This window comes from Rhinopithecus roxellana, chromosome 4 (genome assembly GCF_007565055.1).
Source record: "Rhinopithecus roxellana isolate Shanxi Qingling chromosome 4, ASM756505v1, whole genome shotgun sequence".
Taxonomy (NCBI): Eukaryota; Metazoa; Chordata; class Mammalia; order Primates; family Cercopithecidae; genus Rhinopithecus; species Rhinopithecus roxellana.
Window position 1 is genome coordinate 50,832,417 of NC_044552.1, and position 144,179 is coordinate 50,976,595.

Consider the following 144,179-nt stretch of genomic DNA (forward strand, 5'->3'; position numbering starts at 1 on the left):
CTCAATTGCCTTCCTTTTATTTTGAGAGCTAAATGCTATAATGTTGCTTAGATGATTTTGAAATCTGTATTCATTCAGAACAAGCAGTAGGTGCATGTGGGATTTTATGCACACTTTAGAAAAAGAAACAGCCAATAGTGTGGTTTCTGCCCCTCCTATAATTCATTTTATGTTAGTGAGTAAATATTAATACTTGGCTTTATGAAAATACCTTATATTGTTCAATAGACAAGGAGGTGGGACTCATAATTTCATAAATTCAGAATCATAATTTAATTCTGTCAGAAAAAAACAAACCAACAACTATAGCAACTGCTACCACAGGTTTAGAACCCAGAAATGTTACACGATGACAATTTAGGGTCAGACATTATGGCCACATACATAAAATACTGCTGTGGCTCCCCTAGAACCATCCAAAAGATTAAAGAGCTTTGACACCTATTGAAAAATAGGTATTCCTAGATTAAAGGTTTAGGTACCTTTTAATCCCTTAACACCTTTAGGTGAAATGCATTCTGTAGCATCACATGGGAAAAAAAATGAATCAAGAAGCTTGCTAACCTATAAAATAGTGACTAGTAATAGTCTGCTGGCAGGCAAAGTTTTTTTTTTTTTTTGGAGACAGAGTCTTGCTCTGTCACGTAGGCTGGAGTACAATGGCGTGGTCTCAGCTCACTGCAACCTCCACCTCCCGGATTCAAGCGATTCTCCTGCCTCAGCCTCCCGAGTAGCTGGGATTACAGGCACCTGCCAGCACACCTGGCTAATTTTTGTATTTTCAGTAGAGACAGGGTTTCACCATGTTGTCCAGGCTGGTCTCCAACTGCTGACCTCGTGATCCGCCCACCTCATCCTCCCAAAGTGCCAGGATTACAGGCGTGAGCCACTGTGCCCAGCCACGTCTATTTTTTTTTTTTTGAGACAGGATCTCACTACGTTGCCCAGGCTGGCCTCAAAGTCCTGGGTTCAAGGGATCCTCCAACCTCTGCCTCTCAAGCAGCTGGGATCACAGGTGAACGCCACCGTGGCTAGCAGAAGCCAAATCGTAACAGTCATTTTCAGACAATTAAAGCATTTAAGGGGTGAGCACCTCTTCCCCATGCCTCATTCATTTCCCTGGGAAACTGTGTAATTCTCATATTTCTCATTAAAGTGGATGGTAGATGCTAGAATCATTATCAGGTTAAGTTACTTAAGAGACTCAGGCCAAAATGGACCTTCTCCTTTTTTGTAGATAATCATCTCTAACTCCTACTTTGTCAAGAAGAAACATAGCCATAGAATGCCTTAGACATAGTGGAGCACAGAAATCTCTTTCTTCTCAGTCTAATAAAAAGGAATAATTTACTCTAGTAACTCCATTACCTGTGATATCTAGGAACATAATGCAAAGTCCTCGCCATGATGAGGCCATCACAGTGGAAGCTACAGAGAAAGTCTCATCAAAGGCACTATTGAACTATCCAGGGATAGTATGTAGGAATTTAGATAGTTTTAAAAGTGTACATCCCTTATCGCAGACCAGCAGCAATGCTATAAAGACGTGAGTGCAGAAATGCATTTTTGATTATTACTAGAGTGGTGAGGCCAGGACACAATCTTGGGCCTTACAGGGATTTTTTTTTTTTTTTTTTTTTTTTTGAGGTGGAGTTTTGCTCTTGTCCCCCAGACTGGAGTGCAATGGCATGATCTTGGCTCACTGCAACCTCTGCCTCCCAGTTCAAGTGATTTTCCTGCCTCAGCCTCTCAAGTAGCTGGGATTACAGGTGTGCACCACCATGCTCGGCTAATTTTGTATTTTTAGTAGAGACGGGGTTTCACCATGTTGGTCAGGCTGGTCTCGAACTCCTGACATCAAGTGATCCACTCACCTTGGCCTTCCAAAATGCTGGAATTACAGGCGTGAGCCACCACACCTGGCCTGGGATCTTTAAAAATAACTAAGCTACACTAAATTAATCAAAACCAGTAATAAATGTAAATATCTAAATAGATAAATGATAGATCAATCAAGATAAAAAAGTATTTGGTGCAAACTTTTCAGCACTTCCTATGCTCCTGATTTCATTTAGGCAGAGAAAACCCCCGCATTATTTTGAAGAGTGTTAAACTTATATTCTCATTTTTCTCCAGTGAACATTTGTTTTCCCTGATACTCCCAGAGCAAGAGTCAGTTTCACCCCACTCAAGCGAAATTTTAATTCTGAAGAGGCATAAGTCATTCTGACCATAAGCCATCCTTAATCTGGGCAGGCCTGAAGAACTGGACTGTTTCCTCAACTGTGTGGAGGACTGTAGGGATGTTTAGGGGCTAGGGCCAAGGGTCCAATGTCGTTGAAACCTCTGAGAACCCACAAGATCAGCTCTGTAACAGTCCTGGGTCGTGTATCACATTGGTTTCCCTGAGCATCAGACTAAGTTGAACAATCAAATTTTTCTCCAATCATTATCCATCCACCTTCTCCCACAGCCTTTTGGTCCCTGGACCCAGAGCACATTTCTGAGTTTGAGTCAGTACTAGCCTGGCTTCTGGGTAGTTGAAAATCTCACAAATAGCAGGACAATGTTGAACACACAAAGATAATCATTCTCTAAGGGCAACATTCTTAACATAGTTGATGGTGCAGTTTTGGAGGAGTTGAGGTAACATGCAGTCATAATGGATAATCCTTCAAACAGTTTTATATAAAATAGAAAATATGTCACTGGCAGAAAATCCCCCAAAAGCGAAGGTTTCTCTGCAAAATCCAGAGCAGACAGGATGAATCATCATGAAAACACTGAAGAAATCTCATACTTGTGATTAACCGTACCTGACACTTTATCTCTACCTCTCAGCTCAGATTAAAGAATCTTTTCACACATATTAATGCATTTGATCCCACAACAAATAAGGGACATCACACTGGGCTTATTGCCAAGTTATCCCATTACAGCATAGAAAACATTATCTCTAGAAGGTTTTTATTGCAGCCACAAGGAAAGCCCTTCCCAGATTAAATCCTACCGTGTTTCCCCTTCCCACCAGGTTTTTCCGCATGTGCGTTTTCATACACGACATATTTTACGAAACCCTAAATTCTTGGGTTTATCATTATCTTCTGCCTTCTTGCCCTCCCTATAAGCAGCCTTCCTGGTGCCACAGACATTAGTGAAAAACTTCATCACAGAAATTTACTCATCCTCTCCCAGCGTTTCCCATTGTCTAACCCAGTGCTACCAATAGAAATACAATGAGAAGGCCAGGTGTGGTGGCTCACACCTATAATCCCAGCACTTTGGGAGGCTGAGGCGAGCCAATCACTTAAGCTCAGGAGTTCAAGACCAGCCTGGACAACATGGCAAAACCCCGTCTCTACAAAAGAATACAAAAATTAGTGGAGCATGGTGGCACACCCCTGTAGTTCCAACTACCTGGGAGGCTGAGACAGAAAAATCACTTGAACCATGTTGCAGTGAGCTGAGATGGTGCCATTGCACTCCAGCCTGGGTGACAGAGTGAGACTCTGTCAAGAAAGAAAGAAAAGAAAGAAAGAGAGGGAGAGAGGGAGGGAAGGATGGAGGGAGGGAAAAAGGAAAAAGGAAGGAAGGAAGGAAGGAAGGAAGGAAGGAAGGAAGGAAGGAAGGAAGGAAGGAAGGAAGGAAGGAAGGAAGGAAGGAAGGAAGGAAGGAAGGAAGGAAGGAAGGAAGGAAGGAAGGAAGAAAGGAAAAAAGAAAAGAAAAGAAAGAAAAGGAAAGCGAGGAAGGAAGGAAGGGAAACAAAGAGAAAAGAAGGGAAAGAAAGAGAGAAAGAGTACAATGAAAGAGCCATATTACTTATTTATTCATTTTTGCAGTGCTACTTTATTTGACAATCAGCAGTTAGTTCTCATCCATATTGACTGTCTGTAGATTTTTTAAAGGTTGTGACAGGTACATAGCTACCAAAATACAGAGCTTATTTGGTGATTCTTCATCCTCATTACTTTTTTGTGGACAACTGCATATGGATATGGTATGGGACATTCCTTAATCTTTTGGGCCAGACAGCTTTGTGGAGCCTGATACTAATAGGCACATCTGGAGTTCTCACCTCCTTCATGGCAAATTTCCAGATTTCTCTGAGTTCTGGAAGCACATACTTTTTCAAGTTCACTCCCCAGGTGCCCCTGTGAGTGTCGATGATGTGTTCTTGGGTCACCACCTCATTGATGGTAGAATGGACCTTCTTCTTCTTGCTACCTGTCAGGCCCAGGGTGGAAAGCCACATATGTAATTTAAATTTTGCACCCTCTGAAGCAATGGCTGGAGCTGTACCTTGGCAGTGGCTATAGTTTTTAAAAATAAAAAGAAATAAATGAATTAAAAAATTTGTTCATTGTGGTGAAATGTATATAACATAAAATTTACCATTTTAACCATTTTAAAATGTATAATTTGGTGGACTAAGTACATTCACAATGTTATACAACTGTCATCATTACTCATTTCCAGAACTTTATCATCATCCCAACAGAAATTCTATACTCATTAAACAATAACTACCCATTCCCTCCTCCCCCCAGCCCCTGGTAACCACTATACTTTCTGGTTCCACAAATTTGCTTATCTAGGTTCTTCATATAAGTGGAATCACAATACGTAATCTTTTGCATCTGGCTTATTTCACTTAATGTTTTCAAGGTTCATCATGTTGCAACATTTGTCAGAATTTCATTCCTTTTTAAGGCTGAATAATATGCCATTGTATATTTACCCATTTTGTTTATCCACTGATATGGTTTGACTCTGTGTCTCTACCCAAGTCTCATCTCGAATCCCCACGTGTCAAGGGAGGGACTTGGTAGGAGATGATTGGATCATGAGGGTGGTTCCCTCATGCTGTTCTTGTGATAGTGAGTAAGTTCTCACGAGATCTGATGGTTTAAAAGTGTGGCACTTCCCCCCTTTACACACACACTCTCTCTCTCTCTCTTGCTCACTCCTGCTGCCATGTAAGACGTGCCTTGCTTCCTATTCACCTTTTGCCATGATTTTAAGTTTCATGAGGGCTCCCTAGCCATGCAGAACTATGAATCAATTAAGCCTCTTTGCTTGATAAATTACCCAGTCTCAGGCAGTTCTTTATAGCAGTATGAAAATAGACTAATACAGGCCAGGCGCAGTGGCTCACTCCTGTAATCCCAGCACTTTGGGAGGCTGAGGTGGGCGGGTGGATCATAAGGTCAGGAGATCAAGATCATCCTGACTAACATGGTGAAACCCTGTCTCTACTGAAAATACAAAGAATTAGCCGGGTGTGGTGGTGGGCACCTATATTTTCCAGCTACTCGGGAGGCTGAGGCAGGAGAATGGCATTAACCTGGGAGATGGAGCTTGCAGTGAGCTGAGATTGCGCCACTGCACTCCAGCCTGGGTGACAGAGCAAGACTCTCTCTCAAAAAAAAAAAGAAAAAAGAAAGAAAATAGACTAATACAGAAAATTTGTATCAGAAGTGGAGTACTGCTATAAAGATATCTCAAAATGTGGAAGTGACTTTGGAACTGGGCGATGGTCAGAGGTTGGGACAGTTTGGATGACTCAGAAGACAGGAAGATGAAGGAAAGCTTGAAGCTTTCTAGAGACTTGTTGAATGGTTTTGACCAAAATGCTGATAGTGATATGTACAATGAAGCCCAGGCTGAGGTGGTCTCAGATGGAGATTATGAACTGATTGGGAACTAGAGTAAAGATCACTCTTGCTATGCTTTAGTAAAGAGACTGGTAGAATTTTACTCCTGCCCCAGAGATCTGTGGAACTTTGAACTTGAGAGAGATGATTTAGGGTATCTGGCAGGAGAAATTTTTAAGCAGCAAAGCATTCAAGAGGTGACCTTTCTGATTCTGAAAGCATTCAGTCATACACATTCACAAAGAGATTGTCTGAAATTGAAACTTATGTTTAAAAGGGAGGCAGAGGCCAGGCACAGTGGTTCATGCCTGTAATCCCAGCACTTTGGGAGGCCGAGGTGGACAGATTACCTGAGGACAGGAGTTTGAGACCAGCCTGGTTAACATGGTGAAACCCTGTTTCTACTAAAAATACAAAAAATTAGCCAGGTGTGGTGGCACACACCTGTAATCCCAGCTACTTGGGAGGCTGAGGCAGGAGAATTGCCTGAACCTGGTAGGCGGAGGTTGCAGTGATCCAAAATTGTGCCATTGCACTCCAGCTTGGGCAACAAGAGTGAAATTCCATTTCAAATAAAAAAAAAAGAGAGAGAGAGGGAAGCAGAGCATAAAAGTTTGGAAATTTTCAGCCTTACCATGTGGTAGAATAGAAAAACCCATTTTCTGTGGAGAAATTCAAACAAGCTGCAGAATTTGCATAAGTAACAAGCAGCTGAATGTGAATAGCCAAGAGAATGGGGAAAATGTGTCCAGGGCATGTTAGAGATCTTTGCAGCAGCCCCTCCCATCACAGGCCCAGAGGCCTAGGAGGGAAGAATGGTTTGATAGGCCAAGCCCAGGGCCCTGCTGCTCTGTATAGCCTCAGGACTTGGTGCTCTGCATCCCAGCCACTCCAGCTCTAGCCATCACTACAAGGGGCCAAGGTACAGCTTGGGCCATTGCTCCAGAGGATGCAAGTCCCAAGACTTGGCAGCTTCCATATGAAGTTGGGTGGGCCTGCTGGCATGTAGAAGCTAAGAATTGAGCTTTAGGGGCCTCCACCTAGATTTCAGGGGATATATGGAAATACCTGAATGTCTAGGCAGAAGTCTGTTGCAGGGGCAGAGCCCTCATGGAGAACCTCTACTAGGGTAATGTAGGAAGGAAATGTGGGGTTGGAGACCCCACACACAGTTCCCACTGGGGCACTGCCTAGTGGAGCTGTGAGAAGAGGGCCACCGCCCTCCAGAACCCAGAATGGTAGATCCACAAGTAGCCTGCACCATGTGCTTGGAAAAGCCACAGGCACTCAATGCCAGCCCACAAAAGCAGTCAGAAGGAGGGCTGTACCCTGCAGAGCCACAGGAGTGGAGTTGCCCAAGGCCTTGGGTGCCCACCCCTTGCATCAGCATGCCCTGGATGTAAGACATGGAGTCAAAAGAGATTATTTTGGAACTTTAAGATTTAATGAATGTCCTGCTGGGTTTCAGACTTGTATGGGGTCCGTGGCCCCTTTGTTTCTACCAATTTTTTCCCATTTGGAATGGGAACATTTACCCGACGCCTGTACCCCCATTGTACCTTGAAAGTAACTAACTTGCTTTTCATTTCACAGGCTCATAAGCAGAAGGGACTTGTCTTGTCTCAGATGAGTCTTTGGACTTGAACTTTTGAGTTAATGCTGGAATGAGTTAAGACTTTGAAGGGCTGTTGGGAGGTATAATTGGTTTTGAAATGTGAAAAGTACATGAGATTTGGGAGGAGTCAGGGGTGGAATAACATAGTTTGGCTCTGTGTCTCCACTCAAATCTCATCTCAAATTGTAGCCCCCACATGTCAAGGGAGGGACCTGATGGAAGGTGATTGTATCATAGGGGCAGTTTCTCCCATGCTGTTCTCATGATAGTGAGTTCTCATGAGATCTCGTGGTTTTAAAGTGTGGCACTTCCCCTCCTTTGCTCTCTCTCTCTCTTGCTGCCATGTGAGACGTGCCTTGCTTCTCCTTTGCCTTCTGCCATGATTGTAAGTATCCTGAGGCTTCCCCAGTCATGCAGAACTGTGAGTTGATTAAACCTGTTTCCTTTACATATTACTCAGTCTCAGGCAGTGCTTTATAGCAGTGTGAAAACAGACTAATACATCTATTCAGCTGTTAACGGACATTTGAGTATTACCACCTTTGGGCTATTATGAAAAATGTGACCATGAACATTACTGTACCAGTATTTATTTGAGTCCCAGCTTTCAATTATTTTGGGTATACACTTAGAATAAGTAAAAGTAATGTAAAAATATATTGTACTTAACCCAATATATCCAAACTATTACCATGTCAACATATAATTAACAGAAACAATTACAAGATGTTTTACATTTTTTTCCCTAAGGTCTCAAATTTCAGTGTATTTATAGTACTTCTCAATTCAGACACTAAATTTGCACCAGAAACACTTGATCTGTATTTGGATTTCATAAAATTATACTTGAAAAAGTAGATTCACATACCTAAGTTAGAACATGTAAATTAATTAAAATTAAATAAAATGTAAAATTCCATTCCTCAGTCCTTAGCTACATTTCAAGTGCTCAGTAGCTGCATGTGGGGCTAGTGGCTTCTGTATGAACAGCACAGGTCTAACCAATTGGGTAGAAAACACTCTGTCTGAGCTGGGTGCAGTGGCTTATGCCTGTAATTCCAGCCCTTTGAGAGGCCGAGGCAGGAGGATATTTTGAGTCCAGGAGTTTGAGATTAGCCTACACAACACGGTGAGACCCCATACCTAGAAAGAAAGAAAGAAAGAAAGAAAGAAAGAAAGAAAGAAGAAAGAAAGAAAGAAAGAAAAGAGAAGAAGAAAGAAGAGAAGAAGGAAGGAAGGAAGGAGGAAGGAAGGAGGAGGAAGGAAGGAAGGAAGGAAGGAAGGAAGGAAAGGAGAGAAGGGGGAAGGGAAGGGAAAAGAGAGAGAAGAGAAGAGAAGAGAAGAGAAGAGAAGAGAAGAGAAGAGAAGAGAGAGAAGAGAAAAGAAAAAAGAGAAAAGCCTCTGTCTGGCCCCTCACAATCTGGCTCCATCCTACTTTACTCAGCCTGTTCCCCACTATTCCTCAGCATGTGTCTTAGACCGACTGATCTGGCACATTCATTTGACAAGTATTTATCAAGCGTTGACCATATGCCAAGCATTGTGCTAAACACTGGAATAATGGGAAATGAAACGATGTCTGCATATAGCCAAAAAACAGGTGGGGCCAGCAGACATAAACATAGATAACTGCATAAATAAATATATATTATAAATTGTTATATGCCCTATGGGGAAAGAGTGTCATTATGGAACAGGTGGATTTAAAGAGGTAATCAATAATCACACAAATAACAGTATCTTACACATTTTGATAAGTATATGGGGAACAAAGCAAAGGATCTGATGATAGTGGACCTTATTCTGAAGGGAAGCTTCTCAGAGGAAGTAATTTGAAGGCAAGATAGGAGGACAGATGAGCTGGATAAAGGGGTACAAAAGTGGGGCAGTGTGGTAAAGTGACTGGGCAGAGAGAACAGCATGCGTAAAAGGCATAGATGAGAGAAACTCACAGAGAGGAACAGTATGGTGCAAGTGTAGAGAGTGGTGCCAGTGAGGCTGGGCAGGTAAGCAAGAACCCAGTTCAGGCAGGTCTTTAGGCCATAGCAATGATTTGGGATTTTGTACCAAGTGCAATGGGAAAGCTATTAAAGGTTGTTTAAGGATTTGGGATTGGCATTTCTTTTTAAAGCCCACTCTGGCAGCTTGATGCAGAAAAGTTCTAAATCCTCAACTTGCAGCCTAAAGGGATCTCCTTTCTTTGCTTTGAATTTTGACCTCAATTGCTCTGTCAAAACTCATTGCATCCACCATAATTATTACTTTGTACTTACTTACATTGTTACTTTATGTGCTGCCTTCCTTTACTGGTTATTCATAGACTTGACTCACTGATGCACCCTACCCCAACTGTAACCTTTTCCTGTGGGCAGAAAAGATTTCTCAGTCATCGTTGTGTGCCCACAGCATGGAGCATGGAGTGGATACACTTGGCTCATCTGTTAAACCAGATTGAGCTAAAAAGTCCCATCATAGTTTGCTGCTCTCCGCTCATCAAAAAGCATTCTATGACCTAATTAACTCAGTCTTTAATCTAACTGCTCTATACTCTGCTTGTCACAAAGACTGAAGTCTCTGAACAAGACCTGGGCAGCCCTCCAGCATCCTAGCAGGCAATACCTAGCAACCAAAAGAGGTCTTGTTTCGTTTCAGGTCAGCCTAGGGTTACAAAAGTCATCATCAACTCATGTGGTCTGGCACTTCAGAATCTCAAGGAATTCTCCTTCTACCTTTCATAATACTGGCATGAAAATTATGTACTTAACAGAGTTCTCAAAAAACACAACCCATCTCCAAGAGGTGCTAGTACTTGGCTAGATGAAGTTTTTAGTTAAGGACTCCAAAATCATTAGATTCCTTTTCACCTTCCATTTATTGTGGGTTGAAATGTCATGATCTAAGGGAAAGAAGTATGGAAAGGGCCTGAGGCAGCAGAATAGGATCTGGAGGCAGGGAACCTAAAGCTGTTTCACACCAACTTTCTAGAACTAAATTGAAAGGAGGCCGGGTGCTGTGACTCACGCCTATAATCCCAGCACTTTGGGAGGCCAAGGTGGGCGGATCACGAGGTCAGGAGCTCGAGATCAGCCTGGCCAACATGGTGAAACCCCATCTCTACTGAAAATACAAAAATGAGCCGGGCTTGGTGACGTGCACCTGTAGTCCTCGCTACTCGGGAGGCTGAGGCAGGAGAATCGCTGGAATCCAGGAAGCGGAGGTTGCAGTGAGCGGAGATTTTACCACTGCACACTCCAGCTTGGGTGACAGAGTGAGACTTTCGTCAAAAAAAAGAAAGAAAGAAAGAAAGAAAGAAAGAAAGAAAGAAAGAAAGAAAGAAAGAAAGAAAGAAAGAAAGAAAGAAAGAAAGAAAGAAAGAAAGAAAGAAAGAAAGAAAACCCTAACTTTCCACGCCGAAGTAACAAAAGGACCGGCGGTTACTCCCCTTGACCTTTTCTGCTCGGCAGACGGAAAATTGGAGGTCGGCAACAAATCAGACTGATTGCGGGTCCAGTCATCCTTTGCAACTCTGTAACTCCACTCCAGCCTCTGAAAGGTTGTCGTCCACAACCAGTCAGACTGATTGCGGGCTACCACTTCATTTACATGAGGTGAGCATGAAGTGGCCAAAGGGAAACAAACCTCTAGAGCATATTTGAACCCAAGAAGATTCTGTATTCGGGTCCTTGAGCCCCTGCACCCGTAGCTCCCACACTGTGGAGTGTACTTTAGTTTTCAATAAATCCCTGCTTTCGTTCTTTCGATGCTTCATTCTTTCTTTGCTTTGCTGGCGCTTTGTTCAATTATTTGTTCAAAATGTCAAGAACCAGGACAACCTGCAGTCACGACCTTCTACCGGTGACAGGCCCACACTTTCTCACAAACTATGACCTTGGCCAGATGAATCTCAACCTGTTTCAACATCTGCAACTGGTGGTCATACCCATCTTTTCCTACAGACTCGTTAAAAGGATTAAGTGAGAAGCAAAAATATCTAGCAAAAAATTACAATCAAGCCAAATTGCTTTCTGTGCCTTTAAGGGTTTTTCTCGTTGTTTTGTTTGGTTTGGTTTGGTTTGGTTTGGTTTGAGAGAGAGTCTCTTGCTTTGTGGCCCAGGCTGGAGAGGAGTGGCTCGATCTTGGCTCACTGCAAGCTCCACCTCCCGGGTTCACGCCATTCTCCTGCCTCAGCCTCCCAAGTAGCTGGGACTACAGGAGCCCGCCACCACGCCCGGCTAATTTTTTTGTATTTTTAGTACAGACGGGGTTTCACTGTGTTAGCCAGGATGGTCTCAATCTCCTGACCTCGTGATCCGCTTACCGCGGCCTCCCAAAGTGCTGGGATTACAGGTGTGAGCCACCACGCCCAGCCTTTTTTTGTTTTTTGCTTTTTTTGGGTAGGAAAGGCGGGAGTAACCTTTGGAGTCAACAGAAAAGCCACTAGGTTTCCTCTTCTTATCTTCCCTGGTGAGTGATACTTTTTGGAAGATATCTCAGAATTTTTTTAAAAGTTCACTTATGAAATATAACAAGAAACATTTTCAATATCATGAAACTTATGAGGATACAAAAAGCAAATATAATTTTAATCACAACAGGAGCAGTCTTTTATTGTTTTACCCCCACTCTCGGGGATCCTGGACACGCATTAACTGTCTACAACGGAGGGCTCATTCACGATTATAAAAGACAGTGAAAGATGAGTAACGATTTAAGGCTTCTCTCCAGAGGCCCTTCTCCACCTCCAGGTTTAGGCTGAACTGCCTACGGGGACCGTTTTCTTGCTGCCCAATCTCCCCCTCTTCTCCCGCCCCACGCGGTTCCACCCACTCGCGCGTCTCGGGACTCTGAACGTCCAAAGCTCCAGCCTGGACGCTCTGGGCTCTGGATCTGAAGGGCGTGGGAGCACCGGAGTCAAGACCGCCTTCCATTCTTCCCTCAAGGCCTCGACCACCCTCCGATCCCAAGGCTGCGTGGTCCGGGCCGCACAACTCTCCTCTCCCTAGCTCAGTGCCTCCTCCGCCCCCACCCGACGTCCCCAGGCAGGGTCAGCGCGGGGACGAGGTCTGGTCATTGCCCGGGAATGACCCGGCCCGGGCGCGAGCTCAAGGAGGGGAGAGGGCGAGCGCGCCTCGCGAGGCCCCGCCCCATCGCCAGATGCGGCGCTGTTGGTGCGAGGTGATTGGTGGGTGCGGCCGCGGGATGAATGGGGTGACCGCCGCGGGGGAGCGGGGCGGGGCCGCTGAGGGCGCGGGGCGGGCCAGAGGAGCCGAGTGGCGCAGGGCTGGCGAGTTCCGCTGGGGTGATGGCGGCACCGCCCTAAGCCACTGGCAGTTAACGGTCCCCACGCCGCGCGAGTGGAGGAGGGGGCCCCGGGCAGGCCCTGGTACCCGAGCCTGGCGCGAGTGTGCCCACCGCGTTCCGGGAACCCAGAAGTGATGGTGGCCCCCAAGGGCCTGCAGTCCACACTGGGGGAAGGGATTGCAAAGGGAAGCCACGCCTGCTCCTCAGGCCGGCGACAAAGGGCGTCCCCGCCTTTGTGGATCCCTACCGGGTTCTCGGAGCGCGACGTGCCAAGAAGGCCTGGCTCCTTTGACTGGAATTCATGTCTGGACACCGTTTTTTTTCTGTCCCTACACTAGCACCCCTTTTTGACTCTATATTTTAGATTGAGTCACTCAGGCCAGGTGGCTCACACCCCTGATCCCAGCGCTTTGGGAGGCCAAGGAGGAGAATCGCTTGAGCCCGGGACTTCGAGGCTGCAGTGAGCGGCGATCGCGCCACTGCTCTCCAGCTTGGGCGACAGAGCGAGACCCTCTCTCTAAAAACAGGAAGAAAAAAAAAAAAATGTGCGCACGCTTTATGCCCGGCATACCCCAGTGACAAGGCAAACTTGTTTCTGCCATCCTGAAGTGTAATAGGGAAGGTAGGAGGTAAAAATAAGTAAGCAAAACAATTACGGATTGTGCTAAGTGCTGTGGACAAAGTAAAGTAATGGCTGAGGAAGAGGAAATAGGGGAGAAACTGATTTTAACCAGGTGTGGGAAAGACCCATCGTTTTAAAACGATGACTTCTCAATTGAGACTGGGAAGGGGAGAGGTGAGCAGTTTTAAGGAGAGGGTATACAGCCTTTGCAAAGGCCTTACTGCTACAATGCCTTTTCCTCATCCTCTTTGACATCTGGATTCCCATAGCACGTTTTTTGCACTTCCTAAGGCACATCGCCGTTTACCATATATTAGTAAAAAGTTTTATCACCTCAATTCCTAGCACATACCAAGTCCCCAGAGAATAGTCAGTAAATATGTACTTAGCATCCACTGACTTCCAGATTTCTCGCCATGTGCGGAGGGTAATTTAACAAGTGAATTCATTCATGAATGAATGTTTTCTGAAAAGTAATTCTGTCTTTTTATGCCTGTTCTATGCATTTACTGTGCCCCACTTTATCCCTACTCTGTGGGAATTTTTCTTAACCACAACACAATTTTCCAGGCTTTCAGACTTTCAGAGTCTAGTTACTCCTTGCTTGGCTGATCTAATAAACTAATTGGGTCTACCCATTAGTGAATGAAAGTTCAATGCGTTCTCCTCCCCATATAATGTCTGTGTTTTGGTTTGTGTTATAGTAAGCTACAGTACCTTAATTCAAAATAATTAATGAAGTGAGAAATTGAGGCACTTGACTATCCCCGAATTGAGAAAATGTTTACTGATATTTGGGGGACATGGGTTGAGGAATGACGTTTCCTTACCAGTAAGTTCCCTAATCAGTGAAGAAGCAGCTTAATTTGTTTTCAAAGTTGCCTGCCTTGACCTCTTCTTTTTGAAATTGGGCAACCTATACCCATATGTGTATATGTTTTTCATGATATGAGAAAACCATTTTGGGAAAGGTACATTCTTGTGACCGGTATATTGACCTAGTTATCAAACACTAGGCATACCTTGATTGCTTTGATAAGTAAAGTAAATAAACTTTATTTCAATTTGTCTTTGTCTGATTCTGTTTTAAAAAGTATTATCTATCCCTACATTACAGATTATCCCAAAATCTAGTGGTTTGGAACAACATTTTTTGCCTCAAACTTTCTGCAGATGAGGAACTGGGGCATTGTTTGCCTTAGCAGGGTTCTCTACCTCAAGATATCCACTGGGCCCGGAGTAATCTCAAGACTTTTCCAGGGAAGAATCCACTTCCAAGTTCAATCATGTGGTGATTGGCAGGATTAGTTCCTCAAGGGCTGTTAGATTCAGAATCTCAGTTCCCAGCTCCCTGCGGACAGGAGACCAACCTTAGTTCCTTGACACGTAGACAGTTCCATAGCACCTTCCTTCATCAAAGTATGCAAAGCCAAGAACTTACAGAGGGAGTGCCAATAAGATAGAGGTCACACCGTCTTTTCTAACAATCTAGGAGGTGACATTCCATCATTTTTGCCATGTTCTATCTGTTAGGAACAAGTTACTAGGTCCAACCCACCAACATGACTATCAGGTGGCAAAGATTATTGGGAGCCATGTCAGAATCTGCCTACTTGTCATTAAAGTACAATAAACTGTGATATGAATTGGGGGCTCCAGTGTTTTTTCTTGCACATCCTGAAACAACCTGTGTCTTATTAGCTATCTTTATCATGAGGAAAGTAAATGGTCTTCTGAGATTCTAGCTCAATAAACGCTTATTGAATGCCTACTATGTACCTGTCACAGCCTGCTAGAGGTGCAAAGATGAATGACACATATTCTTCATTTGACTTAGGGAGGAGAGGTAATAAGCAAACAATTACAATATTAATATCATAAATGATAAAAAGCCTGCACAGAATGCTTTGGTCATGGGGAAAGAAGGAGGGAACATTTTGGTCTACGTCACATTCAAGGAAGTAAAAGAGGTCAGGGGAAGTGAAGAGAAAAATGAAAAGATTATGTTTAGATTAAGACTCAGTAAAAGCCAGGCATGGTGGCTTACGCCTGTAATCCCAGCACTTTTGGAGGCTGAGGTGGGCAGATTACCTGAGATCAGGAGTTGGAGACCAGTCTGGCCAACATGGTGAAATCCCATCTCTACTAGAAATACAAAAATTAGCAAGGCGTGGTGGCTCACACCTGTAGTCCCAGCTACTCGGGAGGCTGAGGCACAAGAATCACTTGAACCCGGGAGGTGTGGGTTACAGTGAGCTGAGATCACAGCATTGCACTCCAGCCTGGGCAACAGAGTGAGACTTGGTCTCAAAACAAACAAACAAATGAACAAACAAACGAGCAACAACAAACTCAGTAGAAGTTGGCCAGGCGTAACTCAGGCCTATAATCCCAGCACTTTGGGAGGGCGAGGCAGGTGGATCCCTTGACCTCAGGAGTTTGAGACTAGCCTTGCAAACATTTTCTACTAAAAACACACACACACACAAAATAGCTGGGCATAATGGAATACCCCTGTGCTGCCAGCTATTCGAGAGGCTGAGGTGGGAGGATCACTTGAGCCTGGAGGTTGGAGGCTACAGTGAGCCAAAATGGTGCCACTGCACTACAGTTTGGATGACAGAATGACAACATATCTCAGGAAAAAAAAAGTAGTTAATCTTATGCATCATTCTGTATTTTCTAGACTTTAAACCATCTAAAATTGTCCCGATTTTATGCTCATAGGGTATTCGAAAACGTTTACATTTTATACCCTAATTCTTTCTATTGAAATACATCTTATAGAGAAGACTTTAACAGTCAAAGCATGTCATTTAACCATTCAGATTAGAAGGCAACACTGCAATGCTATTTAACTCAAAAGAGTATTGACTGAGTGAACTTGACACAAACTTGAATTTGGGAAGAAAAAAGTGCTTTACAATCAAAGGTCAAGAAATAGTTTTCAAAAATAATTAAACTGCAACACAAACTTGTAGAATTTCACTTGAGTCTTAACATGCCACATTCACTCTTGGCAAAAACTGAATCTGAGGCTGTGAAAATAAATTGTACTACCAGTTTTTGACATGCAAAATCATGTCTGATATTGCAGGTAGACAAAAGCAAGGCCTTTTATGACACATTATACTGACAACTAAAACATCACATAACTTAGAATGACTAATTCACTTATGGCTAAGTTTTAAAAAACTTTTGTTTTACAAAAGATAGAATTAGCACCAAGCATATTCTGTACTGTATCACCAGCTCCAAAAAATCTCATAGAGCACTTTCAGAACATACTACTTAACAAGAACATACTCCGTAACAATAGAAACCACATTGCTGTTTTTTGTCAGTTGTTCACAACTAGTTTTTTGGTTAAAAGCTTATTTATCTTAAACTTTTGTTTACATCCTGGAAATCTTTTAGCTATTTAATATGTTACAGAATAAAATAAATCAATTGTGAAATGTATCTTTTAATAACCACCAAAGACACATTGACTATCTATCTTAGATTAAAATCTTACCTTATCTTCAGCATATTTTAGCGTATGAAGAAGTTGAGAACTGAGAATCTTTTTTTTGCAATTGTATAACTTTATTTGATGTATTTGATGATCAGTGATTAGTTCTCACCCACATTGACTGTCTGTAGATTTTTGAAAGTGGTAACAGGTACATAGGTAACCAAAGTATAGAGCTTATTTGGTGAATCTTCATTTTCATTACATTTTCTGGACAACCACACACGGATTCGGTATGGGACATTCCTTATTCCTTTGGCCCAGACAGCTTTGTTGAGCCTGCTATCAATGTGCGCATCTGGAGTTCCCATCTCCTTCATGGCAAATTTCTGAATCTCTTTGAGTGCCCGCAGGGCATGCTTCTTGAAGCCCATTCCATGGATGCGCTTGTGAGTGTTGATGGTGTATTCTCAGGTCACCACCTCGTTGATGGCAGAATGGCCCTTTTTCTTCTTGCCACCCTTCTTTGTGGGAGCCGTTCTGCTGGGTCCAAGTTGGAAAGGGAGAACTGAGACTTTAATGTAAATCCTAATTCTGCACTAACTGACTGTGCAGCCTTGGTCATGTCACTTAACTCTTCTGTGGCTCAATTTGCTTGTCTCATTATAACGTTGAAAGCATAAGGGAAAGAATTGTTACAAAACTGGATTCATCATTGAAATAAATCTAACAGTTTTTATTTCAAGAGAAAGTGCTTGATATTCAAGATAACTGATGCATGCATAGAAAGCGTAAGATAGCCCAAATTCATTGCGATTTAAGACCAAATAATGTTTCTTTTTCATTAAAACTACAATTACAGTCTTCTTTCTTTATAGCACTTTTAAAATGTTAAATATTCCTTTGGAGCATGTTAATTTTTCAGATTTTAAAATTTTAGAAAGGCAAAATGACAAATTTATTACATCTACTGTAACAGGGAACAGAAAAATTATAATCATAGATAATATTTTAAAAACTATTGTAATTAGTGTTTTCTTTCTCTTTGACTTAATTTTTGGCCAAATGATACCTAGTAAAAACATATATTATTGACTTGCATTTCAATTTTACATTAATTCATTTGTTCCTCTACCAATTCAATAAATATTTATTGAGCTCCTACCAAGTGCCAGGCAGTGTTCTAAGTGCTGGGGAAACAGTGGTGAAGAGAACAAATTCTGTGTTCTCAGTGAGCTTATGGGGCTGTGGGGATAACACACAAATATTAAAAAGTAAATATAGTATGCGAGTGTTAAGTGCTAAGGAGAAACATAAAGTATTCCAGAGTGTGAGAGGCAGGGAGGGAAGTGTTGCAAATTTAAAGGGAGTGATCCAGGGGAACTCTCTGAGAAAATGACAGTGATGTAGCAACCAGCATGAAGCAAGGATGAAAGTCTTGGAGATTTCTGGGTTAGATCATTCTAGGCATGAGGGAAAGAGTAAATGCAAAGGCCCTGAGGCAGTCTAGTGCTTGGTATGCTCAAGATATTTCTTGAGGTTATTGTGGGTGGGAAACAGAGTACCTGTTGAAGGTCAGAGAAATGGCAAGGTGCAAAATCATGAAGGATCTTACAGGCCATTGAAAAGATTTTGACTTTTACTCTCAGGGAGATGAGAAGTTGCTAGATGACATTGAGCATACACGTGACATGATTTGGCTTTTGCTTTAAAAGGATCACTCTGGCACCTGCTTTGAGAATAGACTATAGGCAGCAAAGGCAGAAGTAGAGGTCTGGTTAAGAGACCATTACAACATTCTAGGCAATGGATGATAGTGACTTAAACCAGGTGGTCATGGTAGAGATGGTAAAAAGCAAACACATTCTGGATATGTTTCCAAGGTCAAGTAGTAGGGTGTTGCTGATGCATTGGATGTAGTAGGTAGAAAAAAAGAGGAGCTAAAGGCAACTCTAAGGTGTCTGATCTGAGAAACTGGGTCCATAGAATTGTCATTTACAAATCTGGGGACTACTGTGGGAAGATCAGGTTTGAGGGCCAGTTAAGAGTTCATTTTTTTGTTATGCTTAATTTGAGATGTCTTTTGGATATCTCATTTACGAATATATCTCATTTAGAGAAGTCATTAATAGGTAGTTAAATGTATAAGTCTGGAATTCAGGGAAAATGTGTGGGCTGGAGAAATACATTTGAGAGTCAGCAGACAATAAACGAAATCCAAATGCATGAAAGGGGATGATATTACCTGCAAAGCAAATGTGGATACAGAAGACCAAGGATGCAGATCTCTTTCATCGCCCAGTCACTCATGGAGAGAGTACTAATGAGGGTAAAAGGAATTGGAGAAGAAAAAGCTAGAGAATCCACAAATTGTACAAATTGTTCATTCATTAATCAAATATTTATGAAAATTTGTGATTTGCCAGAAATTCTGCTAGCCATTAAGAAAACAACATAGCAGACCAGGCATGGGCAGTGTCTTCAAGCAGTTCATATTCATCAAGATGAACACTCAAGGACAAGGATAGAGATAAACCGCAGTACATATTGTTGAACAGCAATGAAGAGAAGGAACAGCAAAGTACCAATAGAAGTATGGAACTGACTCCAAGGTCTGAGGAGGACAAGAAACTGCCTTTAATCTACCTCTGCCTTCAACAAAGACAAGCCAGGCCTGTGGGAATTCTGGGCAGCAAGATAACAGAAAACACAAATTAGAACAGAAAAAAAAAAAATTGGCAGCGGAAGAGTGGGAATGTAGGAACCAACAGAGACTGCAGTGCCATCTTTAGCATAAAATAGCGGTCACTTGGCCTATATTTTAGTCAACTTTGACACGTCTAGAAGCAAACATTGGCTTATATCTTTTCTGAAAGGATATGTTTCATTATGTCATGCAAATATTTCCTAATGAAACAAGTTTCACTACTCAGAATTGTATTCTAATGAAAGTTCCAATTGTATTTTTTAATTCAACTGCAGCTGCTATAACTATAAAAACAAATTGCCTAGGATGTTAAATACTTTCCTTTTCAAAAGCAATACTGGAGCAACCTTCTAATACACTTAGAAGTGTGTGATTTGAGGAGATCTGAGCTCATTTATGAAAACTAAGAGCAAAAGGAAAAATGTTACTAGAATTTAAAAACAAATAGAAGGCCAGGCACAGTGGCTCATGCCTGTAATCCCAGCACTTTGGGAGGCCGAGGTGGGTGGATCACCTGAGGTCAGGAGTTCAAGACCAGCCTGGCCAACATGGTGAAACTCCATCTCTACTAAAAATACAAAAAAATTAGCCAGGTGTGGTGGTGGGTGCTCCCAGCTACTCGAGAGGCTGAGGCAGGAGAATCGCTTGAACCTGGGAGGTGGAGGTTGCAGTGAGCCAAGATTGTGCCATGGCACTCCAGCCTGGGCAACAAGACTGAAACTCCATCTCAAAAATAAATAAATAAATGAAGGAGAAAGAAGAAAATATTAATAGTTAGCTATTGAATAAAGATAATTCAACAATCATTTCTTGGGGGACTACCATGTGGATGCCATGAAGAAACAGGTAATAGTTACAGGGTTTTGTTAACTGTACCTTATCTGGACTCACATTGTTGGATAGCTGGGTTAAAAGGGCAAGGATGGCTTCAGCACAGTTTCCAGAACCCAGTTGGCCAGGAATCTGATTCTGATGCTACCTAAAACAGGTTCCTTGAACCCTGTTATTTAGTAAGCCTGGCATTGGATCCTAGGGATTCTTTTGATTTATTTGGAAAAAAATCCCACAGTTAAGTTGGGGAGTCATTTCGGCTCCACTATTTTTCTTACAGCTTTACTCTTGAGTGCAATGATGCAGAAATATGAAGTAATTGTTAGGGTGGGAGGAAGCTTCCCCCAGAGACGTATGACACATGATAAACATTACATTGTAATATGTAAAATAATACATCTGTGTATATATATGTGTACTGGGAACTCTAAGTCTCTGGCTGGAGAACTAATGAGAACATGACCTTACCAACATGTTTGAGAGGAGTTAATAATCTAATAATCTTGGGATGTGACTATCTGATAGAGGATTGGAACTCTGGAGCTGAAAAGGGACGGTGATGGTGAGGGGGAATAAGAGTTCACAGATTCCCTCATCTAAAACATATTTATTGAGCTCTTATGTGCCAGGGATTGTACTAAAATCTACAGATCAATAAGGAGCAAAATTCAACATGTTTTCCCCTTCAACGGAATTTACAACCTAAAGTGGTGGTCTTTAAAGTAGGGTACATACACCCCAGGGATTGAGTGAGATGATGCCATCAGAAAGCAACCACAATACAGGGTGGTGATGCTATAATGGAAACCAAGAAACACGTCAACAAAGAACTGTGTAAAAAGGCAGCCTTTTGGGGATGGGAAGAAACAGTAAAACGTCATACTTAATCACACAATAAGAAAAATCACTTGATATTTAATGCATAGCTTGACAGTTATATAAGCCTGAATTTAAAATAAAGATATTTTGGTCAAATGGGCTTAAAACATTTTATTGATGGGTAAGCACAACACAAGTGTAGTGTAAAACAAGATTTTTGGAATCCCAAGTTAAATTAGAAACTTTTAAAACCTGGAAAGGCAAAACTTAAGACGGGATGACAGAGATGAGCCCTGGCCTTGGGCTACTACTGGCAGAAGAGTGAGGAATGGAGGAGATATCTCACCAAAATCGTCTATGCCATCAGCATATGCTTTCTGCGTGCCCCTTGATGTTCATAGCAGCATTTACCACTATGCATTGTAGTTGCTTCCTGACTGTATCATTTTCCAGGCCCAAGAAGTCTTTGAAGGTTTTAAATTTCAAATACCTAACATAGTATCTAGCAAATTGAAGCCATTCAGTGTTTGTGGAGCTGAATGGCAACTGACAATCTGGATTATTTGTATATGTTTAATTTACTTAATTTGTACATGGTTTGTATACTTGCATTCCTATTGCAATAGCCCACTGCCTGGAACACAGCTGGCACGTGATAAACATTACATTGTAAACATGTAAAAGAATAAGTTTGCGGGCCAGGCTCGATGGCTAACGCCTGTAATCCCAGCACTTTGGGAAGCCGAGGCGAGCAGATTATCTGAGGTCAGGAGTTCGAGACCAGCCTGGCCGACATGGCGAAACCTCATCTCTACTAAAAATGCAAAAATTAGCCGGGCGTGGTGTCGCGTGCCTGTAATCCCAGCTACTTGGGAGGCTGAGGCAGGAGGATTGCTTGAACCCGGGAGGTGGAGGGTGCAGTGAACTGAGATCGCGCCACTGCACTCCGGCCTGGGCGACAGAGCGAGACTCTGTCTCAAAAAAGAAAAAAGAATAAATTTGCCTACATTAAATGGTCAGCTGTTAGGTGGATGGACATAGAGTAGTAAGAATACAGCAAGAGGTGCACACGAAGAAAGGCTAAATATCTGGGGTTTGAATGGGGAGGCGGTAGGTTACAAGGCTAATGAAGGTCTTTAATTATCCAAGTATCGGTGAAAAACAGCAAGGATTTTCCGTTTATGCCCTGAACCCCTTTTGTCTTTAGTGCTTAAATTTGCTTAGCTGAAAAGACACTTATTCCATCTTTCCTTATTTAACAATCCTTTAGAATAATTTCTAGAGTAGGAATGGAGTTGATAGTGGCCTCCAAACAAAAATCAGAATCCCTAAGAAAAATACACGGTAAATCCTTTGCCAGCGAGTTAAGGCTATAACAGTTCTGAGTCATTTTGTTCTTGTTGCTTTATCTTGTTCAACTGCAGACCTTCACTCCAGCGGTCTCCGTGGGCATTTAACCCTTTCAGCTTTAACCAAGAAGTGGATCCCCCTTCAGAATGACATGAGTCATGGAGGAGGCCGTAACGAGGGTGGGCTTCTGCCACCCAAATGCGGCCACAGACTCCTGCCACGCCTGGCAGTAAGAAAACCAGAGTTCAGGGCATCGAGAACTTCACTGGGGCTATTGCGCAGGCTCTGCGTTCCACGCAGGCTTATTAGGAAGAAAGGAGAAAAAAATTTCCCAGAGACACGTGAAACCGAGGAGGCCAGCCCCGGCCTAGGCTCTGCACCGCATCGGATTCTGGAATTTACAATCACGAAAGTTCTATTGTCCCGCGATTGGCTCCGGGGCCGCATGACATCATAGCGCTTGATTCATCCCTCGGGTCCCGATTGGCTGGCCGCGCCATTGTGACGTCACGGTCAGCCCACGTTCTGATTGTAGACAGCCGGCGCCTTCCTCTTCCCATCGCGGCGGGTCCTAGCCACCGGTGCTTCTTTCTACATCCTCTTCTGCCCCGACTGCCACCCGCGCTCCCGCCGTCGCCGCCGCTGCCGTCGCCTTCCTGTTGCTCAAAGCTGCTGCCGCCCCTCGGGCTAAAAGGTAAAGCCGTCAGCTCCGGGAAACTTCGCCGGGGACCGCCGCTCGGCCATGACACCCGCGCGAGCGCGCGGCCGGCAAGCGGTCAGAGAGAACTGCCGTTAGGTCTCGGACCTGGTGCCGAGAAAGAGCTGCCGGAGCTGCCCCCGCTTCGCCCGCGGCCTCCAGCTCCGCCGGTTCTGGGGTACAGCCCGGCTTCTCGGGCACGGGGAAAGGGGTGCGGGCGCAGGCGGCTCGCCCCACGCCGAGGCTGAGGCAGGGCGCTCGGAAGCGTTCTCTGTGTTACGGTCGCACCTGTGCGCGCTGACAGGCGCCGCGGGGCACGACACCGTGCCCAGACCAGACGCGGGAGGGATGGGTCTGTCCGCCTGGGTCCTCCCGCCCTGTCGGCCGGAGCGCGCGGCGGGAGATCCGGGGGAGCGCTCTCGGAGGGAGCGCGCTTTCTTTGGAGGCGGCGAAACCCGGGTGAGTTCGAAGAGCCTGTGCGAGGGTCCGCGGGCACCGGGCGCCGCTGGGGGGACCCTCCAGCCTTTCCTTTTTTTCCTGTTCTCTCCGCCTCCGTTAACCCTTCGGACCTTCCCTCCTCCTCTCGGAGGGAAGCCTGCTAGCTCTGGAGCACTTCAGTTTTTATTAAAACCAGACAACGGCAGCCCTCGGTACTCTGGGAGGGATGAGGCTGGTGAAAAGGCGAGAGGGCGGGGGCTCGGGGGCGACCGGGGCGGTCCTTTCTGGGAGCCTGATCGCTGGAGAGGCGGGAGCGGTTGGCGGCGAGGGAGGCGCGCGGCGCGGGGGCGGTTCTGCTCTGGGCTGGGGGAGCTGGAGTGTGTGTTGTGTTGCGAGTTGTAAGGAAAAGTGCCTTTTTACTGTTTCCACGCCAGTAAGACTCTCCCATCCCACTACCTCGGATGGAGGGAGTAATGCCTAAAGCAAGAGTTCTTGCTGTTCCGTATCTGGCAACCGTTCCGTGTTCTTGCACTTGGCGGTTACCCCCGCCCCATCCACAATTGTGAATTAAGCTCCTTGATTGCAAATTTGGAGAATGCATTTGGCCAAGTTATGCAAAGTGGCGGGGGTGGCGGTGTGAGGGTGGGGTGGGGAGGTCTCTTTCGGAAGAATCCGGTGCATGGTTTATTAGCTGGACCGAGGAACCGAGAGGTGCTGGATGGCATTTGTGGGGAGCAAGCAGCCTAATTTGTTTTAAATAGCGGGACCCGTGGCAGGAAGTGCTTCATAGAATTGTACGGAAGAGCTGATGTTGCTTGTCAGGTTTTGTAACTCGTTCTCTTAACCGCTTGGCAGATAACCTGTTGGTCTGCACTTGTTTTGCTTGCACGTCTCAGCCAAAAGCATTTGATGCAGAATCTACAGATGGAGACAGGCGGTTTTGCATTAGATGGCCGTGGACAAACGTTTTAGCCTTCCATCTGTGGTTTGGGACAAGCGGGTTACTTTTTAGTAGCTCAGACACTGCCTGGGATTCTCCAGAAAACTCTGCACTTGAAACGGAAATGTTACTCATTTTCCTTTTAGATTTTTACCCTAGATTCTAACTTCTTATTGCCAGAACTTTTTCTGTACTGTTTCGCTTTTTGCATTTTCGCTTCTATTTCTAATTGAAGACAAAGGGAAAATTTTTATTGATACAGATAGGTAATGTTACAGAATGTAATACAGAACTTAGCTGAAAAGTGACAATAGAAGGTATACTAAAATTTGATAAGTTTTTCAAGAAAAATATCTTGTAACTTCAGATATTGACCTCGCCTTGACTCAATTTCCTTGTCTATAAATGGGGGTTTTATGTGGCAGAATCATTGTGGATTTCAAGAGATAATACAGATGAGAACCCAGCATTGGGTCTGCCAAATGGTCGTTTGAAAATGTTTCCTTCTCCTTCCCTGAAATCAACAGAGCTTCTTCTTGGTTACAGACCTTAATTTTTGGATGTTCGATGTTTGCAAGAATCTTTTTTTTCACTACCTCTTCTTTTGCTCCCTGCATAATCGTTGCTTGTCTTTCTGCTTCTAGAGGTGAGCATCTATCCTTGGGTGTCTTATTTCGAGCTTGAATTACACAAATCAAAGCAAAACTGTTTTCTTTTTTTGAGGGTAACTTTGGTGCCTAGGTGGGTAGTTAGTAGAGAGTGTGAAAAGAGAGTTTTACGTCTTTCTTTCCTGGCTACATTCTTCTCTCCTAAAACATTTTGTAATTTTTTTTTTTTAATTCCTCCTCTTTGCCTGCCAGCTCTTCTGTTATCAGAAGGATAATCTTCTCATTAGTTACCCATAAATAAATTTTTCCTTGAATACTTTCTGTGTCAGGTACTTATTAATACACACATGTACCTAAATGGTTGCTTTCCACACGTAATTCTTGTAACACCCCTGTGAGGTTTTATCCCCTAGTTGTCTTTTAAGAATTGAGGAGTACTATGAAGACACATGCACACATATGTTTATTGCAGCACCATTTACAGTAGCAAAGACTTGGAACCAACCCAAATGCCCATCAATGATAGACTGGATAAAGAAAATGTGGCACTTATACACCATGGAATACTATGCAGCTGTAAAAATGAATGAGTTCATGTCCTTTGCAGGGACATGGATGAAGCTGGAAACCATCCTCCTCAGGAAACTAACACAGGAACAGAAAACCAAACGCTGCATGTTCTCACTCATAAATGGGAGTTGAACAATGAGAACACATGGACACAGGGAGGGGAACATCACACACCTGGGCCTGTCATGGGGAGGGAGAGCATTAGGACAAATACCTGATGCATGCAGGGCTTAAAACCTAGATGATGGGCCGGTTGCGGTGGCTCATGCCTGTAATCCCAGCATTTTGGGAGGCCCAGGAGGGAAGATCTGGAGGTCAGGAGATCGAGACCATCCTGGCTAACGTGGTGAAACCCCATCTCCACTAAAAATACAAAAAAAAAAAAAAAATTAGCTGGGTGTGGTGGCAGGCACCTGTAGTCCCAGCTGCTTGGGAGGTTGAGGCAGGAGAATGGCCTGAACCTGGGAGGCGGAGCTTGCAGTGAGCCGAGATTGTGCCACTGTACTCCAGCCTGGGTGACAGAGTGAGACTCCCTTTCAAAAAAAACCTAGATGATGGGTTGATAGGTGCCAGAAACCACCATAGCACATGTATACCTATGTAACAAACCTGCACGTTCGACACATGTATCCCGGAACTTTAAAGTGGAAAAAAAAAAAATCTCAAAAGAATTTCTAGGATTAAGGCCTAGAGATGACAAGTGACTTGTCCAAATTCCTGTAGCTGTGTCTCCTGCAACATCTCTGCTCCTTCATATATCCCTGTGCTGCCAGGATTATTTGTCCAGTGGGCTCTGTGCCATTATGTAATACGGTTACTCCATAACTTAAAAATCTAACCTGTGTTTAAAGATTCTTGTTAATCCATCCAAGACTCACAATTTATTGTCTCTTAAATCTGTCTAAAATCTGTTCCCTTGTAGCCCACACTCGATTCATTTTTTAAATTCCTTGACTTCTCAGTTACTGATTATGGATGTGAGGGGCTGGATACAAAGATGAATGACAACAGTTCGTGATTCCAGAGGGTTTCCTGATTTAATATACACTTTAAGCCCTGTATACACGTATTTAATCTACACCTTGTACCAAAAGAGAGTCAGAAGCAGATTTCTGGGAAACTTGTATCTTTATATCTGATAAAGCTTCATGGCAGAGCTATCCATGTTAGATGTATCAGGGCCTAGCACTCCTGAATTGGTCAGGATGCCTTAAGGTGATTGACTTAAGCCTTGGTTACTTGAAGCAGTAACTGGAGCAGTGGACATTTAATAAGCTGGAGGCCCATCCCAGAATCAGGGAAGTAGAGTTAAATCTCCTCAGCTAGCTACTTCACCTTTAAGAAGGGTGTTCTTCACCTGCGGAACACAGGAAGTCAGCTACAGCGTCTATTGTAAGGACCGAATGGATGATTGGATTAAACGAAATTGACTTGAATTAAAATTAGAATTTAGCCTTATATTTCATAAAGGACTCTTAGTTGATAGGCAGGAATAGGAGGATATGCATTCTAGGCAAGAGGGAGTTTGGAGAGTAAGCTAGTGTGGAATCATTGGGCAAAAAGCAAATAGCACAATTGGCAGAAGCTGGTTTAGGAGGCAGGAGTGGAAGAAAAGGCGAGAAAGTCAAGTTATTGATGTAATAATAATAATGGCTAACTTTTACTGAGCTATTACATGTCAGACCTTGCACTGAGCCCCTCACAAGGACTTATTTCTATTATTAATGGATGCTACAGCATTCCCATTTTACAGGTGGAAAGAGGCCCAGAGTTTAGACATTTGATTTGAGGTCACAAAGCATTCCAGCTTAGATCACCTTGACACCCTGGCCTGCTCCCTCTCCTAAGGTGTTTGGTAGAATACCACCAATAAGCTTTTGAATGACAATGAGGACATTCTGAGTGCTGTGCTCCAGAAAGACAGGTTAGAGTGTAGGGTGGATTGGTGTGGATTTGTTAGAGATGGCCAGGGCATTGAAAAGGCCTGACCTGAAGCCACAGCCATGAGCACAGACTGGAGAGAGGTAATTGTGGGAGACTGTTTCCAGGATAAGACCTGAAGACCAATTAGATTTGAGGGCCAGCAAGAGGAGGGGTACTCTTTCAAAGAGAAGAGGGAGCTTTGTAATCAGATGGAAATAGCCCCACAGCCTAGGCAGATATCCAGACTAGCCATTTCTTCCAATTCCTCCTCTTCACAGCCAACCTTTGTCTTATTTTTTTGGTTGCCTTTCTGCAAGAACATGTTTCTACCACATTTCATCTATTGTCAGCTTTTCACATTTCACATCTGGGTAGAGGTGGAGCTTATAATCAGTGGCATCTTAAAACCACTGCAGGTAACTTTCCACATTTTAATATTACAGAATTGGGATGCCTCCTACACTTGTCCCTGGTAAGAAGAGGAAAGCCGCAATATTACCAAAGGTGGTGCAGCCAGATGCTGGCAGAGCCAGGCTTCTGGGCTTCTTCCACCAACTGGGTTACCTCTGCTCACATAATAGATGTTAAAACACATGTAGCTTCACGTTAGGTTTATAGTAGAGCACATACATGTTTGTGTGTTTATTAAAACTGAAGTAATTTGAGAAGATTGGAAGGCATGATTGTTTAAGTAGGGTCCCTCATTCTTTATAGAATCTGGCTGCCTTGGTTTCTTGTCCTAACTTGAAGAAAATCAACTCTGAGCATTGGTCTCTTTTCCTTTAAAAATGAAAGATTAAATTTTATTTTCATTTTGCCTAGAGCAAATTTTTATTATTTTATTTTATTTTTTATTTTTTCTTTGTTTCTGTTTGGCCAGGGATAGAGAATGAAAGTGAGATCATTTAGATCTTAGAAAGATAGATGTTGGCTGGGCACGGTTGCTCAAACCTATAATCCCAGCACTTTGGGAAGCCATGGTGGGCAGATCACTTGAGCTCAGGAGTTTGCGACCAACCTGGGCAATATGGTAAGACCCCATCTGTACAGAAAACACAAAAATTAGTTGGATGTGGTGGTACATGCCTGTAGTCCCAGCTCCTTGCGAAGCTGAGGTGGGAGGATGACTTGAGTCCACGAGGCGGAGGTTATAGTGAGCTGTGATTGCGCCACTGCCCTCCAGCCTGGGTGGCAGAGCCAGACCCTGTCCCAAAATAAAGAAAGAAAGAAGGAAAGGAGGGCAGGAGAATGTCAAAATTTGTGATGGAGATTGCAGCAGCAGCAAGCTGCTGGCTTTCTCTTTATGAGATTAAAACGTAACTGCTGGAGATGTTTTGGCCTATCCTGACCTGGTTTTCAGTTTCTACAATAGGAACCCTCACCCCCAACCCCAATTTCAACCCGTAAATGTTATTACCGGCCTCTTTGGTTCCCACTGTCATGTTTGCTCCATGGTAACATTTTTAGTTGACTTGTAGGCATTCACTTTTAGAATTGTGTAGTCCCTGGATTTAAGATATTCATATTCATACTTGGTGACCTTTTAGAAAGACTAAATTCCCACTCTTCTCCGCCATCCTCTTCTGCCAGTTCTGTGTGAAGTACAGTTGTAATTGCGTTCAGGCATGAGTATGTCTTAGTATTCCTTATTATTAGGTTGGACTTTTGTGCCTTTTATTTGATGTCTGCTTGCTGACTGGGATTTAGGAAAAAATTTCTGATTTATTTTAAGATTTTTAGTGTTGATACTGGCATGCTTTCTCTAATTGGGAGAATAACAATTTTATTGAAATATACCTGTGATTTTAAACTGTAATCTTTATGGTTATATTAGGTAGGCACCGTCTTGCGAGTACAGGCTAATTATAGGTTCCATCTCTGTTAAGTTCCACATTTATCTCATCCTTTTCCTCATATCAACAATTTCATCCTGTCAGAATTAATCTCTTATAAGCCCATGCTGAACAGGCCTAATTAAAGCCATGCTGGCGAGTTGGCCACTCGGGTCTGTGTTTTATGAGTTTCTGAACCCCAGAGTACTTGTTCCTCTTTGGTCTTGGCACAGCAAATGCTACAACAAAGTGAGTGTTATGAATTTCTCCTTCCCCAAAGAATAGTTCTTATGATACCAAATTCAGTAATTATTCATTTGCTTCCCTGAGAGTTTGAAAATGTGGTGTATCTCCCTAGGGGTAGTATTCAGGGTACTTTTGCTTCAGTCTTTGGCAGAAGAAATAATACTTCAATATTTACAGAAGTTGTTGACGCCTCCATCAACTGTATTTGTTATAAGCATCTCTGTGAAAATTTGAGTTTGCTTCTGTCTGAACTTCTGCATATTTATCTCTGTTATGGATCTGAGGTTCATTTAAAAGAAGACCTTCTGTACTTCTTTTAAGTAAGGACAGCTGTGGGAAGCAGATTGGGTTGGCAGCCATGCACCTATACGGGGTTCCATCTCTGCCACTTAACGTCTGTGTGGGCTTCAGCAGGTAAGTCACCCTACCTCTTTGAGACCCTAGGATCTGTCTAGAACCTGGAAGGTGATAATCCTGTGCCTACTTTGGAGGGTGTTAAAACTATCAGTATTGTACATGAAAGTTAGGTGGGGCACTGACTTAATTTGATTAGCATAGTAAAAACATCTGAAGCATTGTTTTAATAGCAAAAGATTGGAAGAGTTAGTAGACTAAATGTCCTTGAGAAGAATAAATTGTGCTACAGCTGGGCAATAGAATATTCTACACATTTTAAAGAGAACAAAGCTGTTCTGTGGGTAGTGAATATAGGTGCTTGGTACCACATAATGGGCACTTTTTTGAAGTGTTCAACTTATATTAATTCATTGTGGCTTCACAAAAGCCCACAAGTTTGGGACTCCAATTTTACAGATGAGGAAAGTAAGATAAAGGTTAAGTCGCTTGTCCAGATATCCACAGCTAGTAAGTGACAGAGCCAGGATTCAAACCCAGGCAGACTGGCTTAAAGACTCTAATCTTGGCCACACTGCTATGCTGTACACCTGTCAGACCTAAGTAGTGATCTTTGTATTTGCAGCTTTAGATACATGAAACAAGGTTGAGTTTCTTATTCATCATTGTATTCTGGGAGGTTGACAGTATAATCAACATATAGCTTCTGTTGACAGTAACTAAATAAAGGTTTAGATAAAGAAAGCTAATGGGGAATAACATTTATGATCAGTACTTGAAAGGGTGACCATTTGTTTCTTCCATTACTCCTTATTTAGATAATTTGAACTTAAACCTCTTTTTTGGGGAAAATCAGAAGTGTAAACACTGAATAGCTTATAATTGTTAGTATAAGAAATCAGTGTTCACTAGCCTGACTGGTCTAGTGTGGCTGGATTAGTGTGACTGGTCAAGGGCATCCAGCACTGGTTTCCTTATCTGGTCCTAGCCCCATCTGGGTTTGATTTACAAGGTATATATGCTCAGAGAAATGCAGACTGGGAGGGAAGGACATCCAGATTCTCTAGGGAGCCTCTTTCTTCAGATTGCCTCATCTCCCTTGGGTGAAAATGTAAGTCAGGTGTACAAGTTGTACAAGTCATGTATAGCTTGACAATGGGAATACTTTTTGAGAAATGTATCCTTAGGCAATTTTTTTGTTGTGTGGTCATCATAGAGTGTTCTTACACAAACCTAGATGGTTACCACATACATAGGGCGTATGATATACCACACTGCTTTTAGGCTACAAACCTGTACAGTAAGTTACTGTACTGAATACTGTAGCCAGCTGTAACACAGTGGCAAGTATCTGTATATCTAAACAATGAAAAGTTACAGTAAAAATATAAAAGATAAAAAATGGTACAACTAAGTAGGGCAGTTGCTGTGAATGGAGCTTGTAGGACTGGAAGTTGCTCTGGGTAAGTCAGTGAATGGGGAGTGAATGTGAAGGCCTAGGACTTTACTGTACACTCTAGACTTTATATACACTGTACACTTAGGGTACATTAGGTTTATAAAAAATATTTTTCGATTAGGTGTGGTGGCTCATGTCTAATCTCAGCACTTTGTGAGGCTTAGTTGGGGCCAGGCATTTAAGACCAGCCTGGGCAATATTACAAGACCCCATCTCTACTTATTTATAATAAAAGATTTTTTTAAAAATATGTATTATTTTAATATATATTTTTCCTTAATACATAAACTGTAGCTTATTGTAACATTTTTATTTTATAAACTTAAATTTTTTAAACTTTTTGACTCTTTTGTAATAATAATAGCTTAAAATACAGGCTGTATGGCTGCACAGAAAATTCTTTCTTCTTATCCTTATTCTTCAAGCTTTTTTTCTCCTTTTAAAGTTTTAAAATTTTTTTTTGTTAAAAACTAAAACATACACATTAGCCTAGGCCTATACAGGGGCAGGATCATCAATGTCACCATCTTCCATCTCTACATCTTGTCCCACTGGAAGGTCTGTAGGGGCAGTAACACGGACAAAGCTGTCATCTCCTATGACAAGAATACCTTCTTCTGGAATACCTCCTGAAGGACCTATCTGAAGCTGTTTCATAGTTAACTTTTAAAAATGCATAATTAGAAGGAATACACTCTAAATGATAAAAAGATATAGTATACTAAATACATAAACCAATGACATAGTTGTTTATCATCAGCATCAAGTATTATGTACTGTACATAATTTTATGTGTGATACTGTTACAGGTCTAGCTATGTGGTTGGTTTATTTACACCAGCATCACCACAAACATGTTACTGCTATGGTGTCACTAGGCAATAGGAATTTTTCAGCTCCATTATAATCTTAGAGGACTACATTTTTGTATATGTGGTCCGTTGGTGATTTAAAGGTCATTATGCGATGCGTGACTATTATTTTGAAAACATTCTGATAGAGAATGACATTAAGTCATTTTGATACAAGGCCCCATTAAGGGCTGCTGTGCTGGGCCATGGTGTTCAGGCTGTAAGTCTTCCACCACCTTCAGTTCTCCGAGGATCCTTAGACTCTTTCAAAACTTGAATTTTCTTTCTGGGTGTGGGAGACTAGGTTTGGCAACATTGTAATGGCTTTAAGTATGAGCATTCCTAAAATAAGAGAATCACAAAATTCATGGGGTGGCTTATATATTCACATGGAACCTGAACGGGTGATAAAACTGTTGGTTTCAGAGACACGCTATAGAGGAGATGAATACACAATTGCTAGACTGTGTGTCCCTTTAAAAAATGCTGTATTGTAGCAGGATTTTCCCCCATTTTTTACACATTTAACTCTACTTTTCCCTCTCCTCACTCACCCTCATACCCAAACAACAGTTATAAAATGTGGGTGTGTAGATTGAGTTTTAAAAAAGAAATGTGTTTTTGTGTTATATGCCTTATTTATGTTACAAAGGCTTGAATTAAAATCTTTTAAGACATTTTCGTTTGGGGGGGTTGCATAACTAATCTTTATTATGTTTCTCTACTGTCTTTTAATTTCAGCTGAAGGTATCACTGCCTTTGTGTACTTTACACAAATTAAATTGGGGAATTCAATTGATAATTTCCTCAAATGGTAATTTATTTTGAATATTCAAGTAATCACATCAGTTAAGAGACTGCACTCAGGTAAGAATCATCAACAGTTGCCCATAGCAGAAAATGTTGCTTAAAAGTCTTTTGAATATTTGTTTCCCTGTTATTTGCAATTGCAGTCTTTTGGTTTAGATGTTTAGAATATGATTGAAGTAGAGCCCAGACTGCTTAAGCTCAGGCTTTAAGGGAACCATGAGACGTGTGTGTAGTATCTTGGTGTTTGTTACCTGTCTTGGCCATTGATTGTCTTCTCTATAAGGATGTTTCATCCAAAAAGGAAGTTGCCCTTTGAAACAGGTGCCCTTTGAGCTTCTCCAGAGAGCCCCATAAAGACATGATCCCGGGACCTCATGTTTCTAGGAGAATGTAATATTGTGATGGTTTCATTTTCAGAGCAGCTCCCTTTTCTTCCCTTTGCAAGGAGCAGGAACAAAAAGCAGCTTTTTGTTCCCTTTGTTGCCTTTGCAAGGGCTTAGAATAGGCTCAGCGTGACCCAAGGGAAGTTGGATGTGACTAGTGACAGTAAGGTAAGTACTTTTCGCTGACCCCCTGGTACAGAGTTCATGCTTGAACTTATCATCTTTTTAAGAAATGGAACTGGCATATTTTAAAAGGTCTCTTAAAATTTAAAATGTGGGTGAACAGTTGCAAAGTACTGTCAGAAGACCAAGTCTCATTGCATGATCTCCTTGCCCCATGGATTCAAATATCCATCCACCCACCCACCATCCACTCTTAGATATTTATTTCTAGCCCATCTATTTCTTCTGAGCTCCACACTCACAACTTTTCATCATTGGGTTCCCCACATACCTCCCCTGTTGACCAACATAGTCTGGAGCACCATCCTCCACCAGTTTGCCCAAGCTATTAAGCTGGAAGCAATGCTTGTGTTCTTCTCTCTCATCAACCACGCTCTTACCAAACTTTGCTCAACTGTCAGTCACCAGGTATTACTCATTCATACTCTCTGTCCTTCTTAGCTTATTCCCCTTCCTCACATTGCCCCAGCCTTCTGTAGCACATCAGATCCTTCCTGGACAACAACAATTTCTCCTTGGCTCCTTGCCTCTGTTTTCTTGATTCCTGAAAATTAGATGAGGCAGTACCTGTATAGTGCTGTGCATAGTGTCTGGCATGTTTATCTGGCACATAGTGTAGGTATTTAGCAATTATTTGCCTGAATGTGTCTCTAAATACATATGTACCTTTCAAATATAACCAGTCCTATAATATGTGCTAATGGCTGTGTGAAACTGAGTATGCCTTGGTAGCCTGAGAATACATAATGTTTCACAAATGAAGAGCCTACTTGGGCAAGAGACTTTAGCAGGCCAGTTGCCTTGCTTCCAACTGAAGGAGTAGAATACCAACAGCTCTCAGATCATACAGATTGCTAGACACCTTTTCCTGTTGTGGCGTGGTGCAATGAGGAGCTCTTACCTATGCCTGGAGACATGCCGTCTAAGGACTCGTTGGCTGCAGTCTGTGCAGATCTTCAGATACAAGGAGATGGCCATAGCTGTGGTGCTCTGCAGATGTGGCAGTGGCTTCATCAAGATGAACGAGGGGCCCCTGGAGATGATGAAGCTGCTCACATTGCAGTACAAGCTACTAGAATTAGGTCTGCTTCTGGACAAGGAACAGCTTGCTGGAATGGACATCCATGTTTGTGTGAAGGGTAGTGGTCATATGGTTCAGATTTATGCTGTCCTTCAGTACATCTCCAAAGCCCTGGTGCCCTGTTACCCAGAATATGTAGATGAGGCTTCCGATGAGATCAAAGACACCCTCACCGGACCTTGCTGGTGGTTCACCCCTGTTGCTATGAATCCAAGAAATTTGCAGGCCCTGGTGCCTGTGCTAACTACCAGAAATCCTACCAGTAAGCCCATCACAAAGATCAAGGTTTACTTTTATAGTAAACAATGGTTGAAGGTCTTTAAGGTTAAAAAAAAAAATTGCTAGACATCTCACCTGCCCTAGAAGCAGAGATGACACGTGCTATTATTTTAAAGGGCCTTGCTTACCTGCCTATTACCTGTTAGGGCTTTCAGGTGGAATATGCCAATGATAGACCAGTGTGCGTGGCACTGTTCCCAAGGACGGAATAGAGTGAACTTTGATGTCTAGGCACTCAAATACTCCATAATAAAATGATAGTGGAAACCGGCACTCTTTTTTTTTTCTTTATTTCTTTTTATTTTTGAGACGGAGTCTTGCTCTGTCACCCAGGGTGGAGTGCAGTGGCGCGATCTTGGCTCACTGCAAACTCTGTCTCCTGGGTTCACGCCATTCTCCTGCCTCAGCCTCCCGAGTAGCTGGGACTACAGGCACCTGCCACTACGCCTGGCTAATTTTTTTTATATTTTTAGTAGAGACGGGGTTTTACCTGTGTAGCCAGGATGGTCTCAATCTCCTGACCTCATGATCCACCCACCTCGGCCTCCCAAAGTGCTGGGATTACAGGTGTGAGCCACTGCACCCGGCTGAAACTGGCACTTACTCCCATTGCCCAGGATGGAGTGCAGTGGCACTATCTCAACTCATTGCAGCCTCAAATTTCGCAGGCCCAGGTGTTACTCCTACCTCAGCCTCCTGAATAGCTGGGACTACAGGCAAGCACCACCATGCCCAGCTAATTTTTTATATTTTTGGTAGAGACGGGGTTTCACTGTGTTGTCTAGGCTGGTCTTGAATTCCTGAGCTCATCTGCCTGCCTCAGTCTCCCGAAATCCTGAGATTACAGGTGTGAGCCATTGTGCCTGGCCTGGTCCTCTTATTTAACCTTGTTTTGTTTGGCAGCAACATTGAGCCCAGGCTAAAGTAGACCATACATGTCGGACAGAGCTTATCTGCTTCAGTAGCCACTTGGTCAGTATTTGTTGATCACTCAAACCCACTCAGTGTTGGTCATTTGCCTGTGTTTGCCTCTGCTAAGGAATGTGGACCCTACAGAGACACGTGACAATACAGTTACCAGTAAAAAGACCCAGTAGGAATTATGAGGTGTATACTCGAATCAACAGGTAGTTTATTATTATACCACGGGTATGGCTGTGTATGTTGCAGTTAGGTTCAGCTGCAGTGATGGACATGCCAAAATAATAGTGGTTTGAATAATGGGATCCCCAAACAAGGTAGAAGTGTATATCTTTCATGAAAGGCAGGGTGGATGGGTCAGGGCTAGTATGACCCTGCGTAAATTCCTTGCTCATCATACGTCTCTCAGGCTTAGTGTGGCCTCCATCTTCCAAGCAGCAGGATGGAAGAAGAAACGGAAAGTAGAAGTGTGGATGGTGCTTTCTTTGATGGGAAGTTCCCAGAAACAGCCTCCAGATAAATTTGCTTATGTCTCATTGACTAGAATATCAACCCGTGGCTGCAGGTGGCTGGAAAATCTCATCTTGATTCTGGGTGGCCATGTGCAGCTACAAGTGCTGCTACTGTGTATAGAGTTTGGGCAAGAACCAGCTGTCTGTGCCATAAGTGGTGGACGAGGCCAGCAGTCCCCACTCACTTGGAACTGAGAGTCTGGGGGAAGGATAGTGACAAACAGATATTTACGGTGACAAAACCTCTGAGAGGTCTGCGAAGGTATGCCCTGCGAGTAAACGGGCAGGACACCTAAATCAGACTTGTGGGGTGGGGGAGGGGGTCAGGAAACGTTGCCTGGAGACTAAGCAAGAATCTCTCTGGACTGAAGAAATGGGCAGAGTATTGAAGCAAAGGCTCGGAGGCAAAGGGGGGCAGGTAGTTGGGCGTTGGAGGAGCATATGAGGAACAGAAAGTAGACCAGGAAAGCCAGAGGGAAACAGGGTTCTGATCACATGGGCCCTGGGGCCACAGGGACGGGTTTGGTCATTTTCCCCAGAGTCTTTAACTGGTTTCTGGAGGTGAGTAACCTAGACAGTTGCTTTCAAGGGGTGAGGAGCAGCACAAGACTAGAGGCTGGAAAGATCCACTAGGAGAGAGTGTACCAATCTGGTTGGGAAATGATGGTGGTTTCAACTACATAGTGACTTTGAGGATCAAGAGAAGTGGATGCAAATCCTGTAAATCCCATAGAGCTTGGAATTTAGAAATAATTTGGCTTTTTCACGTTATAGGTGATGAAACCAAGAACAAGAATTTAAATGGCTTGCCCAGAGTCACACAGCTAGCTGTGGAGCAGCACCAGATATCATTTCTCTATCTAACTCTTTCCTTTATGTCACTGTTGAATGTGCTAATTTGGGAGAACAGGGAGGGCATTGTGGGCATTTTGGAGCCAGCAACAGGACCTGAATCCTGGCATCCATTGCAGAGGGAGGAGTCCACCCTGCTTTGGCGGCTAGATTTCTGGGAAGGTTATGGGGCAGGTTACAGAAATGAGGGAGTTGGAAGGAAAAACCAGATGTGAGAGGATGATGGATTAAATTTTTGGTTTGTTGATTTTGAGATTCAGGACCGCCATCTGTAGGTGGAGAGAGATCAGATGGAAACTGGTCCTTGAGATTGGAATTGGGGATGCAGGATTGGGTGGAATTGGTCAAAACTTTTCTATACCCTTTCTTTAAATTTCTCCAGTGGAAGGGACTCAGCAACTGTTTTTGAGACCAGTGTGTCATGTACCTTAGAATTAAGAGATTTTTCCAGTGTTTAGCCATGAATGATTTTTGCTGCAATTTGAATTCTGTGTACCCTCAAAAATTTAATAAAAATAAAATAGGTTAATACTTAAAAATCTGTAAATTAAAATAAATTAAGTAAAGATAAAGTTATATGGCCCTCCCTCGCATATTTTACCCTGTGTTGCAGATCTTCTCAGGAGCCTCTCTGGCTCTGGTTGGTCTCTTGGTCCAGACTGTGGCCTCTGTCTCCTGGGTTTTCATACTGTAAGATTTCTCCGACTGAGTTTGGGAGACTGGAGCCCCAAACAGAACTTGATGGCTTGTGCTGGAAAAGGGGAAATGGATGCTACTTGCTATAACATGTTAACTTCTGTTTTTAAAATGTCATTTTGGCATCAAACACTTTTTTGGACTTGTTTACATCTTAAGAGTTTTTGGTTTCAGAAGTTTTTCGTCCTTTGCAATTAACTTGGTTGCAGTGATTAAAGTATAGACTATTTCCTGGGAAATGGGAGAGAAACAATTTCAGAGCAACTGTAGAGCATATTGACATTAGAGATTGTTTTCCAGGATACCATAGACAGGGAAGTCAGTAGACAGGCAACGTGGTATCATAGTTGTTTTATCTCTCCCTGGTTAATGTCTTTCTACCTAATGTTGTTTCAGCATGGAATTTGAGCTTACAGGTGAAAAAGACTTTCAATGAATACTGCACCAAGTATAATTTAAAATTTTAAAATCCTATATAGATATGGGGCATGACTAATAGAGTAATGACTTCCATAAACCACACATGAAAACTGCTTTAATTATAATTATCATTACTTTTATTCTCCAGAAAGGGAAATAAGGTTAAAACAAGAGATCCCATTCATTTTAAGTTGACCAGTTAAATTTCTTGTTCTCCCTTCCCTTTGTCCTTTGATTTGATAAAAATAAGATTTATGTGTGCTAAATTGTGAGTATTCATTTACATTAATCACTATCCCTATAAGACAGAGCCCGTGAAAACGTAAACCAAGTGCAGCACGATTTAAAACCGAGAGGGAGGAGACAGTTTTGGTCCTGTTCTTGATGCCCTGCCCTTTACTAACGTCTCAGCTGTACTGTTCACTATAAAGTCATGATTTTTTTTCCCCATTCTTCAGATCAACTTGGTTTCCTCTAATGAGACAGTCTACCTTGTTTTATAGGCATTTCTCTGTAATGTTTTCCAAACTAAGAAAGCAAACAGCAAGCATTTTGTTGGGAGAAACCTGCAAGGGTCTGTTCTGTGGCTGTGAACTAATGATCTTTCAGAGGTCTAGTTTAAAAGCACTGAGTTTCTTCATGACACATGAGGATGTGTAATGCACCTTTATAGCAGGTAAGTGTTGAGATTCACACAGGATTAACACTCTCTTTAACACTGTTCTTTTGCAAGCGATACTCTTCCTAACCCTGAGAGGCATGCTGGGAGAGGTGGAATGTCACTCCCAGATTCTTATTTTAGAGAAGGGAGTGTCATGTAATTTTCTCCCTACCTTGCTTATTCATTCTCTCCCCTCTCCCCCTTGCTGACCTGCTTTTCTTCCTTCAGCCAGGTCTTTGCTTTAAGGAGTCAGCTGAGCTTCAGCCACTGATGCTAGGGGCACATAGTGGCCCAAGCCACCCTGTAGCTGTACCCTTTTGGGGAGGGCAGCTTTTGTGTTTTTGTAAAGTTTTGAAGAACCTCTTCCATGATACAGTTTGAACTGATTAGCAAACAGAGTCAAAGAGACTAGTACCTGATGAAAACTGACTGACGTGGTAGGCAAATGGAAAGTTTGGTTTCCAAAAAGTGTGTGTTGTGGCAAGTTGAAGTCAGAAAAATGAATTTTTGACTTTCATTCTGAGTGATCACTCTTCTACACACTCCCTTTTCTCTTTCTCTCCTTGTCCTCTGCATTTCACTCCCTCTCCCTTCTCTCTCCACCTCTTTTCCCTCCTCATTTCTATGTGTATGTTTGTATGTATAACAACACTTCAGCATTTATGTAGTGGTTGATAATTGAATACATTCTATTTGCAGTACTACCTAATGTGATTTAACCACAGGAAACTTGCTTCTCTCATTATTTATGATTTTCAATTTTAGTTTTTGGTGATTAAGTCTCCATGAGGAGCGTCCTCATTTGGAAGGAGAGCTAGTATCCTGCTGTGACTAAAGAAACTCTGTTTTTATGCCTACCAATAATGTGAAAATCACCTCACTCCTGTTTGGCTGATTGGGTCGAAATTATTTTAATACCGTTCTAAATGTAACTTGAGAGGTAGTAGAGAACTGGTAACAGCTTATTGCACAGAGTACTTCTAGTTATTGATGTAGTTTGGGTGTTTGTCCCCTCCAGATCTCATGTTGAAATTTTATCCCATGTTTGAGGTGGGGCCCACTTCAGATTTGGATCATGGAGACGAATCCCTCATGAGTGACCTGGTGTCCTCTCATGGTAAAGAGTTCATGTGAGATCTGGTTGTGTAAAAGAGCCTGGCATCTCTCTCTTGCTCTTCTTTCTCTTGCTTCCTCTCTCACCATGTGACACTCTTGCTTCCCCTTCACCTTTCACAGTGAATAAAAGCTTCCTGAGGCCCCACCAGAAGCAGATGCTGGCACTGCTGCTTGTGCAGTCTGCAGAACTGTGAGCTACAATAAACCTCTTTATAAATTAACCTGTCTCAGGGATTCCTTTACAGCAACACCAAACAGACTAATATAGTTACAATATATTTAGTGTAAGATTTATTCATTATTATTAGCTTATTTCCAAAATGACCATTTTAACAAACTTCACACATTTGAGTGTTAGGTTTTTAAACTCTGTGTACTCCAAGTTTCATTTAACTGCTGAAGGAGAAGTTTAGTCATACACTGCATAACCACATTTTGGTCAGTGATGAACTGCATGTATAATGGTGGTTTCTATAAGATTATAATGGAACTGAAAAATTCCTCTTGTCTAGTGAAGTAAGGGTCATCTTAATGTCCTAGGGCAGTGTATTAGTCATGTGTTTGTGGAGATGTTGGTGTAAACCTACTGCACTGCTAATTCTATAAAAGTATCACACATACAATTACATACCATATACGGTGCTTGATATGGATAATAAACAACTTCGTTACTGGTTTATGTATTTACTATACTTTTATCATTTTTAAAATGTTTATTTATTTTGGATATGGGGTCTTGCTCTGTCATTCATCTGGAGTGCAGTGGTGTAATCACAGCTCACTGCAGGCTTGATTTCCTGGGCTCATGCAGTCCTCCCACCTCAGCCTCCGAGTAGCTGGGACCACAGGTATGTACCACCATGCCTGGCTTTTTAATTTTTTTGTTGAGATGGGGTTCCACTGTGTTTCCCAGGCAGATCTTCAATTCCTGGGCTCCAGCAGTCCTTCCACCTTGGTCTCCCAAAGTGTTGGTATTACAGGCATGAGCCACTATCTGTCATTATTTTAAAGAGTGCTCCTTCTACTTAACAAAAAAAATACAGTAATTGTGAAACAGCTTCAGGCAGGTCTTTCAGTAGGTATTCCTGAAGAAAGCATTGTTATCACATGTTATTGCCCCTGAAGGCCTTCCAGTGAGACAAGATGTAGAAGGGAAGGAAGACAGTGATACTGAAGACCCTGCCTAGGCCTTCGCTAATGTGTGTGTTTCTGTCTTAGTTTTTAAGGAAAAGTTTTAAAAGAAAAATTTACGGAATAAGTATAAAGAAAATAATTTTTTTTGCAGCTGTGCAATGTATTTGTGTTGTGTTATTACGAAAGAGTCAAAAGTTAAAACGTAAAGGTCTGTAAAAGCCATGAACAGTCGCATGCACCTGTAGTCCTAGCTACTCGGGAGGCTGAAGAGTCAGGATCACTTGAGGTCAGGAGTTCGAGGCTGCAGTGAGCTGTGATTACACCTGTGGGTAGCCCCGCTGGGCAACATAGACTCTGTCCCTAAAAAAAAAGTTTACAAAGAAAAAAATGTTATCATAAGCTAAGGTTAATTTATTATTGAGGAAGAAAAAATTTTAAAATAAATTTAGTGTAGCCTCAGTGTAGTGTTTAGCCTCATTGTAGTATTTATAATGTCTGTAGTGTGCAGTAATGTAATGTGCTAGGCCTTCACAGTCATTCACCACTCACTGACTCACCCAGGGCAACGTCTGTTCATGGTAAGTGCCCTGTACAGGTGTATCGGTTTTTATTTTTTATATTCTACTTTTATTATACCTTTTCTTTGTTGAGCTATACAAATACTTGCCACGTGTTATGGTTGCCTACAGTATTCAGTATAATAACATGCTGAACAGGTTTGTAGCCTCCTAGGAGCAATAGGTTGTACCACATAGCCTGCATGTGTGGTAGGCCGTACATCTAGGTTTGTATAAATACACTCTATGATGTTCTCATGATGAAATCGCCCAGTGACACGTTTCTAAGAATGTATTGCCATTGTTAAGTGACACATCTGTAGAGACTCTTTATTTTTAAAGTGTATTTGAGATATTTGCCATTAAGATAAGAAGCTAAATATGTAATTTTTTTTAGAAATAAAATCTTACAGAGGAGGAAAATTCTGTGTGCAGTTTTTAATACAACAGCTCTCAAACTTTTTGGTCTGAAGACATACTATTCTCTCTCTTTTTTTTTTTTTTTTTTTTTCCTGAGACAAAGTCTTGCTCTTGTCCCCCTGGCTAGAGTGTGATGGCCTGATCTCGGCTCACTGCAGCCTCTGTTTCCTGGGTTCCAGCAATTCTCCTGCCTGAGCCTCCAGAGTAGCTGGGATTACAGGTACCTACTACCACACCCGGCTCATTTTTCTATTTTTAGTAGAGATGGGAGTTCACCATTTTGGCCGAGCTGGTCTTGAACTCCTGACCTCAGGTGATCTGCCTTCCTCAGCCTCCTAAAGTGCTGGGATTACAGGCGTGAGCCACAGCACCCAGCCGACATACTATTCTTAGACAAAGTGGCCTGAGAGAAAAACATATGAAAAAGCAAAAGGAAAAAAAGATAAGATTTGCACTATTAAATGTTACTGAGAAACTCAAAGAGCTTTTGTTTATGTGGATTACATCTATTGGTATTTACCTTATTAGAAATCAATTTTAAATTGTTTTAAAACAATTATGAAAACATTTAAAAATAACCTATTGTATGTTAATAAAGTATATATTTTTCAAAATATATTTCAAAATATAAAAACGTATTTTTCAAAACTTTTGGTGACAGTGAAAAAGTAATCCCTTAGTAGTAGTAGTATGAAAATAGTTTCCATCTTACAGAACTCCTGAAAAGGGCGTGGGGACTTTCAGGGATGTTTGGACTACTCTTTGGGAATCCCTGTAATAAGTCCTGTTTGTCGCTTTTTTTTTTTTTGAAGTAGAGTCTCGCTCTGTCACCCAAGCTGGAGTGCAGTGGTCTGATCTCACCTCCCTGCAAGCTCCGCCTCCCGGGTTCACAGCATTTTCCGGGCTCAGTCTCCCGAGTAGCTGGGACTACAGGTGCCCGCCATCACGCCCGGCTAACTTTTTTCTATTTTTTGTAACTTTTTTGTATGGAGTTTCACCATGTTAGCCAGGATGGTCTCGATCTCCTGACCTCATGATCCACCCGTCTTGACCTCCCAAAGTGCTGGGATTACAGGCGTGAGCCACCATGCCCGGCCATTTATTGCATTTTTAAAGAAGGACCACCTTTCTCCTTAGTTATAAAAACATTTTTCCTTCTTGCTTCAGCAGCCATTGCCTTCTGTTTCCTTCTGCCTGAATAAATTTCGTGATTTATGCCACAGGCTCTATGTGTGTCAGCTTCACTTGTGAACTTCACCAGGTGGACTGGTTTTGGTCTTTTTATCAAATGAACATATCTATAAGGTACTCTGTGTAGATAGGACAGTATTTAAAAGCAAGCTCATGTCCTCTTAACAACACTGGTTGCTTGCTTTAATGCCCTATGAGAAGACTGTAGTGGTCAATTTTTAAAATAAAAACCCACAACAGCAAGGAGTAAATGAAGAGTTTAAGGTCTCAGTGTAGCATTAATAGCTTTTTAGATGTTCATTTGATTTTTTTAATTCATCCCTTTTTCTTTGTTATCTATATGTTAACAGTATTTAGGCTTCCAGACTAGCCACCTTTTGGAATAGTTTTAAAATAGCTGATTTCTTTTTTGTTCCTGTCTATTGGATAGATACTGCTTGAGCTTTTTTTTTTAACTGTTGATTTTGGATAATGCCTTTGGTTTAATAAAAAATTGCTGCATCATGTCCCACATCTCCATCTTGTTTTATGTAACCATTTAACCTTTAATTCTATGTGTTACAAAAAGATTTCCTCTGGCCTTTTTTGTGTAATGTCAGATCAACTAGATCTTTACTTTGGGGACTGTAAATAGAGCAATAGCCTCCTCTTGATTTTACACTTAAGGAATTCTTTTAAGATTTTTATAATCTTAGATTCTTTGATACCTGAATTGGGTACCAGTACAGTTGAGCAACTCTATTTCCAAATGCTCAGATTTTTTTTTAATGGGATATATTTTGCACTATCCAATATAGTAGTCACTAACTACTACTAGTTTTTGAGCATTTGAAATGTGGTTAACGTAACTAAGAAACAGAATTTTTAGTTTTTCATTTCAGTTTACTTAAATAGCTATTTGTGCCCTTGTCTGTCTCATTGGGCAGAGCAATGCCAAGGGTATCTGGCAGTTTGTTTTTATATTTGTAGGTTCATTCATTCATTTTAACAAATGGAGGCTATTGATAATTGGTTGACTTTTATGGGGTCTTGGGATTGTTGTAGATGAGATTTGAGGGGAAAATAAAGTTCAGGGAAGGATTTTTAGGTTGAACACTGGAGCAGATTTGTCAGCAGAGAAAAAGGATCCAGTCGAGAGAGGAAATGGAAGGTAAAAGGCAAATGGGAGATGAATAAATTCTTGAAAGAGATGGGAAAAGATCCAGAGTATAAGCAGAGGGATGGAAAGATCTCTGTGAATTGGGAGGGTGAAGAAGGACTTTTAAAAAAGTTATTTGAAATTTTTCAATTGAAGTATAATTTACATAATATAAAATTAGCCATTTTAAAGTGTTCAGCTCAGTGGCATTTAGTACATCCACAGTGCTGTTTGCGGCAGTCACCTCTAATTCCAAAACATTTTCACATCCCCAAAGGAAACCACTGCCAGTTAGCAGCCACTTGCCATTCTCCCCTCTCCTAAGACCCTGGCAACCACCAATCTGCTTTCTGTCTCTATAGATTTGCCTATTCTGAATATTTCCTATAAATGGAATCATACAATATGTGACCTCTTGTATCTGGCTTCTGTCACTTAGCGTAATGTTTTCAAGTTTCATCCACCCCTGTTGTAGCATGTGAAGAGTGACCATTGAAGGAGGAGGACTTTTAAGGGATTCATAGGGACTGTCCAGATCTCAGCAAAACCATCAATTCTGCTTGTTGGATTTACGTAGCGGAGGCACCACAGGGGTAGGTTGGGCATCAAGAGTATTTGTGATTGTAGGTTCCAGCCTGAGCAAGGAGGGTGGGGACAAAGATCTGCTTTGATGATGGCAGATTGCCTGCTAGGGAAGGCAGACAGGAGGAGTGAGTGGATAGAAACTTGTCATAAGAGGGAGCAGAATGTCCTGTTTCAAAGGATTTGGGTTCATTTGGGGTCCTAAGTTAGAGAATGCATGTGGAAACAGGAGCTCATCTAAAGTGGGGTCATGTCATCTGCTTGTAGGTCAGTGTCACCCATAACTGTCTGCTGCAGTAGTGGTAGACACAGTTTCTAAAGTTACAAGCAAGGTGAAAAGCTCTGTAATCTTGCCCTGCTGAGTAATGGTGCCGAGAGCCTGTTGTGAGTGCCTCCTGCTCTGCTGGAAGCAGGGTGGGGGAAAGCAGATCTTGGGTTTTTTCTGCTTTCTCGTGAAGCCCAGTATGGCTGAGTCACCGTACTTTCTGGTGCTTAGGGCAAAGCTGCTTTCCAGCCTCACAGTCATCCCACAGATACATAATGCCTCAAGGACTTAGATGTTAACCACAGGTTAAATAATTTGTATTTGGGGTATGATTAGAATGTACACAGAGGGACCTAACCTAGTCTGGGGCTCTGTGGGAGGAATCAGGGAAGATTTCTCTGGTGTGCACAGATATGGGGGATGTGGGACAGGAGGGGGAGGGAGTTTTCTCTGCTAGGGAGCTGCTGGAGTCAAGGACACACTGCAGAATGTGAAAAGGAAACAGGTAGGGTTGGGGACAGTGAGCAGGAGGGGAGGGCAGAAGTTGGGCTAGGGAAAGCAGGTGTGGGCCTGGGTGTGAAAGGGCCTTTAAGCCAGGTGAGGGATTGTAGGCTGTATCCAGAGAGCAAGACGACAAAAGGCTTTAGGCAAGAGTGGCCCCACTGGTTTTGGTGGTTAAAAAGTACTCAGTTGCAATGTGGAGGTGGATAGAAGGGGGCAAGAATGAGCACCTGAAAGCCAGCTGAGAGTCCACAGGAAAGAAAACGGGCCTTGGTGGTGCAGCTAGGAAGATGTGGGTATTTATAAGATGCTCAAGACAATAGCTTCAACAGGCTAAGAGATGACTGAGTTATTCTGATACCCTACCCCTTCTGTCTACTGTGTCCTTTCACACCTCCATATCTCTTCATGCTGTGCCTTCTGCTTGAAATATCCATCAATCATTCTGCCTCCTAGGACTTCCACCCTGCAAAGTCCTTAATAACCTGGCCAGATGCCACTTGCATGAAGTCTTCCCTGATGCTCTGTCCAGAGTTAATTCATTTAACAAGCATTTATGGAGCATCCACATTTTAATGTGCGTTAAATCATTGCTGACTTGGTTTTCTGGTCGAGTGGAATGTTTAACACATGCCAGCCAATTAACATGGCTACTTAATAAAGTTGAGGTAAAATTTGAGACACTTTTCAGGCCTACCAAGTGTCACAGTTCTTCCCAGATTGTGGCAGCCCACTCCTGCTTCCAGTTCTTGAGTAGCAATTTCCTTATTTCTTTCCGCTGCTCCTTGGCCTACCCAAACCTACCAGTCTCTTAAGTGACACTGAAAGTCCCCTTCCTCTGGTGAAGCCTCTCCCTGGGTCCCAAGCCTGGATCTCCCTCCTGAGTATAGCCCTCAGCCCTGTGACTCTCTGTCTCTGACTGGGTTCTAGTGAGATATTAACTTCTCATGTGAGTCTATTTGTTTTGGACAGTCAGAAACTCTCTCAGGCTCACTCCATCCAGAAGAGTGCTTCTGAATACTTGACAGGCATAAATATCTACGGGATGGGGTATCACATCACTTTCATGGTTTTCCATAAATGATAGGTAAGATACGGGCACTTTTTTAAAAAATGACATTTGGACATAAGTATCAGATATTTGGCTTACGACTCACAGTAATGGGTATCTTAAGCCTAGAAGTTGTGTTTTAGATCGAAGAATCATACATGATTCTCTTTGGCTATATTTAACCATAAATTGTCCTGTCCTTGGATAGGACATCTAGACACATGTGAAGTGGTCATTAGTAAATCGAGTGTGAAACGTGGCATTTTGGAGAATAAATTGTGAAGCAACCTCCCTGAAAACTTACCAGTAGGGTAAGACATTCATGTTAGCGAGTGAGCCTCGGGTGTTGGACAGAGTCAGGGAAACCAGGTGACTTTTAGCACAGTGCTTTTCTACCTTGTTTCAGTTGAGATGGAACAGGGTTATCAGTGTCCAGAAAAAAAAGTCCTTGGCCTCAGGTTAATCTGTACAACCCAGCCATTGAAGAGAGTGGGGTGCTTATTTATGCAATATCTCCCTAGGCCTTTTCTAGTGTTTGCATATCTCTCTACAAGTTTCTTCTGTCAGACCTCAAGAGCTAATTGTTTTCATTTTTGATACACTTTGGAGATGAAGAAATTCTGATTTTTTTTGGTATGATAGCCCATTCTTCTGCTTTCTCTCTCAAACTAAGACTAACTAGTTATTCCAGAGTCATTGCTATAGACCAGTTCTGCCCTCCTTCCTGATTCTATTTCTTTTTTCCTTTTTTTTGAGATATGATCTCCCTCTTGTCCCCAAGCTGGAATGCAGTGATACCATCTTGGCTTACTGCAGCCTCACCTCATGGGCTCAAGCCATCCTCCTGCCTCAGCCTCCTGAGTAGCTGGGATGACAGGCACACACCACCGCACCCAGCTAATTTTCCTATTTTTTTGTAGCGGTAGGGCTTCTCTATGTTGCCCAGGCTGGTCTCAAACTCGGGGGCTCAAACGATCTGCTTGCCTCGGCCTCCCAAAGTGTTGGGATTACAGGTGTGAGCCACTGTGCCCGGTCCCCAATTCTTTTAACTCTACTTAATCCATGTTTTTAAATGTTATTTGTAGTTATATAAACTTATGTAATCACTGTCCTTAGAGATCTGTAACTGTTTTTCTTTTTTTTTTTTTTTTTCGAGACAGAGTCTCGTTCTGTCTCCCAGGCTGGAGTGCAGTAGAACAATCTCAGCTCACTGCAACCTCCACCTTCCAAGTTAAAGCAATTCTTCTGCTTCAGCCACCTGAGTAGCTGGGATTACAAGCATGTGCCACCATGCCAGGCTAGTTTTTGTATTTTTAGTAGAGACAAGGTTTCACTATGTTGACCAGGCTAGTCTTGAACTCCTGACCTCAAGTGATCAGCCTGCCTCAGTCTCCCAAAGTGCTAGGATTATAGGCGTGAGCCACTGTGCCCGACCCATAACTGATTTTCTTAAATGCTGCATATCCATATTTTAAAAGGCATATGGGAAAAGCTTGTTACTTATCCTGGCTTTAGAAACTGACTAGTATTGGACTGGGTGCAGTGGTTCATGCCTGTAATCCCAGTACTTTGGGAGGCCAAGGCGAGTGGATCAACTGAGGTCAGGAGTTCGAGACCAGCCTGACCAACATGGAGAAACCCCGTCTCTACTAAAAACACAAAAATTAGCCAGGTGTGGTGGCGGGTGCCTGTAAGCCCAGCTACTCTGGAAGCTGAGGCAGGAGAATTGCTTGAACTTGGGAGGCGGTGGTTGCCGTGAGCTGAGATCACGCCACTGCACTCCAGCCTGGGCAACAAGAGCAAAACTCCATCTCCAAAAAAAAAAAAAAAGAAAGAAACTGGACTAGTATTGGACATGGTAGAGCCATTTCTCATTCCATGAAGTTTCTATTTGAGACTTTTTTAGTCATAGCTTCACTGAGATCATGTTATCACTGTATTTGCTTTTATGTCCTGTCTAGGCAGGCCTACTACCTAAGAATTAAGATGACCTTGTTTATCCTGTTTCTAGGATGCCAAAATCCGATGATTCATTTGAATGGGGAAGAAAAACCAAATTAAGTGTCACATAAGCATTGTAATTCATGTAACCATAGACTCACTGACATTCTATTTTTTACACCATTGTTTTGGTGTTAGGTTGTCTTGAACATAAACTGTTCCTCACCTAAATCTTAGACTTTACTTGGGACCCAGTAGTGTGTTACAGGTATCTGTAGGTTGCTAGTTTGATGCATTTTTGTATTTTCCTAACAGAGTTAAATTTAGTCTAATCTCAATATGATTGACAGTTAAAAGTGCAGGTTGTGGAGTCAGCACCCAGGGTTCGAATCCCATTTTCCCACAAGTGCAGGCTCGGTAACTGAGCTTATTGAGAAGATTAGATTAAATAGTGCATGTGAAGTGCATGGTATGATGCTTAGCACACATTAAGTGTTCAGTGTTAGCTACTATGATTATTATCCTTGGTGTGTTTTCTATTTTTAATGGTATTACGGTCCTGCAGCAAGGGACTCAATAAAGGAAGAATATTATGGTTTCATAATGAAATCCTCTTAACTCATTAGTGAAGCATTACAATCTGTAATGATGCAAGCTTTGTCTGATGCTGTAACAAATTAGGCCAGAGTTAATGCCATTTCATCCTGTTAAACCTTGGATAGCTTATCTTAGTACTTGCCCAATGTTTTGCTGGTGGAGTCTTCTTACTCAGTGTGACATAATTCCCAGATAGTGGGCTGGTTGTCCTCCTGAGGATTTTAATGCCCAGGTAGGAGTTGGTTGATTCTAAATGGAAGCTGTTGTGTTTTATGCTGTTTGTTTATTCTGGATGTGGTGATTGAGCCGAAAAGTGCAGGCAAGAGAACTCTTTGGGGTTTCTCATTTGTGTCCTGTGACGTGAGTATGAAATCTCTCTGTGAGCGAGTAAAAATATTTTTCCAACTGCTCACTTAGGACCTCCACATGGGATTGGAAAAATCAAGCTGTTTTATGTTGCTTTATTGACAATAATAATAACAACATAAACCAAATTTGGCTGACTCAGCTACTGAGTTACAAAAATAACCTGTCTTCTGTGAAATGTTGTATATATAAAATTAAACAACAGGAAGAGTCTTCTTACTTCAAGTTCTTAAATACTTTAAAAATTTGGCTTTTTTAAAGGTAGTTTTGTGCCTCTCTGACCAGAAGTGAATTTTTCCATAGTTTACAGGGTTCCTGTAAAGCTATGGATGGGTTTGTAGATTCAGTTTTTTAAGTGACAGTCCATGTCCCCAGACAGAATAGATATTTAACAAATGCTTGAACTGTGCTTTTTAAAATCCGTACTTGTTCGCAGGAATTGCTATTGTTTATGTGAAGCATAATACTTCTTAGAGTTTTTAAAAGTTGGTAACTAGGCTTAGCTCCTTGGATTGAGGGAGAGTTTTTGTGGAATGCAGACAGTTCTATTTACTATGTATTAATAACCTGAGAGAAAGAAAGGCTCCTAACATGGGTGACCTGTTAACAAATACCAGCTTATGTTCACAGATTAATCCTTAGGCAAGCAGAGCACACACAGAATTTGCCATTTCACTTTTCTCTTACCAGTGTTAGCCGAAATGGCTATTTATTTACATAGATTTTCAGTGTATGTATTTAGTGTTTATTTATTCAGCTGTTGGAATTTCTGTATGTTTTATATTTCCAACATACTTGTATAGTGTTTTACATTAGACTAAATTAATGAAGAATTTTTTTCTTCATGAGGTCGTCCAGTTATGGCAATGGTGCAGTTATATAGGCTGTTTACATAGCCCTTGCTAGTGGAAATATTAATAGATAAAAATGTTTTGAAAAGGAATTTTGCAATGCATTCTAAGACTCTTTGACCTAATTGGCCAATTTCTGGGAGTCTCACCATGGAAGATACTTGAATATACAGCTAAAGTTTTATGTGTAAAGATGTTTATTGCAATATTATTTAAAAATAGTGAAACCTTGGAAACATTAAATGTCTAATATTGGAGGAATAAATAAAAGTATTTGTATAAATGTTGCTTCAGAAGTCAAATTAGGTTCATGAAAATGATTGCTGGCAGCCTTCGTGCAGGTAGATGATCCAAATGCAGAACCGTGGATGGTGATGTGCATGATACGTGCAGGACTGACCTTGCTTGTGGGATTTAACCCTCTTGTCACAGGTAACTTTATTTGGAAATGTCTCTGCAGTACACATACTCTTTGGTATGGCATGGGCTGTCAACTCCGAGTATGACCTCTTGCTTCATACCCAACAGAACATCTTACGTAAGGAAGAAGGCAGGGATCTCTTGTCTGGTGATTATCACAAGCATGGATGAGCTTCTGCAGCAGTTCATCAAAGAATCCAGTTGGTGGAAGGATTCAGTTGGCTATTGCCATTGTAATTGCTCTTTCCCCATTTTTCTCTTGGGTCTCCATATACGTAAATAAGGAGAGGTGATCCTTCTGGCCACCTTACTGCAAGACAGTAGTTTAAATGAATTCAAGAATCCTGTTTTTAAAGTGAATGTTTTCAATCATTTTAAAAAAATAAACATTGGGATAATAAGCTGGTTTCTAAGGAGTAAATTTCTGGTAATTACAGCGAATACTAGAAATGATTTGTTTTTTCAGTCCTAAGAACTTTTTAAGGCTGCCTGCAATTCAATGTGTGATTGGGTGGGACTAGCAAGAGGTGGGGCCTGATACTCTGTGGAAGGAAGCCTTTTCTGAGAGGTGTCCTAGCATAGTAGAAAAGACACTAGGACAAAAGTTAAGAAATGTGGGGTTTTTTTATTTTGTTTTTGTGGTGGTTTGTTTTTTTGTTTTGTGACAGAGTCTCTTTCCATCACCCAGGCTGGAGTACAGTGGTGCGATCTTGGCTCACTGCAACCCCTGCCTCCTGGGTTCAGGTGATTCTTGTGCCTCAGGCTCCCGAGTAGCAGGAATTACAGGTGTGTACCTCCACACCCAGCTAATTTTTTTTATTTTTAGTAGAGACAGGGTTTTGCCATGTTGGCCGGGTTGGTCTCGAATTTCTGGGCTCAGGGGATTCAAACTGCCTCAGCCTCCCAAAGTGGTGGGATTGCAGGCATGAGCCAACGCGACTGGTCAGAAATATGAGTTAAAATCAATCCAACTTCATCTCTATGTGACTTGGGCAAATATATAAACCTGGTAGATACATAGGATTAAAACCAAACCTTCTTACTTATACATTTCCAGGGATCAAACCAGATAATATGAGAGTACTTTGAAAATATAAAGTGTTTACAAAGATGGCAAATGGCTGCACACAGTTAAAATAGAGGAGAGCAGGGTTTGAGTAATATATTGAAATAGAAGTTCAAGAGAGGACCCTAGCCCTGAACTAATCTCATTATACTGAACCAGCACAGTGTGGTAAACTAAATGAGAATGCCAGATGAACCAAATGAACAGGCATGTTGTGGAAAGAAAAGGAGGTTGGATGGAAGAAAGGAATTTGGGACCAATCAAGAAGGAAATAGGGAATATTAATTATATTCTAAATGAGAAATAAAGCCAACATCCAAAGACTTTTTAAAAAATTGAATGTCTAAAGTAACCCTAAGGAGGAGGGCATTGTAGAGCTGCACTCTCAGGTATGGTACCTAGTAGCCACATGTTGCTCCTGAGCACTTGAAATGTGGCTAGAATGACTGAGAAAGTTTCTGATTTTTTTTATTGATTTTCAACTACTAGAAAACTTTTAAGTGTTTGAAACAACTTGAGTATGCGAGTCCACTTTCGCAGTTGCAAATCTTGTGATCTCTAAATGCAGATCACATATTTCCAGTGAAAATTGAGTGTCCACTTGAGTGGACTGTAGGTTTAAAATACTAGATTTTAAAGACATAGTACAAAAGGAATGTAAAGTATTTTTATGTTGCTTACATGTTGAAATGATAATATTTTAGATGTATCGCGTTGAATAAAATATACTATTAAAGTTGAAAAAAAGGAAAATTATTGCTTTAGTGTTGAAATTTAAGCTTATGAGTATGTGCTTTTTTGTTTTATTTTATTTTTATCTTTTTGAGACAGGGTCTCGATTTTTTTCCCAGGCTGAAGTGCAGTGGCACAGTCACAGCTCACTGCAGCCAACACCTTCTGGGCTGGAGCCATCCTCCCACCTCAGCCTTCTGAGTAGCTGCGGCCACAGGTGTGCACCTCCATTCCCAGCTGATTTTTTGTAATTTTTGTAGAGATGGGGCGGGATCTCAGTGTTTTGCCCAGGCTGGAAGTATGTGCTTTTTTTTTTTTTTTTTTTTTTTTTTTTTTTTTTTTTTTTTTTTTTTGAGGCGGAGTCTTGCTCTGTCGCCCAGGGCTGGAGTGCAGTGGCCAGATCTCAGCTCACTGCAAGCTCCGCCTCCCGTGTTCCCGCCATTCTCCTGCCTCAGCCTCCCAAGTAGCTGGGACTACAGGCGCCCGCCACCTCGCCCGGCTAGCTTTTTGTATTTTTAGTAGAGACGGGGTTTCACTGTGTTCGCCAGGATGGTCGCGATCTCCTGACCTTGTGATCCGCCCGTCTCGGCCTCCCAAAGTGCTGGGATTACAGGCTTGAGCCACCGCGCCCGGCCAGTATGTGCTTTTTTAAAGCATAGAAAAAGGTAGAAGAAATAAGATTATACTTACTTATGTAAATATGTCAATTTATATATGGTAATAGCAAAGTTCCATGCTAAATGCTGTACATGAACCATCTCATCTGATTAGGTATTCATGTTATTCCCATTTGAAGAGAATATTCCAGGTGAGGAGATTGAGGTTTTCAGACATGCATTCGCCCAAGATCACTCCACTTAATTATAAATGGTAGAAGGATTAACATGGATTCAGCTATACTCTTGGTAGCATTTTGTTTTTACTTCAAAATGAAACAAATATTTTTTCTCTACTTTTCATATTTTCTATAGTAAACATCATTTTACTATAGAAAAAAAATTTGTGGTAACATGGGGAGGCAGTAGAATGTAGTGGTTCAAAGAGTAGGCTCTGGAGTTAGTTGGCCTCCTCTCAGTGTAACCTTGGACAAGGGACAGTGGCTGTGTGCCTGGGTGTACTCATATGTGAGAGGGCTGCCATGAGGACTGAGATTACCCTTGTAAATATACAGCAGAAAGACTGGCACATAGTAAGGATGAAGTGAGTGTTGGTTGCTATTATCATTATTATGTTCTGCAAAGAAAAGGACTTGAAAATAAGGGGGAAAAAACATCATTTGAAATAGTGGGCTGGATTAGGTTTTTAAATGGTTATCTGATTCTCTTGGAGAAACGTTAATGTGATGAGAGAAATCACTTTGGAAAGCTTCCTTATAAGCATTCGGTCATTAGCAGACCATTTAGTGAAGGAAATAGCAATTTGCTAAATAATTCAACCTCCTGAAGTGTGTAATTCATGTTTGAGTATAGCTGGCTTAATATTTTCTTAGGACAGCGGGAATACATAAGTCCCTAAACAAATGTGTGGCTTAGGTCCTAGCTTAAGAATGAACTTCTTACATTTAACACTATGAACTTAATATACAATTTATCTTTCTTATTTTACCCTATAAGAGAACATGTCAGTACAGTGAATTTCCACTAATTTGCACTCCACTAATTCAAAATACATGACATGCCTCCTAATCCAACAGGTTATGAAACATACACATGAGACTATAATCAATTTATTAATAAAATCAGTAAAGTGGTGACGTTCTAGGTGAACAGAACTTTCCATATTCTCTTCTTGCAGTCTGCTTGCCACCCCTCCATACACCCGCAGCCCCCATGCTTCCTCACTCACTACATGGCACCTGCTCCAGCGTGAGAAGCCAGGAGCTTGGACTCCCTCCTCTCCCTCACCTTACCCACCCTGGACATCTCTCTTGTGTGGCCCCCGCATTGCCTCTCCTGCCGTGCCTTTGGAGGGCCCCATCTCTCATCTGGACTCCTGCAGTCCTTTTTTAACCAACTTGATGCTGATGTCACCCTCTTTCCAGCCTCTCGCCCCCACTTTCATCCCTTCTTTACCAATCCCCCAGTTTAAAAACAAACTCGAGCTCTTACCTCCTTCTTCAACATCATTTTTCACTTTTTCACCTCTGCCTTCTGTCTGATCCCCACTAGCAAGCCTTAAATATTACTCACTTTGCAGAGCTTCACCTGACCCATTGGTCCCCATACAGAATTGACTGCTCTCTATTAATTCCCCCACCCCCACCCATCCTTTTCTCCTGTACATACTTTGTCATGGCACATAGATCACTTTATTATGGTTATTTGCTGTTTCTCCTTCCCTTGCTAGAGACTTTTGACCTCTCTGAAGGCAGATTTGTTGTCTTGTGGATTTCTGTGTCTCCAGTGCCTGTCACAGTGTGTTAAATGTATGTTTGATGAATGTGTGCTTCTGATGATGATAAAAATAGCTGCCACGAATTGAGGTGTTTATGCATTATGCCAAGTACTTCATACAATTTTATTATCTCATTTAATCCTCACAGCAACTCCATGAAGTATAAGCATTATTGTCCCCATGTTTATGAGTTGGGAAACTGACGTCTATATAGTTTTAGCAGCTTGCTCAAGGTAATATTACAGTGTATGCTATTACAATATAGTTTCAGAGCCTAGAGAACTCAAACTGAAATTATACATATTACATATTACATCTTTCTCATAGAAATGGTAAGACTCTAGTCCTATTGCTGCCACTTCATTATGAGTTAAGTAGTTTAGAGCTGGTCTGGAGATCTGACCACCACTGACAGCTAGGGTTTTTAACTTGGGGACTACTGGGATTTGGGGGACCCTGTAAATGTGAGTTTAATCCAAGCTCTGTCATTTTGAGATGGAGAGAATTTCCCTTTTGCTTTAATCAGATTACCACAATTGATACGGAATCCCCAGAAGTTTAAGAACAACGAATAAAACATTTCTCCAAAAAATTATTTTCCAAAGGCCGGATGACTAATTTATAACAGTACAACCCTTTCATAAAGTGGAGATTATGTGTTTTGATAACTTGACTATGTGAATGAAAATGATTCACCTTAGAGACTAGGTTTTTTAAAAGTGTCAATTTTCTTTAGATTCTGTGAACAGTCATTCCTTTATCTCTTAAATGGAAAACTACTTCTCTGTTATGGACTGAAGGTTTGTGTTCCCCCACTCTCAATTCATATTTTGAAACCCTAACCCCCAAAGTGATGCTATTAGAAGGGTGGGGCCTTTGGGAGGTAATTAAGTTTAAATGAGGCCATGAGGGCTGAGTCCCTATGATGGGGTTAGTATTTTTATAGGAGAAAGAGGGGCCAGTACTCTCTCCACCTGTCCCCATGTCCCCAAGTCATCTGAAGCCAGGAAGAGGACCCTTATCAGGAGCCTAATTTGCTGGCACCTTAATCGTGGACTTCCTAGCCTCCAGAACCCTGAGAAGTAAATGTTGTTTAATCTAGCGGCATGTGGTATTTTCTTTATAGCAGCACAAGCTGGCCAAGACCCTCTCCTTTTCTTCTCCAACTCGGTTGCAATTTATTAAATTGTTCATGTATATGAAAAAAAATCATTGCAGAAAAACATAATACATTTTAAACATGTCACTGCTTCTGTAGTTACATTAATTTTCTTCAAATAATTATTTTCATTGGATTTTGTGTAGGAAGTATGTGATAGCTTTTCCAAATCAAGGTAGGATATTATGTCCTATTTTATATCCATCCCCTAGCGGGCCCTGACCGGTAAAATGTTCTTTCCTTTCAAGGTTGGGTGTGTGTTAAGCTGTTGTTAATTTGTGGTGATTTTTTTTTCTTTTTATGTTTTTTTCACTCAAATTATGATATAAGACATCAATTTCTGTGTTTTGAAATGAACTGAAAATATGGGTCATGACTGGAGGAATAGCTAGATTTCTGAGCTAAAGGGAAAGGACCAGGTTCTCTGTCCCTACCATTTGCAATAGTGCCTTACACATTTGTTGCTCAGTAAAGGCATATTGTTAAACGATTATATATGCCATTTTACAATCTCAGTTCTGTTTCTAAAATTTTCACGTGATTGACTTCTCCAGGAATGCATTTCTGTAATTTCTGTACAGGAATAGGTATTTGTTTCTCCTTCACTATGTCCTTAATTTTCATTTTGGAACCTGTTGGTATCTCTCCCTTGGTGTTCTGGCTGTAGGTGGGCACCTAATTGACTTCATGTTAATTTGATCACTAGCTTTCCTTCATTTTGTTACAGCTAAATGGCTATGACAGCCTAGAGTTGAATATTGGTACTTGCAGAGAATTGAAATGAAGGAAAAATCATATTAGCCAGTCAGAATATTCAGTTACATTAACGTGACTTGCTAAAATCCTTGCAGTTCCACTAAAATGTAATCATCTTAGGACTTAATTCTCAATATTTCACCTTTAGTGATTGCCAAGGAGGTTTTAAACACAGTGGCTCATTTGTTGAATGTAGCACTTGGTGAAAAGAGGAAAAGCATTGCCAAGAAGAGATCTAATCTTGCTGGATAATTTCCAAGGAAGGTTACAGAAGACGTCACCTCAGCCTTTTCTGGGAAGCATCCTCTGTGCTCTGAAGAGCTGTGGGGATTGAAGAGCTCTTTGCTGGTGACAGGCAGCAAAAGGCCCAGAGCAGAGCACAAGCGTGGTGGCATCACTCTTTAGCAAGCTATAGTCATATAGTGACTGCGTATTGTGAAAGTGCTGCTTAACCCTTTTTTGCTTCTCAGTGCATTGACAAGAAAATGAACCAAAAGATGGAAGAAAGTACAGTTTTTTTGTTTTTATAGTATGGTAAACTTTTATTATTTTTCATTTTCAAAAACATTTGGAATCTGACAGTCTAAAACTAAGTTACCAGCCGAGCATGGTGGCTCATGCCTGTAATCCCAGCACTTTGGGAGGCTGAGGCGAGAGGATTGCTTGAGCCCAGGAGTTCCAGACCAGCCTGGGCAACATAGTGAGACTCCTTCTCTACATTTTTTTTCTTTAATTAGCTGGGAGTGGTGGCACATGCCTGTAGTCACAAGCTCCTCAGGAGGCTGAGGTGGGAGAATTGCAAGAGCCCGGGAGGTTGAGGCTGTGGTAAGCCATCATTGTGCCACTGCACTCTAGCCTGGGAGACAGAGTGACGTCGTATCTTAGAAATGAAATAAAACTAAGTTTTCTATATACCAGGTATTAGAAAGGAAAATGGCCAGGAAACTAACTGGAGGAACTTATATAAAGCAGTGGAGTCATAATACATTTATAGACTTTTGTCTCAATTATCTGTGCCTACTCATCTATAGTACTGTAAAGTGAGATTTGGCATTTATGATTCTGACTCTGAAATACCTCAAGATCACAAAATGCCTCTGAATCATCAAAGATTACATTTTAATCAGGAGGATTTTATTTGGTATCTTTCATGATTTTCTTACTGTTTGACAGCAGGCCTCTTTATGAGATGTATGATTCCTTGAAGTGAATTAGATCATTGGGTTGATCAAAACAGTACCCCGATCACCTGAGTAGTCTGGATGAATAAATGTGTACTGGGAAGCTTCATCGGACCACTGTGAAAATGAGTAGTTGAAACACCAACATTTAGGTAAAGCCTTACACAAACCTTCCTTTACAGTTACAGGTGCCAAAAAAGTCACCACCACATGTGATTGGGTTGGGGAAGTTGATTGAATTTTTAAAAAATCAAATGCTCAGCCTTGTTGGTTTTTCTCGTGGTCGTAGATTTTTTTAAAAAATTGAACTTTTTGGGAGAATTGTAGATTCATATGCAGTTGTAAGAAATAATACGGAGACCCCAAGTACTCTTTACCCTGTTTCCCCCAGTGGTGACATTGTACAGGACTGTAGCGCAATATCACTACCAGCATACTGACATTAGTACAGTCCAGATACAGAACATTTCTATCAGCACATGTGGCCTTTATAACCACATCCTCTTCCATCCTGCCTTCACACCCTCTGTAACCCCAGGCAACTTGTTAATCTCTTTTCCATCTTTATAGTTCTGCCATTTCAAAAGTGTTTTATAAATGGATGGCCCTGTTCACTTAGCTTAATTCTTTAGAGATTCATTCAGATTGTTGTATGTATCAAGTTTGTTCTTTATTGCTGAGTAGTGTTTCGTGGTGTGGATATACCATGGTTTGTTTTAACAGTTCACCTGTCGGAGAGTATCTTGGTTGTTTTTAGTTTTTAGCTATTATGAATAAAGCTGCTGTGAATATTTGTGTACAGGTTTTTATGTGAACATAAAGTTTTCATTTCTCAAAAATAAATGCCCAATAACTTCATTTGAATTATGGCATGATATTTAATTATATTCCTATACTATAATTTCTGTAGCAGAAGGTTACTTCTAAAAGGTTACAGAAGGTTTCATCTAAAAGGTTACTTCTAGATGGATACTTGAAGGCTAACCACCTTTCACTTTTTGTTACAAATATCACTGATGACTATCATAAGTCAATCTTAGTGCACATCTGCTTTTATTTCCTTAGTGTGGATTGTTAGAAGTGGGCTTGAATGTATAAAATATTAAACCTTTTTTTAAAGTACCTCTCCTTTTCTTATTTTTAATTTTTTAGTATATCTAATTCCAGAGCAATGTCATTACCTTGGAAAGAAACATCATAAACAGTATCAATCACTTCCCATTCCTTCATTTCACCAGCCCCTGGCAACCACTGATGGATCTGCCTATTCTGGACATTTCATGTAAATTGAATCATCTGTGGCCTTTTGTGTCTGGCATCTTCCACTTTGCATAATGTTTTCCAGATTCATTCATGATACAGCAAATGTCAGTACTGTATTCCTTTTAATGGCCGAATAACATTCCATTGTATGAATGTACCACATTTTGTTAATTCATCAGTTGATCGACTTTTGGGTTGTTTTTACTTTTTGACTATTATAAATAATGTTACTATGAATATTTGTGTACAGTTTTTGGAATGAATGTATGTTTTCATTTCTTTGGGTATATACCTAGGAGTGGAATTGCTGGGTCATATGGTAATTCTGTGTTTCAGTTTTTGAAGACTTGCCATACTATTTTCCATAGCAGGTGTACCATTTGACAGTCCCACCAGCAGCAAGCGCCTGAGTATTTCAGTTTCTCCATATACTCGCTAGTATTTGTTATTTTCTGTTTTTATGATTATAGCCACTCCAGTGGTTACTACATGGGTCTTTTTTTAAAAAAGAACTGTTTTGGCAACACTGCCTCGCTTACCTACCAGGTATGACAGCCACAGGAACACTGTTTATGTTGAAGTTTCCAGTGGTGTCAATTGGCTGTCTCTAGGCTTCTGTAGAAGAGAAAATTGTTTAACTGCTACCTCTCCTGCCAGAGCACCAGACTTGATGTGAAGTTCTGTGAAGAGCCCACCCAGTCACCTGTCAGCTCATTTAGCCACACTGGACAGTCTATTGAGGTACAGAGGGGAGTTACCAGTGTCGTTTGTGGACTCAGTTGCTATTTTGGAACAGAAATTTGCGGAATCCTTTAAGCTGAAAAATTTCCATGCTAGTATGTATCATATGAATAGCAATTATTTACCCTTTCACAGAAAAAAACCCAATAGTCTTTTCTGTGTGTAATGTGAGATAAAGCCTGGAGGGGTTTGTGGTTTTCTTTTTAATAGGTGACAGTTCGAAATTTGTTGCAGATCACAAGCTGCCAAATAATAGCTTTAAGATGTACTTTTTAAAATCAACTGTGTGATTGGCTGGGTGCAGTGACTCACTCCTGTGATCCTAGCACTTTGGGAGGCCGAGGCAGGCAGATTGCTTGAGCCCTGGAGTTCAAGACCAGACCAGCCTGGGAACAGAGCAAGACCCTGTCTCCAAATTAACATCAACCAAAAAATCAACTTGTGATACTTGTAAAGAGCATAAGTTTTGGACCAGCTACAAATTTAAGTAACTTAACTTTGTGAGCTACTTAACAGTAAGTAATGTGATTAACTCATAACTCTTCCTGGTGTGCCCGAAAATTTTTTGATTTTATCACTGAAAGCCTTTTATCCCAGGAAATCCCCCCAGAAAAACCGGAGAGTTGCCTACCCTAAGCCATATAAACCTAGAGTTAACTAACTGGCTCAGTTTGTTGTTTTCATCAAGTTTCTTAAGATCTGTGAACTTTAGTTTCCTCATCTAGAAAATAGGGATAATTCCTTATTGAGTCTTTGAAAAGATGGCTGCATAGTAGGCTCTTTGTAAATGTTAGATCCCTTGTCTTAGGCTAGTAACAAAGTGTTGTATTGTTGTCATAACCAAATTCTATACTTTAGATAATAAGCCTTTTCACTTCTCTTCCCAGTTCCAGTTAAATCAAGGGGGAGCGTTTATATTTTATTAGGCCATGCTTGTAATTGGTGCCTTAATTATGTGTAGTAACCAAAAGGAAGGCTCACAAGAGGAAGTAGAATTGACTTGTAAGAACCTCTTCTTCCAACCCCACTGACCTTGTTAATTTCTAAGCCTTTTATCTATTGTTAACAAGTTACCCCCAAATTTACCACCTGAAAATGCAGAAACATTTACTATCACACACATTTTCTGAGGGTCAGGAGTCCCAGCAAGGCCTAGCTGGGTGATTTTGTCTCAGGGTCTTTCATGAGGCTGCATTCATCTGAAGCTGACCAGGCCAGAGGATCTATCTGCTCCTGAGCTCATTCAGGTGGCTATTGGCAGGCGGCCTGTTTCTTGCCACATTGTCCTCTCCCTAGAGGGAGAAGCCACAACATCTGTTAGCACCTAATCTCAGAAGCGACATACCATCCCTTTAGCTTTATTCTGTTGGTCACACACCCAACCCTGGTTCATCGGGGAAGGGCACTACATAAGGGTGTAAGTATCAGTTGTACCAAAATCTTTGGGGGCATCTTAGACTCTGCCTCCCATAGATACAATATTTACTTGAAGAAAGCTTGAGGTCACGTAGTCTAGGTAATGAAACGAATATAATAGGAAGCAGCTCAGTTTAGGACTGATGATAATAGAGCCAGAGCCCACATTTCTCAACTAGTGTTCAGGTTCTTCCTGTCACCCATTTTGCCTCCTTCCAAGGAATGTATGAAATTGCCCTTGGCCAAGCGTTTGATTTGGCAGCAGCAGCAGCCTGTCAGCAGTGTTCCATACTGCCCCAGTTCAATATGATGAAACAGGGAGTTACTAAATTCCTTCTGTGTCCCAAGAACAGCTACTAGGGATTACAGGGAGCAAGGCAGATGTGTTCCTTGTTTTCACAGAGCTTTATAGACTTGGCCACTGTTGACTCCTGGTAGTAATGGTGTTAAGGATCTCCTCTACTGATAGTAATATTTCTACAGGTGCAGGTGCAGGATGGATTAATGCATGCTTATTATGTGTGATGTGTACCATGTCACATAGTGTTTGGAAAATATGAGAACTGATCTCTACCTTGATAGGAGGTTTTATTTTAGCTTGAGAGATGGTTTGAAAAAATATGATTATTGTCCCCCCGGCCCGCACATCCCCTCCCCCCAGCTGGTGGAATTAGAGGAAACAGGGAATTGCTGCAGAATTTGTTGGAATAAAAAATAACTTGTCCTCGAGATCATCATCCTAGTCTAGGCTCTATCTCTGTAATATAGTACATGGATACCATCTGGGTGATAAAAATTAAAGGGCAGCAGGGGATTTTAGTAAGCATCCAAAAGCTAAATTTATGTATATAGAATTGGTTCCCAAAGCAGGCTGTTCCCCAGAATTACCTAAGGATCTTTTCAAAAAGATATTTCCTAGCATCTATTGAATTAGAATTTCTAGGAGTGGATCCCAGAAACCTGTTTTTAAAGCTGTTAGGTGATTTTAAGATGCAGCCAGATTTGAGAGCCCGTTGATATGAAACTCTAGAAAGTCATTCATTCATTCATTGATCCAGTCATTATTCATTTATTCACTCATAGTTTCAGTGAGCAGTCAACAATTGGTCAGGCACAGATCCAGGCACTCTAGCGATAAAATGGGAACACCAGAGGCTCTGCCCCTGAAGAGCTTAGAGCCTAAAGGGATGTGGACAGAAGAACAGATAATTACAGTATAACTGATAATCACAGCACTTAAAAAATAAGCCTGTAATTTTATCACTGATTGAGATACAGTAGAAGTGATGATGAGAGTATGAAAATGAGGTCAGGGAGGATTGCTGCCCCTTTACTTCCCATCTGGGTCTCAATTACAGAGATCTTAAAGGACTCTGTTACCAAACATCTTGTTCCAAACAACTTTTTTTTTTTAACTTGATAATGTTATTTTAAAACTACATAGTTCTGTATCTTTTTCTCATAAAACTATATGAATTCAGGCAATACTAACACATGTTGTCACCATCTTTTATGTAAATACGTGAAGATGTACTCTTGAGAGACTACATGGGGTATTTTAAGAATGGTAGGCAACAGAGTTGGAGACGTGGTTCAAATTCTGACTCTACCCAACCTCTGTGACCTTTGGCAACTCAGCCCCCTTTTCAGTTATGGTAAATGAATAAGTTTATTGGCCATCTATTGTATGCTAGTTGCCAGGAGTACAAAAAAAAAAAGGCTTATCAGATGCAGATTTATTTCTGCTCTGTAATAAGGTTGGGATAGACACTGGTCTGCTAGAGAAGTCAATCACCAGCATCTCCTTGACATTTCAGAGGAATTTATCTAGAGTCTTTTACAAATCCCCAGATTCACAAGTGTCATTATAGCATGTGAGTCCATGCCAAATAGAGAATAACAGAGCTATGAGGTATGGATGTGAGCACGTTTCACTGCCCATGGACCTTGCAGGGAACTCCAGTTTATGCCTTAGCAAAATTCTTCCATAAACATTAAATATGAAATTGATCATTGTCAAAGGTCTCTGTAATGATGATAATAATAGAAACATTTTTACAGCACTTGCTGTGTCACACACTAAACATTTCACATATCTTAACTCATTTAATCACATGAGGAAGTTAATGTAATTACCCTCATTTTACAGTCTAATAAACTAAGGCACAGAATGTTAAGTAACTTGCCCAAGGTTACACAGCTAGTAAGTGGTGAAGCAGGGATTTGAACCCAGGATCTCTGGCTCCAGATTGTGTGTTCCTAACCACTACCACCCAAAAGTGGTTGAGCCACAGATGTCTTTGCACACTGCTTACTAATTTGTACTGTGGCAGAGGTCATGTCTGTCTCTGTCACTGTCTTGTTCCTCACAAGCAATACTGCTTGACACAAAGTAGACACTCATTAAACAGTTGTTAACTCAGTGAGTCAACTGCCTTTCAAATGGTTGGTAGCCTGAAGAGCAGTCATTCTGAGAATCATTGGACACACAGAAATAAAATCAGTCACGAGGATGACTGACTCCTGCACCTGATGGATTTTTTACCTTGCTTCACTGCAGCCTTGTGGACATTAATTAGTTACTGTCAGCAAAGTTCTATGTGAAAGTGGAGTTCTGAGTCCAGCTGCAGCAATCTGGCCTTCACCCACCAGCAAGGAGCATTGTGTGTGAATTATGGTTGTCTTCTTCCAAATAACAGTGCTTCACCCAATTAAAAGTTATCACCACTTCTTCTAGTTTCAAAAGAAAATTAAGTTGGCAGCTTTAAGATGATAAAACTCTACAAGAGTAATTTTCTATAGTCATGAACCCTTTTCTGAATGCTCGTTTGTTTTGTGAATTGTTGTAAGTGGTCCTTGTCTTGACTCTGCTGAGAACTGGGGGAAGAACTTTGAACTTGACTACCTTTGGTCTTTAGCTGTGAATAAGAATTCCCCTAGAATAAAGTTCTAAAATCTGTTACCCTCCCCCTACCAACTGCTGAAAAAATTTTCTGTATCTGAGTTTTTTAAGATCAAGTGTATTTGTGTATTGCCTTTCAAGACTAGAATACATCTTTGTCTCCCAGTGGAAAAGAAATTCCCTTGAATGTTTAAGAGGTTTTGTGTGTGTGTGTGTGTGTGTGTGTGTGTGTGTGTGTGTACGTGCATGTTTTTGTTTTTGTTTTTTATGGGTGCACACTTTACAAAGTGCCTTTACTGATCATGTAGTAGATGAGAAGAGAGCATCTCTGTTAGAGTTCCAGATAACTAGCACTGAGAAAGTTTTCCCCGAGGAAATGTCATCTGTAACTAGGATTTAGTGCGTGTTTTAAGATGCTGCCATTGTGGAGTCAGTTGTGCCATTTTCTTTTCTTTTTATTTTGTAATAACAGGTGTATCTCCTCATTTATACTATCACCAAAATAGATGATTATTATACTCATAGGACAGCTTGGAGTACTTGCTGTTAAAGAGTTTGGACTCTCAGGAGTTGCAATTTGTTCCCATAATAACTGAACACAGAAGTATCTAGCTCATATAAAAGTTGAAGTTGCTGTATACTAAATGAATTGTCTAGACAGCAACAAGAGGGGCAGCGGAGTGGAGGTAGGCTTTGTAACACTTCATTTGGGCCTTGGAGAAAAGGTTGGAAATGAAGGCAAGAGGACAGGGAGAAAGGACCACAGATAACAGCCACTGGTGTGACTCTTCCGCCACGTTAGAAGGATGTCCTTCTCCAGCGATGGTTAAAAAGTGCTTTTTAATTAACTGGTGGCAGCCAAAGAGCAGGAAGTGGAGGCTTCTGTTTTGACCCTAAACTTATTTTTGTAAAACAATTTGATTGTTGCAACATTTAAAAGTTTCCCCTCCAATTATCCATTATACCAGAATGAAGTTGTTCTGCCTTCTTCAGCTGTGGAGCTAACCTGTGGCAGTGCTTTGTAGAACCTATCAGTGCCCCAGTTTTGCAGTTACTAATCTAGAACCCCAAATAGGGCTGTGGTTTTTTCCTCCATGTATGATACATGGCAGGAAAAATGACTTTGTCAGAGAATTACAAGAGTTTGTTATGTCCTTAGAATGGAGGTTAGAAAGTATAGGAATTCTGTGGGGGGAAGAAAGACAATAAGCATAGATTCAGAGTGTTAGGATGATAGTACGCAATCAGATGTACCACTGTTGGTGTGGTAGGTCTTTTTGAGCCAAGATTTAATCCAGAGTTATCATTTATTTAAATGCCAACACTTTAACATGAATTCTGTTGTCAGGTTACTTTCATTTCTAAAGCTTGTTAGTACTTGGATGTTCTTTCCTTTATGGTCTTCATGACATTTTGTGTTTTAACATTCCTAAGCAAGGTGTGGTTTTATTTGGGAGCTGATTTTCCCAACCTAGAAAAATCTTTTTAAAAAATTCTAGAATCAGGGTTGTGACTACCAAATTAAAGCACCGTTTAATTTTTCATTTTGTGTAACTGGCAACCAACTTGAAGAATGTTCCCATGCCTGCCTAACACGATTTGACTGATAAAAGTGATGGATGGGAATGAGAGAAGAGAAAATACAAGGAAATCGCAGTCTGATCCCTTGCAGTACATGAGTTTGTAAACTCAGCTGACTCATTTTTAGGTGAACAATAACCATTAAAAAAAGTAAAGCAGGATATGATGAAGTTAAGCTAGACAATAGCTAAACTTTTTTAAATCAAAAGGAATGTGACTTGACTGATTTCACAGGAAAGGGAGCTTTCAAAGCAAGCTGACTGCTGCCTTAGAAGCCAAACAAACCAAGACTTGGCCCTAAAAAGATCTTTACTGCTTTAGAGTCAGCAAACAGCCTGGTTGTGGGTTTAGGAAATAAACTTTTCTTTAATATAATTCTTATACCAGCTCTTTACTATAATACATATTTTTAAAAATCTTGATACCTTTTAAAACAGATTTGCCTTAAGATTCCAGTACTTTTCCTTTGCTGGGCAGCTTTCTCACTCTCTCCTACTCCAGGTAGAAATGGCCAAGATGCTTAATATTTGCACTCTCCTGGAGACATATACTTCACCTTGAGAATTGTGACTGTGCCTTCTCCTCATTAACCCCAACCACCTCCTTCCATTGTTGCCACCAACCCCCATTCCCTCCTCTTCTGTTGTCCTTGGGAGCCAAGTGGAAAGGAGGAGGAGGGGGACTGATTTGCTGTAAAGCTTATTGTAGTGTCTTTTTTCAAGCATGCTTCTAGCACCTAGTTTGATTATTAGTTCAAAGTGAGCACTGATGTTGACTTAACCTCCCACATATGATTCGCCTGGGCATATACTTGCCCATGGAGGGAGCTGAGCAGTGGACAGATGGCTTTTCCACATGAGCAGGACTCTCTTTAGGGCTTTGGGTTTTGCTCTGTGTTCTGCTCGTGTTAGTATTTCCAGATTTTTGTATTCCAGGCTGTGGTAGTTCCAGTCTCTCTCTCGAATTCAGGCCCAAGGATCCTAAAATTCTACAACACTTAGTATAGTACATGGGGAAGGAACTAGCCAGGAGCACAGAACGGATCCATGGTAGTGGGGGTGAGTCAGATGAAGGTGTGCTGAACTCCCTTACACTGTCATGCTCCTTTCAGCTGTATCTTTAAATATAGGGTAGTTTATAAAGAGAATGATCAGCTCCAATCAGTTTTTTGTAGTGAGATACTTAAAATGAGACACGATTATAATAAAGTTGCATGGTTACCAAAAACACTCCAGAATTTTATAATGGGAAGTGGCTTTTTAAACTAGGAGTGTCTTTTGGAAAATGTGCGCTAAAAAGGAATTCTTTAAAAGTGGTTCTAATTTACCTGCCCATAATCCATTTTTACTGTCATTATTTTCTGTGCATGTCTCTTGAACTAGTGAATAGCTTTGGGAGATCTTTTTTGTTGGGATTTTTTTTTCACTGGGCCCTATTACTACTCTCTGTTGTGACCTGTAATTCTGGGAAGCCCCCTAGGTTGAGTGCAGGTCAGAGACTCCTGGTTAAAGAGGATGGGAATCGATGCTTTGGCTTGGTGTCATCGTGGTCTTGTTCCTGGGACATGTTGACCACTCCCAGCCCTGTCCGTTTTCCTGTCAGTGTGTGGGGAACCAGCCAGATCAAAGAATAGCTTATTCTTTTGCTGCATGTAGGACTAAAGCTCCTTTTCCACGGAGCCTAGTGCCTGGGCTTGGTCCCTGCTAGTACAATTGTACAGAGCAGCTGTGTTCCCACTTGACCCAGCTCACCCAGGCTGCCTGTAGTGTGATGCGGGTTATTGAAATGTTATGTCATTGGCCCACGTAGCTCAGAAGATGGGAAACTGCACCAGTGAGGCCAGCCGCAGACCTGGCAGTGTGATTGGGCATCTTTTGTGAAGTAGGTCATGCCGTTCCCATAAATCCAGATTACTTGGCAAAGTGTCAAGAGTTTTGCATGGCCCTCTGCCTCCCATTCCTTTAGTACAAAAGAGTATAGCTCAGCCCACAGACCACTCAGCAAGTGCCCAATTTACTTAACAGGGCAGGCCAGCCTTGCCTGGTGATGAAGAATTCATTTGCTGAGACCTTTGTACTGTTCATGTGGCATAGCAGATGAGGCTCAGCAAGGAAGATGGGAATGAAAAGGGCATGTTGCTGGCAGGAGGGCTGCGGGAAGGAGGTTAGGAGATGGTGGCAGTGTGAGTAGATAAGGATTGGCACCGTCTTCTGTTCCTAGCCCGTTGGCCACATGCTCTCTGCAAGGTGTATCTCGTGACTGACCTCTGTCTATTGCTGAGCAAGGCCTAGGCACCAGGCAGGGAGTGGAGGACAGAAGGCCTCCCATGGTGCTGCCCACTCCTGTTGTGGCCTCTGGTCCTTGTGCATGCCAGCCTAGCCATGGCCCCAGGGCCATTGTGCTCATTTGTGCCTCTAAATAAAACACCCTTTCCCTTGGTAGGCATGTGGCTTGCTGTCACCCTTCAGGCTCTGCTCTGTTACCACCTTCTCAGGCAGCCTTCTCTTATGTTTTCAAAAATAAATTCCCACTCCATGATTCCAGCCCCTTTATTCTGCTTTATTTTTTCTTGCTAACAGTTATTTTGCATATCATATTGTACATGTGTTTCTGTCTGTAATTAGTATATGTTTATGGTGTTTCTCACCAGCCTGCAATCCCAGGGCCTTCGGGCCTCCATGCCTGGCGGGTGGCAGGCACTTGGTAAGTGTGTGGTATGAATGAAAAGTGAGTACATGGTATTGAGGGACACTAGTTATGGGGCTGCCTTGGCAAACATGATGTTGTATTGAGTAAATGATGAAGCTTTTGGTGAAGATGTCTCTTAGTAACCTGTGCAGAAACAAACAGCCTTGCCTGAGAAGATTACAGTATATATCCAATTGTGGGTGTGATAGGGGAGAGTTTGGGGGAAATATTAAACATGCCAGAGTCCAGCCCAGAATCAAGCTTGGGATCCACGGATCAGGACTCTCCTGATAGGGCCCGTTGTCCAGGGGCTACCTCTACCTACCCCTTCTCCCTTTTCACTGTAGTCATTTCAGAAACAATAAGCAGGAACAATAATTTGAAAATTATCATTTCCTCCCATGTATCTGTTCTTTTAGAGAATGTTTTGCTGGCTATTTCAGTATATTCCTAAGTTTGATTGTGAAAAGTTCTGCAAACCTAGGAGAAAAATTCTCAAGCCGAGAAGAAATGCAGTCTAAGAACAGATGTACCATTTTTGACAAAAATTGTTTCTTGCATGTGCTTTTGTAGAGAACACGTTTCATTTTATAAGGTCGAAAGAGTGCTCCTGTGCCTGCCAGCTTCCGCAGCCTCTGTTCAAGATGGTTTAGACTCAGATTATTTGGGACAGATGGCTTGTAACAGGATTCTTCAATATCTCCAAATACTAAATTCCACAGTCTCTTTTGGTAGCCTGCTGCTGGTTCAGTACTCTTGGACTGAAATTTTACCTTATGTTTAATCAAGCTGCTTTTCTGTTGCCATGATGTTAGCCTAGATTCTCAAATTGGACTATGTCCTAGGCATTTGTCCTTATGGTAATAGGTCATTTATCGCAATTCCTGGGCTTCATATTTTTCCGGGGCCACTACTGTTATCCCTCTCCACTCCTGCCCCACCAATCTGTATTTTCACTTTGAAACCTTTCTTCACTCTTGTTTCCAGCTTCTCTATTTCCTCCTTACATAGAAACTGACCCTGGCTACAGCCCTCTGAAAGATCTCTTAATTAAGTGAAATGATTGATTCCCTTATTTTTGTTAGACATATTCCTCCTGTTTGATCTCAGAATACTGTCGTTTGAATTTTGTTACAGCATGGTTTTAAACATATATCCAGCTTATATTCGTATGCATCATTCTACTGTCTGCTCATTTGCAAACTGGATTTTGTTTTTGCTTTACTGTATCTTCTTTTCCCCGTTATGAATGTCTGATTTTTTCTAGGTCACTAGGTGTGCTCCTTTATGTTTATCCCTATTTTGGCAATCCTTTGTATTAATATACAGTAGGTGTTAGATAGTTGTGTATTTAATTAGTACATTCCTTTTAGTTTTGTCTTTCATGTTTGGGTAATATCTGTTTCTGACAAGTTCCTCTCTTGATATATTATCAGCTCCCCCCCACCCCTGCCTTGCCCCCACCTTCTCTTGCTGTCTCTCTAGGGGGGTGTTAGGACATGCAAGTGGACATTGTGGGTTGTCAGAATGATTGGGGCTCACTGATGGCATTTAGTGGACAGGGACCAAGGACAATTAATGATCCACAATGCACAGGACATTGATTGTTTCCACTGGAATGCCAGCAGTGCCCCTGCTGAGAAGCAGAGACAGCCGTGGGTGGTTGACAGTATTCATCATGGAGCCAATCCTGTGGCAGACATACATTCAGAAACATCTATTGAAGGCTTCCTACATGCCAAGACACAGCTGTAAGGGCCTTATTTATATTACCTTATTTAATCTTCTTAAACTTAAAGGCAGTTGCTTTGGTCTTTTCCCCATTTTTCAGAAAGATTAAATAATTTGTCCAAGGTCACGTTGCTAATAAGTGAAAAAAAATTGGGGGGTTTCAAACCCTAGTTTCTTATAAAGAGTCTAGCATTGAACCTGCTTAAAGTCCCTTCATGCTTAATACCTGATTATTGTACATTTAATATGACCCATAAGTAAGTAAGTTAATATTACACATTAGGTAATAGAATCTAGGTTTTAAAATGCCTTGGAGGAAGGTATCTGTCCCCAATGAGCAGCTTGTCTATCAGTTATTCAGTCCGTTAGTCATAGCCTTTATGACCTTGTTCCTTCTGACTTCCTTTCATTTGGCTGTTTGGGATACAGCCAGTGGGGAGCAGGGAACCCTGTGACCTCGATATACACGGCCCACCATACATCATAGATGAAATTAAATTGTGTTAGTGTGATTTCAGTGTCACAAAATCATGATGGTTGTCTTCCAAAACTTGGATTTTCTAGATGATTTTCAATAGAAGTTGAAAAATTAGACACAGCCAGATTATCTTTTAGCCAGTGCCCTTCCTGAACCCACCTTGGGCAGAACTTTTAATAGCCTTTAAAAGATAAAACATTTCTTATTTAACTGTGTTTTAAAGAGGAATTCTCTTTACGAAGTGTAAGGCTAAACCTATTCTCTTCAGCACCAGGATTTTCTAGAATTTCTTGTCTCTCCTGAAGTGGTTCAATCTAGGGCAGGAAAATGGCTTAGGACAAAAAATGGCCTTTCTTAGGAATACAGTGCATTAGTACCCCCTCATCATCAGGGAGTACATTCTAAGACCCCTAGAATGGAAGCCTAAATCTGCAGATAGTACCAAACACTATATTGTATATAGTGGGTTTTTTCCTATGCATATATAGCTGTAATAAAGTTTACTTTATAAATTAGGCAAAGTAAGAGATTAACAACAACGATAAAAAAATAGAACAATTAAGTAAAATAAAAGTTATCTGAACTATGAGCACTGCGATCCTGAGGCAGTTGATCTGATAACCCAGAAGGTTATAAAATGACTCGAGGGTGAAGAAGTGTTTACAGTGAAGATACGCTGGACAAAGAGATGATTCCCATCCCAGGCAGGATGGAGTGGGACTGCAGGAGATTTCATCACGTTACTCAGAACAGTTTGCAATCTATAACTTATGAATTGTTTATTTCTGGAATTTCCCACCTAGTATTTTCAGGCTGTGGTTGATTGCAGGTAATTGAAATCTCAGAAAGCAAAACCGTGGATTCAGGGGACTACTGTATGTTAAAATTTTAGTTGTTGGATTGCAGAAGTGATCTTGTACTAAGGTTGTGTAACTATTGAGAGGCAAAGGTGGCTGACCTGGTTATTGGCAGATGGGACAGATGGGGAGCTGGTGCCTTCATTTCCAGCCATGAGTTGGTGTCAGCACCCTCCCCAATCACCCTTGGGCAGGAAAGCTGTCAGGACAGAACCCTGTTAACTACTTTGAAAGTGTCATTGATGGCTCCTCCTGTCTCTACGTCCCTTCTCATCTGGACTGACCTAATTGTAACTACTACAACCATTAGATAATTTCATGGATAAAGTAATTTAAAATTAGCCAGAGAATACATACGCTTCAGTGTTACAAGCCAAGGAAGAGAAGTGTTGCTAAATGATTAAGAGCTTAGTTAATAAAATCAATTCTGCCTTTGCCCTTGGAAGTTATAATATTGATGATTGTTCCTGTAAGAAGAATGGCCAGGAAAGTTGGAAATGTATGTCTTTAATATACTAAATATAGTCAGTATGCTTATGAAAAGTTGATGAGCTACCCTCTAAATATAAATCTTAAATTGGGGAAGGTTGGGAGCTACAGAATCTTAGAAGATGGAGGTAAATCTTTAACTGGTATCTCCAAGATGTTTTATTTATTTATTTATTTATTTTTTTTTTGAGACGGAGTCTTGCTCTGCCACCCAGGCTGGAGTGCAGTGGCCGGATCTCAGCTCACTGCAAGCTCCGCCTCCCGGGTTTTGTATGCCATTCAAGATGTTTTATTAAGTGAAAATAAGTAATGTATACACACTTCTATATATAATAGTGTTTTTTTAAGTTTTTTTTAACTGTGATCCCCACAGTAAGAATATATTTTACATCACAGCTGAGTATATTATACTTATAAATATGATATAGTAATACTAAAGTTTTATGAAACTATATTCATTCTCACTAAGAGCAAAGCATTCTGATTCTTTATTATGATCAATTATTATTTGTAATGCTAAGTTGACATGATCATCTACTAATGGGTTGCAACCCACAATTGTGAAAACATCCATTTAGCATGACCTCTTTGTGCTCAAAAGAGGAGAAATCGCTGAAGTATACTGAAGAAATGTTACCATTAGGTTCCTTGTGATGCATGGCTTGGGGATTGCGGTTGAGGGAAGTAATGAGATTTTTGCCCCTTTTTTCATTTTTAATATTTGAAGTTTTTTACTGTAGACATGAAGTACTGTAAAATAATAATTGATAAAAGTAACAAGTGGAAAAAACTGTCTCGTCACTGTGGCGTTCTGTTCCCTGATATGGCTCTTCCTTGTCTTACCTCAAGTCCTCAGTTGTTGCCCAGACAGGATCTTTTCCTGTCTGCCACCTCTCATTCCAGTTAGTTCCACTTTTTTCCCCACTGAGATTTCAGCTTCACGGCAAGAGTTTTTATGGAACTGAGAAAAGAAATTCAGAAAACTGGCACTTCATTTATAAAGTGAATTCACAGAATTGTGTCTTTCCTTTTATTCTTCAACTGAGATCTAGCACAAAAGTCACTTTTGTGTATTAAAAAAATTCTTTTAACCTATGGAACTGAACTTAACTTTGCCCGTAGCATATTCTTTGAAAAGAATTTATTATTTTATGAAAAAAAAATGTATAAAAAACATTTTGAGTAGAGATTAATCAGTATCTTTTTTTTTCTTAATAGGTTTTAAAATGGAACATTTTGATGCATCACTTAGTACCTATTTCAAGGCATTGCTTGGCCCCCGAGGTGAGGTGGTTTTTGGTTTTGCTTACCTTCTGCGGCGTCACTCCCTGCCTGTAGTCACTTGTAAATATTGCATGAGGAGATACTAGAACATGTTAGTATTTTCTATGATAAGTCCAAAACTTTATCCTGGATAACAAGGGATTTGGAGAAGTCTCTGACAGAGACACCTGCTGTGGCTGGTCCTCTGTTGATTTTAACTGGAGTTTAAAAATATGCTGTAAAGCTTGTAGCCAGAGAATACTATAGATCTCACCATTATTGGTGGCATGTTTTTCTCAATTCTTGGCAGTCTCTAAGAAAAACTAATTTCCAAAATGCAGAGGTGCAATAGGAGTTTAAAACTCGTCCGCTTTTACAATTTTAATTTACGCTTTTTAAGGTCTTCTCATTTCATATCATGTTAACTCACTAGTAAATATGCACCTGAACCTTACTTGCTGTATCTTTTGGAGAGTAAATCAGCTCCATATTGCCTTCTTTTGATGTCATCTGTAAATGTCTTTAAAGTCTTTTCTGTAAAGAAAGAACTTCTTAGGCTCACAGAAAGATTCACAGAAAAACTAGAAATGGCTTTTAAACAGACAAAAAGAATCTCAGTTTCTCATGATTTTTAAAATACAAAAGAAATAACAAAAGGACTTAGTCTATTAGCATGGCAGAGATGAAATAATAGGTTTCATGTCACCTGTGGTAATAGTGAAGGCATGGAGAAAGTCAAAATTGGTACAGCCTCTCTGAAAGGCTGTTTTGCCTTCTGTTGGAATTAAAATGCACATGTCCTTTTACCTAGCCGTTCTACTCCTCATACTTTATCCTATGGCTAGCCTTGATCAGTTATGCAGTGATGTATATCAGGATGCTCAGTACAGCATTATTTTTCAAGGAATCATCTGGATGCCTGTCAGTAGGGGACAGGTTATGTAAATTAGTGTATGGCCAGTTGAACAAAAAAGAGTAAGTTATAGATCCATCTGTATGTGCTTGGTTTGAGATAGTGCCTTACTTTAGCTGTGAGGGACAAAAATTCCAACTCTAAATGGCTAAAATAATAATGAAAAGTATTAGCTTGCATTACCAGTTGGGGCAATTCCATAGTTATTTCAGGGACTGTATGATGTAACCAAGGATCCTTGTTCTTGTCATTTTCTACTTTGCCACTTCCAGGTATCAGCAGCTCTGTCCTCAGAGTGGGTCCCCCACCTCACACAGTTGTAGGATGGCTGCAGCAGCTCCAAGCAGCACATTCAGAGGAAGAAGAAAAAATGTTTCATTTGTGTGGTTTTAAGCATAAGGAAGCCGTTTCCCAGAGCTCTTTGCCAGCTGTCATCCCTCAGAACTCACTGGCCACAATTGCTTTATATGCCCCTGCCTGAACCGGTCACCAGAGAGGGGGTTAGGACCACCACAGATTGACTAGATCCTAAGGATTCTCTACCTGGGGCTGGAATTCGGATCAGGTGCCTGGGAAGCACTCTGCAGTGTGGGAGGATGAATACGTGCCAGTTTGGAAAGATGAATATTTGTGGGAAAATGAATAAAGCAAAGTGTAAATCAGAGGTTTAAGTTTAAAAAAGAGGGAGATTTGTGTGTGTTTATTGTTCGTGATATATATGTTCATACAAAATATGTAACAGTCTCATGTTAGTTGCTAAGTGGGAACTGGTTTTCTTTCCAAGGCCCAAAGCTGAGAACAAAAGGTGTTAAGCATCCCCTTAAAGTCCCTGGGGCCAGCCATTTCCCTGAATGACTTCTAAGAACAACCAGTTCTGCCGGACTGACAGTAACACCCTCTGTTACCATAGCATAACTAGTGGGGAGGGTGTGGAGGACATGTCCCTCTGAAGCCAAAGAAAGCAAGCCATGAGAGAAATGCTGGGTGAGTTTAGTGTGTACAGTGCAAGAAAGGAAGACCGACTGACAGTTCCCCACGTGGACATATGCTTTATTGAGCCTGTTCTTGTTCTGTGAAATCAAGGCAAAAACAACTGGAGGGAGTAGCAAGATGGTCCAACCTGGGAGGGGTCAAAGGGTAGAGCCGGGCTCACTCCTGTAATCCCAGTACTTTGGGAGACCGAGGCAAGTGGGTCACCTGAGGTCAGGAGTTCGAGACCAGCCTGACCAATATGGTGAAACCTGGTCTCTACTGAAATTACAAAAATTAGCCGGGGGTGGTGCTGTGCGCCTGTAGTCCCAGCTACTCTGGAGGCTGAATCACATTCTCCTGGAGGAGAGTCGCTTGAACCCTAGAGGCAGAGGTTGCAGTGAGCGGAGATCACGCCACTGCACTGCAGCCTGGGCGACAGAGTGAGATTGTCTCAAAATAAATAAATAAATGAATAATAAAAAAAAAAGAAAGGGCAAATGGTGTCCTCCCAACTGCTGCTTCTCTGAAGACATAGCAGGTGAATGCTACATGTGTTTCAAGCTCTGGAGTTGTGAGCCTTGGTGGGTAGTTAAGATTGAGGAGCCACAGGTTTTCGGGGATCATCGTAACGGTTCAAAGGGGAGCATGCCTCAGAGGTAGCTTCCTGGGGTCAGCCAGAGTATGAAGCTGAATCAGGGAACATATAACACCTAGGGGGTCTGGCTGCCAAGGAGTTTCCTGCCATCCAAGAAGAGGTTGTCAGTTTGCTGCTGGTGACTGACCTGTTTCCCTCTCCCTCCTCCCTGCCTAAGGAAAGGAATGGGGGCAGAAGAGACCCTTCCTATACCAGTAGCTCCTCTGGATCTGCCTGGGTCTTCTCTCATGCTACTACTCCTCAGTTTGTTAAATACTACACTTTAAATAGGCACTTATCTGATCATTGCTGCTTCACCTTCATGTTTTGTTTTGTTTTTATTTTCATTTTTGATATGAAGTCTCACTCTGTTGCCCAGGCTGGGGTGCAGTAGTATGATCTCAGCTCATTGCAGCCTCCGCCTCCCAATTTCAAGCGATTCTCCCACCTCAGCCTCCCAAGTAGCTGGGATTACAGGTGCGCACCACCATGCCTGGCTAATTTTTGTATTTTTAGTAGAGACAGGGTTTTGCCATGTTGGCCAGGCTGGTCTCGGACTCCTGACTTCCGGTGATCTGCCCTCCCCGGCCTACCAAAGTGCTGGGATTACAGGCATGTGCCACCACACCCAGCCCTTGTTTTGTTTTTAAATCATTGTCCTCTCTGCTGTTGACCATTACACTCATAGCAAAGGCTGCCTTCCTTAGTGTCAGTTTCACTAACCTGGCTAAGCAGCACGTTTTCTGAGTCTGCATATGCTGGCCATACTTGCTGACTGACATGTGGCTGAGATGGAGGACTGGAGTTCAATGACTGCCATTTCTTGGGTTTCATCACCCTATGTGTAATCTGGTAAACCTGGTTAATAAATCCAGTTAATGGGAAATGTAGCCTTCTCCTTGTTTTCTTCTTAAATTCTTTGGAAAGAATATTTTTATTATGATTTTACTTAGCAAAAATCATGAATAATACATTGTTATTCAGAGCATGTAACAAGGAGCTTCACCTTGTTTGATACGTATTGAAAATCCATGCCTCCTCTCCTGATTGCTTTATTGGGATTAGGAACATGAATACCAGGTAACTTTTATATCATCATGGTTAGATAAATGTTTTCAACGTTTGAAAAGTTGTGATTATTTTTATATGTCATTAAATTTTTTTATTTTTCAGATACTAGAGTAAAAGGATGGTTTCTTCTGGACAATTATATACCCACATTTATCTGCTCTGTCATATATTTACTAATTGTATGGCTGGGACCAAAATACATGAGGAATAAACAGCCATTCTCTTGCCGGGGGATTTTAGTGGTGTATAACCTTGGACTCACACTGCTGTCTCTGTATATGTTCTGTGAGGTAAGTCAAAGGTTACCACAGTCTGCCTCTCACGTAAATGCACTCATAGTGTTGTCCTAAATTGTATTCCTAAATGAGGAAAGGTGGCCCCTCGGGGTATAGAGACAACTGGGCAAGCAAGTATCTTAATGCATTTTGAGTGTGTTTTAAAATCGATTTTTCGAAATGTCAGAATTGTTTGTACAAGTATGCCTTCTAGAATATCAAAAATAGAAACCTTTGTTATTGATTGTTTTGTTGTGTTTCGTATGATATTCAAAATTAAAATATTTTCAGAAATACTCTTATGCAAGCAAAATACAGATTGGAAAATGAACGAAATGTGAAGAAAAACACATGTGAAAGCTTTTTATTATTAAGCATTTAATAAGTGCCTGCTTCTTGTTTGAAGGTAGGGGAGGAAGGAAGTGGGTGGTACTTGTGTTTGGTATGTTTTGTGGCACATCACCCTCTGTGAACGGATAACTTGTCAAATCTGTTGTTTTTTAAAAGCTAAGAGGAGTGTGACTGTTGAGATCTGCATTTAGGTTTTGAATTGTCTGTGTGAGTTCAGCCCAGTTATTTCTTTTATATCACTGCAACGTTGAAAATCACATTTGATGATCTCAAAGGCAAATGTTATAGCATAAAAATGAAAGAAAAATCAGAATCAACCCTTCTCCCTATTTTGAAGGGGTAACACTATAGCCTTTAAAGCTAAAAGGGGGAGGAAAGCTGCCCTCCAGTGGTAAGCAGTTTGTGTACATTTTTCTGGGAAGGCCTACCCACTTTTCATTCTTACACCACCAACCTATTTCTAACTCTTCTGGAGAATTAAGCCCTGTATAAAACAAATGTTCAGGCACTCCTGTATAGTGTTACATTTTGGTTTTAGTTCTTCAAGGAGTAGTAAAGAAGAAGGTAGATGTGGGAGGAAAAGGAGAAGAGATATAAACATGAATCTTAGAGTTCAGGGGACAAAATGAATTCTCCATCAGCCCCAGGCTGTGATGGTGTCTCCCTGGCCGCATGTGGTGATGTGCAGGAGTGTGGGCATGTGCAGGCGTATTTGATTATCAGAGGTGTTGCAGCTGTGGGATATCTGTGTCTTGTTCTCCCATGTATGTTTCATAAGCCAAGGTACAGATATTCTGACTAGAATGGTAGATGCTCCTAGCATTGCTTTTATGCTTGACACTCCAAGAAATGCTTACAACTCCTTTTATTGCTTTTTTTTTTCTGTCCTATTCTAGAATGAAGGCAGTTTAATTAGCCTCCAAGATGGAGAGTTCAGGACTGGAGGCAGGGGAAGTGCACAGGAATGACTCCTGGCCCCAGCACTGTACACATCTCTGTGTTCAAGGGACAAAACCAAAGCAAGCTGTGAGGTTTCTCCGAGTGAACTGTTTACTTTTCCATAATTGATAGATAATAGAGCCATGTCTTTAAGAGAACTCTAATAGAGTTTATAATTATACATAGCAATATTATAGAGAAAAATATTTCATATGATTCTTAGAGAACTTAAGCATTTGCCTTACATGTTTCTTAAGTCCTAGAAATATAGCTATAATTTCATTATATATCCTCTCTTAAACAGATGATTTCCTGCTAAAGAGAAGAAGGAGCTGTATCAATTACAGCTGTGTGCATCTGAGTGGATGTAGGAGGTTCTGAACACATTGTAATAGAAAGTATAGATTTTCCTCTGATAGCTTGGTGAGAACAGAAGACTTTGAGGAGTGACTAAGCACTGAATACAGAAATTTAAGAAATATACAGAATAGGGAAACTACAATTTTAACTCACAGTTTAGAGTACATAGGTAATAGGCGAAGAGGCAGTGTTTCCTTAAATTAAATCAAGTTTACAAAAAGCTATCCAGATCAGATATGCCCAAGTTGAAAATAAGCCCTAGTGCTCCAAGTTGATGGTATTCACATTTGATTTTTGTCCGAGTTTTCTCCTGTACATATGTAAAACCCATCAGTAATTCCGTTGTTATGTGTCGTTTTTCAAGCTTTGAATATCATTTTAGCTACACGTTTTTCTGTTTGTTTTGAGACTGAGTTTCACTCTTTTCGCCCAGGCTGGAGTGCAGTGACGCCATCTCGGCTCACTGCAACCTCCACTTCCCCGAGTTCAAGCGATTCTGTTGCCTCAGCCTCCCTAGTAGTTGTAACTACAGGCATGCGCCACCACTTCTGTCTAATTTTTTGTATTTTTAGTAGAGACGGGGTTTCACCATATTGGCCAGTCTGGTCTTGAACTCCTGACCTCAGGTGATCCACCCCCCTCAGCCTCCCAAAGTGCAGGGATTACAGGCATGAGTCACCATGCCTGGCCATTTTTCTTTTTATACTTAGCATTTCTACTCCATTGAATGTTAAGACACAGAAGGGCAGTCATGGAGTTTTACAATGGAACGAACTGAGGATATCATGAAGCCCCGGGGGGCCCCTCATTTTAGAGGAATGTCCCGGGAGTTAGAGCCATTCTTCTGTGGTCACACGCCTGTAATGGTCATTATTGTAGTTTTTATTTACCTTCCTGCTTATCTGCGTATTCGGGGCTTTGAAGAATTTTTTAAATAAGCAGTCTTTTGTATTTTTGTTTATTCTGTAGCATAATTTCACAGCTGCTTTAGCAAGTTCTAGATTAATACAAATAAAATTAACTGTCACTTAAAGGAGACAGGAAGAAGCAGGGGTTTTTTTGTTTGTTTGAGACAGTGTCTCACTGTTGCCCAGGCTGGATGGAGTGCATTGGTGCTCACTGCATCTCGCCTCCTGGGCTCAAGTGATCTCCCACCTCAGCCTCCCAAGTGGTTGGGACTACAGGAGCATGCCACCACATCTAGCTAATTTTTGTATTTTTCATAAAGACAAGGTTTCATCATGTTGTCCAGGCTGGTCTTGAACTCCTAGGCTCAAGCAATCCACCCACCTCTGCCTCCCAAAGTGCTGGGATTACAGACTTGAGCCACTACATCTGGCCAATAGGAAGAAGTCTTGAAAGAAGGGAGATGATCAGAAGGAAATGAAAGGGGGGTCACTGAAACTTTAAATTCACTGGAAGGAAAATAACTAAATCACAGTTTTAAAACTGTGAAACTGAGTTTAAACTGTAGAAGGAATATAGACTTGCTCATAGTTTGTGCACTTGATAGAAACAAACTTAAAAGGAGAAAAGAGGTATTACTTCTCATTATCTCATTAACTTTAGTGTTTATTTCCAGGAAAAGGTCATAGATCCCTGATTTGGAGCATATTTGAATTAGTGTTATATTTTAATTTGAAAGCATTGGACTTTATAGCAATCCTTTTTGCTTTTGCTTAATAGGGGTTGTCTAATATCACTGTCCATGGTGAAGGCTGGGAAATGAAATTCCAAGTTATAGAAGAGAAACAACTTAGTTTGCATTAGTTACTCAGCTTTGTAAAACGATGCCATTACAGCAAACATAAAAATCTTGTGTGCCTTTTAGCCGCCCGAGATTCAGGGCATTTGTCCTCTGAAGAGAGGCCTGATTTATTTTTCACACTATCCATGTGTCTTTTCTCTTGTCTCCAGTCCCCAAATTGAGAACCTCTACATACATGGTGCCAAACGGTGGCTTTCCCTCACTTTGCCTTATCTACCTGGCTGGATCAGGTTTCCCCTGACCCACCCAGTGAGCTATCAAAGCCACTTTTAACTCCTTTGTTAGAGTGTTACAGGTGGTTTCCCTTTTAGGCAGCTGCTGTGTCCTCGTGTGAAGCCATTTAATGTGTCTACTCTTCTCCTGCTGTGCCTCTGACCTCTTAGACCCTAAGCAGAGAGGATCTAATTGTGTTTGTTACAGTCCAAAAGGGAGCACCCCCGTCAGTCTGCCTATGCGTCATGCACTGATCCTTGGATTCAGCAGCAGCTGCCAGGAAACAGGGTCAGTGTTGTGCAGTGCACATGGCTTTGAATCCCCCAGGAACACTGTGTTGAAAGGGCGGCTGGCTCCTTTCCTCAGAAGGAAGCACTCTGGCCTTCCTTAGCCGATCTATTATGCTCAGCTCTACTTAAACCCCAGCAACACGAGGCTCTTTCATTCTTCTGGGCTCTACCCCTTAAAACTCCCTCTCCTGCCTGTCAGTCTCCTTCTCACTTTTGAGGACTGTGTGCAAGGATCCAATTCCTCTGTGAAGCCATGAGCGTACTAAGGGACAGGATTCAACTCTAGAGAGTGATCCCACCCCCACCCCAACCACTTTGGCTATCCCATTGTTCCCAAGGACTATGATGCATTCCTTTCAAAGTACTCTCATGATGTGCCCCTTAGCATCCCATCCTTGCCCCACCGACACTCACTGGCGTAGGCTAGAATGAAAAGGTGTTTTCCCCATCTTTTTCATCCCATTGTTACTATAGCTGATTGCTCCACCAAATGTATCCTCAGTATTAGAATATACACACACACAAAAAGCAAATGTCAGAACCACATTTTCAAGTTATTTAGCAGTCAAAGATAAATCATGAGTTACACACAAGATTGTTTTTTGAGTATCTATGTATGTTTCCTCCCTTGCAGTTAGAACTGTATGTTGTGAATAGTGTGAGAGAATATGCTTTAAAATATTTAGAACATTTAAAATGTAATTTTGAAAAAAAAAAATTTTTGTAATTTTGAAAAACAAATAGCTGGATGGATGCATCTGGCTTGGCATAAATCCAAACTTATCTTTCTTCCCCTTTTCAATTTTTCTTTTAAATCGTAATTTTGGAACTATTTGAAAATATTTAAAATAAAATTATATAGATGATATCTGTGCACCTAACAAATGCTTGATTTTTTTTGTTTAAATAAGAAAACATTACAAAAATGCATCTAAAGTACAGTCCCTTTCCAGACTTCTTCAGAAGGTTGTACAGTTTTTCTCGGATATATTTTTACTACATATATATGTATACATGACAATACATAGTACGTTCTAAGATAGTTTTTAAAAACCATACATGAATGCTATACTAGTTAAACTTTCTCAAATAGATTTTTTCCAGCCAGTATATTCTGACAAATTCATCTTGAGTCATATAGATGTAATTCATTAATTATAATTATGCTAATTATAGTTAATTAGAAATTAATTCATTTTAACTGCTTTGTATTATTTCAGTGTTGGAATTTATTACACCATTTTGCAAGTGTTTCTTTGGATAGATATGTAGGTTGTTAGATTGTTTTTTGTTGTTGTTTTTTGAGACAGAATCCGGCCCTGTTACCCAGGCTAGAGTACAGTGGCACAATCATACCTCACCCACTGCAGCCTAGAACTCCTGGCCTTAAGCCATCCTCCCACCTCAGCCTCCTGACTAGCTGGGACTACAGGCATGTGCCACCACGCCCGGCTGATTTTTTTATTTTTGGTAGAAACATTGTCTCACGATGTTGCCTGGGCTGATCTCAAACTCCTGGAGTCAAAGTGATCCTCCCACTTCAGCCTCCCAAAGTGCTGGGATTACAGGTGTGAGCCACGGTGCCCAGCTATGTAGGTGTATGCAGGTTATTCAATTAGCAGCGTGCAAAGAATCTTCTAAGACATATCTCCTTATGCAAATATGGTAAGTATTTTGACCAGATAAGTGCATAGGGATTTAGTGACTGAATCTGACAGTCTCTTGTCTTTCAATGGGAAAATTTAATTCATTTTCATTTAGCATGTTAATAGTTATTTCATACCTCAGATATTGTAGGTTTAGTTGCAGATCACTGCAATAAAATGAGTACTGTAATAAATAAGTCACACTATTATGTTTTGCTTTCCCGGTGCATATAAAAGTTATGTTTACATTATATTATAGTCTATTAAATGTGCTATCGCATTAAATCTAAAAAAAAAGTAGACATACCTAAATTTTAAAATGCTGGCCAGGCACACTGGTATACACCTGTAATCCCAGCACTTTGGGAGGCTGAGGCAAGAGAATTGCTTGAGGCCAGGAGTGTGAGACCAGCCTGGGCAACATAGCAAGATCCTATCTCTACAAAAAATTTTAAAACTAGCCAGGCATGGCTTGAGCTTGTTGTCCTAGCTACTTGGGAGGCCGAGGTGGGAGGATGGCTTGTGCCCAGGAGGTCAAGGTTACAGTGAGCTATGACCACACCACTGCACTCCAGCCTGAGTGACAGAGTGAGACCCTATTCATAAGAAAAGAAAGATAAATTAAAAATAAAAATGCTGCCAGGCGCAGTGGTGTGTGCTACAGTTTAGTGTAGCCATGTTCATCAGTGATCTTAGTTAAATCTTCCAGATAACTGGCAGCAGCTTCTATAGCAGCACTTGCTGCTACACCTTGCCCTTTTGTGTTATGGAGATGACTTCTTCCTTTAAACCTTATGAGCCATCCTCTGCTACTTTCCAGCTTTTCTTCTGCAGCTTCGTCACCTCTCCCAGCCTTCATAGAATTGAAGTGAGTTTGCGGCTTGCTCTGGATTAGATTTTGGCTTAAGGGAATGTTATGGCTGGTTTGATCTTCTACCTAGACTATTTAGACTATTCAAACTTTCAGCAATAAGGCTATTAATGCTTTCTCATCATTTTTGTGTTCATATGAGTAGCACTTTTAATTTCCTTCAATAACTTTTCCTTTGCATTCACAACGTGGCTAACCTGGTAGAAGAGACCCAGCTTTCATCCTGTCTCAGCTTTCCACCTGCCTTCCTCACTAAGCTTAATCATTTCTAGCTTTGGATGTAAAGTGAGAGACATGCTACTCTTCCTTTCACTTCAGCACTTAGAGGCCATTGTAGGATTATTAACCCAATTTCAACATTGTATCTCAGGGAATAAGGAGGCCAGAGAAGAAGAAGATGGTTGGCTGGAACAGCAAGTCTGTGGAACAGCTAAAATACACACAATATTTATTGAGTTTGCTGTCTTATATAGGTGCGGTTCATGGCACCTCAAAACAGTTACAATTGTAACATCAAAGTTCAGTAACCACACACAGATCACCACAACAGATATAATAATAGTGAAAAAATTTGAAATATTTTGAGAAATATTTTATAATTGTGAGAATTACAAAAATGTGACACAGTAACACATAGTGAACACATGCTGTTGGAAAAATGGTACCAATAGAGTTGCTCAGTGCAGAGTTGCCACAAACCTCAGTTCAGAAAACCTGTAATATATACAAAGTGCAGTAAAGCAAAGGTGAGGTATGCCTTTACTTTCTGTCACCTTTTTTGTGTATATGTTTTTTCTTTGGCCTTCTTTTCTCCTTTACTGCTTTGTAGAATTTTTATAATCATCATTTTTTATTTTACTTATTCAAAAGTTATTCATTCTCTTATTTGAGTGGTTACCCATAGATGTTTACCATGCATTTTTAACTTATGAAAGTTTCAGTTGAGTCAGTGTTTCTGTTCTCCTTAAACAATACCAGGGACCTTAGAGGATTCTAGCTCTGACCCCTCATCTTTCATGTTACTATTGTCAGGAGTTATTTCTACCTTTTTTTTAAAAAAAAAAAAAAAAAAAAAAAAAAAGATGGTCTTGCTCTGTGGCCCAGGCTGGAGTGCATTGACATGATCATAGCTCATTGTAACCTCAAACTCCTGGGCACAAGTGATCCTCCTGCCTCAGCCTCCCAGGCAGCTGGGACTACAGGAGCATGCCACTGTGCCCAGCTAATATTTTTATTTTTTGTGGAGATAGAGTCTCACTTTGTTGCCCAAGCTGGTCTCAAATTCCTGGGCTCTGGCAGTCCTCCCACCCTGGCCTCCCAAAGCACTAGGATTACAGGTGTGAGCCACCGCATCTGGCCTCACTTTCTTTTTTTAAGGTCCTAAATAATCACCATTATTGCCATCGGTGTTTACTGATTTTCTTTGCTCTGTGAAATTTTTCCCTTTTGATTCAGTTTTTTCCTAAGTAGTTCTTTCTATGAAGGGCAATATCTTAGTCTGAGTGTGATGTTATTTGCCTTTACACTTGAATAATATTTTATTAAGGCATAGAATTCTAGACTAATAGTTATTTTTCCTTAGCACTTTGAAGATTTATTGCAGAGAAGTCTGCTGTCATCCAACTTTTGCTCATTTGTAGGGTAATCTTTTTTCTTTCTAGGCACTTTGAAAATTTTGCATTCTTCCATTCACTCCTACTTCCTTCATTTGTTTCTAATCTACTATTTCATCCATCTATTGTGTTTTTAGTTTAAATGGCTGTGTATCTTTTACTTCTGAAAGTTCACTACCTCCTCTTTTTTTATTCCATAACATAGAAGTATTGTCCCCCCCAATGATATAGATTAGATGACAATGATCTCCAGATTTAACTATTTGCTGTGTTGCCTTTTTAAGTATGCTGTTAAAAGTTTGCTTACAGATATATCTGTGAGGTTATGCCTCTGGAATAATTATTGTCTGTGTTAAATTTCTTTACCTCCTAAAACAGAAATAAAGGTTTGCCTAGTGTTCTGTGTAAGCATCCCAAACTAGTATTGTTGGTGTCATCTCAGGTAAACATGCCTTTTCCACATAAAAGAAAGATTTTGGAAGGAGTTGAATTTAAGCTGACTTCTTTTTTCTAAAAAATAATTTGTTGTGGGGACCTCACGTTATAGGTAAGAATTGATCGTGTTGGAGTTTTTGCTGTGTTTTATACCACATTTCTACCTGTGTTTATAGTGAGGGAGTTGGTTCTGCTGTTGTTCAGTTTGCCACGCTGCTGGAACCAGAAGTCAGTTTTTTTTCCTTTGAATTTCTTTTGAAAATGTGTAATGCTTTTTTATTGAAAAGATGAAAGAAGTTGAGCATTTGGTGACTGGATGCTTTGTTTGTGCTTTCTAAACCTCTGTAATTGTGGGCCATGAAAGCATCTCCCTGGGCTCTGGCTTTGAAGGCCATCTGATGGAACCACAGAGCAGTTGCTTTGGAAACATAATATTCTAAACTGTCTGGTTATTTTTCTTTCCCTTCAGGCTTTCCTAAAATAGATATTTTATTGTGGGAAAATAGGACTTGGAAAAACACTTAAGCAACCTGACAATTGATTATTGAATTTTATTTGAAAAATCACTTTGTTTACCAAAATACTTTGAAAAGGCTGTTTGCTGTTCTTTTTCCCATTTAGCAGAGGTATACAGCAGTTGAAACATCTGGTAAGATTAGTACTTACAAGAAATGCCTGATCATTGCCTAAAATACTTTTCACTCTTAGTTTCCTTACAACTAAAATTCCTTGCTGAGAAAGAAACTTCTCTCAGGTCCTGAAAGGAAACAGTTAGTTGTCCCTTGTGTATCTGACACTCCCTTGAGAGAATGCCTCACAGTAGGAAGAATGGAGAGAAGGATGCAGCCCAGACGCCCTTCATTCCTCACCCACACCCAGGGCAGGGGAAGGGAATGCTTTCTACAGAGAGGAAGCCTTCCAGCTTGTCCAGAGCCAGGCCTCACTCCTCTAAACTTGCCCCTGCAACCCTTGGAGAGCTTGGCTCTGCAGTTGGTGTAGCTAGGAGCACATCACTCTACAGATCCTCAACTAAAGTGCACTTAACTCTACAAAGCAGGAGTCAGTGGGTAGGCTGGAGACCTTCCTTTAAATGACACAAATTATGCTTTGGCTGGGACATCCAGCACCACCTTAGCCCTAGTTGGAAGCAAAAATACTTAACATTTGCCTAAGGTCATAGGAAAGACAGATAGTGCCTACCTTATGCCAGGTATTGGGCTAACTCATCTAATGCTCATTACACTCTTACCATCCGCTTTCCACAGAGGGAAAGTTCTGGGAGGCCTGAACAGGGAGAACTGCTAGTGTAAGAGGGCAGGGCTTGAGGATTCAGGGAAAATGCCAGACATACCTGTTGCAGCTTGGACTGAGGACAGGCTGTTTCTTTGTGCTTTGTTTTAAAGAATTCTCAAGTGTACAGAACCTGTCCTTTTGACTTAGCCAAGAGTATTACATTCAGCTGTAACCCAGGGGTATTCCTGTTCACAAGGAGAAGGGGAAAAAAAACACCTGTGGAGGTCATGGGTGTGAAATTATCTTAATGGTCATCCTTATGCTCTGGACGTGAAAGATTTGAAATTTAAAAACCACATGCTTTGACCTGGCACTCCCTAATAGCACTGCCAAAATTGGCCAACTAAACCGTAGACGAAGTAGGTGCTTTCAGTTTCGAGTAGTTCATGGTTAATTTTAAACCAGACATCTGCGGAAGAAAAAGATGCAGCTAAAGGTCTGCTTTTCCACAGAATTCTTCATGGACAGAGTATCCCTACGTGATCTTACTAAGAATTCAAAAACAGATGAAGGACAAAGATGCTTGGAACTGCTGTTTGAGGTGCATTTGGACTGAGAGTCAGGATTCCTTTGTGCTAATCCCAGTGGTACCAAGACCTGGGCCATCCTTATCACTTCTCATTCTCTGTTTTCTCATTAAAAATATGAACTTGTACCAGACCTAAAAAATACACACTTGAGGACTCATACAGAAACAAAGCTATGAAAAGGGTCAGCCCTATGTATTCTCAGAGATTTTGCTTAGAAAAGCACCTTAGGTCCTGTGACGTAGTTGAACTTGAGTATGGATAGTCTATTTTCCATTACTTTTTACTCCATTTCTGCTTAGGAGGTAGTAAACATACAGCTTCATCAATCTCTTATCACCAAAAGCAGCCAGCCTTCTTTGGAAAGGGATTATCTTGTTGCTCTGACATCTTGGGATGCTGATGTTAATGGCTGATAAGGGCCACCCAAGATGATATTTTCCTACTTTTTCTTTAAGTGTTTCAAGTGACCTAGTTTCCTGAGATGTTTCAGTAGCATTCCAGAAGGTGCCATGGAAATGGTTATTATGCTAAAGGTTACAAGTTGTTCGTGGTTAAATGTGTTATTAGATGGGAAAAGTCAACTCACCATTAAAAATTATTCACTCCTAGCTGGGTGTGGGGGCTCACACCTGGAATCCCAGCACTTTGGGCGGCCAAGGACGAGCAGATCGCTGGAGCTCAGGAGTTTGAGACCAGCCTGCGCAACATGGTGAAACCCCATCTCTACAAAAAAATACAAAAATTAGCCGAGCATGACAGCGTGCCCCTGTAGTCTCAGCTACTTGGGAGGCTGAAGTGGGAGGATGGCTTGAGCCCAGGAAGTGGAGGTTGCAGTGAGCTGAGATTTTGCCACTGCACACCAGCCTGAGCAACACAGCCAGACCCTGTCTCAAAGAAAAAAGATTCACTCCATGAATTATGTCGACACTCACCTAAATTCTTTTCTTTCATTGAAAAGGTGCGTGAAACCATTAGGGTTATTGACTTTTATCTCATACGGAGGAAAGAAAGCTTGTAGCTAGGTTTTAATTATAGCTCTGCACATCCTTGTGCCCATCCTCTTGGCCTAATTAAAGTTTGCTTTACTCTAAGGAAGGAGGAAGCATATAAAGCTTTGCAGTGGTACTGTTTGTATCTCGTATCTTTTTCTCTTTTTCCTTGGAAAAAGCCATGCAAATAATGCCCCTGGGTGGTTCTTGGCCTGCTTTTTCATTGTAGTATAGTTCTGCCCTCTTTTGATCTGATTCTCAGACACCTGCCCTTATATTCAGCACTTCACCTTCTCCAACCTACGGGGTCCTCTCACCCTGTGGTGTCTACTTACATGCAGCTTGAAGAATTTCCAGGAAATTGACCGAAACAGCTCTTTGGAAGGAAGCCAGGCCTAAGCCCCGAAGGGAAAGGGTGAACTCTTTGTCATTCGTTTAGCAAGTATTTGTTTGACATCTCTGGTGCACTAATCCCTGTGCTGGAATATGTTGATGCGGATGCAGGAGCCACAGTCACCACCCTTCGAAATCTTACAGAAGAGCACACAACAGGTCCGTTAACAAAAGGAGCATGTGAGCAAACAGCTATAGGTCACGGCAAGGTGAGGGTAGAGGAAGGAGAATAGACTTCAGGCTTTAGTGCTCAAGGGAGTAATCATGAAGAAAATAGAATTGTAACTGAACTTTGAAGGATAGATAGGATTTTGAGAGCTGGAGATGGGGTACATGGGTGCAGAGGATATTCTAGTTGAAAAGAATAAAACAGTGGTCACTGCCAACACTTATGTTTAATCCTGTGTACCACATTGGGTGAGACAGGCATTATGTACTTCAGGGTGGGAGCCTATGTTTATCCCATTTGAGGACTGAGGAAACTGAGGTTTAAAATGTTGGAATAGCTTACCCAAGGTCACCTAGCAAAACGTAAGAAAGCTAGGATTTAATGGGCTAATGCCCAAACTCATGCTCTTTCCCCTTGGCCACTGTGTAGTGGTTAAGGAAGGGCATGTTTGGAGAACGGGAAGAGGTCCAGTTTGCATGCAGGTAGGGGAGGAGTGAAAGATAAGCTTGGGACCACGTTGTGGAAGACACCTGGACACTGCACCTAGGATTCAGGGTTTCATTCTGAAGGCAGTGATGAATCACTGGAGGGTTTTAAATACGGAAATACAGAATTCAGTGGTTTGAGGGGCACAGCGGCCCCAGTAGAAGTGGTAGGTGTGAGTAGCAGTGGAGGGAGTGTTGCATTGAAGCATGACAGAGCTCCTACAGGGAACCTCAACAGGTGAAAGAGGAATGGTGGGCCTCGGTCAAGTGGAGTGGCACTGAGTGAGCAGCTTACCTGGTTTATGCTTTAGGAGTGAAAAAAGTTCACCACCCAACACCGAGGTTTGAGTTCTTTAATTAAACTCCAAAGACAGTGGGCGTTTTATACATGGGTTCCCCTGCCCCATTTATGGGTGGGGAGAGGGCAAATGGAATTTTAGGTTAACTAGTTTAAAGTTAACTAGTTTAAAGGTAATCCCACCTGGATCCCTTCTTAAAAAGTAAACGTGTGTCCAAGAATCCCTTCTGCTGAGTTTAACAAGACCCCTTCAACCCGTACTCATCGTTGGGATTGAGGCATCTGCAGAATTACAAGAGAGGATTTGTCTTCCTCTTCTCCAGAGAGATCCTTTGATTTTCCCCACACCTGCCAAGGTAGATATTCATGAATGCAGTCATCCACACCTCCACGCGTGCGCACACACCAGCCATCCTATTTTAAAACAGACAAAAGCAAAACTAACCCAGGATGTCTCAGGACACTATAAACCAAAATAGTCGCTGGATAAAACAGTGATGGTAGGTTCCCGATTTAAGATTCATAAAATGATAACATTTCCAAAAATATCTCTGATGAAGACAGTCATATGTTAGTAGGTTTTTAATTTTGCCAAGAAAGGCTGCTGTTTTAAAAAAGTATCTTTTACATTGCACAAATTTATCTTCATGAAAACTTTACTGCATTGTCCTTATTTTTCTCATTCGCGGTTGTCCCGCGAACATTTCATCAAGAAGCACCAGTTCCCTTTCTGTACCCTCAAGCCACAGGAGGTAGTTCCTTGGTTCCCTCCTGGGGTAGAAAGAAGGGCAGCGAAAAGAGCTCTGTACTAAGCTGGCCCTTCCTTCCCCACCCCAGGTCTCAAGAGTGCATGCCAGCTTCCTCCTCCGACCTCCACCCCACTTTGGATTCAGGCTTTGTGTCTTGCTTCTTAGGACTTCTGATCAGCCTGCATGGATCCTGCTTGACTGACCATGACTTTAGAGAGTGGTATAAGACCAAAAAGTTAATACGCCTTCTAATGAATTACCATGTGGATACTGTTCTTCCAAAGATAGTATAGAATAGTTTGTTGTGTGGTCTGATTTTAAAGTCTGTTAACATGAAGCTACAGAAAATTGGAATAAACCCTTTAGAGATAATTTAGTCCAACTTCATCCTTTTACAGTAAAAACAACAAGAGCCCATAGGAATTAGCTGGCTTGTCCCAGGTACTGGGCCTGGCACTCAAGCCTTCCTCCTAATCCATGGCTCTTCATCATGAACTGGTGCTTCCCCCATGCTAAATCCTTGTGCTCTTGTTTGGCCATGAAAAGCCTGTTAAGTCTCAGTGCTTTTTTATGTGTAGAAGGTGACAAAGCAGAAGGAAAATGGCGAGAAAAAGATAACCAAAGAAAAATCAGATAGAAGGCAGGATATGCAGTGTGAGTATAGGAGTGCACCCATTTTTGGCATTTATTTCTGAAGTCAAACCGGGTGGAAATATCACAAGGTGTCTTCAGATCCTCGTAATCACTTCTTGTTCCCTGTGGGGAATCTGTGTTGCTCACCAAGCTAAACTCTTGTGTTCAAGGACAGGGAACACAAGAATCGGGGTGCAGGCTCTGCATCACAGCCATGGACCTGTGATAACTGCAGGGCTGTGATGTAGAGCCTGCACCCCAAATTCTGGGGTCCTGTCAGCACAGTGCCTACTGCGCTGCAAGTGATTCTGAGGCATGGGCACAATTTCTTCAGGCTGTGAAGCCTAATTCATGGATCCAGAGGATTGTATATACAACAACAGGAAATAATGAAGATGAAGTTGGACTGAATTATCCCTGGGCCTACAGCAGTGGTTGTCAAAGTATGATTTCCATATCAGCAGCATCAGTATCACCTGGACTCTGTTAGACATACAAATTCTAGGCCCCAGACCTATTGAAACAGAAGCACCCCCAGGGACCCATGTTTTAATAACTCACCCCTCAGGTAATTCTGATGCTGCACACTCAAGTTTGAGGAGCACTAGCTTAGGGAAAGCAGCCAGAGGCCTCTTTGGGGCAGAGCAGGGAGCCTATGATTGGCTTGGTCTGGGCACTTGTGCTAGGACCAAGGGGGTGACGGGCTGAGCGTTCTGCAGAGAGGCAGCGTGGTAAAGGAGGGTCTCTGAGGGCAGCAGCCTGGGAGTGACTTTTAAGCCTGTCCCTTAGGAAATTGAGGCTCAAGTCATTAAAGCTTTCCTTTTGTTTACACTTCCCTACAATTGTTTTTTCTCAGAGCAAACTTGGCTCAGCACAGCCCAAGGTAAATTATCACAGATTCTGCAACTAATAAAGTTCAAACAGGACTTTACATGGCTCAGATGCTGTTGGTGACTGACTTTTTCTTCTTTTTTAGTTAGTAACAGGAGTATGGGAAGGCAAATACAACTTCTTCTGTCAGGGCACACGTACCGCAGGAGAATCAGATATGAAGGTACTGTCTCTTTTTCAGAAACTTTATTGTAAGTGTTGAGTTTTTAAAAAATAAATTGTATAAAATACAAAATGGCCCATAACCTCACTTCTCAGGCAATCCCTGTTGATATTTTTAAAAGAATAAAAAAGGCAATATATATACATGGTATTAAAATTTGAACGTGAAAGGTATAAAATAAAACCTAAAGCATCCCCCTCTGTAAAAATAACTCCTGTTAACAGTTGGCAAGAAAAATCACATGCATTTGTCAGCATGTTATATTTACACAAACAGGATCATGAGAGCAATGTCTTAAATTTTTAAAATCATTCATCCAAGTACTTTTTTCCGAGTAGTGGTGTTAAAAATAAAATCTGACTTCCACTCGTGAGGTTTATTTTAAATCACAGGCCAACAGTCGCAGCTCAGCATGGGCAGTCATCTCCTTAGAGCACCTGTTTGATGTGTTTAATTAGGCAGAGACCTGACACTGCAGGTTCTGATTCCTTCTGTGTGTCTTAGGTCAGTTGCCCCATGCTAGTCCCTGAAATCAAAAGCATTTTTTCAGATGGTTTTCCTTTGCTAATGGCTGTGCAGGCTGCTTCCAGAGGGAATAGGCAGACTTCAAGGTTTTGAACCTTGAGCCTCATGTTTTTATTAGTCTCAAAGAGTGTCAGGGACCCTTTCAAAACATTTCCTATAGTCACTTCAAACCCCTCCAGCTGTCCCAGCCCAACCATGTTCTTTGGTTAAAGGTACTTGGAGAGTGATGATAGCTCCCAACCACTGATGGACATTAAGAGCTGTTGGGGCACTTAGGCTTCTCTGAGTTGACATCAGATTTTTGGATATTAGTGAAACATTATAGAGGCAATATTCCAGAGAAGCCGTGAGGATAAGCCTATTAAATCTTTGACCCTTTCCTCAGATTATCCGTGTCCTCTGGTGGTACTACTTCTCCAAACTCATAGAATTTATGGACACCTTCTTCTTCATCCTGCGCAAGAACAACCACCAGATCACGGTCCTGCACGTCTACCACCATGCCTCGATGCTGAACATCTGGTGGTTTGTGATGAACTGGGTCCCCTGCGGCCACTGTAAGTGTTAGAGACGGGGACTTGGGGAACAGGTGTGAGCAGGGAGGAGAGTTGAAACTAAGGCTTTCAGAAAAGGTGCTGTTGCTGTAAATGTCTAGGTCAGGCTTTCCACTTCGTGTTCAAGTTGCTTTTAGTGATAGTTTATGTACCTATGCAAACAAAACCCTTTTTTAGTTAAGTGAACTTTCTGTGCTGATTGGGCAAGATGAGGGAGATACCACTGGGGACATATTAAGGAATAGGTACAGTATTCTCTGTCTTAGAGGGCAACTGTCCAGGTTCTTTCTGGTCCTTCTGTACGATGTGGAAGTGTTTGAGAGGGGCAAGTGAGGAAAATAGGATCACACTGTTGCATGAGTACAGGGAGCAAGGCTCATTTTGAAATACAGCTTTAGCTGTCTGTCATGCATTAGGAAGTCTCCACATGTTCTAACAACCCTCATATTCCCTGAAGCATGGTGATCAGGGTGTCTTCCATAACAAGCACCAAAACTTGAGATAAATTTTCTAAGGTTGTGTACTTGGTTTTTGGAAAGGTTGTAGTCCAGAGTTTCTTAAAATTTTCAGAGATTGCTACCTTGAGATTCAGCCTGGGAGTTTTAGCAAATGTCTCAGTCAAAAGTCCTGTCATCCCAACACTGAAGAATTTAACTGAGAACCTACGGGTCTATTTACCATACTTTTTCTCTGGGATAGCACTGCCCTTGATTACCTGAGCCTACCAAGATTCACAGTATCATGGAATTCCAGAGCTAGGAGAAAAAAAAAAAAACTTTCCAAATACAGATCCTTTGGGTTTGGGAGGAAACTGAGACCACAGAAAGGTGGGTAGAGCTGGGACTTTCTGCTCCCTCTTCCTCCCACTGTCACAGTTCATGATGGTGGATTAACTGACCTAACTTTCTAATAGAAACAGCCCCTCCCTACATTTGAAGAATGCTTTAAATTTTCAGAGAACTTTCAGGAGGACAGATTTAATTAGCTCCACTTGGCCCATGAGGAACTGAACCAGGGAATGGGTGTGACATGTCCAAAGTCAAACAGCCAGTTCCTGTCATAGCCAGGAGTAGAAACTTACCTAAAACCAAGCACCTCCAACTGCACAGGGAAAAGCTGTATGGCTTGGTTTGGTTGCTGACTGTTGGGGAGGAGGACAGAGTCTGGAAAAAAAACTAGTGGTCCTACTGGACATTGAAAATGATGTGATAAGATGGCTCTTTTATCTCTGAGGAACTAGACTCTTGACTCTATTATTATTATTTTTTTTTTTTTTGAGGCGGAGTCTCACTCTGTCACCCGGACTGGAGTGCAGTGGCCTGATCTCAGCTCACTGCAAGCTCCGCCTCCCGGGTTTACGCCATTCTCCTGCCTCAGCCTCCTGAGTAGCTGGGACTACAGGCGCCCGCCACCTCGCCCGGCTAGTTTTTTTTTTGTATTTTTAGTAGAGACGGGGTTTCACCGTGTTAGCCAGGATGGTCTCGATCTCCTGACCTCGTGATCCGCCCTCGGCCTCCCAAAGTGCTGGGATTACAGGCTTGAGCCACCGCGCCCGGCCGACTCTATTATTAATAAAAATGTATGACCTCAACACTGCAGTCCTGTGGAATAATTAGAAGTGGCTTCAGAGACCTCTCCACACCCCAGCAAATGTGTAGAAACAGCCATTTTTGAGCATGTCGCCCATCAGCTGTCTTCCACAGCCTTCAGAGAGCATATCTGAGGCAGTTGTGTATGTAAAGAAAAACAGCTGCCTCTGGGAGTTGGTGGGCATCTGCAACAAAGCCTGTAGGTGCCGGAATGGCATCATGGCTTCTGTGTCAGATGGGCCCCTAGCAGCTACAGCTGACCCCTGGGCTCGGAGCCTCTTGGTGGCTGCCTGCCCAAGTGGAAATTGAATTCTTATTACACATCCATGCAGTGCTTGCTGTTGCAGTGTTTGTCAGCCCTGTTGGAAATCATCTCTCTTTCTGATTCAAAAAGAATCTTGGATTTTTTTTTTTTTTTTTACCACCTATTCTGTTTAAAACACTAATATATTCTCCTTCCCAAATCCCTCTGTTCCTGCAGCTTATTTTGGTGCCACACTTAATAGCTTCATCCACGTGCTCATGTACTCCTACTATGGTTTGTCGTCGGTCCCTTCCATGCGTCCATACCTCTGGTGGAAGAAGTACATCACTCAGGGGCAGCTGGTGAGTGACTTGGCCTCTTTCCCCAGGACTTGCTTCCTGGTGGATACAGACCTCTTCCTGGTTTTAGTGTTGTGTAATAGCATCTAAGATGCCCCTTCTCCACCCTTTTTCATTTGATATAATTAAATTCCTTGAAGTGGGTAGATTAGGGAATTTTCTTATTTTGAATTGATAGTGAACTGTGACCATGGGCGTACAGCTAGTTGAATTGTAGAAAGAGGGCTAGAATCTAATTTGCCAACTTCAAGTTCAGCTCTTCTGAGTTTTTGCACATAAGCACATATGCATGTATGTGTGTATATATGTGTGTGTGTGTGTGTATGTGTGTGTGTTTTCTAATTATGGTCCAGAATCCAAAATGAAAGTTCTGTGTTTCTGGGGGTTTTAGAAGGAGCTAGAGAGTAGTATGGAGTCCAGGGTATGTGTAGCCCATTACTAGGCAGCAAGGATATTTGTCTGGCAGGTATGGGTGACCCCTCAGCCCCCATGCAGAGGAGTACCTGTTGGTGAGGATAGCAGCTGTTTGCTTCAGTTAACAGCTCCCTCCCCTGTTTTACTGCCAGGGCCAGGCCACTTCACCTGATACTTCTCACCATCTTGATTAAGCCTTCTCCATTTATCAGTATATTATAGTTAACCTCTTTCTCTCCTCTTATGAATTCTTCTATGAACTAATTAATACTACTACTGCTCATGTTAAACACTGACGTTTCCTATGTGTTGAGCACATGTTAGGCACTCATACTAAGTACATGATTTTACATAGATTGTTCCAGTAGCCTGATTTCATATTTTTGTCCCCAGGCCAGGCACAGTGGCTCACATATGTAATCACAGCATTTTTGGGAGGTCAAGGCAGGAGGATCACTTGAGGCCAGGAGTTTAAGACCAGCCTGGGGAACATAGTGAAACCCTGTCTCTACCAAAAAAAAAAAAAAAAAAAAAAAACATATTATTGTCCCTATTTTATAGATGACACTGAGACAATAAGCCAAAGCTAGCTGACTGAGGGGTGTGGACATTAAATCTTTTGCCCTTTCCTTGCCTTATTAACACATTTTTCTAAACAGACCAAGCTGATTCAGACCCCTTCAAGTCGATTAGGATTTTTCAATCTTAAAAATAATAACAATCTGAAGAAAAAAGTCTTGAGAAAATCTGAGAGACTAAAGTGTTTGATATTTCATTTTCACCTCCCTGTCAACTGCTATGTTTTCTCACCCACCTGTGAAAAAGGAAAATTGTTGATTAACCTCCTTGTTATACTTGAGGAGAAACGATGCAGAAATTGATTTATGCCATAGTTTTGGGTCTGGCGGAAGCAGAATTTAAAAGAAAAGACTGGCAAAGTTGGTCTCCCATTAGGCTGTGTACTTTGAGGTGGAAGATTAAACCTACCCAGGTTGTCAGGATTTATTTTAAGCACCACTCCTAGTTATTCCTCAGTCTGCAGTACTAACCTTAAAAAGAAGGCAAACAGCCAGGCCCAGTGGGTCATGACTTGGAGTCCCAGTTACTCAGGAGGCTGAGATAGAAGGATCTCTTGAACCTAGGAGTTTGAGGCCACCCTGGGCAACATAGAAAGACCCTGTCTCAAAAATTAAAAACAAAAACCTCTACATAGGAACATTGGAGCTGCCAGAAATACAGTGCGCAGAGCCTAGCCCTTTTTTGGTTTGAGACAGAGTCTCGCTCTGTCACCAAGCTGGAGTGCAGTGGCGCGATCTTGGTTCACTGCAACCTCTGCCTCCTGGGTTCAAGCGACTCTCCTATCTCAGCCTCCCAAGTAGCTGGGACTACAGGCACGTGCCATCATGCCCGGCTAATTTTTGTATTTTTAGTAGAGACAGGGTTTCACCATTTTGGCCAGGATGGTGTTGATCTCTTGACCTCGTGATCCACCAGCCTTGGCCTCCCAAAGTGCTGGGATAACAGGTGTGAGCCACCATGCCCGGCCTGAGTCTAATCCTTTTTAAAACATCTTTCCACCATTTGTCTAACCAGTTCACATGCGTTTCGAGGTTTATTCATCAGAATTAATCGATGCACTTACTGTTGTTTGCCAGTAAAGGTTTAAATCTATTCATCAGCCTTCACTAAACTAGAAGGGTCCGTGGATAAGGAGTTGGAAGAATGTCCAGCCAGGTGGCACATCCTGCAGTGATGTTATTAGTGCCCTTTCAACATACATGCTCACTCTTCCTTCTCAAAAAACAAAAACAAAGTCTTGCATCTCTCTATAGTGTGTCCTTGAATTTTGGAGAAGGTAGTTTAAATAGCTTGGAGGGCAGAGGAAGAATATGTATAAGACAAACACACCTAGAGTTTAGGATAAGTGTTGTGTATGTGTTGTGTTCATGAAGTGACTGCTGTACCTGCAGAAAGGGTAGTAAGTGGTAATTCAGAAATTTAGGTGATGCTGGGTAAAAAGTCTGCCTGGTGTGGGGCCTCGTCCATGCACTGTCCCTGCTCAGCTGCATCCCCTCTGTTCCCCAGCTTCAGTTTGTGCTGACAATCATCCAGACCAGCTGCGGGGTCATCTGGCCGTGCACATTCCCTCTTGGTTGGTTGTATTTCCAGATTGGATACATGATTTCCCTGATTGCTCTCTTCACAAATTTCTACATTCAGGTAAATCTCACTCTTCTCTGGGACTTGGTATCTGGGGCCTTTACCAACAAAGGCCCTCATCTGTTAACTTAATGGGCATGTGGAGCCTTTGCTGGGTGACAGGCTCTGGCCTCTAATGGAGTCACTATGACAAGAGCAGCCCCTGCCTCTGGGGGGCTCACAGCTCACTGGAAGACACTCTAGAACCCTGTTCTAGAGCCTGGGTGAGGGAGTCTTGGGATTCCCCTGGGAAATGGAAAACTGTGCAGCAGGACCCTGTGTTGCTTCCCTCTGACCTGCAGCAGAGAGACATGAGAGGTGATTTCAATCAGAAATCTCTCAGTTCACTACCTTGAACGTCATGGCCAAATAAAATTTCAGAAGAGATTTTTATCACAGTCCTCAGATACGGAGATCCGCTTTTTTGTCCCGACTTTCTTATACATTTAGTCCTCAGGTGTGAGGATTCGGTTCATTCCTAAGCATATGATGTGGTGACATAGGTCTTTGCTCACAGAAAGGTCCATTTAGGGCAGATCGTCTCCAGTGGTGCCTGACCACATTGCAGCCACTGCTCATTCTCCTGCCATGTGTCACCCCCCACATGACATCTGTCCTGCCATTGTTGCCAGTGCCTGGTAGCCATAAGGCCTGCTGATCTGGGCAAAACACAGAGGTCAGGAGCAAGGGCAGAGGCTGCGAGTCCTGAGGCTCAGACATTTGTCCTTTCCTCTTCTGTGCCCATAGGCACCTGTGTGTGGCATGTTGGGTTTGAGTTGAAGTCGTATACTTCTGGGCTTCATAGTTTATGGCTGCACTGTGGGACATGCACCAGGTACAAGGAAGGTGAAAGGATAGGACCTGATGAAACTGAAATCACGTTTATTCTAACTGCTTATAGCAGCATAGCACTTTGTTCATGAAGGCTGAGATAGTCACTGAGGCAGTAAGGAACTTTTGAAGATGAAGAAGGGATGTGGGTGTTGAGAGAGCTACTGCCCGGTGGGAAAGGCCAATTTGGCCACATAACCCCTGTCATCTGCCTTCCAGATATTAAAAGGCAAAGCAGAGTAAAATGTAAATTGAATTTTCTATGTGACATTTTAAATAGTATTTCTGTTGCAGTCTGTGATTCAGTTAACTTACCTCAGACTAAGCCTCAGAAAAAAAAAGCAAGAATGATTGAAACCAGTGACAAAAGATTTAGTCATGGGGACTTGACCACAGGAGTTTCTCCTTGATAAGATTTGATCTTAAAAGAAAACTAGGCCTAGTGTTAGAGATGCAATTCCCAGTAAAGTTCCCTGTAAAGAAAACTGTCTGTGGTCATTTGGTTCTCATCTGCCCTTACACATTTTAGACCTACAACAAGAAGGGGGCCTCCCGAAGGAAAGACCACCTGAAGGACCACCAGAATGGGTCCGTGGCTGCTGTGAACGGACACACCAACAGCTTTTCACCCCTGGAAAACAATGTGAAGCCAAGGAAACTGCAGAAGGATTGAAGTCAAAGAATTGAAACCCTCCAAACCACGTCATCTGATTGTAAGCACAATATGAGTTGTGCCCCAATGCTCGTTAACAGCTGCTGTAACTAGTCTGGCCTACAATAGTGTGATTCATGTAGGACTTCTTTCATCAATTCAAAACCCCTAGAAAACCTATACAGATTATATAAGTAGGGATAAGATTTCTAACATTTCTGGGCTCTCAGTGACCCCTGCGGTAGACTGTGGAAAGGGAGTATTATTGTAGTATACAACACTGCTGTTGCCTTATTAGTTATAACATGATAGGTGCTGAATTGTGATTCACAATTTAAAAACACTGTAATCCAAACTTTTTTTTTAACTGTAGATCATGCATGTGATTGATTGTAAATGTAAATTTGTACAATGTTGTTATAGTAGAGAAACACACATGCCTTAAAATTTAAAAAGCAGGGCCCAAAGCTTGTTAGTTTAAATTAGGGTATGTTTCAAGTTTGTATTAATTTGTAATAGCTCTGTTTAGAAAAAAATCAAAGACCATGATTTATGAAACTAATGTGACATATAGTTTCCAATGACTTGTTGATGTGAAATCAGACACGGCACCTTCAGTTTTGTACTATTGGCTTTGAATCAAGCAGGCTCAAATCTAGCGGAACAGTCAGTTTAACTTTTTAACAGATCTTATTTTTTTATTTTGAGTGCCACTATTAATGTAAAAGAGGGGGGGGCTCTAAAGCAGTCTTGATGAAACTTAAGTATATATTCTTTGTCCTTGCGATTTTAGGAAGGGTGGAGGGTGAGTAGGCCATTTTTAATTTCTGAAGTGCTAAGTGTTTTTATACCGCAAACAAAAAGTCAATTTTGCTTTCCACCAGTGCGAGAGAGGGTGTATACTTTTCAAGAGAGATGATTGCCTATTTATCATTTGACAGAGTCCCGTAGATGAGCAATGGGGAACTGGTTGCCAGGGTCTAAATTTGGATTGATTTCTGTACTGTTATCTGTTTTGACACAGATTTCCTTGTAAAATGTGCCTAGTTTACCAAAATTAACAAAGGGGGGTGGGGAAAGGACTTTAAAAATGTTCAAGGTAAAATCAAGTATAGCTACAGCATAAGAGAATCGAGAAATTTGATAGAGGTAACTTGTTTAATGTAAATCTAATAGTACTTGTAATTTCTTTCTGCTTAGAATCTAAAGATTTGTTTAGAACCTCTTGTTTAAAAATAATAGACTGCTTATCATAAAATCACATCTCACACATTTGAGGCAGTGGTCAAACAGATAAAGCCTATGATGTGTGTCATTTTAAAGTATTGGAATTTAGCCTCTGAATACCTTCTCCACTGGGGGAAAGATATTCGTGGAACCACTCATGACATATCTTAGAAGGTCATTGACAATGTATAAACTAATTGTTGGTTTGATATTTATGTAAATATCAGTTTACCATGCTTTAATTTTGCACATTCATACTATAGGGAGCCTATTGGTTCTCTATTAGTCTTGTGGGTTTTCTGTTTGAAAAGGAGTCATGGCATCTGTTTACATTTACCTTACAAACCTAGAATGTGTATATTTATAAATGTATGTCTTCATTCCTAGGTACTAATTTGCAGATGTCTTTACATATTTCAAATACAGAAACTATAACATTCAATAGCGTGCTGTCAAAGTGTGCTTAGCTCACCTGGATATACCCACATTGTTAAATGTCTAAACAGTAATCATTAAAACATTTTTGATTACCTGTGCCTTCGTTTTACATTTTTTGTGCTGGCAATTCTGAAGAACTGGAGAAAAATCCACTTCATTCACTGTCTAGGAGCTTACACAAATGGATGTAAATCATTCAGTTTGGAAGGCCATATTATTGCTTAGTTCTCAACGAGGAAGGACCCTGCATAATAACGCATAGTGGTGGTTCCACCCTAATGCTGTCCTCTCTACCTCCTCCAGGTAATCCCACTAAAGGTTCCAGCTCTAAACATGCTCCTTTATCCTTCCTCCCGTTGGCCCCAGTCTCTCGCCTTACCCCGAGAATGTTAGAATTACTTTCCTAGGTCTAGACCATAGGTCTGCAAAATTTTTTTCTGGAAAGAACCAGTTGGAAAATATTTCAGGCTTTGCAGGACATGCAGTCCCTGTTGTAGCCACTTGACTGTGCCATCGTGGAGCGCAAAAACAGTCATAGACAATATATAAAGGAATATACATGACTGTGTTCTAATAAAACTTTATTTACAAGTTTGGACAACATAGCAAGACCTCATCTCTACAAAAAATTTTTAGAAACTAGCTGGACATGGTGGTACATACCAGCAGTCCCAGCTTCTCAGGAGGATGAGGCCAAAGATCGCTTGAACCCATGAGTTCGAGGTTACGGTGAGCAAGGGTCATGTGACTGCACTCCAGTCTGGGCAACAGACTGAGACCCCATCTTTAAAAAAAAAAAAAAAATTACAAAACAGAAAGCCTGTGCCCATAGTTTGCTGACCTCTACTGTAGAGTAATGAGGTCCCCTCCCCTTTGAACCTAAGGCTCAGTCATTTTCTTTGCCAAAGATCATTTTATGTCCCAGATTGTGGCCCTTCCCAGCCTACCCCATTTTGTTTCAATTTACAGGTGCATTCATGTCTACAATGGGAGAGATGACGTGGATGGTCCATCTTCCTTCCATCTGCTTCATGCCATACGGTCCCCAGTATAGGCTCTTAGGTGCTAAACTAGAAAGCACCTAAGAGCCAAGAGTGAGCCTATACTGTTTTAAATGAGTGCACATGAAAGATATGTTAGTTGCTGAAACTACCTGCGGATATGACTGCAGAATTGTCAGAACTCCAGAGAAATGTCACCTAAAACTGCATTTAGTACTTGGGATATTATCCAGAAGGCACAAGAGGATTGTTGGGGAGCTGATGGTAATAAATTATATCCCTGTCTTTCCCCTCTAAGTTCAGAACAAATGGAAAAAATACTGGAAATTAGACCAGTAGGAATTAAAATAGCATGTGTCTTACTAAGAAGGCTGGATTGGTGAAACTAAGACCAGAGCGTGGCTCTCTAATTAACCCTTGCTAATAATTCTGTTAACCTAACTTACCAGGGCTCAGTAGCACACCAGTGGTTGCTCTGATGGTTGGTCTAGTGATAAAGTGGTTATTAAAATACATTAAATATCAGTCCTGGAATTTACCTACCTTAAATTGTAAACTCCCCTTGTAGTGGCAGATTCTACACTGATGACCTTACCATGCCACGGAAGTGTGCTTAGCTGCAACTCTCAAGCAGCAATCTCTCCTCCTTTCAGAGAAGTGAGTGGATAAGAGGCAAGAGAGAAGGCAGATGTGTTCTGCTCTCCTTTTTCCTGTATGGAAAAGGGAAGATTCCCATTTCTCCCTCTGTTTTTAGCAGCCTTGCTAATCATGTAGAAGGGCATTGTAGACTAATATGAGAAGTACAGCTTGGAGGCTGCATTGACTGGGTTGAAATCCTCCCTGTGTGACCTTTTGGCAAGAAAACTTTGCCTTAGTTTTTCTCATCTGCCAAATAGGAATAATGTTAGTTTCTATGTTATAGGGTCCTTGTAAGGATTAAATAAATGACTAATGATACTGTATATATATATCGCCTTTGGAACCCCATCTAGCTCAAAGTATAACTGATAACTTACCTTCAGGATTGTAATCTCAACTCACCCCACTGGTCTCTTTCAGCTGTAAGCTATTGTTTCACTGTTATTTCCCTGATTGGCTGCTCTAGTAATCCTATCAAAAAAAAGGGAAGGAAGTTATTTTGTATGACATTTTCTTTGTTAAATCAGTGTTGAAATCAGCAATTCTTAGGAGTCAAATGTTCACCATCTATATTATTCCTGATTTTGCCAGAGTTTTACATTAAATTCACCATTCTGGAGTTTTTAGAATCTACTTTGGAAAATAGGGCAGTGATTATCAGTATCTGGACTTTGTTCATGATTTCTCTGGAGTTCTGACAACAATTCTGAAGTTACATCCACAGGTTGTTTCAGTGACTGACATGTCTTTCATGAGAACTCATTTAAAACAGGTGTCTCCTGCTATCCTGTTATCACTCTTGGACTTCAAATCCTAACCAGGTTTTTCTCTATACTCTTTAATTTGGAAATGGTTGTCCTCAATGGAGCAGATGGAGCCAAATAGTGGTTGCTGTCAGTTTTTTGCTCTGCTCTTTACCATTGCCTCATTGGCCATTAGTTCTTATTCCAGGCATAGATTTAAAACCTGTTTTTGTTATCCTTGACATTTTTGTAATCCTTATCTTCTCTCTTTCTTCAGTATGTTTATGGCTCACTGAAAAGAAAGTTCCTGGGCCAGTTTTTGCCATAGTTAGCAGAGGATGTCTGGATTCGACTCTTGATCTAAGATCAAGGAAGACTTCTGGGGTGGAAGTTGTAGGAATAAGCAGTGCAGGATCCAGTGAATGGATAATGTAATGGTGACAGAGATCCAGTTGTAATGCTTCCCTTTCTCACATAATTAAGACTCTCCTGAACAGCACCTACCACCCTGTCTGTTGCCCCATTTGTGTTACTCTGTTGGCCAGGCCTTTGCAGAATGTGACCTTGTTCACTGGGAGAGTGCTTGGTACAGAGGACTGAGCTAGGTGTGCTAAGCAAATGGGGATCATGAGAAAACCAGCCCTCGCAGGAGCCTCTACTGAATTGGGATCAAACATACACACGTGTGCCTTCTGTGTAAAATGGTTTGTGTTGACTGCCATGAGATTGGTATGAAGCAGCTACCATGAGAGTCCAGGGAGGGAGAACCCTGCTAGCAAGGGTGGGTAAGAAAAGCATTGTAAAGGAGTAAGCTTTTAATCTGAGCCTTCAGAGACCATCTGGGTTTCAGTAGATGGAGCCTGAAGGTGCTGGGAGACAGCATTCCACATACAGGAACCAGTATGAGCAAATGCACAGAAGGCCCAGAGATGACACATTGCACTCGAATGGATGTGTGGATGAAACTGCTTGTTTTAAAAATGAGGTGAAGTGGGAAGAGAGTGGAATTGTCTGGGTGTTCTCATTGGTGAAATGTGTAGAATGTTGCTCAGAGCTCCCAGAGGCAGTAGTGATTATGTGTAAAGGAACCATTCTGAGCGGAGCCTCCTGTCACTGGCCTATGCCCCAGCCATCCTGCTCCTATCACCAGCAGTGCCAGGGAGGAGCTGAAACATGATGATAACAAGAACTAGGACTCACATTAGTCTCAGTTACAAGCTGATGGAGTCTTCTGTCAGATAGGGCAGGTTCAAAGGGGACCTCAGACCTTTGCCAGAAAATTGCCCCTCACCAAAGAGATGGCATTTGAAATCTGAAAATGGGGCCCCTGATGGGATGAGTCGGGATTGAAATCCCACATTGGCTAGTAAACAAATATTTCTTAAGTGATTATGTCAACATATTCCTACTGGTGTTCTTTGTTCAAAAAATGGGCATAGATGCAGGTTTCCCTTGGATGAATTTGACAATGTTTTAACCAAGCTACCACTTTTCAGCAAATTGTGTGCTTTCCCCTTGACAATGTTCCCAGTGAAACAGGTGCTTGTTTGTAGGAAAGCAACAGCACCAGATTCCAACAACCTTGTGCCTTTCCCTGCTCCCCCCCTTTTTTTTTTTAAGATGGAGTCTCACTCTGTCGCCCAGGCTGGAGTGCAGTGGCCCAATCTTGGCTCACTGCAAGCTCCACCTCCCGGGTTCATGCCGTTCTGCCTCAGCCTCCCGAGTAGCTGGGACTACAGGCCCCCGCCACCACGTCCGGCTAATTTTTATTTTTTTATTTTTTTTCCGTATTTTTAGTAGAGACAGGGTTTCACCGTGTTTGCCAGGATGATCTCCATCTCCTGACCTTGTGATCCGCCCACCTCAGCCTCCCAAAGTGCTGGGATTACAGGCATAAGCCACCATACCCAGCCCCTGCTCCCTTATTAATTGCTGTGGCTCTCAGTCCTCCAGGAAGGCTACATGGTTAGGGGTTGACTAAGTCGCATCTGCCTGCTACCTATGCCATTCCTGCAGAGCTGCAGCCCTCTAGGAGTACTGGCTTAAGTGTACTTGGAAACCAAGGCCGGGGCTGGGTGTGGTGGCTCACGCCTGTAATCCCAACAGTTTGGGAGGCCAAGGCAGGTTGATCACTTGAGGTCAGGAGTTCGAAACCAGCCTGGCCAACATGGTGAAACCCCATCTCTACTAAAAATACAAAAATTAGCTGGGTGTGGTGGTGCACACCTGTAATCCCAGCTACTCGGGAGGCTGAGGCAGGAGAATCACTTGAACCCAGGAGGAGGAGGTTGTAGTGAACTGAGATCACACCACTGCACTCCAGCCTGCCTGGGCAACAGAGCAAGACTCTGTCTCAAAAAAAAAACCAAGGCCAAATGTCACCCCATGATCTTACAAGGGAACAGTCAGAATCCAAATCCTAAGCACACAAAGCTACTTTCTTAAGGGCAATGGAAGAGGGAAATTGTGATGGCCCCAAGCTAGAACCTAAATTACACATTTACTTTAGAACTGGGTATAGAAGGTTACATATCCTAGGGCACAGATGGGGCGTCTGTGTCCGTGCTAGAAGATTCTATGTGTCTTTGGAGGTGGCATAGCATACCTGTTAGAAAGGCTTCACAATGTATTTACTACTGTGGGACCACAAGCAAGTTACCTCTTTTCTGAACCTCAGTTTCCTAAACTATAAAAAAGAGATACAGATGCTTAGCTAATGTGGCTGGAATTAAATGCAGAAGTGAAACAGAAAGCTTTTAGCACAGGGCTTTACCCTAACAGGCACTTACTATCAAGAGTGGTTTATTACCAGGTAGGTAAGTAAGCAAGGAAGATGTGTGTGAATCAATTTTTCATCAGATTTAAAATGTTATTACCCAACACATTATTTTCACTAAAGTATCCTTGGTTAAAGCTCAGTTAATACTAGCATTTAGTAAGATAACTCAAATTTCTCAAAAAAAAAAAAATGGACAAATTGAATGTCTTCAATTCAACTGACTTACAAAATGATTTTAATATGAGAATTGTCTAGTCATAAGTTGTCACTCAAGAACAAAAGTTACCTGTTCTGGCACTAACTGGCATGTGATTCTGGTGAGGCACATCATGACTCTGGGTCTCCTGTAGAAACGAGGGGGTTGTGGGAGTGCCCCGGTTCCTTCCATCCTGAACATTCTGCGATGTCGAAGTAGCACTCCAGCATAGCCCTGATTTAATTCTAATTCCTTTCCTTTTCAGGACATTGACATAAAGTAGAACATGCTTCCTAAAAAACGCCTTAAAGATTAAATGTTACACACAACGTACAGTCAATGCAAGGAGGCCTGCACATAGTGAACCTCTGTCTAGGACTGCGGCCGGTAAGGCCTTCCCGCATGGACTGCAGCACTGCTTGGGAAAGCTGCCTGCAGGTGAATAAGTGAATGTGAAATTAAGCGAGACTCTCTGCAACTGTATTCACTGTATCACACTTTAATTTGGCCTCTTTTGCATTATTTCCTAGTGTTTGGAGAATACATTTGAGAAAGCATGTTATATATTTTTTTACAACTCATCTTACATTTACCTTAGCTGGAGAAAAAATTGATGGGAGGTGATTTAAATGTGTTTCTTTATGGAATGAGATCAAGGGATCAGACAGCCTCCCAAGTGTCCACACTGGCCTAGGATCCAAATGAGAATAGACTGTGTCCCAGGACCTGTGGTGGGACTTGAAGTTTCTGAAGAAGTTGAGGTAGGAATAGAGTAGATCAAAGTACAAAATTTGGATAGAAGGGAAAAAAAATGAAAGGTTGATAAAATAACTGTACCAGAGAAGGTTTGCTTTTCTAGAGACAGCCGTTTTTCTCGTGATCTGAATTAAACAGTATGGTGTTCTCAGTGGCCTTCCACATCACTGAGAATCACTAGCAGGCTCACCAGGGATTCAGAAGGTGTTCTAGAAAGCAGTTTCCAGAATGTGTTCTAGAAAGAAGTCAGACGCAGAGCGCCTCTCAAGTGTGAGACACCAAGGTGACTGCCTCCCAGTATCTAGGTATTGGCAGCTCTCTTCCCCGTTTTGCAGATGAGAAAGTTGAAATCCAGAGTCTGCCCAACGTAAGTGTGACACCAGAGTTCAAATGGGCTTTCCTGGTCCAAAGCTGTTGCCAGGCATTGGCGCTCACCAGGCAGGGAGACAGTACAGAGAGTGGCCCCTCAGACCCGCCCCTCTAGACACAATTACAGCTACAGAGACTCACATTGTGCTGGCAACTTCCTTTCTAACCAGGATAATAGTCTGTCTATGGTGACATCAATGTGAATGTAAATTATTTATAAAGTGCACATTATCTAGTGAGGATGTTCTGCTCATGAATTAGCAAAGAGATGTAGAGAAAATCCTTCAAATACTATTTCCATCATTCTGTGATGCCATTGAGCAAAAGAAACCGCCAAGTCATAAAAGTAATTACCAAATAATATCTATAAATCTAATAAACTTGGCCAAGCACGGTGACTCACACCTGTAATCCCAGCACTTTGGGAGGCCAAGGCTGGTGGATCACCTGAGGTGAGGAGTTCAAGACCAGCCTGACCAACATGGTGAAACCCCACCTCTACTAAAAATACAAAAATTAGCTGGGCATGGTGGTGGGCGCCTGTAATCCCAGCTACTCGGGAGGCCGAGACAAGAGAATCGCTTGAACCTGGGAGGCAGAGTTTGCAATGAGCCAAGATTGCGCCACTGCACTCTGGCCTGGGTGACAGAGCGAGACTCTATCTCAAAAACATAACAATGATAATAAAATAAATCTGAGAATAACATATTACATGTTCATAATTCTGTATTTAAAAACTGAATAGTATCACATGTTTGTACAACTATGTAGCATTTTTTTAATATTACAGTGAACCTTCTGAGATTAAGCTCCTGCCAGACACTAAAGACAGTTTGAAATCATTTTGGCCATGGTTAGGTCTACAGAATCTCAGAAGCATGCTGCTTTCCCCAACCCCTGCTTGCAATCCTGCAGCATTCACCAGGGCCTACGCAGCTCCAGGCATCTTGCCAGTGCTGGAGAGACAACAAATGAAAAGATAACCTCATTTTGGGTGAAAGACAAAAACAAAATAATTACAAAGTATGGGAACTATGCTAACGGCAACAATCAGAATTCTGATGTGAGAATAATCTCTTAGGTACTTGTAAAGATAATTTTGAGGCACGTCAAAAGATATTGGAGTTTTACCTATGTGTTTACATGGGTAGTTCCTATTGTCTCAACCAAATAAGATATTTCTGGAAGTTTCACCTCTCTAAAAAATTATCTGGAAACTTATGATTATCTGAAGCTTCTGTTCTCCACCTAAATGATAGTCCGCCATGCATGAGTCAGGCCTGCACTTGGCCCTAACAATTCTGTGAGCACTCAGAGACTTAGCAATTCCCACTGCCTTCAGCTGCATTGTCCCTGTGTGATGGGCAACTGATGACTTTTCAGTTTAGTCCTGAATCACAGTGTGATCTCTTTGAAAGTGACAAGGATCATATGTAAGTGAAATGCACAGAATAGTACTACATACCAATGGTAACTAAGGACAGATGGATCAACGGATGATTTTCATGCATGGCAATGGCAGATGCACAAACAATGACAGGTATAGACAATATGTCATGTCCTGCCTGACAACTGGCAAAGTTCCTTTATGAGGATAAGACAAATCTCCATTCAGAAAGTCTAAAATTGGGGTGTGGGGCTGTGTATTATAATCTCACTTCATCCTGGAAGATACAGTGTACATTCTAGACAACCCACTTGATTTCAAGACACTTGAGGGCAGGAATTGTCTCATGTGTCTCTGCATCCCTGGTGTGTGCCCAGCACAGCACTGAATACGTAGCAGATGCTCAATAAATGTTTTGGTGAATGAATGGAAATATTTGGGAAATATTAGTGTGGTGCATAACAGGGAAAACAAGCTTTCCAGCTGTATCAGTCCATTTTCACACTGCTATAAAGATACTACTCAAGACTGGGTAATTTATAAACAAAAGAGGTTTAATTGACTCACAGTTCTGCATGGCTGTGGAGGCCTCGGGAAACTTACAATCATGGCAGAAGGGGAAGTAGGCATGTCTTACATGGCAGCAGACAAGAGAGCGTGTGAAGGAAGTGAAGGGTGAAGGGCCTCTTATGAAACCATCAGATCTCATGAGAAGTTATTCACTATCATGAGAACAGCATGAAGGAAACTGACCCCATGATCCAGTCACCTCCCACCAGGTCCCACCCTCAACACGTGGGAGACTATAGGGATTACAATTCAAGATGAGATTCTGGTGGGAACACAGAGCCAAACCATATCACCAGCCAATTAGAGTTGAAATCCTGCCATCACTCAATAACCATGTTCCCTTGTCAAGTTACCTAACCTCCTCAACCTCAGCATGGTTCTAGGATTCAAGAAAATAGATACAGATCATATGGTCTCCGGGGGGTCTCTTAGAAAGAATTATGATCCCCACGCAACAGTTAATGGTCACATGAGGCCATAAATCCTGCCCGTGGCACAGGGGGAATAAAATATGTTTCTGTTAAAAATCCCATCAGCTTCTAGTGGACCCAGAGTGCCAGAGCAGCTCATCTGAATCATAAAACCTCCAGGAGGGTAGGTCTGGCAGCCACAGGGACCTTACCACAGGACCCACAGGTTCTCCCCAGAATCCCTAACTAAATGCTTCCAGTTTCCTGGGAATCCAAGGTTGTAGCTGCTGGGGTCAGGGACCACAAAAGTCTAGTGAATCAGCTCTTGGGATGGAGCAGGACCAAGGCCCCTTTGAGGTCACTAGCTTGCCTGTGTCTCAGGGCCACCTCTAGGCAGTTGCTTTGCAGAGAATAAAAGCCTATGTCTCTCCATGGCCTACAGGCTCCTGGAGCTGGCCCTGACCCCTCTCACGTCTCCCATCCTCTTCCTTACTCACCACATTCAGCTGCCCTCACCTCTTGCCTGGTTCTCTAGAGGAGCCACTTCCGTCTCAAGGCCTTTGTCCTCATCCCCAGATAATTATTTGCATGGCTTGTCCCTGCACTTAAATGCCACCTCCCCAGAGAGGCCTCCCCAACTACCAGATCTAAAACATCACCCCCCAAATCCCGCCCCACACACACCTCTCTTTGACTTGGCTTTATTTTTCTCTGTAATATTTTCATTGTGTTGTATCTACATTTAGTTGTCTCCCTTGAAATCAAGGGCTTTTTCTTTTGCTTACCACATAGGAGAGTCTCAAATATTGGAATAAATGAATTTGTGAATGAATGAACATGAGATGATTAATGTTGATGTTGCCCAAACCCTCCCTTTGGGAGCTATAACCTTATCTCACATGTGAAGGGCACTGTGTTTTTAATAGCCCTGAGGTTGTCAATAGGACATCTTAATCATCTCAGAAAAGAGGACCCAGACATATTTTGGAACAGAGCATATGATGGTAAACATCAAATCCCACCAATGTTAAGAATTAATGAGCTTTCTGTTCTCCTATGAAGTTAATGTATAAATTCTGCTGCTTTGTACCTTTCACATTTAGAACTGAAGACAAAAATAATGGTGAAGGTGAAGGATGGCACTGGAAACTATGTTTAGAACCCTGCAACAAATGAGATTATTTTTAAAGGCTCTCAGTGTAACTTTATTTGATTTTATGACCTCTACTAACTGTTCTTCAAATTATAGCTTGGGGCTAATGATCACCACAGTTTTTCTAGTTGTTATTAGAACTAACAAACAGCTCCTAATAAGCTCCGTCCAGTGAGGAAATGAAAGAAATCCGTAAGTCACAATATTGGGAATAATCCCTAAGCTTATTACCCTCCCCACGAGGTCAATGATAGCCGGGTTGTGGGGATGTGCCCACAAGTAAAACAGTGCAATGATTGGCCAAAGAGCTTTATGGGCATGACTCCAGGTATTGTGTTAAGGATCCCTCATTGGCTGCCCTGAGAATTAAGTTTTCAGGCACTGAGCAGAGACAGAAAACATCCATCAGCAGCTGGAGAGACCCGGGACGTAGGTTCCAAGGTGATGAGTAAGGCAAAAACAAAGAATTGCAGTTGAAGGCAGTGGCAGGATGGAAAGCTGGGGCAAACTGTAGAGGCTACAGGGATGATAGTGCAAGAGCCAAGTTAGCAGAAATAGAACTAAGAGTACGGGGGAGGAAATGACCTTTACAGAGGAGACATTTGAAATCAGTGGCCTCGCTCTTTTCGCTTCTCCAACAGACAAAAATCAAACTAATGTCTATTAACTTTCTCCGTTTGTTACCCATTTTTTTATTTTTCTCCAAGCAAGATCTAGACAAATCACTGAGTGGAAACAACACTAACTTTTTATAAGACCAAGGATGGTCATTGCAGGGTCGTTCTTTGGTTGTTTTTTTCTTTGTTTTGTTTTGTTTGTTTGCTTTTTGTTTTGAGATGGAGTCTTGCTCTGTGGCCCGGCTGGAGTGCAGTAGTACAATCTCAACTCACTGCAACCTCCGTCTCCCAGGTTCAAGTGATTCTCCTGCCTCAGCCTCCCGAGTAGCTGGAATTACAGGTGTGTGCCACCATGCCTGGCTAATTTTTGTATTTTTCATAGAGATGGGGTTTCACCATGTTGGCCAGGCCAGTCTCAAACTCCCGACCTCAAGTGATCTGCCCACCTCAGCCTCCCAAAGTGCTGGGATGACAGGTGTGAGCCACCGTACCCAGCCTGTAGTGTTATTTATAGTAATAAATAGGTAATAATCTCAAAGTACCAATGGGTTATGTGCAGTAGATGTATCATTCATAGGTTAGACAGTATGCTCTGATCAAACATATTTTGGAAAAAATTTAACAATGTGAGAAAATGGTCATGGAAATATCATTAAATAAAAAAAGAAAATTATCAACCACTTTATAGCACATTTCTTCCAATTTGTTAAACTACATTTACATGTGTATGAAAAAGATAGGAAGAATCCATATCAAAATGTCAATAGCAATTTTATGTGGGTGGGAGAATTATAGGTGATTTTAATTTTTCCCTTTGTGGCTTTCTAACTTTTTAAAAGTTACTGCGATAAACATTGTTTGTTTGTATAATGGGGAGATCATTTAATTTTTTTTGAAAGAACCAGTTAGCCCATCACCTAGTGATTCAATCTATTTGAAATAAACACTTTTTTAAAAAATGAGAGCAAAGCTCTTTCCACCGTAGATACTGCTCTTGGTTTCTACAGAAAAAGAATGTTTTGATTTTAGAGGGAGGCATGAAGCTGTGCAATCTTGCTCAAGTTATTAAATATTTTTCAAAGAAATTGACAACCCCTAGTGTGTTAGAAAAGACAAATAAGAGGTCCAAATTTATGCTCTGCCACTTACTACTCTTGAAACCTGAGGCAAGTCAGTTCTCTCAGTCACTTTCCCTATCTGTCAGATGGAGAGCATGGTCACTCTTCTGTTTAGCTAACAAGATTATTATTAAGGCTGGGCACAGTGGCTCATGCCTTTAATCCCAGCACTTTGGGAGGCCGAAGTAGGTGGATTACTTGAGGTCAGGAATTTAAGACCAGCCTGGGCAACATGGCGAAACCCTGTCTCTACAAAAAAAAAACACAAAAATTAGCACGTGATAGCACGTGCCTGTGGTCCCAGGTACTTGGGAGGCTGAGATGAGAGGATCACCTGAGCCTGGGAGGCAGAAGTTGTAGTGAGCCAAGATCCACTACTGCACTTCCAGCCTGGACTACAGAGTGAGACCCTGTCTCAAAAAAAAAAAAAAAAAAAAGTATTATTAGGTATGAAAAATCCCACATTGCATGAAAAGTAAGGTAGAGAAACTCTCTCGTAGAAATACAGTCAAGACTCTTCTTTCAACATAGAGTAATTTTTAATAGAAGGCCAGAGAGGAGGCTGGTTCAGAAAAATAAATCCCTGCAAGGAGCGAACTGCCAGAGATGAGCAGTGAGTAATCCATGATCAACTGAGGCAAAAGGCAGAGGAGGCAGGAAACATTATTAGATGGAAGCCCACTGAGGTCTGCGGCAGGGATGCAAGTTCAGCCTTTGCGAAAACAGTGTGGGCTTTATAGCTGTTTTGACTACTCTGCCATCTGGCAGTATCAGTTCCCATCCAGCCTGGTTCCCAATGAATTCCCCTTCCATGAGAACTTCTTAGCCATCTCACCACAGAGAATGGGAGAATTGGATTTCATCTCTACTCAGCAAACACTCTCACTCTCAGAGTCACAGCTAGGCAAACTAGCCAAGCTGCCAGCACTTGACCAGCACTGTCAAATTTCCCTTTTTCATTATTTTTTCATCTTCACCTAATCTATACTATATGCAGTCTAGTAGTAATTTACCTTCTAGTAAGAATTCGAGCCCCTAAGTCTTTTCTCCCAGTAACATTTTAAGCTCATTTATTAAGGTTTTGTGAAATGGTGTTAGGAAAAATGAAGAAAATGTGAATGGGGTGGAGGGAGAAAAGGGAGGTCAGGTGGAGTTAGAGGGGATATCACTCTCTTTCTCCCAGGGCAGGAGCACCTACTCTCTCCCATCATAAAGTCTGTTCTTAACATCAGTGGAGACTGCTTTGGGAAATACAATACTATATTGGAATATTCGTGGAAATGAATACTTCGCATTCATGGAAATGAATTCATGGAAATGAATACTGAGAGTTTTCTTTAAAACTCCAAAGATCAGACTAAAATGCAAACTCTTCACACTTGCCTGGAGCCCCACAAGATCTGGCCCCGGCCACCTCCACTGGGTCATCTTTACCACCCCCAAACCCCCACCTTTGCCCGTCCCTATTCCCTCTATTTCAGCCCCACAGGGTTTCTTCCTGAGCAAACTAGGATCATTTCTGCCTGGAAAACCTTGCGCTTACTGTTATCTCCTGGGATGCAACCTCACCTCATTCATGGGGGCCTCATGGGAGTAGAGAGAGTTATGTGATAAAATTCAAGACATCTAGTTAAATTCGAATTTCAAATAAATGAGTAATATTTTTGCACATGTATGTCCCAAATATTGCGTAGGACATATTGATACTAAAAAAAATTTGTCATGGCCAACAAACATATGAAAATATGCTCAACATCACTAATTATCAGGGAAATACAAATCAAAACCACAATGGAATACCCCCTTACTCCTACAAGAATGGCCATAATCAAAAAATCAAAAAATAATAGACGTTGGCATGGATGTGGTATAAAGGGAACACTTTTACACTGTTGGTGAGAATGTAAACTAATACACCCACTATGGATAACAGTGTGAAGATTCCTTAAAGAACCAAAAGTAGAACTACCATTTGATCCAGCAATCCCACTACTAGGTATCCCAGAGGAAAAGAAGTCATTATACAAAAAAGACACTTGTACATGCATGTTTATAGTAGCACAATTCGCAATTGCAAAAATATGGAACCAGCCCAAATGCCCATCAATCAATGAGTGGATAAAGAAAATGTGGCATATAGGGGGCCGGGTGCAGTGGCTCAACCCTGTAATCCTAGCACTTTGGGAGGCCAAGGCAGGTGGATCACTTGAGGTCAGGAGTTCAAGACCAGCCTAGCCAACATGATGAAACCCCATCTCTACTAAAAATACAAAAATTAGCTGGTCGCAGTGGTGTTTGCCTATAATCCCAGCTACTCAGGAGGCTGGGGCAGAAGAATGGCTTGAGCCTGGGAGGCAGAGGTTGCAGTGAGCCGAGATGGTGCCACTCTACTTACTCCAGCCTGGGCAACAGAGCAAGACTCTGTCTCAAAAAAAAAAAAAAGAAAAGAAAAAAGAAAAGTAAAAAGAAAAAAAAAAAGGAAAACATTATATGTATATACACATACACCATGGAATACTATTCAGCAATAAAAAGGAATGGAATAATGTCATTCACAGCAACCTGGATGGAATAGGAGACCTCAGGAATGGGAAACCAAGCATCGTATGTTCTCACTTATAAGTGGGAACTAATCTGTGAGGATGTAAAGGCATAAGGATAATACAATGGACTTTGGGGACCCTGTAGGAAGGGTGGGAGGGGGTGAGGAATAAAAGACTACAGATTGGGTACAGTGTACACTGCTTGGATGATAAGTAAACCAAAACCTCAGAAATCACCACTAAAGAACTTACCCATATAACCAACCACCACCTGTTCCCCAAAACCTATTGAAATAAAAAAAAGGAAAAGCATTTGTCATCTATGTAAAACTCAAATTTACCTGGTGTCCTGTATTTTTATTTGCTAACTCAGGCAGCCATGCATAAGAACCCTTTCCTAACCCCCTCATCCAGCTCCATCACCCTCTCATCCCCTTTCCCTGTTTTACTTTTTTTCAAAACACTTACAACCACCTGAAATTATTTGTTTGTTGTTAGCTTCACCTACTAGCCTGAGAGAAAGTTCCATGCAGACAGAGATTTTATCTTTTTCCTGGCTATCCCTTTGATACCGGGAACATAGCAAATACAATTTTATATGAATGAATGAATGAATGAATGAATGAATGAATGAATGAATGAATGAGTTTTATACACACATTTGCTTTTCTTGAATCTTTTGCTTGAGGGAAAAAGCAAATAGCTTCCCATATGAGCTTTTGTTCAAGGTTTTCTGCTCTTCATCTCCTCAGCTTCATGGTCTGCTTCATCAGGCACTGGATACCTTGCTAATGACTCCTGCCTGCCTTTCTGGCAATGCCTGTCCTGCTGGGACCCTAACTTTCCTGACCACCCTCAACACTGCCTGCCCCAGCACAGGTTTCACCTCTCTTCCCCATCTTCTCTGTTGCCTGGAATTACACACTGACACACTACTTTTGCTTTAAGACTTTCCATGTGAGGGCTTGCAGAAGATAACAGTTTGTCCATTCTCCGTGATGCAAATGAATTTATCAGATTATTTCCTGGGAACAGGTTTTGGTTTGAAGAAATAAGAGAGGAAGAAAGCTCCCCAGGGCCCAGTGATTGCATAAAATTAAAAGAAAGGGTTCAGACAAATGAAATTAGGGGTGAACTTCCATTTTGTCTAAGCTGGCACCTTCGGTCTGCACCAACCAACCCTCTTCAGCCCTGGCCGCATTAAGGATTATCTGCAACCCTGTCTCTATCCTTTCCCTTCACCGTTGGCCTTCAAGAGAATGCTCCTGACCATGGCTTCAAACCTCTATTAGCAGTGGTTGGTTAGCACCCGACAAAGGCATCTTTGCAAGACAGGTTAGAAAAGCATCTCTTTACTGCTCTGGAAACCCAGGTGCAGAGAGAACAAGTGACCCAAGGTCAGTCCCAGGTTCCACCTTGGGACTCAAGGTTCCTTCCCAGCAGTCTCCCAGGCACTAACTGGAACACTAAATAAATGTCAAGTGATGAAGCATTGCAGTGGCTGAAAAATGAAGCTTGCATTCCCGTAACCCACTAAATTGTTCATATAGAGCTTCCTGATTGATTTGGGTTTTCTTTGTGTGCAACTTTGAATCCCTGTCTCATATTTGGGTCAGAGCAATGGGAGGGACACATGACTTGCTTTAAAATTAGCCTCAAAACTCATTGTATAACAGCTCTCGTTTTCACTAAATGGAATGATTTCTTGAGAGGACAAGCGCAGCATTTGTAATAAGTCTGCATAGTTGAGTCACCATGGAGAAAATCCTTTAGAGTCACCAAAACACTCAATGTTTCCACCTGTAAAATGGGGTGTAGATTTTGTTTGAAAGAAAAGAAATAAAAGGTAACAAAATAAACGTAGCCACCTCATCCAGACATCCCCCCCTCCACCACTGCCACACACACACACACACACACACAGTCTTTGGGCTGGCCAGTAGATAGGGAACAATCTCTTTTAGTCCCCAATAGACTGGACAAAGATAGACAAGGAAAGAAACCTTTCTAACTCATACTATTACCAGAGTCTAGACTTCATGTTCTGATAGTTTAATAAGCTCAGAGAACATATTTTAAGTCTTAAGAAAACAAACTTGTTTCTGACTAAAAGTTTCTCCTGGGAGAAGAAACTAACAAAAAATCATTCTGATCGCTGTCCTTCTCCAAAGGCCATTTCCCAAGATTTCTGATTCATTTGGCAACATGTGCAAATAAACCCGAATGACCCAGAGGCGAAATAGCTGCAAAGAAATGTATGTGACTAAGCATGGCTAAAATATTTATTTATAGCAAGGAAAGTTTTCCCTTGGTCTTCTGAGTTAGATAAATGGTTGATTATAATTTATGTATCACTTCTGAGGGGTGGTACAGAGCTGAGGGTTGAGGGGGCAAGTGCTAAAAGATTTGGACCATCCTTTAAGTAGGGGGCCAAAGAACACAGAACTATCAACCCGGAACCAGCAAGAATAGGGCTTGTCTATAACAGCTCCATATGTGACCAGGCAACAAGTCTTCAGCGTGTGCTTCAAGTAGGTCTTACCGTCAGACAGATCTAGGTTCAGATCCCAGCTTAGCCACTTGCTAGCCATGTGACCTCAGGCAAACTGCTTGCCCCTGAACCTCAGTTTCCTCATCTGTAAATTGGGGTAAATAATCATGCCAATCTTATGAGGCTGTTGCGAGATTCAAATGAGATAATACTTGTAAAAGGGGCTTGCAGAGGGCCTGGCACATGGTTATTAGTCACTGTCAAATGACATGGTAAATGCTCATGGTTATTAGTCATTGTTATCTTCAGCACTAGTTGCCTGTAGCTGCAGTAACAAATTGCCACAAACTTGGTGCTTAAAACAACAGACACCTATTATTTCACAGTCCCAGAGGCCAGAAATCCAACATCAAGCTATGAGCAGGGCCTATTCCCTCTGAAGGCTATAACTTGACTCTCATTCTCGGCCTGTGGCTGAGTCAATCCAGTCTCTGCCCCTGTAATCATGTGGCCTTCTCCTCTTTTCCGTCTCCCCTCTGTCTTTTATGAAAGCACTTGTTACTGAATTTAGGGTCCACACAGATAATCCAGCATGAGCTTATCTCAAGATTCCTAATTTAACACATTTGCAAAGCCTCTTTTTCCAAAAAAGATTGTATTTATAAGTTCCAAGGATTCGAATGTGGACATTCTAATGGGAGACACCATTCAACCCACTGCAGTAATATTTGTATGGTTATTTAGCAAGGGGTGCAGCATTGGCCTTCAAGGACTAGGGTAAAGTCGTCCTGGGCCCTCACTTTAGAAGGTCCTCGATCACTTCACATTCACCACTGGCTCAGTGCAACTTGTAACCCTGAACACCACTCATGACTAACATCATTTAGGTCCCAGGGGACCTCTAAATCTTCTGCTCTGTGTTCTCCAAACAAAAGGTAACAACATCCAGAGCTGTGATGGTTTGTAGGTTGTACTTCTGCTAGCATCAGACACAGACACTGCCTTGGGGAGTGAGGAGAGTTGGGGTAACAGAAGCTCCTTCGTAAGAGGAAAGACAACTCTCCAAAATCTTCCTCTCAGCCTGAATGCAAGAGTCTTGTTTCCCTTCATGTTTCAATTTAAGATTCTGGAGTTACTCATGAATTAGCACAATATTCACAACAGTTCATGTTAGGTGTTTTTTGTTGTTGTTGTTGTTTTGAGATGGAGTCTCACTCTGTCACCCAGGCCAGAGCGCAATGGCACGATCTCGGCTCACTGCAACCTCCGCCTCCCAGGTTCAAGTGATTCTCCAGCCTCAGGGTCCTGAGTAGCTGGGACTACAGGCGCATGCCACCATGCCCAGCTAATTTTTGTATTTTTAGTAGAGAAAATACAAAGTTTAGTTTAATGAGCTCAGAGAACATATTTTAAGTCTTAAGAAAACAAACTTATTTTTTAGTAGAGAAAATACTATGTTGGCCAGGCTGGTCTTGAACCCCTGACCTCGTGATCCACCTGCCTCAGCCTCCCAAAGTGCTGGGATTGCAGGCATGAGCCACCGCACCTGGCTTTTACGTTAGTCTTAAAGGTGTGCATATGTAGGTCTGCACATGTAAGCCTGAAACACCACAGCAAACCTTCACAAAAATATATGGGTATAGATTTTTAAGATATTAGTATAAGAAATCTTGAGAATTATTATATAAGTGATAGCAATTTATGGGATGAAATTAAACTATTTTGTGATAGTCCCTGTGATAATGGCAATATACCATATGCAACCCAATTATAATGATTGACATAAAATTAATGATTCATTTCCACATTGAAGGGTTGCTTTAAGAATTTTAATGACGCCAGGCGCGGTGGCTCAAGCCTGTAATCCCAGCACTTTGGGAGGCCGAGACGGGCGGATCACGAGGTCAGGAGATCAAGACCATCCTGGCTAATACGGTGAAACCCCGTCTCTACTAAAAAAATACAAAAAACTAGCCGGGTAAGGTGGCGGGCGCCTGTAGTCCCAGCTACTCGGGAGGCTGAGGCAGGAGAATGGCGTAAACCCGGGAGGCGGAGCCTGCAGTGAGCTGAGATCCGGCCACTGCACTCCAGCCTGGGCGACAGAGCAAGACTCTGTCTCAAAAAAAAAAAAAAGAATTTTAATGACAATTGCAATTGCTACTGCCTCTGCAGAGCAGTTTCTCTAAATGGAAATTTGAAAAAAATGAAAAGAAAAAGTAAGATTCTAGGCCGGGCGCGGTGGCTCAAGCCTGTAATCCCAGCACTTTGGGAGGCCGAGACGGGCGGATCACGAGGTCAGGAGATCGAGACCATCCTGGCTAACATGGTGAAACCCCATCTCTACTAAAAAAATACAAAAAAATACTAGCCGGGCGAGGTGGCAGGGCGCCTGTAGTCCCAGCTACTCGGGAGGCTGAGGCAGGAGAATGGCGGGAACCCGGAAGGCGGAGCTTGCAGTGAGCCGAGATCCGGCCACTGCACTCCAGCCTGGGCGACAGAGCGAGACTCCGTCTCAAAAAAAAAAAAAAAAAAGAAAAGAAAAACTAAGATTCAAGAAAAGTCATCTAATTAGATATTACTGTTAATAGAACACAAATTATGTGAAAATACTGATTATAGCAATATAATTATAATTTTCCTGAAATGAAAGCAAGAAACATTAATTTTATGGATAAATATATAATGCATGAATTATATGTCTTTATTATACATTCACACATGTCAGCCCATTAACAGAACACCCACAGTCATGTAATAATGAAGTCCAATGATTTCTTCTAGTTTTTGCCAACTTTCAGTCAAATAAAAACCATAAATTTCACTTTCTCCCCATTTTCTTGCTATGAACGTATATTTGCCAAAGTACAAAGATGGAAGAAAGTTTATTTAAATATTAGACATTTGCTGGGCGTGGTGGCTAATGCCTGTAATCTCAGCATTTTGGGAGGCTGAGGTGAGAGGATTGTTGGAACCCAGGAGGTTGAGGCGTGATTGCGCCACTGCACTCCAGCCTGGGTGACAGAGCAAGAGCCTGTCTCAAAAGAAACAAAATTAGACAGTTGTTGTGTAGGTCTCCATTCACACTTCACCCTCTGCAACTCTGCAATGTTAGGGTTAATCTGACCCTATGGTTCAAGGTCTCCATCTATAACATGTGGACACATCTGCACTTAATGGGCATTTTCTTGACTTAGAATCTTTCTTTGTCCTTTGGCTGCATGATACCTTCCTTGCCCATGTAGAAAGAGGGCTAACACGTCTAGTCTTCCAAGGTCACCAAAGGAAGAATTTTCTACAACAACCAGTGCATAGGAATTTACGCAGCAGTTCATGATTTACTTTATAGAACACATCCTCCGAACTAGATGCATTTAACAGCCTTGGGCCATTAGTGTTTGAACCTTAGAAGGAATTTTAGAGGTCTGCCCTCACTTGCAAAAGTGCAGTGCTCTTGTTGATCACCTAGGTCCTAAATTTATGAATGAATAGGCTCATCAGGCCAGATGCACAGAAGCAAACTTGCACAGCCTCTCCCAGCTGTCCATCTTGCTTTTTTCTCCTTTAGAATATTCTTAAACCACCTTACACTCATTCCTGCAGAATCAATTGCCTTTGTTTCTCATCATGTGTCATACTAAAATTCTAATCCTGCTGGTAAGAAAGTTTAGCCCTCAGAGCTCAGGGGCTCCATGTGTCATGGCTAGCCCCCAAGGTTTACATGAGTAAGCCTCTGCCTCGTGGGCTATGTAAGATGTGGGTAGTGTGCATGGTGGAGGCTTGCTCCCATAGGAACTCTGCAGGCACTCACTATGGAGGCGCTGACATGCAGCTCTGCGCTCAGCTGGTTGGAGATAAGGTGCCATCCACTCTCCTAGCCTAGCCCCACTCCTGATCCTCCCCGAGAGGACATTCTTTCGTAATTCATCCAGCCGGAGATGCACCTTTTCTAATTCTCATAAAGGCTGGAGGTGGCAGTACTTGCATCCAAGTCTCTCCACCATCCTCGTTTCCTCCCTCCTCTACAAATCAGGGGCCAGGAGGACAGACAGTGAAGCTAGATGAAGTGAAACAACCATGTAAGATAATAGGTTCCAAGCTGTTTATATTGCAAGCAAGCATATCACCTGCCCAGGTGAATTGCCTTTTGAAACCTGTGCTTGCATAACAAATGGAAAACAACCGGAGTGCAAGCCCTGAACGAATTAGACTTGAGCTCTTCTGACCGGGAGCCTGCCCCGGCCAAGTTACAGACGAGTATGCAAACCAGCTGGACGCTCTTGGTGGCTCCCAGCCAGGCCGGTGGCTCCCAGCCAGGCCAGCAGCTCCAGCAAAAGGCCCCTTACAAGGTTCCCTCGGTGTTTGTGTCCTTGCAGCCTCAAAGACTCTCTCCAGGCTTGCAGGCTCCCCATGTCTGGTGTGTTATGCCCCCTTGCCTATTCTTTCAGTCTACACCAGTGGTTCCCAACTGGGGTGATTTTTGTCTCCTCCCCCCGGGGACATTTGATAAGGCCTGGAGACATTTTTTGTTGTCACATCCTGGGGAAGGGTGCTATTGCATCAGATGGGAGGAGTCCAGGGATGCTGCTAACCCGCCTACAATGCACGGGACACCCACACAACAAAAAATCACATGGTTCACAGTGTCAATAGGAACAGGACTGAGAAATTCTTATTGCACCCCCTCTGCCTGGATCTTTTTACTTGCATGTGATTCTTACTCTTTTATTGAGCCTTGGACTAATACTTCACCACCCTTTGTCCTGAGCCTACTTCTCACCTGGATGTAGATGTCATGTTCCTTTTCATTCCACATCCTGAAGCCACTAAGCAAAGGAAAGGGTGCCTTCACCTCACCAGGTTCCTATACATTCTTCAAACACTGGAGCTCTGCAATTATTTCAGGCCATTCTCTGGCTCTTCCTACCACCTCCACACCTGAAAGTCAAGCAGTGCCTGTAGGATCAATCTGGTTAATGCTGATATGTTCTTGGTTTTTAAATAGTATGATTTTAGACTTTCAGTTCTATTGGTGAAGGTACAATATATAATAGAAGGAAACTCCAACAATCCCCTACTAAACCTTTGCCCTTTACTCGGTCTCTTAAAGATTCACGTGCTTCTAGCTCTTAACTAGTGTTGTCCTACTTTTGCTTGTGTTGTAATTTATCTCCTTTCTTGGGTTTTTTTTTTTTCTTTTCTTTTCTTTTCTCATATAAACCTTCTCTACCTCTTTGTACTGCTTGTTTCACATACTATTAAGCCTAATTTGAATTTTTTGTTATAGTCTTTAGTTTCCCAACACTGTCTATAGTTCTTTAAACAATAGATTTCACCTGCATAGTAGGCAGAATACCCACGAATCCCAAGAGGTCCCTGTCCTAATTCCTAGAACTTGTAGATATGTGACCTTATATGGCAAAGGGGACTTTGCAGATGTGATGAGATGGGGGATTATCCTGAATCATCCGGGTGAGTGCAATAGAAAGCATGAGCCCTTAAAAAGGGGAGAACCCGGCCAAGTGCAGTGGCTCACACCTGTGCTCTCAGCATTTTGGGAGGCCAAGGCGGGCGGATCACATGAGGTCAGGAGTTCAAGACCAACCTGGCCAACATAGTGAAACCCCAAGAGTCCGTCTCCAGTGTTTGAGACGGGGTTTCACTCTGTTGCCCAACAGGAGTGCATATATCCTCTATCTCCCATTACCAAAGATTGATTTAGACATCCCTTCTTGATCTTTCTAGGAGCTGTGAAGTTGCAGAATTTTGGTCTGTTGGGATACATCCTGGTGCTTACCTACAGATCTTGTTTTGCAAGTAAGAACAGGAAACCGTGGCCGGGCGCGGTAGATCATGCCTGTGATCTCAGCACTTTGGGAGGGCAAGGTGGGCGGATCACCTGAGGTCAGGAATTCAAGACCAGCCTGGCCAACATGGCAAAACCCCATCTCTACTAAAAATACAAAAATTAGCTAGGTGTGGTGGCCCGCACTTGTAATCACAGCTAGTCTTGAAGCTGAGATAGGAGCATCATTTGAACCCGGGAGGCAAAGGTTGCAGTGAGCTGAGATCGCACACTGCCCTCCAGCCTGAGCGACTCTGTCTCAGAAAAAAAAAAAAAAGAGAAGAACAGGAGACTCTAGGAGACCAGCTGTCAGGTTGCATGGTCCAGTGGCAGGCACCACGCCCCCCGCCCTGACTCACAACCTGTTCCTGTTTTCATTTCCTTCCCCTAAAAAGTGCCTGCAGGTTGCATGGTATCGCAGGTGGCAGTCTGCGAACCATCGCCCCCCGTCCTACTACAAAAAACTGGCATTGCTGCTCTGTAGTCCATTTCCTTGCCCTGTACGAGTGAGGAAAGTAGACTATCTCATTGATGTAAGAAGAACATACTTGGCTTTTTTTCTCATAAGGAGTCTTTAAAAACACACTGATAGTTGACACTGTATATATCAAGGTTTTCTGGCAAAAATTTCCATGGAATGTAGTTCAGGGAGATGCTCCAGAAAACTTTTTAAAAATCTTCTGTGGTCAAATAAGCTTGGAAAATGCAGCATGCTTATTCCTGCCTTGGAATGTCATCACATACATAAGCCTAATAAAACTTCTCAGAAGTCTGTAGTAAAGAAGTCCTAATTCAGAGTTTTTCCTTTTCACATAACACCCATTAGCAGGAGGCAAGAAATGCTAGTATAGAAGTGGTTTCATGTCTTTTCTCTGTCCCTTTCACTTGTTGTGTGGCTGGTTTAGCACTGTAGGTGGCTCTGGCCTGAGGACACGAGGTGACCCTTTGGGAATCAAGCAGGTGAGAGCATCCCAGAGCCCCAGAGCCCTGATGAGGTGAAGACATTTCACCAGCCTAGGACAGCTTCTAGTCTTCTTGGGAATGTGAGAAAAACAAACTGTTACTTGCGTAAGCTGTTATAGCTAAGTTTCTGTTCCATGCAGCCATTTTCCTAATCAAAATAATGTTTCAATGCTTATTCCTGAGTATCACATAATTTTGCTCTGTAGGTGTCGTCTTGGCTTTCTTTATGAATGATAATTACTGGCTGGGCGCAGTGGCTGAGGCGGGTGGATCACTTGAGGTCAGGAGTTCAAGACCAGCCTGGCCAACGTGGTGAAACCCTGTCTCTACTAAAAATACAAAAAAAAATTAGCCAGGTATGGTGGCACATGCCTGTAATCCCAGCTACTTTGGAGGCTGAGGTAGGCGAATCACCTGAACCCAGGAGGCGGAAGTTGCAGTGAGCCAAGATAGCACCATTGCGCTCCAGCCTGGGCAACAAGAGTGAAACTCTGTCTCAAAAAAAAGAAAAAGAAAGAAAAGAAAAGAAAGAAAGGCAATTACTGGATAGGGGCTTAGAAGTTTACAAAGCAGGCCAGCAACAGCATCAAGTCACTCAAGTCAGTGGTTCTCAATGTGACCCCCAGACCAGCAGCCCTAGCATCACCTGGGAACATATTAGAAATGCACATCCTCCGACCTCACCCTAGATCTGCCGAACCTGAGACTCCAGGGGTGGGGCCGAGCAACTTGTGTTTTGGCAAACCCTTCCGGTGCTCCTTATATACCAACATTTTAGAATCATTTTAGAACTTACTTTAGAACTAACATTTTAGAACTTAGTTACACATTCAACCTCAATGAATTTGTAAACCCAAGCAAGGAAAAACACTTTGAATGAAATAGTTGAGTTTGAACAGCAAGACTCATGCCCACACCTAACAACAGAGAACAGGCTCTGTGAGAAAAGGTGTCTGGCTTTGCCTTGGCAATTCAAACTGAGATAGAAGTACTATAAAGGGACCAGGCATGGTGGCTCACGCCTGTAATCCCAGCACTTTGGGAGGCCGAGGCAGGTGGATTACGAGGTCAGGAGTTCAAGACCAGCCTGACCAATATGGCGAAACCATGTCTGTACTAAAAATACAAAAATTAGCCAGGCGTGGTGGCGTGGGCCTGTAGTCCCAGCTACTCAGGAGGCTGAGGCAGGAGAATCGCTTGAACCCGGGAGGCAGAGGTTGCAGTGAGCAGAGCAACTCTGTCTCAAAAAATAAATAAATAAATAAATAAATAAATAAATAAATAAAATTAAAAATAAACAAAAGAAGTACTACAAAGGTAACAGTGACAGAAATGGAAGCTGCCACCACTTAAAGAGTGTGGTTAATGGTGGTTCATGTCAAGGTACCAAGAGGCTAGTGTTACAATTTTCTTTTCGCTTCACTTTGCTTTGCTTTGCTTTAAGATGGAGTCTCACTCTGCCACCCAGGCTGGAGTGCAGTGACATGATCTCAGCTCACTGCAACCTTTGCCACCTGGACTCAAGCAATTCTCCTCTCTCAGTCTCCTGAGTAGCTGGGATGACAGGCATGTGCCACCATGCCTGGCTAATTTTTGTATTTTTAGTAGAGACAGGGTTTCACTATGTTGCCCAGGCAGGAGTCTTGAACTTCTGACCTGAAGTGATCTGCCCACCTTGGCCTCCCAAAGTGCTGGGATTACAAGCATGAGCCACTGCGCCCAGCCAGTATTGCAATTTTCATAGGAGGCTTTCACTTTACCTTTTCTTTTTCTTTTTTTTTTTTTTTTGAGATGGCGTCTCGCTCTGTCGCCCAGGCTGGAGTGCAGTGGCCGGATCTCAGCTCACTGCAAGCTCCGCCTCCCGGGTTTACGCCATTCTCCCGCCTCAGCCTCCCGAGTAGCTGGGACTACAGGCGCCCGCCACCTCGCCTGGCTAGTTTTTTGTATTTTTTAGTAGAGACGGGGTTTCACTGTGTTAGCCAGGATGGTCTCGATCTCCTGACCTCGTGATCCGCCCATCTCGGCCTCCCAAAGTGCTGGGATTACAGGCTTGAGCCACCGCGCCCGGCCGCTACCTTTTCTTAATAACATACTGTTCCCTTGCCTCCAACTTGGTTCGCTGGGCAATTAGAGTATATAGATAGGATTTGTACAAATCTCAGCAATTTAAGAATCTGCAAAAGTGCATATGAGTGAAGATGAGGTAAGAGTGTGATTAGAAATGCTCAGTGTGACTGGAAATGTTATGAGCATGCTTCATTCTCACTCTCAACTTGAGATCTCCAAACTCACTCTATTCCATCCCAAGGTATCTGCTTTCTCTCTTCTATTAAGCAACCAACCATTACTGAGCACTCTCGATTTTCCAAGGAAGGTGCTCATATATTTTTTGTGAATCCCATGAAGCCAGTATTTATAGCAGACATCTGCTGTAATCCCAGAAGCAGAAGGGACCTGGTCCTCCTTTCCCCACTCTCCCAACACTGTGGAAGCTTCAGGGCACAGAGGCGATTGAGAGTTGCTCAACAGCAGTGGTGCTGAGCTTTTAGCTCTGGCCACAATATCCGGTGGCCAGTGCAGTTGATGTCAACACCAGTTTCTCAACCAGACCAACCCTGAGGCTTTGCCCTGCAAGACTTTCCCTGCTCCCCAAGCTCCCTTAGGTTCTGCTAAGCCTGGTTCTATAGCCTTCCCTTCTATTGTGTGAATTGTCCAAAACAGATTCAATAAATTCCTCTTTTGCCTAAGCAAGCCAGAGTCATTTTCTGTTTGCTTTCAACTTAGAAGTCAGAGTAACATGATGTTATCGCCATCTTGTTTAAGTGAAGACACTGACACTTGGAGGTCAAGGAACTTGCCAGATGTGTAGTACCCAGCCTCCAAGATGGCCCCCAGTGATCCTCACCTCTTAGGTATTTATGTCTTTGCATAGTCTCCTCCCGTGTTTAATTAGGACTGGTCTGTGTAGAGTTCAGCAGGGATGGTATGTGACTTCTGAATCGAGACCATAAAGGACATTGCAGCATCTGCCTTGCTCTCTTGGATTGCTTACTCTGGGCAAAGCCAGCACCATGCTGTAAGAATGTATTTACCATGTCTTTTATTTTTGTATTTTTATGGCCCTCCCAGGACTAGCCAGTTTTTAGAAATAGCAAACAACCATGAGGGTGCTTTACAAATGTAAACCAACCAATCCAGAGCCCACAAACTGCCACCTCCTTTATGGGCTCTCACCCTCCAGGCCACTATCCACCTGCCCTAATCACCCCAGGAGTAGGAACTAGACAACTAGGGATAGCCTGTATGGCCCAGAGCCTGCTGAAATTATTCAAACTATTCAATCCAAAGCCCGATCACCCTCCCTTGCTCATTCCTTCCCACAGAAACCACAATAATAGTTTGTGCCCCTGGCCAGGCGCGGTGGCTCACGCCTGTAATCCCAGCACTTTGGGAGGCCAGGGTGGGCGGATCATGAGGTCAGGAGAATGAGACCATCCTAGCTGACACAGCGAAACTCTGTCTCTACTAAAATAGAAAAAAATTAGCTAGGCGTGGTGGCACGCATCTGTAGTCCCAGCTACTCGGGAAGCTGAGGCAGGAGAATCACTTGAACCCGGGAGACAGAGGTTGCAGTGAGCCAAGATCTCACCACTGCACTCCAGCCTGGTGACAGAGCAAGGCTCTGTCTCAAAAAAAAAAAAAAAAAAAAACACAGTTTGTGCCCATGTTCTCACTCTGCTCCCTCTGCCTCCTGACTGACCTTGACACTTCCGCATGTGGCCCCATGGTGTGACACACCCTTCCTCTTGAGATCTGTGAGCATAACAAACTATCTTTTTATTAGCAGTCATTCCTAATCCGATGGCTTTGCCATACCTATATTAATAAAACCTGTATTTTAAAACAGAGGACACTCAAGTACCATGTGGTGAAGCCCATATGGAGAGGAACTGAGGCCTCCCACCACAGCCAGTCCCCATTGGCCAGCCAAGTGAGTGAGCCTCCTTGGAAGCAGACCCACCAGCCCCAGCTGAACTTTCAGATTATGGCAGCCCCAGCCCACACCCATCTGCAATCTCATGAGAGGAGACACTCTAAGCCAGACTTCCCATTCAAGCTGCTCCAAAATTTGCAGCTTACAGGAACTGAGAGACAATACATGCTTATTGTTATTTTAAGCCACAAAATTTTGAAGTAATTTGCTCCTCAGTAATGGCTTCTAAGTGGAGGAACTGATTCCTCCACTAACCCCATTTGGGGTTTCCTTGTTGCCTCTCCAGTGTACCAACATGAGAAATAGCAAGATACTTTGGGCTTCTGACTCAAACGGTAAGAAAAGAAAAAAAATTGAATTTCACATAACAAGAATTCAAGAAGAAGAGCATCTGGGAAAGATTAACAAAGCAGCCCAGTGATCTCACTCAGGCCCCAGATGATTCTCTTCATTTCTCTGCTCACTCAGCCTGTCAGCTGGGCATTCTCTTTTTCAAAAGATGTTAGCATCATTCCAAGCATCTCATACAGACAGAACAGTGTGAATCTTCCCAGAAGCCTCTTAACTGACTTACTCTCTCTGGCCAGAATTGCAATGTATGACCATACCTAAGACAATCACTGGTAAGTAGGCTGGGAGAAGGAGGGCAGTGATTGGCTTAGACCAATTACCAATGGGAGTGCAGTGATTGGCTTAGACCAACTACCAGTGGGAGCCCAGTGATTGGCTTAGACTGGCTACCAATGGGAGCACAGTGATTGGTTTAGGCCGATTACCGGTGGGAGTGCAGTGATTGGCTTAGATGGATTACCAATGGGAGTGCAGTGATTGGCTTCAACTGATTACCAATGGGGACTCAGTGATTGGCTTAGACCAATTACCAATGGAAGCACAGTGATTGGTTTAGACCAATTATCAATGGGAACACCGTGATTGGCTTCCACCGATTGCCAGTGGGAATGCAGTGATTGGCTTTGCTTAGACCGATTACCAATGGGAGCGCAGTTATTAGTTTAGACCAATTATCAATGGGAGTGCAGTGATTGGCTTCCAATTACCAATGGAAGCCTAGCGATCAGTTTTTCTTTGGGGATGAAGTTTGGGAGTTCTTCACTTGATCACATAGGGCTGGGGACACCCTTGAACAAAATCCAGGTTCTGGCAACAAGGAAAACCTATGCACAAGGGTTGGGGTGATGAATGACTTATTTACATTATCTTCTATATAAACCATCAAGAAGTCAGCTGCACTAGCGAGAAAGGCAATAGAGGCCCAAAGAAGGTGTCAGGAAAGCAGAAGAAAGAGTCGGGGCAGGTAGGTCGGGACCAGTTGGAGGGCCTTGGGCTTTACACACAGAACGAATAACCTGAATGAGTCACTCCCTAAACCACTGTTCCTTCACCCCATTCTCCCTCCTGAGGATGTGTTATGCACCTGCTCACACATGTGACTGTTCTTTCACATTTGAGTCAGGGTGACATGACCCAGCTGCTTCCAGAAGCCTCCCAGCCAATGGACCCAGAGCAGGCTGTGGGCAAATCAGTCAGGTGGTGGCTGCTGATTAGAATTCATCCGCATTCTCAGGGTGGAGGGCAGCAGGAGATGTGTGCAGCCTCCTCCCCTATGGAGGGGATGCTATTTGTTTAAATGGTGGTTGGTTACACCAGAAACACTTGGCCTCCTTTATCTGAATATAGAATAACCCAGCACAAATAGATCAGTAGTAGTAGTACAACAGCTATCGTAGCCCAACCCTTTTACTTTGTAGATGTAGAAAACCAAGTTCATATTGAAGTGACTTGGCCAGGATCACAAAGGACAAGCTGGAACTAAGACTGAGTCTTAAGACTCCTGCTTTGATTCTCTGTCATCATACCTTATAGGAAGAGTTTCTATGCTAAATTCTATGCCAGATCTATAAAGTCATTTTTCTGAGACACAAAACTGCTTTAGGTAAGTGTTCTAATAGTTCCTCATGTTCATCTGAAATCTACTAATTATGTTCGACATGGAGACTTTTATTTTTAATGTTGTGTAATTAGACTTTCAAGTTCCGCCCTTAAAACTTTTTATCTGTTGTTTACCAAAACAGGCCAAGATTCCAGCTAATAATATTTTCATCCACTTTTGTCATTCTCCAATAAATTATATAGAAAATTGTCAAGAGTAATTCCTGGCCAGGTGTGGTGGCTCATGCCTGTAATCCCAGGACTTTGGGAGGCTGAGGCAGGCGGACCATGAGGTCAGGAGTTCGGGACCAGCCTGACCAACATGGTGATACCCCATCTCTACTAAAAATAAAAAAAAAATAAAAAAATTAGCTGGGCGTGGTGGTGCATGCCTGCAATCCCAGCTACTCAGGAGGCTGAGGCAGGAGAATCACTTGAACCCGGGAGGCAGAGGTTGCAGTGAGCCGAGATTGCGCCATTGCACTCCAGCCTGAGCAACAAAGTGAGACTGTCTCAAAAAAAAAAAATAAATGGTAATTCCTTTCCAGTGATAACAGAAATCAGAGACTTCAAGTATCCAGTTCAAGTTCACTGGACTCACTACTTCAAAGGCAGTATAATAAGCTCCCTGAGATGATCTTTCTGAAGTAACTCTTTTCTGTCTATCAGCTGACTTGCAGAACTGATTGTATACTTGACACAGATCCACATGACTCAGTGCAATGGGAGTAGTTCAACAGTTTTGAATTCTTAGATGATTTTCGCTCTTTGTTTCTTGGTTTGTTTGAAGAGATCAAAAGGGAGCTCTATCATTGTGTGTTAAGTGTGTCTCTATCACTGTTTTCCATAGCTTTTCCTTCCAAGATCCATTATAACTTTGGAAATGTGGTGAAATGTATCTTATAGGATTCTATTAAAAGACTAAATCTGGTAAGGTTTAGTCTAGGGGTGTGTGTGTGTGTGTGTGTGTGTGTGTGTGCATGTGCACATGCCCACATGTATGCTAGGAGCAGGCAGAGTGGGGAAAGGAAGTGATGTGGGGGTTGCAATTGTAGCACTTGCAACAAAACAAGGATGTTTAGCACACATCTACAATAAACATGATCTTCATTATTTTTAGTTAGCCACATTATTGTTATACCCAGAAAAATAATTTTAAAAGCTTTCAAAGGTTAAAGAAATGATTCACAGCAGAAAATCAGAATCCAAGTTGGCAGTCTGTTCAGTAACCATCATTACTTCTCCCACTAATTTTCAGGTCACTATCAGTAAAACATTTTTAGTCAAGCAAACAATTTAACAATTATTTGTCCTCATCCACTTTTGTACATAGTTGAATAAGCTAATGTGGGCTGGAAAAAAATTAGAAACAAACTCTGATTAAACCATTCATTCATCAAATGTACATTAAACACTAGGTATCTGACAGGTTTTGTATTATGAGAAAAGAAACAGTAAACAGGAATCTGGGTGCAGTCACTCACGCCTATAATCCCAGTACTCTGGAAGGCCAAGGTAGGCGAATCACCTGAGGTCAGGAGTTCAAGACCTGCCTAACCAACATGGTGAAACCCTATCTCTACTAAAAATACAAAAATTAGCCAGGGTGTGGTGGTGCATGCCTGTAATCCCAGTTACTTGGGAGGCTGAGGCAAGAGAATTGCTTGAACCAGGGAGGTGGAGGCTGCAGTGAGCTGAGATCGCACCACTGCACTCCAGCCCGGGTGACAGAGGGAGACTCTGTCTCAACAACAATAACAACAAGAAACAGTAAACAGGAAAAGACAAAGGGTTTTCATTCAGTAGAACCCTGTGGTGGAGGCCTGGACAGCATGCATGGGCATACACTGGCAAGGCACCAGTCTTGGTGTGAGCAAGCAGACAGTGCAGGAAAGCCTCCAGGAGGAGGTGATGTCAGAATTAAATGTGGAAGGACAGGTGAGAGTAGACAGATGTGGAGGTAAAGGGAACAGGAGAAAGAAAGGCTTGGAGGTGTGAGAAGGGAGCGTGCATGTCAAGGACCTCACAGTTAACATGGCCGGGAGTGGGGAGGTGGGGAGTAAGGGAGTGAGAAGGATGGAGGCAGAGGGTGGGGGGTTCATGCGGGGCTGGGTTGGCTTTGCCAGGAGATAAGACTAAATCCTGATAGCCGTGGGAGCTATTGTAGAAATCATTTCAGGCTGATCAGATTTATTTGGGTTTACTGGAGGAGGGAGGAGGCTGTTTGTATGTATTTGTTTAATCTTGTTTGGACAAGCCTTAAGCTTAGTAAAGGACAATACGAGGTCCTTAATATTGAAAGAGCCAGTACATACCGTCATACATTATTGCAACATTCTCGTTATTCACATAGTGCACTCAGATGAATATATTCTCAACAAATATTTCCTTCATTTGTAACATCTAGGCAGAGGTGGGCAAGAGCAGATAAAAGAAATGGCAAACTTCGATGACCTTCTTTATATGCCTCAAGGCCTCACCACTGATATGTCATTGAATATTTCACACTGGCTTCCTCTGACTCTTTTTATCAAGGTCTTAACAACGATTGTGTCAACATGTGACCTTATAAACTGTACACAAGGACCCTTTTTGGGACAACGTGATCATGGGAGAGAAATCTCTCCCTTTGCCTCCCTCTCCCTACCCATCTGTGCTTCTGCCTGAAGTCATCAGCATTTCAGAGATTAGAACTGTGTTCTTTAGGTCTTAGCCACCAGGTTTTATTTGCATAAGCCATACTAAAGAAAATGAGAAATTCCTTTTGTGGCTTCACTACTTGGAACTTTGAAAAGAATGAACAGTAACATTCTCAGTCAGATTCAGATTTCGTATAAAACCTGCTTCAGAGAACTGAAGGATAAAACATGCTTATTTAAAATTATCATCCTCTCCATAGAGACAACACCAGGACAAGTGAGAGCCAGACAGGCACTGGGCGACTCTGCCTCACCAAGGAAAAATTACTCAACATGAGCAAAGGAGATCCTAAGAAGCCAAGAGGCGAAATGTCATCATATGCATTTTTTGTGCAAACTTGTCAGGAGGAGCATAAGAAGAAGCATCCAGATGCTTCAGTCAACTTCTCAGAGTTTTCTAAGAAGTGCTCAGAGAGCTGGAAGACCATGTCTGCTAAAGAGAAAGGAAAATTTGAAGATACAGCAAAGGCGGACAAGGCCCGTAATGAAAGAGAAATGAAAACCTATATCCCTTCTAAAGGGGAGACAAGAAAGAAGTTCAAGGATCCCGAGGCACCCAAGAGGCCTCCTTCAGCCTTTTTTCTGTTCTGTTCTGAGTATTGCCCAAAACATCCTGGCGTGTCCATTGGTGACACTGCGAAGAAGCTAGGAGAGATGTGGAATGACACTGCTGCAGGTGACAAGCAGCCTTAGGAAAAGAAGGCTGCGAAGCTGAAGGAAAAATGCACAAAGGGTCTTGCTGCATATCGAGCTAAAGGAAAGCCTGATGCAGCAAAAAAGGGAGTTGTCAAGGCTGAAAAAAAGCAAGAAAAAGAGGAGGAAGTTGAGGAAAATGAAGAGGGTGAGGAGAGGGAGATGAAGAGATGAGAATGAAGAAGACAATGATCATTAATAAGTTGGTTCTAGTTTTTTTTTCTTGTCTGTAAAGCATTTAGCCTGCCTGTACACAACTCACTCCCTTTAAAGAAAAAAAATGAAATGTAAGGCTGTGTAAAATTTGTTTTTAAACCACACAGTGTCTTGTATAATTTAACACACTACCGAAATGTGTCTTTAGATAGCCCTGTCCTGGTGGTATCTTTTTTCTTTTTATATTTTGAAACAGAGTCTCCTCTGTCACCCAGGCTGGAGTGCAGTGGCACCATCTTGGCTCACTCCATCCTCTGCCTCCCGGGTTCAAGTGATTCTCCTGCCTTGGCCTCCTGAGTAGCTGGGATTGCAGGCGCATGCCACCACGCGCTGGTGGTATTTTCAATAACCACTAACCTTGCCTGGTAAAGTATGGGGGTTGTAAATTGGCATGGAAATTTCAAACAGGTTCTTTTCGGTGCACAGCACAAATTAGTTATATATGGCGATAGTAGTTTTTTTAATCTTCAGTTGTCTCTGATACAGCTTATACCAGAAAATTGTTGTTTCATTAACTGAATATCACTCTGTAATTGCAAAAAAAAAAAAAAAAAAAAAAAAAAAGTTGCAGCTGTTTTGTTGACATTCTGAATGCTTCTAAGTAAATACATTTTTTTTCTTTGAGACTGAGTTTTGCTCTTGTTGCCCACGCTGGAGTGCAGTGGCACGATCTCAGCTCACCACAACCTCCACCTCCCAGTTTCAAGTGATTCTCCTGCCTCAGCCTCCTGAGTAGCTGGGACTACAGGCACGCACCACCACGCCCAGCTAATTTTGTATTTTTGGTAAGGACGCGGTTTCTCCATGTTGGTCAGGCTGGTCTCAAGCTCCTGAACTCAGGTGATCCATCTGTCTCAGCCTCCCAAAGTGCTGGGATTACAGGCACGAGCCACCACACCCGGCCTAAATACAATTATTTTTTATTTTTTTAAAAAAAAAAAGTATTATCCTGTCAAGAGCCACCCTAACCATACTCAGTACAATGTTAAAACACATCACTCTTTTTTTTTTTTTTTTTTTTTTTATTATACTTTAAGTTCTAGGGTACATGTGCATAACGTGCAGGTTTGTTACATATGTATACTTGTGCCATGTTGGTGTGCTGCACCCATCAACTCGTCAGCACCCATCAATTCATCATTTATATCATGTATAACTCCTAATGCAATCCCTCCCCCCTCCCCCCTCCCCCCTCCCCATGATAGGCCCCAGTGTGTGATGTTCCCCTTCCCGAGTCCAAGTGATCTCATTGTTCAGTTCCCACCTATGAGTGAGAACATGCGGTGTTTGGTTTTCTGTTCTTGTGATAGTTTGCTAAGGACGATGGTTTCTAGCTGCATCCATGTCCCTACAAAGGACGCAAACTCATCCTTTTTTATGGCTGCATAGCATTCCATGGTGTATATGTGCCACATTTTCTTAATCCAGTCTGTCACTGATGGACATTTGGGTTGATTCCAAGTCTTTGCTATTGTGAATAGTGCCGCAATAAACATACGTGTGCATGTGTCTTTGTAGTAGAATAATTTATAATCCTTTGGGTATACACCCAGTAGTGGGATGGCTGGGTCATATGGTACATCTAGTTCTAGATCCTTGAGGAATTGCCATACTGTTTTCCATAATGGTTGAACTAGTTTACAATCCCACCAACAGTGTAAAAGTGTTCCTATTTCTCCACATCCTCTCCAGCACCTGTTGTTTCCTGACTTTTTGATGATTGCCATTCTAGCTGGTGTGAGATGGTATCTCATTGTGGTTTTGATTTGCATTTCTCTGATGGCCAGTGATGATGAGCATTTTTTCATGTGTCTGTTGGCTGTATGAATGTCTTCTTTTGAGAAATGTCTGTTCATATCCTTTGCCCACTTTTTGATGGGATTGTTTGTTTTTTTCTTGTATATAAAAAAAAAAAAAAGACTACCAATATCTATTCTGAAGCTCTACTTACAAGTATTATGAAAAGGAACAACAACAACAACAAAAAACAATGAAGACATTATAATTTAAAAACACCTTCGGCTTGGGTATGAATGATGGTAGGACCAGATATACTTGCTTTCTCTCCTGCATAAACTTATATTTTCAGGTGTCCTGGACAATTCTAGGAGTCAACCATGATGCATTTATCTCCCACACCTGTTGCCCACTAGTCATCACTGTGGTTATATCTGGAACCCAAACCTCCCTTTTATTTAATGTGCAGCAAAATCTGGACAGTGTTGGAATATTGGAAGTTGGAATATTCTGGACAGTGATGGAATAAAACAAACGGATAAAATAAAAAAAAATAAAAATAAAAAATAAAATAAAACACATCACTCAGAAAAGACAGCACCTTCAGTTCATGCCAGAGAATCTCTCTTGCAGGTAAAAAGTTAAAAAAATAAAATAACACATCACCTAATTTGGGCAGTGTTAGCAAATGCGCCCGTTTTTCATTGCAAGTTTGCAAGTTCTTTTTTTTTCCTTTTTTCCTTATTTATTTCCTTGTTGTCTTTGTTTTTTGTTTGAGACGGAGTCTTACCCTGTCACCCAGACTGGAGTGCAGTGGTGCGATTTCAGCTCACTGCAACCTCTGCCTCCCGGGTTCAAGCGATTGTCCTGCCTCATCCTCCCCAGTAACTGGGATTACAGGTGCCTGCCACCATGCCCAGCTAATTTTTGTATTTGTAGTAGACACAGGGTTTCACCATGTTGTTGGCCAGCCTGGTCTTCAACTTCTGACCTCAGGTGGTCTGCCCACCTTGGCCTCCCAAAGTGCTGGAATTACAGGCATGAACCACCATGTCTGGCCAATTTATTTCTTTTTTAAAGAGACAGGATCTTACTATGTTGCTCAGGTTGGTCTCAAACTCCTGGGCTCAAGCCATCCTTCAGCCTCAGCCACTGCCTCCCCTCCCCAGCCCCCAATTGCTGGGATTACAGGTGTGCACCACTTAAGGTTTTGCATTTATTTTCAAACCTTTTTTTTTTTTTTTTGGCTCCTTTCCTGGTCATCATAGTCACATTAAAAAAAAAGAAAGAATACATTTAGATAAGTCAACATTAGAAACTACTTATTACTCCCATAGAACATCTATTGTTTTAGGTGCAAATATTTCCAAAATCTAACTATTTGTATGTATTTTTCCTCTTAATTTACCTGAGAGACGCTCACAAGTATTGAATTTATTGAAGGAAAATTATAATTTTCTCTTGTGATTTTTTAAAAGAGTAGTCAAGGGTAATTTATTATAACAAACCACAAAAGGAGATTACATTTTAAAAGTATTTTGTTGATTTATAAGTCAGCAATGACTTCATCTGCCTAGTCAATGAAAGACCACAAGAGTTTTAAATAAACTCCCCCCATGCTGAGCTGTATGCTTCCCTTATCCTATCACCCCACCCTCTGCAGTTTAATGACATAAGGTGAGTAATGCTACAATCTGTTGAAGACTCAACAAAGTCACGCTCTGTAGACACAAGAGTTAAACTGAACTTTAATAATAACTTCAGGCTAGGGTGCTGGAGGAGGGAGAGCACCAGGAAAAAGAGCTAGTGCATGTGAGGCTTAATACCTAGGCGATGGGTTGATGGGTGCAGCAAACCACCATAGCACATGTGTACCTATGTAACAAACCTGCACATCCTGCACATTGTACCCTGGAACTTAACATAAAGAAAAAAAATAGTCCAGGTGCCGTGGCTCACGCCTGTAATCCCAGCACTTTGGGAGGCCGAGGTGGGCAGATCACAAGGTCAGGAGTTCGAGTCCAACCTGGCCAATATGGTGAAATCCCGTCTCTACTAAAAATACAAAAATTAGCTGGGCATGGTGGCGTGTGCCTGTAGTCCCAGCTATTGGGGAGGCTGAGGCAGAAAAATCGCTTGAACCCGGGAGGTGGAGCTTGCAGTGAACCAAGATCACGCCACTGCACTCCAGCCTGGGCGACAGAGAGAGACTCCATCTCAAAATAAATAAATAAATAATAATAATTACTTAAGGTTTATCTTACAATGCTGCCACCTCCCCAAACAAGTCTGGAGATTGAATGGACATGATTTTAATAAGAGAGGGGTGGAGGGTAAGGGCTGCAACTGGGGAGATGGGTAGAGGAAGAGGAGGCAGATTGAAAATAGTTTTTTAAAATCCTGGTCACTGAGTGGAAAGCATGCTCATGTTCCTAGGAGCAGAGGGGGAAAATGGGCTAAACTTGAGGGACACACTAGGAGTTAATCATTCAGGGTTCAGGGTGAATGCAAGTAAGAATTCTAAAAATAACAACTTCTCCTTCAAAACTGAAGCAGTCTGCAAGAAGCAGAATTGGAGAGCTTATTAGCTTGACTCCTTTGCCCTCTGCAGCTGATGCTCCCAGTTTAAATCCTGGCACAATCCTAAAATAAGAGTTAGCTCTGCAAAGGTAAAAAGAATTGAGGACACTGAAGAATATATATCAGGTAAGTTTAGTGGCACAAAACTAGCTCACAATTCCACATTGTGTTAGAGCAGCTCCGACCTCTGCATTCTTGTGTCCACAAAGGTAACTGAAAGGCAAGCAGCCAGGTAAGTCATCCTTGCAAGCCTTTCTCCCGTTCCACCTCTTCTCATTTTGTGGTGTCAGTTGCTTTGGAAAGAACAAGGGGAAAGGAAAGGTTGCTGAAGGAAGGCATTCCCTTGTGTGTACATGTCAGTTTCACATTCTGTGCCCTTTATGCCAAAGAGGCCCTTGCTAGATAACATTTCCTCCTAGTTTGCCACTAAGATGGACAACAGACCTTTCAACAAACCCTGCAAACTTTTTAAATTAATACTGCTAACACCAGGACAGATGTTACAAGAGAAATCTCTTCCTCCTTTCTTCTCCTCCTTCCCTAGTCATTCCACCCTCAAACATTTTGGGGCCCTGTACTAGATACTGGAGACACAAAGGAGACTAGAACATTTTCTGTCATTGAATTATTCTCGGTCAAGTGAAGACAGAAACTGGGGTCTGAAAATTTTGAATAGTAAAGCCATTTGTGACAGAGACGCACCTCATATTGGAAGTGAAACTTACATTTCCTGGCTCATAATGAAGACCTCTATGCTCAACACCACGTACAAAACATGTGCTATGTATAAAATGGGTAAATTCTATTAACAAATACATTTATCATTTCGGGATAGGCCATTTGTGTCAAGACAGCAGACTTTCAAGTACTAACTCATCTTCCCCTTCCACCTTCTTTTTTAATGGCCTTATCTGAATGACTCTGTGCCCACTACTAGATAGGTGGTCTAAGACTTCTTGCCTTTTTTTTTTTTTTTTTTTTTTGAGATGGAGTCTTGCTCTGTCACCCAGGCTGGAGTGCAGTGGCATAATCTCGGCTCACTACAACCTCTGCCTCCCAGGTTCAAGTGATTCTCCTGCCTCAGCCTCCTGAGTAGCTGGGACTACAGGCGTGTGCCACCATGCCTGGCTAATGTTTGTATTTTTAGTAGAGACAGAGTTTCACTATGTTGGCCAGGCTGGTCTCGAACTCCTGACCTCGTGGTCTGCCCGTCGCAGCCTCTCAAAGTGCTGGGATTACAGGTGTGAGCCACCACGCCCAGCTGACTTCTTGCTTTTTTCACTGAATGGTTTGGAGCACACACAAAGGGCTCACACCTGGCACTGTCACTTATGAGCAATATAAATTTGGGCAAGATTCTTAACTTTTCTGAACCTCGGGTTTCACATCTAGGACCCAGAGCTAATATTTCTTTCCTCATGGGATTGTTGTGATATTAAAAATAAAATACTGGGACATAGTAAGCGTGCAATAAATAGAAGCAGTTGTTATTAACAAAGAGACTATCTACCATCTCCTCTTGTTTTAAGCCCTCTTCCTGAGAGAGGTGGAAAGAAAGCCTAACTAGCAAGTGTGGCTTTCTGGAGGGAGCAGGACTTGCAGCTGTTGCAGCATGATACAGTAGAAGCAGAGCTTCAGCTCCACCAGGACATTCTTCCATTTCCATATGACAGAGTGTCCTGATGCAGTTGGGCTTTTGGGGGTAAGCACCCAGCAACCCCAGGAAATTGGAGTTGAAGCTGTGGGTGCCAGAGACCAGGAGAGGTTCCAGGAATCATAAGAAGTTTCTAAGTTTATAGATAAGCTGGTGACACGAAAGCAGGGAATAGATCAGGTTGTATTTATTTATTCCCTTATGAGCAACTCTCACATCTTTTTGCTTTCAGATGTTGCAAATTCATCCCACCTCCCGCTGCAGCGATGATTCTCAGAGAAAGTAAGTGTCCGTTGCTTGGGTAAATAAATCTATTGCCTCTCAGCCTTACCCTACTTTGAGCCATCAGGCTTCCTCCCCTTTCCCCACTCTTCCTTAGAAGTCCAAGAATGCTTCTAGAAAGTACAACTTGAAAACCACTGCCATGATGCAATGTTGGGAACCTTGTTCACATGCTAAAGCTCAGTATCACCTCCACTTCAGCTGAAGATCCCTAAAGCTCAGTATCACCTCGACTCCAGCTGAAGATCCCTAAAGCTCAGTATCACCTCTACTCCAGCTGAAGATCACTAAAGCTCAGTATCACCTCTACTCCAGTTGAAGATCACTAAAGTTCAATAGCACCTCTACTCCAGCTGAAGATCACTAAAGTTCAATAGCACCTCTACTCCAGCTGAAGATCTCTAAAGCTCAGTATCACCTCGACTCCAGCTGAAGATCACTAAAGCTCAGTATCACCTCGACTCCAGCTGAAGATCCCTAAAGCTCAGTAGCACCTCTACTCCAGCTGAAGATCCCTAAAGCTCAGTAGCACCTCTACTCCAGCTGAAGATCCCTGAAGCTCAGTAGCACCTCTACTCCAGCTGAAGATCCCTAAAGCTCAGTAGCACCTCTACTCCAGCTGAAGATCACTAAAGTTCAATTGCACCTCTACACCAGCTGAAGATCCCTAAAGCTCAGTATCTCCTCTACTCCAGCTGAAGATCCCTAAAGCTCAGTAGCACCTCTACTCCAGCTGAAGATCCCTAAAGCTCAGTAGCACCTCTACTCCAGCTGAAGATCACTAAAGTTCAATAGCACCTCTATACCAGCTGAAGATCCCTAAAGCTCAGTATCACCTCTACTCCAGCTGAAGATCCCTAAAGCTCAGTATCACCTCTACTCCAGCTGAAGATCACTTCTCTCATTGTCTCTTTAATGTCACTTCACAACATTTTTCACAAGTTAGTTGTGTGATGAGCTGCCTTCCTCACAAGAACCTTATCTCCAGTGACAGCAGGGAATGAGGTGAATCTGTTTAGATTTGACACTTGTGTCCCCAGTGCCTAGGCCAGTGCCTCAGGCATTGTAGGCTCTGGAAAAAAATGCTTGGGACTAGGATAATCAGAGGACTGGGGGAAGTCCAGTCCTATTCTCACTCAGGGAGAGTCAGAATAACATAGTTCACATTGCATAGTTCTTTGGAGGTGAAAAGATGGGAGAGTGCACCAAGCCTGTGAAATCATTCTTGAGGCCAGGCCTGGTGGCTCACACCTATAATCCCAGCACTTTGGGAGGCCCAGGTGGGCAGATAACTTGAGGTCAGGAGTTCCAGACCAGCCTGGCCAACATGGTGAAACCCGTCTCTACTGAAAATTTAAAAATTAGCTGGGCATGGTAGCAGGTGCCTGTAATCCCAGCTACTCAGGAGGTTGAGACAGGAGAATTGCTTGAACCGGGAGGCAGAGGTTGCAGTGAGCCAAGATTGCGCCACTGCACTCCAGCCTGGGCCACAGAGTGAGACTCATCTCAAAATAAATAAATAAATAATCTTTCTTGATATGAAATCTCTCATTAATCATCTGGAAATCTCATACTTTCTGTCTCATCTACTATGGAGGAAAGCACCTTGTATGTTCTGCCTAAGCACCCCACTATACTGTTCAGAAGTTTCTATTGTCTATTTTTCATTTTTAACTGTGGTAAAATACATATAACATGAATTTACCACTTAACCATTTTGTGTGTGTGTATGTGTGTGTTTTGTTCGTTTGTTTTGAGACAGGGTCTCGCTCTGTCTCCCAGGCTGAAGTGCAGTGGCACCATCTCAGCTCACTGCCACCTTGGCCTCCCGGGCTCAAGTGATCCTCCTACCTCAGCCTCCTGAGTAGCTGGGACTACAGGCATGCACCACCACAGCCAGCTAATTTTTCTGTTTTTTGTAGAGATGATGTTTTGTCATGTTGCCCAAGCTGGTCTCAAACTCCTAGCCTCAAGCAATCCACCCACCTCAACCTCCCAAGGTGTTGGGATTACAGGTGAGAACCACCACGCCCAGCCTCTTAACCGTTTTTAAATATGTAGTTCGGTAGTGTTAAGTATGTTTACATTGCCATACAACCAATCTTCAGAACTATTTCATCTCACAAAACTGAAAGTCTATAACGTTGAACAATAACTCCCTATTATCCCCTCTCCCCAGTGCCTGGCAACCACCATTCTATCTTCTGTTTATAAATTTGCTCACTTTAGATACCCCATATAAGTGGAATAATATAGTACTTTGTGTGTGACTGGTTTATTTGACTTAGCATAATGTCTTCAAGGTTCATTCATGTTATAGTGTGTGACAGGATTTCCCTTTTTTTTTTTTTTTTTTTTTTTTTTTTTTTGAGATGGAGTCTGGCTCTGTCACCCAGGCTGGAGGATTTCCTTTCTTTTTAAGGTTAAATAATATTCGGAAGTAATTATATTTTTGAACTATTTTTAAATTTTTAGTTGTGAAATTAAGGGCATCTATTCTAAGGATGCCTAAGAGTGACAATGCCTAGAAACATTAAACCTGTCTACCCATCCACACTAGGTAGCCTCATTCTTGAATATAACCACCAACATATTTGCATTAGCTTCTTTAATTCACCTGAGAACTTTTAAAGTGTGTCAAAATTGATCTGTATGTGGCAGCAAAACACCCACCTTGAAGATGAGTGCTAACCTATGCTCAGGATCAACCTCATGCAGAGCTGAGTACAAAATGAAAATGCAGGTCCCTGTGTGAGTGCACAGATTTTATGTTCTAGAAGCTAGCACTGCCTGTCTTAAAGTGCTTCTCTGGAAAAATACTGCCTTGTAATTTGTGCCTATGTCAAAAACCTTGACTTTTTTTTTTCCTACTGCTATCCTTGAAATTTATCAAAGTGGTGCCCTTATATTTTCCTATTAGGAAAT

The 144,179-nt window shown here is 42.1% G+C and overlaps 1 protein-coding gene and 2 pseudogenes across 11 annotated transcripts; 2 read left to right on the top strand and 1 right to left on the bottom strand.

Annotated features, from left to right (window-relative positions):
* Positions 1 to 4,252, bottom strand: part of LOC104663210 — an 11,165-nt pseudogene extending 6,913 nt beyond the window's left edge.
* A 17,873-nt stretch (positions 4,253 to 22,125) lies between these two features.
* On the top strand, positions 22,126 to 107,786 carry ELOVL5 (ELOVL fatty acid elongase 5). Of its 11 annotated transcripts, none has more exons than XM_030929518.1 (9): positions 22,126 to 23,047; positions 73,852 to 73,917; positions 77,589 to 77,776; positions 92,763 to 92,840; positions 93,751 to 93,922; positions 95,990 to 96,114; positions 98,611 to 98,745; positions 100,085 to 100,268; positions 107,496 to 107,786. In XM_030929518.1, exons 2-8 carry the CDS (start codon positions 73,860 to 73,862, stop codon positions 100,226 to 100,228), a joined length of 900 nt encoding a protein of 299 aa, XP_030785378.1. In that variant the 5' UTR covers positions 22,126 to 23,047; positions 73,852 to 73,859; the 3' UTR covers positions 100,229 to 100,268; positions 107,496 to 107,786. The 11 variants fall into 11 exon arrangements, with proteins under 11 accessions (XP_030785378.1, XP_030785386.1, XP_030785379.1 ...); XM_030929526.1 differs by lacking the exon at positions 107,496 to 107,786 and adding an exon at positions 81,600 to 81,680 and having other exon boundaries at positions 100,085 to 101,970; XM_030929519.1 differs by lacking the exon at positions 107,496 to 107,786 and having other exon boundaries at positions 22,126 to 23,509; positions 100,085 to 101,970.
* A 26,579-nt stretch (positions 107,787 to 134,365) lies between these two features.
* Positions 134,366 to 134,785, top strand: LOC104663234 (annotated as a pseudogene).
* The last annotated feature ends 9,394 nt before the right edge of the window (positions 134,786 to 144,179 follow it).

What these genes read in the sequence shown, in the direction of transcription:
- ELOVL5 (XM_030929526.1), top strand. Translation starts at nt 73,860, where the DNA reads ATGGAACATTTTGATGCATCACTTAGTACCTATTTCAAGGCATTGCTT. An exon ending in AGCAGCTGCCAGGAAACAGG is followed by an intron (nt 81,681 to 92,762) that starts GTCAGTGTTGTG and finishes CTTCTTTTTTAG; the next exon opens with TTAGTAACAGGAGTATGGGA. An exon ending in ACATCACTCAGGGGCAGCTG is followed by an intron (nt 96,115 to 98,610) that starts GTGAGTGACTTG and finishes TCTGTTCCCCAG; the next exon opens with CTTCAGTTTGTGCTGACAAT.